The sequence below is a fragment of the Ictidomys tridecemlineatus genome, chromosome 1, assembly GCF_052094955.1.
Source record: "Ictidomys tridecemlineatus isolate mIctTri1 chromosome 1, mIctTri1.hap1, whole genome shotgun sequence".
Taxonomy (NCBI): domain Eukaryota; kingdom Metazoa; phylum Chordata; class Mammalia; order Rodentia; family Sciuridae; genus Ictidomys; species Ictidomys tridecemlineatus.
In genome coordinates, this window is record NC_135477.1 from 204,797,638 (window position 1) to 204,941,816 (window position 144,179).

The following is a 144,179-nucleotide window of genomic DNA, read 5'->3' on the forward strand; positions in this document are numbered from 1 at the left end:
TCTGAAGTCCATTTCAAATATTAAGGGTGGCTGCCTCAGCTTTCTTTCAAGTAGCATTTATGTTCCATTTTCTCATTTTAGTGTTTAGCATCAACCTTTCCAGAAAGTACACAATCCCAACGGAAACCCACTCACTTTTTCCTTCAGTCTGATGGTCTTTGTCTTTTAATCATTGTGTTTAGACCATTTATATTTAATGTGATTATCCATAGATTTACATTAAGAGCCAACATTTTGCTCATGGGTTTTTTCATGTCCCATCTGTTCTGTATTCTTTGCCCCTCCTTCTTCTGCCTGATTTTGTACTAGGTGTTTTTGTGATTCTATTTTATCTCCATGATTGGCTAATTACTTAAAGTTCTTTTTAAGTTTTAGTCATTGCTCTAAGGTTTACAAAGTGCATCTTTAATAAATCAAAGCTTATATTTGAGTTATGTTATATACAGGAACCTTGAAAGTGTATATTCCCTGGGCTTTTTCCTGTTCATGTGATTCTTTTTCAAGCACACACCCTCTTACACCATAGGTGTGGCTACAAGAATTGTCAATTAGAGATTATTGTGCATAATTATAAAAAATGAAAATCACAATTACTTGGCTTGCACTTGTTTCTGAGTGGGCACTTCTGATATCCTTGGAATCATTTTCCCTGTAGGATTTTATTCTCTCTCCTATCTGCATAGTGAGTTCTCTCATTTATGTACCCTAAGTATTGAGAAGTTGCTGCTTTCAAGGAGAGAAGACAGGTGATGTCCACCTCAGCTGTCAGGGGAGTTAGCAAAGTCTCCGAGACAATGAGTTCCAGCTACTCTCTGATGGGGTGATTTCTCCTCTTCTGCAGTATGCACACATTCTTTAATTAATGATCTTCGTATAGGTGTGTTCAGACCATCACACTTGCAGATGGCTGGCTCCCTAGAGCTGCCCCAAGGTTCTGTGTAGAAGATCCTCTCTTCTCTCTGTAAAACACTTCTTTCTTTCTCAGCAAACTTTGTGCACTCAGTAGAGGGGTGAGGGTTTGTTCATGAATGAATGGGGTGGGGGGACCACAGTCTGTGTCAGAGAAGCAGCGACTTCATTTTGAGACTCTGTTCTGCCAGTTCCTGGGTGAGTTGGTCAGAAGTCTTTGGTTGTTAGCAGCCAAAACATTGGAGGGCCACCTAGGAAGGAAGTCCTCAGGGATGGGGAGCTCACCATCACACTGCAGGCTGGAGGGCCAGGTTTCCTGAGAGGAGAGCCTGCCTGCTCCGGGTCGCTGATGCCTGCCTTCTGCAGGGCACCCTGACTGGATATGGGGCTTCAGTCATTTTATTCACTTTTATGCTCAGTTTGTAGATTCCAGAGAGAAGGAAGCTCACAACCTTGCTGAACCTTAGAAGCATCTGGAGAATTAAAAAAATGAAAATAAAAATGAAAAACACCAATCCTTAGACCTGCCCCAATGTGGTTGAGTGGGGGATCTTGGTAGCAGAGCAGGGAGTGGGCGAGGGGAGGGTGGATCACTTTTGATCCATTTAAAGATCTGCGAGTGCTCTTAAGGTACAGTTGGGTGTAACCAGGTCACATAGGTTCTTCTCTGTCTAGAAGAGACAGCTTGATGGACAGTCCCCCCCATTTCCTATCCAAGGAAAAAGGAGAAGTGCTCTTACCTAAGAGTCCGGGTTGCTGAAGGCAAAGCCCAGGGTGCCCTTCCTGCTGCCCCGGGCCTGCTGGACAATGGGGACCGTGGTGGGGGGCAGCTCTGCTGAGCCCCAGGTGCCCTTCAGTCAAGTGAGGAAGCTCCTTGAGAACAGCAAGCGGGTGGGCTCGCACTCCTGGTGCAGTGTATGTGTCTTCCAGGGCTGTGGCGCCTGGCAGGGACCACAACAGGGCAGCTTCATGCAACAGCGAGGCCCAGGCTCCAGACTTGGCAGGCCGTGTGTCTCCCAGAGGGATCCGCACTGCCTCCTCCAGCTCCAGGGCTCCAGGGGCCTTTGGCATCTGACTGTATCTCCCCAGCAGGTCTTCTCCACATGTCCCTCCCCTCTGTCTTATAAGGACACCTGTCATTGGATGTGAGGCCCCCTCTCCTCCAGATGGTTCTTCTGAGATCTCAAACTTAATAACACCCGCCAGGACCTGCTGTCTCAGTAAGATGCATCCACAGGTTCAGAGAGGATGTGCCAGGGCCCTTTCCAACCAGTGCACACAGTAGGATTCGGCAGGGGAAGAAGAGCACACCATCAGCACAGTGAGGCCACAGATGTTTACAGCTAACCAACATCACCAACTAACTGAACACCGCGCTGGGCGAGGCCAGGACAGCAGGACATTGGGTAGATGCAAAGCGGTCAGTGCAGGCTCACACAGGGCCCGGATCTCTCTTCTGCTGCAGCAGCAGGCACTGCTGGGCCTGGCTGGGGCAGTGCTCTGGACACTGTCCCCAATGCCCCTTCCCTGGGCTCCCAGAGCCACCCCAAAACCAGGGCAGGTTTGAGTCTCTCGGGGTAGCTCTCTTTGTCCAGTTCTGCATATTTCTTGCATCTTTCTTGCTCAGCTGGTCACTGTGGCTTCACTGTGGTTTGATTCCTGCTGCTCTCTCACCATCCCAGATGCTGTATAAATGTGGATGTTACCCCATCCACTTGGGCTCATGGAGAATCACTAGCAAATGTTTGAGATGCCAGGGATTCTTGCATTCACAAAACAAAGGGACTTTAAGGACACTTTACCTGCTTCAAGACATGTGCACTGGAACACATGCCCATACACAAAGCTAACAGTTTCTGGTTTTATCATGAAATTTCTGCTTAGTGATGATTTCATGAACAAACAAACAAAATAGCAAAAACAAAAAACCTCACAGTGTAACAAAGAAACAAAACCCAGAAGTCTCACACCCTGTAAACTGGGATCAGCACTGCCAATGAGGATTTGTTTCTATTGGAAACAGTGAGGTGGTGTTTGAGGCACTGGGAACAGCTTACCTCCTCCTTGCCTGATAGAAATGTTCTTGGAAGGTGCACCAAATTTAGTCTTTTTGTCCTGAGTCCTTTAGTTGGAAATGACAAAAGAACCTATCTTAAGCAAACCATATCAAAGCCAAAATGAAAACCAAAATGTTTTAGCATGGTGTAACTGAGACATTCATGTGGGCTTCAGGCATAGTTGGATCCAGGAATCATGCAATGTCACTGGATGATGTTCCTCTCCTCTCTCAGCTTTTCTGTCCTATGTGCTGGCTTCATTTTGAAGTGTTCATCAGTATCACCAGCAGCCGGCTCCACTCTTACATTCTTTCCATTCTCCCCTCCTGGAGTCCCTGCCCTGGGCGAGGGCAGTGCCCATAGAGTTATGGGAGCCTGTCAGGCAGCTTGCTGCCTGTGTCAGTGAGAACACACTCAAGAAAAGCTCCATGGTTTGCAGTGCAGACTCTCTGATGCCTCCTGCAGTGAACAGGGCTTGAAGAGGGCAGGGAGTCAGGAGGGCTAGCTTGCCCGCATCCCACCAGGAACACATCAGAGTGGCCCTCCTTGGGCGTGACCTGCTCAGCAGGGATTCTCTTCTTTGGCCTGGCTGTCCTTTGGGAAGCACCTGTCCTGAGACATCAACAGGAGGTGTCTGTGACATCCTGAGGAGCACCTGGAGCCAGATGCGTGGTGGTGACCAGGTTGCGGAATGTGCTGGAAGTCTAGATGGTGTGTCAGCTTTTGTTTTTGCTACTGTGAAGTGAAGCCCTCAACAGGTAAGTCGCCCATGATGACACCAGAAATCCACTATGTTTAAACGATGCTCAGGAGATGGCTCAGGTTATTTTCTGATCACTGAGAGGCCACGGCCTGCAGTTTCTGGGCTGCACTGTGGATTAGAAGTCTGGATACTCAGCTGCGTTTATTGCCATCAGAGGCCCCTGGAAAGTGGCCTCAGGACTAGGGAATGCTTGGTCCCAGGCAGGTTTCTGAGCATCAATCACTTGACCTCAGCTACAGTTTTGGGACGCATCATTTTGCAGAGCTGACTCTGTGGCTGTTGTGATGTGTCTTCTGTCACCGTGGAGATGGATCATGCTTGTGTGCTAACAGGCAGAGAGTGGGGACAGCCGCAGGTAGCCTTCAGCCCAGCTCTGCTATTGAGGAAGCTCAGGGTTCTCAGGGAGTGGCTGCCTGCTCTCCGTGGTCCTGGGATCCAGCCCTATCAGGTCCTACCTGTGATCCCGCTGCTCCCTGAGAAGCTGTTACTCAAGGTCCTCTTGACTAGGAGGCAGTTGTGCCCGCAGGATGAGAGCAGGTGAGAGCAGGACCACCTCCCCAGGAAAGCCTCTGCTGCTTCTGCTCTACAGGAACAGGCACAGCCTCCCTCGGCCCTCCAGGAATCTCCACCTCCATTGCCTTGGTCTGAAAGACCCACGGGAAATGCTGGTCTGATGGAGGCCAATTGGCTAGGGTGGGGGGATCTTATGTTTTGATAGTCGCTAGATGATCGTGTGGGGTTAAGCACATTTCATTTTGTCCTATGTCACATTTTCATTTTATCGTATAAGAATTCACATTCTACTAAAAGTAAACCTTGTGATCATTGAGCAAACCCTTTCCAATACGCTTGTTGCTCGTCACTCACAGAGTCAGGTCACCAGCAAGAGAGAAAACGAGCACCATGAAGCGCACCCTGAAGCTTCCTGGGCTGTGATGTGCAGGTCTGGGCACAGCTTCCTGGACTCCAGGTGCCCTGGGCAGGCACTCTGCAGGGATTTGGGGTCGTCTGGGATCCTCCAGCAGAGGCCGCTGGGGGACAGGGCATGGCCTGGAGGGCAGGTGACAGTGTCCATCCTTCATCCTCACCAGTTTTTGAAGCTTGATTGAGTGAGGAGCTGGACCTCAGACCTGCCACATATAGGGTTGGCTGGTCACTGCCACCAAAAGGTGTGTAGAAGGAGCTGACCTTAGTTCCTTATGATGTCACTGTCTGATGCTCTCAAACACTCACCCACACATCCTCCGCACACCTGGTGTCTGTGCAGAAGCAGGTGAGGGGGTGGAAGGAGCGATGGGCTGATCCCTGAGAGCACAGAGCGGGTCCGAGGGAACCATCATTTTGCAGTGCCCTCCCAGCGCTTCCCAAAGCATCCTGCTGAAGTTGAGCGTCTCCACCCTCAGAGACAATAGTCCACTGATTCCATTATCATTTCCCTGTCACCATCTGGATATTTTTATATGCCTGTTTTCTGGCTGTGAATGAGCTCTTACCCATAAAATATGCTTTATAGCACCATTTTGCGAGACATCTGGAATTTGTCACGATTGGTTGTGGTGACGAAGACAATAATGTCAGTTCTCTTCACTCCAGAAACAATGCAGGTCAGAACACCATAGGTGACTTATTCAAAGTACTGAGACCACAGACAATGACCACAAAAAATCCCTGCCAACCAAGAATCTGTGTCCAGTGAAAAGAATCTTCAAATCACTGAAAGCAAAGACCCAGGAGAGTTTCCTGGAATTTATAACAAGTGGAAGTGAAATACATGGCAAAAAAACCTAGGCCTTGGGAAGGGACCTGCAGCATGCATGGAGGAAACAGAGTCTCATGACCACAAGGGCAGTGGGAAGGTGGTGGGGACACGCCTACTCATCATAGGCCACGTGGCACTGGGCTACCTGAAGACAAGTTTGAGAGGGTCTTTGTAGAGGTTAAAATAGGCCCCAGAGGATCAGAGTGGAACAGAGGAAGGTGGCCAAGAAGCCACAGGAAAGAGGCATGGATACTAAATAGATCATGTAAAAGAGTGACAGAATGGGACATGGGTGGGAAATGGAAAGATAAGTGGAAAATGGCAGTTTTCATCCAGATGTATCAATAATTACATTAAATGTAAGAGTATCCAACCTGCAAAGTTCAATACACTTAAGCTCTGTTAATAGTTAAATACAATTAAGTGTTTGAATAAAATTAAAAATCAAGGATCTTCATGATGGAAAACAAGGGAACACCCAACTATGTATTAATAAGATACCATAAAATATGTTAAGCATAGTAAGACATAGATGGGTCAAAACTAAAGAATGGAAGAAGAACTACTTCTAACATGAATCATAAGTAATGAAGTGATAAGTTAGTGTCAGACCTTGGGATATTGCCAGAGATTATAAAGGAAAGTTCATCAAGACAAAGGGGTTGAGTTCATCAAGAAAGCATAATGATCCTTAATCTGTATGCACTCAATAACAATCTTCAAAACACACAAAGAAAAATAATTGAAATAGCAGTAAAGGCATCTATAATTGTAACTGGAGGGATAAGCACTCCTTCCTCCTCCACTGATAGAATAAACAGCCAGCCACTCAGTAAGGACCCACAGAACCAACTCACTCCAGGAAACTGAGATGAATCCATATCTACACACCAGTGTACAAAGTAATAGCAGGCTAGCTTCTCCTGTCAGGAATGCTTGGGATCTCACCAAAGACAGCACACTGGGCCACAAAATAGGCCTTAATAACTTTAAATAAGTTAAAAACTATTCAGAGTGTGTTTTTTGACCTACACAGAATTGAAATCCAGAAAGATAGCTGTAAAATCCCCCAACATTTGGTGATCAACCAGCATATTTCTAATTTACCCATGAATTAAGAAGAAATTAAAAACTCAAAATACTTTTTTCTGAAGGAAATCAAAACTGCAGCATGTCAAAATTATCAGCACTTATACTTTTAAAATATATAATAAAATTTCAAAATATAATTGAGATTTTAGAGACATCATAAAAAAGAAATATACCATGTTCATAGACACTTTTTTCCTCTTGAATTGACCTACTGGATCATTTCACCAGATAAAAATCTCAGTAGGGATTTTTGTAAAAACTGACAAGATATTTGGCAGTTTGTACAAGGCCTGCCAACCTGGAAGGTATGAAACAGTTTTAAAAAATGAGAACAAATATGGAGGATGTTTAGTTTGCTTCAGTGATCAAGATTACATGGTATTGGTGTATGGTAGGCAGAGCTCACTGGATCAAACCAGTGATGAGAAATAGAGCCCCTCTCCTCTATGGTCACTTGTTTGACTCTGAAAGCACCAAGATTAATTAATGAAGAAAGGATGTTGTCTGTAACAAATCATTCCAGATTGACATTTGTATGAACAAAATGAGCCCTGACTCTTATTTCTCACCGTAGACATTAAACTAATTCAAAATGGCTCAGAGGCCCAGGTATAAAACCTAATATCCTAAATAACATGAGAGAAAACAATAGAAAATATTTCTAACCTTGGAGTTGCCAAAGGTTTTTATTTGTTGTACAGAAACAAACAATTTTTGAAAATCGCAAAACAGAAAACCCGAAACCAAACACAAACCTTAAATAAAAATATGACTTTAAGTAGCATTGGAACATGGATCAGCACTAACAATGTTTACTCCCCCAAATCTACCTAAAGTTAAGGAAAAAACACGTAAGATGTGGACCAGAAGAAATGCTAACCAGATGTGTCTAACAAGGGAGCTGTCTGTTCCAAGATGCTATCAGGTTAATTGAAAGGGAGATAAACCATCAGTCGAAGGGGGTTAAAGAGTCAAATAAAAACTTCACAAAATTCAAGATGAGCTAGAGACTAACAGACATGAGGTTGGATCTCAGCCTGTGCCCATCATAAGAGTGATGCACCTTAAGAGAGCTGCAGTCCCACTTCCTGCCACTAGTGGAAGCAGGTGGACCACAGCCAGCTCTGGGGCAACTGCGCATGACCAGACCTGGGGTCCTTCCTGGTCACAGCATCACAGGAAAGGGACACAGTGTTGCAATTGCTTATGATGCTAAACACAGCCTGCCTATGTGACCTGGTGGCTCCACGCAAATGCTCCATGATCATCAGTGTCAGGAGTTTGAGAGAGTCCAGCTGTGGTCAGCTGATGGTGCATGAATGAGGTGAAGCAGGTCCCTGCAGTGGGCCACTCCCCAGCAATGATGAGACCAAGAGCCAATATGTGCCCCAACTCTAAGACACTTGGGAGGACATTCTAGAACCCACACATCTAATTCATGGACAGAAAGCAAACTGTTTTTGCCTGGAGCAAGGGTGAGGGCCATTTGGCTAGGCAGGGGCAGAAGGAGACTTCGCGGATGCAAGTCCTGCTTTCCCACAGTGTCCATGGGGCCCTGGTTCCTGGCCCCTGCAGATACCAAGACCCCCAGATTCTCAGTTCCTCATGTGAAGTGGCACCAAGTGTGCCCCCACCCTCTGTGACCCTCCTGCTTTCAATCATCCCTAGGTCACTTACAATGCCCATCACAACCTAAATGCTATTTGAACACCTGTTAGGCTGTGCTATTTATGGACTAATGATAAGAGGAAGGTCTGTCATGTTCAGTATAGACAGTGTTTGTGGGATTTTTTTTGACACGGGATTGATTGGCCCCAGGGCTTGGAACACTCAGGCACAAAGGGCCAACCATGTTCTCTACTGAATTGTCATGGTGGTTACATGTGTCTGTGTACTTGTCAAAAAGCATTAAGCGAATGTAATCTTAAAATAGGTACATTTCATTGTGCGCAAACTATACTCCCCAAAAGCTGGTAGAAAAATAAACAATGTGACATTTTGATTGAAGGCAAGTGGATGATAAAATGTGCCCCAGGCTACCTGCACTAGTAAGATTCTTGAGAATCCTGCTGAAACAGAGCGCTCTGACTCCACTGAAAGACATCCTTCAATGTTAGGGAGCAGAAGGCAAAATCAAAGCAGGGGCTGACGTGGCTTTGTTGGTGGGGAGGGTGGTAACTCTTCCTCTGTACCGCGGGGAGGCAGAAGGGGGCAGATTCTCCTCTGATGTGTCCTTAAAATAAGAAATGCTAGTGACAATGTGGGTGTGGGGCAGGGGGCCATAAATTGTTGAGGCCCCTAGAGAAGAGACAAGTCATCCGCAAACTGGGAAAGTCAGGATACCTGAAAACAGCCACTGCCCACCTGCCATCCTGGATGTCTGCTGACAAGTGTCCCCTGTATTTTGGAGGTGAGGTCTAACACATCTCTAGCTCACCCAAGAACCCATTTCAGCCAGGAACCAAGAGGCTGCCGACCCAGCAACCTGATCTAAGCTGCCCCGTGGGTTTTATTCCCACCAGTGTCACCGTTGTCTCGGGGTTTTCCTGTACCTCCACCTGGCTCTCGCCTCACAGAGTGACTCCTTTTTGACATTCTTGATCTTTTGTCCTGTTGGTATGTGACTATAGGAGCTTGAGCTGCATCTGAGGTTGGTTGGCTTTGTTCCAACAGCCGTTAGGCCTCAGGGAAGGTTTTCTTGGCCTTTTCCTCCTAAGTGTAGACCATGATCAAAAAACAGCTGCTGCACAGGTAGACAACACTGTATCTAGAGTCTCATGATGTCTCTGTTCCTGACCATAAGAAAGGTAAAGGAATAATGGTCTTTTCTTTATCAGGAGTCGACTCAAATGCATTACGTATGCCACATTCTCAGCCCAAAGTACTGTGTTGCCATAAACACACGTGCAGCCTCCCACAGACATTCATCTCCCCATGCATACATATGCAAAGACATATGTCATCTTTATTTTCAGTCCTGTATTTCCATCCGTGTACCTTAGAAGACCTTCTTAGTGGTCCTCTTTGCACACATACTTGGGTTTGAAGCCCTGCCTGCCCCTGGATTAGTGGTTTATCCAGGAGACTTAAGTCTTGAGACTGATTTAGACCAATCCAACTTATCTCCTGGGGTTGGCGGAGGGAAAAACCCTTCCAGAGATCAAGGTCTTTCTAACACCTGAACAAAATGGGACTTGGTAGCATGAAAAGGGGGAGATAGATATTGGGAGGCAACACGAGAATCCGTTGCATGTGCTCGGTCTACCTACCTACCTTAAATCAGAGACCAGGGCAGCCATGCTTTTTTTAGACAGGATGCATTTAGCTGAGAATGCAACATTTTGTTTGAGGTTCAGCTTGAATTCATTCATTCATTCTTTGAGTGTTAGCTGAGCACTTACTACATGACTGAAACTGAGGATGCTGCAGACAGTTTTGAATTGCTAAATAAGTCACCTCAGAACTTGCTAGGAGTGATGTGGACAGGAAGAAGCCAGGGCAGCGGTCGGGACAGTGATGGACTGTTTGGTTCACTAATTCAGGAGTTTTGGTCAGGGAACAGAACCTGGGGTGGTGTTTGAGCAGATCCTGAGAAGGACCTGGCTCTGGGAAGAGCTGGCAGGTAAGGAGATGAGGAGAGGGGCAGGCTCACCCTGAGAAGACCCTGTGGGAGTGTCTTCAGGTGGTGTCTTCTGTGGGCTCTGGTCTCTTGGATAAGCAGGCTGATCACAGGCAAGATCCTTTGGCCAGCCCCTCGCCTGTTCTAGAAGCTGTCCCTTCCCACTTGCCCCTGGAGGTGACACATGGAGACAGTGTGGAGGAATAAGTTCCTGCTGTGCAAACACCGAGAAGGTGTTTGCACAGCAGGAACTTATTCCTCTCCACAGGCCTCTGTCCTTTCCACAGGCCTCAGAGCGGGAGTCAGAGGCCGTCACAGGACGTGTGTGTACTAGGTGACTCGGGCTCTCCCACCCGAAACTCCGTGGCCGGTGCAGTTTTCTTCCCCCACGTAGGGATGGGCTAGAGAATTCTGCGCTGAGAACTCAGATTTCTCACTGGAAGTCTGTAAAGTCAAAGGACAAAACTAGAAAATCTTCCCCGAGGCATAACTGACATGATGAGGACCAAGTTAGTTTTCCAGAGTCAGAAACCAGTCAAGAGAGGCTGGCCTGGGAGCACGCGGGCAGGAGGATGGGGCATCAGAGTCTGGGGCTTCTCTCTCACTGCAGGGCTGACATGAACTCAGGGTACGGTGAACCTCCTAACATAGACTTTTGTCGCAGGGAAAATGGAGGCACACAGTCCAGGTGACAGAGAAAGCCTTTGTGCCATCTAATAATGCAGACTTTATTCATCCATCTGACAAGGGGCTCTGAAAATGCTGCACTTACAGGGACGGTATTAGATGAGCCTCTTCCTCTGTACTACAGGGTGTCAGCGTTCGAGGCAAAGGGTGTTCGTTCGGAGGCATTTTAGATCAAGAAGATGAGTCTCATTAATTGATCTATTAATCAAGCTGTCGGTGGATACACCCACACACCCACCCGGCTGCCCCCAGCACCCACGGACCCTGCCCTTGTTCCAAGGCCAGTGGACCACACTGATGGTCCCTGCCCCTCAGCCTGCTGAGGGAGGGGCTATTAGAACAAATACACCTGTATTAATCTCAGACGAGGACACATGTTTGGGGGAATAAAGGTGGTGGAGTGTCGGGTTCTAGGAGAGGGTGCTGTGGACTTTTATGTGATCAAATCGAGTGTTTGAGAAAACAGTCCCTTACCCAAGTGTACAGGTTAATGGAGGGCCCAGGATTCTAGGTTGGAAAGTGGAGGGTTCTCAGGAAAGAGGGGGGAGGATCAGTGGAGCAGAGGAAGGGGGCTGAGGAGGGGAAGGAGGGATGGGAAAGGGAGGACTGAGGAATGACACAGGCCAAATGATGCTAGGCACATATGAGGGTACCCCATGGATCTCACTTTATCTATACAGCAGAGATTAAGGAAAACACATGAAGGCCAGCGGAGGAAGGGGACAGGAGGGATGAGGGGCAGGGACGAGGAGGCACTGGGGACTGAAGCCGAGCAAGGACGTCAGGACCCACCACTGTGTGTGGCTGCCACGCACTAATGAAAACGTGAAGAGGGCCGCCCGGAGTCTCCCCGCCACACAGCATGGTGTGGGTGCTGTGATTGTGCACACAATCTTTCCAAGCTCTGCTTTAAATAAGTAATAAGAAAAATATCCTAGGAGAAATAAGCATGCAGAAGAGAGAAGAGGGGCTCTTGACTTGGCGGCTGCATCACCACTTTCTCCTCTCTGAATCTCGGCCTCTTCCTCTGTGTGTGGGGGGATGGCCGCACCTTCCTGCTGGCCCCCGGGGTGCCGTGACTCTGCCGTTGCAGCTGATGTGAGGAAGGGTGTGCGGGGGGTCATAAGTCACAGCTGCCCTCAGGATGGGGAGGCGTGCAGATGCTGGACAAGTTGGCCATGCAAATGGGTGTGGTGGCCTGCAGGTGTCTTTACCCACAGGAGGGCTGGCCGGTCTCTGATTGAGACTGACATCCTGTGTTGGTCATCTGGAGCTACCTCAGCAAAGTATCACCGAGAAGGTGTTTGCACAGCAGGAACTTATTCCTCTCTATTACCAAGGCTGCAGTCTAAGGTCAAGGTGCTGGTGAGGGAGGTTTGGTCATGAACCCTTCTCAAGGCTCCAGGACAGCTGCCATCTGGCTGTGTTCTCTTGTGGCTTCTCCGTGGTCTCTTCTTATAAGGACACTAATATTGGCCTCACCTTTGTGACCTTAATCAACCTATTTTTTTCCTCAAAGGCCTCATCTCCAAAGTGTCCACAGTTTAGGGTTAGAATTTCAACATTGGAATGGGGGGTGCAAATATCCACACGGATGGGGAATTCCACCTGAATTAGGCAGTGACTGAGTGTGGCCCAGACCTTATGCAGAGGGCTTCAAAGTCTACCTGGACATTTGAGAAGAGACAGGAGCAGATGGTCATTTCCTTCTCGGGGGAGCCATTGGGTCACCGTCCTAACTTTAGATGGCAGCCCCGCCAGGTTTCTAGGTTTCACCCTAAGTTAGACCAGCTGAGAGGGTCATGCTGGCACCCCTCAGGGCTTTGGGTTAGGAACCAGGTTGTCCGTAGGAGTTGCAGAAAGCCCCATCTTATTGGACCAGGTGGGGTCATGTGCTAGATCTTGAACCAATCACTGAGGCCAGAGGAATGCTGGATAATGGTTGGTTGTCAGCTGGTGCTCTGGAAGCACTTCTGCCGGAGGGGTGGGCTAAGGCCCAATCAGGAGAACATGGCCTGAGAGGGGTCAGGGGTCAAGTTCCCCAATGCCCCAAGCAGATGAGGGGCCAGACTTTTCTTGTCCTTAGATATGGCCAGTGCCCATCTTGTTGAAATAATAGGCCACTCTGTCTTCTCTCTCATTTTTTTTTTTATCATTTAGAAATGATTTCCAAAGTCTGGGATGACAAATCAATGTACAAATTGGATAAACACTGGGCACCCGTGAACAGCGCACTAAATTACGGGGTTCAGGGATGTCTCTTTGCTGCTGTTCTGCTTCACCTGTGTTCCCAACAGCAAACACAGCTCCTTAATTTGCAGTATTCAGGGCATACATTTTTTTTCTTTGCCTAGTAACATGATTAGCTCAAATCAAATATCCAAAATAGCTCATCTGTCCCCTCGCCTTTGAAAGGAGCTTATTTGGGGAGCAGCAACCCAGAAAGAAATCATTGAACCACACTTGGCTTCCTGCTCTCACGGAGCCACAAACCCTCTCACCCTCATCTTCAGGGGGAGGTAGGCAGAACCACCAGCCACCCAGCATCCATACTGCTACCTGGCCCATGGGTGGTCTGAGCAGGGTGTCATCAAACAGCTGTCTCAGACCCCAGGGTCTAACAGGGGCATGTTTTAGAGACACGTGTGCCATTGATGAGGTTGGACAGAGTAACTTCTTGGGGACAGCTATGTTAACACTCCTGTTTCCCAGAAACAGCCAACCACTATTTCCTGGGTTGATTCTTTGAAAACAAAAAGTGAGACCAGTGCAAGCTTTCAGGGTATACAGATTACTGAAGCTTGTGATTTCATCCTCACATTAGGAGGTCCAGTCAATAAGCAGTTGCTTGTTTTGCAAACCAAATTTTGAATTTGATAGAAAAATATGCAAATGCCAAACTAATTTCCCCAAAGTGTGGAGCAACTTTTTTTTTTTTTTTAAAGAAAGAGAAAGATTGGACTTTCAATTCAGGAAGAGCCACGTGATTGTGATTGTCACTATTTTTGTCTTCCTAACAAGGTGAAGGTCAAGGTTTGTCATTTTGTGCCTTGCTTTAAATACTCCAGAAAACCAAGCCCCCACAATGGATCCCCCAAAAAGGTATGTCCTAAAGTATGTCCCCCTGGTACTTTCGAATGGGAACATACTTGGAAACAGAGGCTCTCAGGGAATCTGAGAAGATTCCATCCTGGACTTCTCCAGCAGCCACTGTCGTTAAGAGCAAAGGGACAGCTAGGATAGCCAGAGGAGAAGCCCAGGCAAAAGGCCACATGGGCATGAGGTGGGGATTGGCCATGTGCCCCCCCCCCAGGCCAAGGCACTCTGGGAGCCACCAACACAGAGAGACTGAGCCTTCTTTCTGGGTGATTGTGGCCCAGCTGGTACCCCAGCCTTTCAAGATAGCTCCTGTCATTTTAAGTCACCAAGATTGTGGCCACTTGCCATGCCTCCCAGGGACACTGATAATATAAGCCCACTCATGTGCTTCAAGACTCGGATGAAGAATGGATACAGTTGGATTTGATATAATTCAGCTGTGGAGACAAAAGTAGGTCTGCTGCCTCTGTTTCAGGAACTTGAGTCCTGAAACCCTTTTTTCAATGCCGGGGCACAAGGTAGACAACTTAGTTTGAATTATAATAATGTGGCAAACTGCTTATTTTAGATATTAATACTTAGGTCTAGTAAAAAAAAGGTGCTGCATGATTTATCAAATGGATTGGAAGGATGGCTTCAATACTGACACTGCACATTTAGTCTTGCCAGGTTCAATGTGGAAAAAAAAAAAACATGATGGAGACGAGCATGTAATTTTCATCGAGTTCTGCTTCTTGCTACTCCCAAGATAGAAATTCTAAAATGCTGTTAGTGGAAAAAGTGGGACAGTCTTCTGTCAGGTTCGCCCATTAGGATCTGCAGGCTTCTCTGTTGACAGATAGATTGTTCATGACAGTTCTTAATTAGCCGGGCTCTTCTGAGGTGCCGCTTGGTTTTGAAGAGAGTTGGCGAGGCCCAGGAGGGAGGGCTGGGGGGTTTTCTGTGGCCTGCCTTCTCCTCCCTCTCCAACTCAGACTCCGCGCTCACACATTGTGGTGTTCATTAATTTGTTCAAACACGCTAAGATTTTCAGGATTGTGCTAGCTCCAGGAAACCAAAAGTATACACAAAACCACACCCAAGACAGCCATGTGATGGGTGTCCCAGGGGGAGGCATTTATAAGGCACTCTGGGGACACAGTCAGTGGAGGAAGCAGCTTGTCTGCCTGGGAGAAATTGTCAGTCAGGAAGGCCACACGTGGAGGCTGGGCCTTCAAGAGTCTGGAAGGATGTGTGGAGAAAAGTCATGATGGGAGTTGTGAAACCAGCGACCCTTCGGAGCAGCTGCCCAGGGCCTGGCAGGTCCTGGGTCCTACCTGCATTACCCACATTAACACTCAGTCCACTTTAAAGGCCCAGTGACCGACCACCTCTTATGGATAAGGAAACTGAGTCAGAGTAAGTCTGGGTGACGGTCCTAAGTAGCAGAGCAGAACATGGACCAGGGCCACCCTGAGCCACTGTGCCACCTGCTGGCTCCTGCAGGAGGAGGAGCACTCTGGGGAAGGAGAGCCCAGGTGTGCTGAGGAGAGGCCAGCCAGGGTTGATCCTCCCAGGTTCAGTATGGGACGCTGGTGCTCTGCCACGAGAGAAGAGCTGGCCTTCAGGACTGCAGTGGCCCCTCCAAGTTGGGTGAGAGGTGGACCTGCCGCTGGCCAGTGAACCCGGTGGGTCCTCTTCCCTCCCCTCCCTCTTGTGTTTCCCTTGCTTCTGGTTCTTTCCTGCTTTCAGAATAAGTGTTCGCTGGGAGCAGATGCTGGGGTCCAGTGAGGAACCAGCAGGAAGCGAGGTGGAGTTTTTCATCACACAGTAAGATCCGTCACTTCTCTGGTTCCATGTGCCTTATGGCCGTTGGACCAATTCTGGTATCGGTACATTGATGGAAGTGGAAGTTGTGAATCACTTTCAGTGAGATGGGCAGATTAAAGAGACAGGCAAACAGGTCAGATACCTTCCAGATTGTGGCAAGTGTGATGACTAAAGCAGCTGACATGGAGAATTAACGGAGAGCTGGGTGGGTTGAGAAAGACCCTCTCTGAAGACTAATGAGATGCAGTGACTGGCCTCACACCTGGCCCCTCATCTCTGGTTGCTCCAGGTGCTGCTGTGGGTTTTCTTAAGGAGCAGAACTGCCCAGTGGTGAGGCAGCCCTGGGATCTGGGTGCTGGTAGCAGGTGAAGCGCTCAGTCTTCCTACTTTGGCTGAGATCCTTGAGCCTCTGCGTTCTTATCTGTAAAATAAGAGCTCTGGCTCCTCCCCACATACTTGTTTGTGGATTATGTGCATAAAGCCTGGGAGACATAAGCAGCGCCCACGGTCCTGGATTTGTCCCCTCCAGTTTGTCCAGGTCCCTTTGTCCTTTCCCATTTTGTCTCACTCCATCTCTCTCTCTGTCTTTTCCTCTCTCTCTTTAGGACCATATTGCTTGCCCATCATCTCCCTCTCCCTTCATCTTCCCTCCTCCTTCCTCTTTCCTTCTTGATCTACTCTTCCACCTCTCTCACCTCCCCTCTCTTCCTTTCCAAACCATGGATCTATCCACCCACCCACCCACCCATCCAGTGGCCTGACTGAAGGATGGACAATCAGTGAAGCCTCCTTCCAGGGCTCTCCTTGCTCCCTGCAGTCACCAAGCCCCGGCCAGTTCACAGCACTATCAGGGAGTTCATTCATATTCAAGTAAGGCTATCCCTGCAAGCCCAGGACTCAGCAGCACTAAGTGTCTCCTCACTGGTGCCCTCAGTCCACGTTTTAGGTTTCAATGGAGCAGATGCCATTTGCTTGTTAGCCTGGTGGCAACTGGGAGTTGTTTTAAATTTGAATTCAGCTCAAACTGGATGAGAGTTTTTTTCAGACAAGAGAGAAATAGTCGACAGGTTACGCTGTTGTTAGCGGCCTGCCCATCTAGGGGAAGGAGAGAAGGCACAGGTGACTGCTGTCAGTGTTGGAGCTGGTGTGGGCTGCACAGGACCCACAGAGGTGGAGTGGAGGAGGAAGGAGGCTGGGAGAAGGGCAGAGCCAGCCTCCATGGTCCTGCGCCTCTCTGGCTCCTGTGCCCCATCTCTGTGGCGGTCTTGGTCTCTGGGATTCACGGTTCCCTCTCACCCTCCCTGTCTCTGTCAAGCTTGGCTAACGATGCCTGTAGGATCCTCTGCTCTTCTGCTTTGGCCCAGGTTGGATGTTACTGCCCACTTTACAGAAGAGAGGATTGCTGGCCCGGGGCCACTAGGAAGTCTGTGGCGCAGACAGATCTCCTGGCTGTAAATAGAGGGCTGTCCCTGTCGACCCGGCCTGCTCTCCTGCCCACGGGTGTGGGGCCTCCAGGGAAGGGCGCAGGATCCCGTGTCCATCTCCAGCTGGTCAAGTGAAGCATTTAAGAAACTGAGGACATCGCGACTTTGGTGTCATTTTGGAAAGTTGGAGCCTTGGGGTGCAGCTCCTCTGTCTCAGTCAGAGACTCCTTATTGCCTTTTTTCTTCTTAATAAAGTAAATATAGAACTAACCTCATTAATTTACTACAGGAATTGTATCAGGTACCACAAGAAGCCCTTCTCCCAATGCCAGGAACATAGCCGAACTTTCCAGTGTAGCGGCTACTGTTAGTGTTATTATTGTCGTTAGTGGAGCTGGGATGCAGTGGAGCTGTTACTGGTCCGTGGCACCAGGGCTGCAGTGTAGGCTCTGGCTCTCTGTGTCCCTTTGTGCACTCTGTGAGCCCTTCTCCTGATGAAATGGGGCTTTGGGTTCCCAGCATGGGAGCCGTGGCTGCCACCTTCCCTTCTGAAAGGAGGTGCCTGGGGCCAGTGCATCCTCGCCCCCTCCCTACCTCTGAGTCCTCTCCAGCTTTCACTGGGCCCTTGAGACTGGAGCTAACAGAGTTGCCATTGAGAGACCCTGGCCATCTGAGTGACAAGAAGTGGGAATAAGGACCATCTGGAGCACTCAGGGCCGCTGGGGCCTAGGCCTGAGGATTCCTCTGTGGCCACGTCATGTGGAACCACCTCATCCTGAGAGAGCCCGCGCTGCTCACAAGGCATTGAGGCCTACTGGGCTCGCTCTACTGACCATGTTCCCTATCCTGCCAGGTCCTTTCCCACTGGCACGACTGTCACAGTGGCCATGTCCACTTGGTACATAGCCCTGCACTCATCCTAACCCTGGGCAAAGCACGAGCCTGTTCCCAGAACAGTATTGCCTCAGTGTTCAGAACATGCAGTGGGTTCCAGTGTGTGTACAAGGTTCTGCAACCATCAGTGCTAATTCTCGAACTTTCAGGTCACTCCCACCACACAGACCATACCGCCCAGCGACCCCCATGCCCTTTATCCTCTGCTCCCTTCACAGCCACTGATCCACATCCTGTCTGTTCCGGACATTTCACACACATGGAATCAGCAGATGTGTGTCCGGGCTTATTTCTCTAAATGTAATGTTTTAAGGCCTGTCCCTATTGTGGTCTGTCAGTTCATCCTTCTCATGTCTCAGTGGCATTCCATTGGACAGGCCAGATTGCGGGGCAGCCCGTGATGGGATCTCCTTAGGCACCTGGCACTTACCTTCACTTTGGGCATGTGCACAGCTCTTGGACGTGCATGGCCATACTTACGCAATCCCAGGAACATGCTGCAGTCTTCCAAAGCCCTGGAAGTTAGCCTTGAGGTGGCTTTTTAGCTCATTTGTTGAGTGAACATTCTGAGCTCTACTGTAGCAGCTGCATGGAGGGCTGTGCTCACGGCACTTTCCGCCCCAAGGTGGGCACAGATGGCCTGTTCATGTCCATAAGCTCCCTGTGGAGTAGGGGCTTGTTTGTCCCTGTTTTCAGACCAGGGAACCTCTGCATGGGAGCTAACGTGGGGCAGAAGCTGCCCAGACTGTGAGTAGGCTGGATTGTGCAGGGGACAGAGAGAAGAGGACAGGAGAAGGACAGGGAGGTGGGCAAGGCCCAGGTGGCCCTCCTCAGTGAGTGGGACCTACCTTAAGAACATTGGGGCACTTTCCAGGAGTTTTGATCTGGCAGAGAGATAGTCTGGGTTGGAGATCTTGAGCCCTGTGAAGAGAGACCCAGGGAGAACCCCGGGGCCAGCGTAGCTGTCCAGGCCAGAGGCACTGGGAGGGCAGGGGAGCTGGGAGAGGCAACAGCAGGAAGTTGACAGATGGAGATGAATTAGGAAGACAGAACCCACGAGCCCCCAGGGGTCATCAGGGTTTGCAGGGGAATCTCTGGGGTCCCAAGAGCTGAGGGGGGGGCCACGGTGCCCAGCCCAGGTGTGCAGAGGTTTATGATGTGACGAGTTCTCCTTTGCTCTTTGTGCTGTTGTCTTTCTTCATTTGAAACAAAAATGAAGCATGTACTTCCTGTGTACTAAGTGTGTACTAAGCCCAGAACAGGCAGTCACTGCCCAAAAAACCCTCAGACCGAGCCCTGGAGAATGCTGGGGAGAAATCCTGTGCCAGGTGTGAGCCCAACAGATGCGGGAGGTGCGGGGTGGGGGAGGAGGTGGAGGAGGGAGCAGCTCGGTGCTCCCGAGAGGCTGGGTGCCAGGAGAGGGTCTGGCTGCCGGGTGTGGCCATCAGTCTGGCTGGACCCCACCCTCACATGGCTGCATCCCTGCAGGCTCTTAGGGCAGAGGCGGTGCTGGCCGGCCTCACCCAGCTCCCTGGGATCCAAGCTCGCTCACCGGTACCTCTTCTCTCCTTCAGGACACGGAGGTTTTCAACACTGCCATTCTCATGGGAAAGCCCGTCTCGGTCCCTGTCACAGTCGTGGGGGTTCAAGAGGACGGTTCAATGGTGGATGTGTCAGAGACTGTGGAGTGCAGGTCGGCCAATGAGGACATCGTGAAGGTACGTGATGGCTTCATCTGCCTGTCTCCCAAGTGCACGTAGCTTTCATGGCTCACTATGTACTAGTCTGGATATCTGGTAAGCACCCTGTGCTCCTAGGGTTGTGGACCAGAGTGACCTCACTAAGCAGCAACTGGCTGAATCAGAGAAAACCTGGGTCAGATAGCATCTGCGGGTGGCCAAGCTGCTCCCTTCTGCCAAGCCTGAATCTCAAGGGCAAATCTGTGCCAACGCTCAGTTCTATCTCTCTCCCCATCCTCCCTCTCTTTCTTCATAGGGTGCTGTTCTCTTAGCATCAACAGTCCCCATACCATCTCAATTGGTACCAACTTTCTGTGCCCAATCTTTTTACTTACTAAATGTATATTCTTTAACTGCCTCGCTGTTTTGGAGTGGCTGGTTGGCCCTGCTGGTTGGCGTGTGGTGTTAATAAATACCTCCCTGTTTCAAACTTAAAAACAGATTTGGTCTCATTACAGGATAATAAAACTCATGAGCCTGATGTACTAAATTTTTGTTAGTAACATTAAAATTAGTGACTATTAAATTTTTTAATAGCTCATCCTGTGCTACCTGCCTTAATTTGAATATAACCTGAGGCATATAGCTCAGTTGGGGAGTCTGTCCAAGGGAAATTTTTACTGTGTGCTTCATTCTAATTAGCTACACTTCTGACTTTAAATTCTGCCGGGAAGCAGCCCATGTTTTCAGTTTTCCACGGTCTTCACAGGGTTCTCCTCAAACTGCTAAATTAGGTGTTTCTGCCCATTTTTTTCTGAGTACGTTGGTTGCTGCTTCTTTTTGCAGCAAATACCTGGGGAGAAGAAACTTCAGTCTTGAGGACGATCCTTCCTCCTTCAAGTGCTGAGAGAGGCCTGGAGTCAACTCTGTCCCCATGTTTTAGGAGAAGACATCAATGCCCAACCCTCCCTTCCTCACCTTCTCCCAGCTCTGGTTCAGACGTTCAGCAAAACTGTTCATGGCCAACAGGAAGGCCTTCTGGGGTTCCCCAGGGAGAAAGGGTCGTGGAGGGGTTTATTTCTCCTCAGTGCAACCTGCAGGAGGCTGTGTCTTGGTCTAGTGACAGTTTAGTAAAAAAGAAATGGTGTACTAGTGAGATCTAGTGAAAAACAAAGAGTTTGTAGGAAACTCAAGCTTGGTGCCGGTGGTTTCCTGGGCTTGGAACATTAATTCTCCATGAGAAGAAGGCTGGACCAGCTTAAGACCTGGACATACGGCCCTGCCTCGTGCCTGGAGATGGAACAAGCCCAGGCCTTACCTTCTCAGCTCAGGGGACCAAGTGCTCACAGGAGATCATGCGCATGGATGAAAAAATGGTTAATATGCCTTTGGCCACACACACTCCTCACCCTCCCCCTCCTTCCAGAAAGCAGAAGCAGACACTGGCAAATGGACATGGCTCTGTGTGCTTATGCCATCATGGACCCAGACAAGTGACTCCCCTCAGTGGGTTCCTTAAGCCCTCAGTCCCCTCCTGAGAGCCTCCTGTGGTGCCCCACACAGGATCCTTGTTCTGCTGGCTGGAAAGCTCCACTCAAGGGAGGCCAGTTCAAGTTCAAGTTTATGGATCCCACCCAAAATATCCTCTGTCCCTCCTTATAGATACAGTTTTGGAAGAGGACAGATTTTGCCTATTGCAGCCTCATGAAAAAGCAAGTTCTTTAGCAAATGATTGTGTACTCTTCTAGCTGTGAAATGGAGCCCACAGATCACCAAGCTCAGCCCTGCAGTAGGACAGGTCTTCTGGTCATCCTTGCTGCCCGTGTCAGTGGGCCAGACTTAATTAGATAGCTGGGATGCACAGGTTGTGGCTTCACTCTTAATGTTCGTAGTCAATTTTTCCATGACTCTAAGATGGATGGAAGTGACCACAGAGCCCTGTGCTGGCCTCAGCCTGAAACCAGGGACAGCCCTGGACATTGGCACATTTGTTAGTACCCTCAGGAGAGCCCCTCCATCTGTGTGGCTGCTGCTCAGCCACTCCTTCACAGCACAGGGAACACAATGGGGCCCTAAGGATGAGTTTACTGGGTCCCTAAAGATCTGCATGCACTGGGGGTTCAGTGGCCTGAGTCTGGGATTGAGATGGCAAGGAAGTGGGAATCCAGGAAGATGCAAATTATGGCAATGCACAAATTAGCTTCTTCAACCTGGGATGGAATGACTTTCGAAGGACAGAATCTAAAGGCATAAATATTTTAAAAATCTGGAACCTGACCCTAATTGGGCAAGATTGGAGGGGATAAATGTCAAGTTTTAAGTCACAAATTGCTCTGAAGTTAAAAATAAAAAAAAAAGTAGGGGATGCGGCTTGAGAGTGTGTGTGTGCGTGCACACCTGTGTGTACGTGCATTGTATACGTACACGTGGCTGGCTGGCTTTTATTCTTTAATCGTTGTGGTCATGTAAAAGTGGACAAATTGGCACAGAAATTTGGATTTCCAGTTTCTGATGAAAAATCATGAGATAATGTGGTCCTGGGCCTTGGGCTCACGTGGGCTGCACCTGGAGTTGAGTAGAGGAGACATTTTGTGTAAGGCTTGGACCCCGCAGCTCACCACAGTCCCCACTACTCCCTCTTGTCTCCCCCAAGGAGGTGGAAGGACATTTGCCACCTCAAGTCATACTTACAAGGCTGGCTTTCCGATCTTAGATTTTAGATGAAAGTGAGTTTTTTTCTCATACTGTGGTCTCAAAAAAGAGAAAGGAGCAACAAATGATCTACTTCATTCTGTCATCCTTCAGGCCCTAAGAGGGCACTGGAAAATTGGATTGTGTTCTGCCAAAGAATGTCTGGGTGGCCAAGGGTTCTTGAAATCAAATCACAGGAGGAAAGACTATAGCAAGGGCGAATGTTTAGCCTGGTGATGAGAAGAAGAGGCCCCAGGGTGAGGTGGTGACAGCGCTTTTATGTCTTTCAAGGACCATCATGTGGAAGAGGGAGATTTGTGCTTTTTGTATTCCTAAAGTGGCAGTTAAAAAGGACCATTTTAAGTTCAAAGTAAAGGAAGGACTGCAGAGGTGGTGAGTTCTTTGGTTAAGCATTCAGACAGACAAGGTTCAGATCTTAACTCCACCTTCCTTACCACCAGACCTTGGGCAAATCGCTAAACTTCTGTGAACTCAGATCCTTATCTACAAATGGGGATGATAACGATATGGTGGAAAGTTACCTTCTATAGAGATTTGTTTCAATGTCATTGTGTAAGGTAGAAAGAACCATAATCAAAATAGTCCTGGAAAGCCCATTAGTGGAGACCTGGGCTTTTGGAGTTCAAAAGACAGTTGATTAAAAAAAATGTTTTCCTTGCTTTAAGCCACAGGCATAGGACAAGGGTTACTTTAAAGGAAATGGTGTGGGTGGTGTGTGCCCAGGTAAGCTGGCCTTGGGCAGAGCCTTTTACTCTCTGTGTCTCCTGGTGGAGGTTTTTTCTGGTAGCAGCCCAGCTATTCTGAGTATGTGTAATTGGATTTCTGTTTGTTAGATCTGTGTGATGAAGTGAATTTGGGGAATAATTAAATGAGAATGTACATCTAAAGGAAGTCACAAAGTGTTTGAGCCATCATATGTCAATGTTGCACTGATAGATGTACAAATTTAGATCCCCGCGCATACGCATATCCATGATCACATCTACAAATCTTAACCTCTTCTTGGTTGTAGGGCCACAATATCTATGGCTGTGTCTATGCTGTTTCCAGCCCTGAGCACAGTGTCTGGAACAAGTAAATGTTGGTTAAATATTCAAACAAATGAATGCTAGGGATTCCTGGAGGTGGGAGGAGATACCATGCATGAGTGGCTTTTTTGTCTTTGTGGACATCTCTACTGAATTTCCTGTTACTGGAAATCTTCAAAGAGAGGTGGAGAGAGCTCTAAAGCCATAGGACTTGGTGATAGTGGACATGTGGGCCTGGCCTGCAGTCCACCTTATTCTTCCCCCTTGAGGATATTCCATTCTGTAACACATATCTTGATCATCTGCTTGTGGAGGGCAGTGCGTATAGAGTCCCAGGAGCTACCAAGGTGGAGTGCATGTGACGTGTTCCCTTAGCAGTTTTCAACAGCACATGAGTATTAAAGGGGCACCACTGGTTAAGCATTTATTAAGTGCCAGGTACTACCACAATAAGGACATTAGTACTGTTGTTTCACTTCATTGTCACACGGACCTTTAAGCTAGGAACTATCAGGGCCTGGAGTTTGCACAAGAGGAATCCGCAAGTAGAAGGGCAATGCCACTCCTTGCACTCTAGTGGATATGAAGGTAGATCCCTTCCAGGACCCTCAGACCCACGCATCCTGAGTGACACTCTAATGTCATAAACCACACTGTGTGGGTGAGGTGGCAGGGACAGTCAGGGAGTCACTTGATAATGGCTTACTCTGGATCTACAAACGACCTGTTTCTGCCCACAGCACCTGGAAGGTTTGTGTGTTAGTCCCTGTGGTTGCTGTAGCAGGTCACCATGAACTTGGTGGCTGCCCATGCTTCTGGAGGTGGGAAGCCTGTGAGAGGCTGGTAGAGCCACCTCCTCCTCCAGCTTCAGAGGCAGGCTGCCTTCCTAGCTCGTGTCCTCCTCCATCTCAAAGTCAGCAGTGTGACACCTTCACCTCTCCCCTGGCCCCTGATCCCATCACCACGTCCTCTTCTCTAACTGCAGCCCTCCTCTACCCCTCACGAAGACCTGCCCAACAACCACCCCAGTCTAGGTCCTTAAAGGCATCTGTGACATTCCTTTGCTACACATGTTGCATTCCTAGGGCTGGTGTCACAGGTTATACAAATGCGGTGACTTAACACATGGAAATTGTTCTCTTGGAGGCTGGAAGTCTAAAATTAGGGCATTGGCAGCCCCACACCCTCCAGCGACTCTAGAGAGGGTCCATCCTTGCCTTGCACAGCTTCTGGGGGCTCTGGGCATTCCTGGGATTATGGCCTCCTCACTTTAATCTCTGCTTCCCTTCTCACCTCTTACCTGTGTCTCTGAATGACCTTCCTTTATCATACTGGTGCTTATCATTGCATTTGGGGTTACCTTAATTCAGGATGATTTCTTCTTGAGATTATTAAAGTTTACCTCTGTCAACCCCTTGTTCCAAACAAGGTTGTGTTTTTCTGCACTTGCAGTTGTCTTGGGTCAGTGGATTGTGGCTTCCAGAGCCACTGAGGCCAGTCAAGTTTCTCAGCAGGAGATGAACTTATGCATGCTTCCAGAGAAATAAATATAAGTTCATGTGGATCTCGAAATTGTACCTCCAGCCTGTGGCTGCTATGAGTAAGTGTCTGGCCTTTAGGTATCAGCTGGACTCATAATAAGGAGATGTTAAAGGGCCAATAATAGAGCACTAACATGTGAGAGCCTTACCTGCCCAGGAAGAGTCTCATCTCCACAGGTGACCTGGGAGGGGTCAGGTCAGACAATGGGTGTCAGAAGAAACAAAGTCTGCTGCTGAGCAGCCTGTGGGCTGCTGGTCACCAGACAGCCTGGAGGACCCGGTCAGCACCTCGGAGAGCAGCCTCACTCTTGGGATCACTGTATCCCTATGAGGGCTGTGAGGAGTTTCTCCAAGAGGCTGGACTTTCAGACAGGACGGGCTGGATGATGGTGTGTTCTCATGGGGGCCCTTACAGAGATGACATCACTGACAGGCCCCTCACCCTTCGGGTTCAGATGTGAGGGGTGCTGGTCAGGGCGGCAGGTCTTGGGCTCAGGCAGAGCTAAGTTGTATGCCTGGGTTGGTGTGGATTGTTTCTGTTGTTGTTGCAGATAAAAGAAAGCCTGATCCAATGACCCCTGGCTAATGCTAATTCTACTTGGAAGAACACAGAGAAAAATTCCAAAAGAGGTTGCAGGCCATCCTTTCTCCTTTAGCAATGATTCACAAAAATTCCTGCCAGATCCGCGGTTACTCTACTTCTGGCATGAATTTCCCTCTTTCACACGCTGCCAGGAGCCATGCAGCTCAGAAGAAGTCCTCATGCGGTTTGGATGTTATTGCCTAATTTTGTCCTTCTTTATGCTGGTAATTTGGACTTTCATTGTTCCATTCTAATTGGAGATGTGTCATATATTTCCTGTTGGCCAGGGATGGGCACTGCTGCCTTCTCAACCTTTTGTTCCTGTCAGCTTCATTATGATTTCAATATTAATTAGATCATTTATTCTTCTCTCTCTTTGGCATCTCTAATTAAGAACTAACATCCTGGAATTGTTTCTGCATAATTCAAGGAGATCTTGGACAATCCCGCATGAACCTGCACACCTCTGCCTTCACTTGCCAAGACGCATGCCCGCGCCCCCTCCTCCTCCTGGGGACCCTCATCTGCTCTTCCCTGGCAAGGCCCTGCTTGCTACAGTGTTGGGGTTTGCTGGAGATGTGGGGCTGTGACTGTGCTACAGATTTCAGGCCTGGGCAGGTACAATCCCTAGTGTCTGGTGTCTCCTGGGGACATATTTATTCTGTGTTAAGTAGAAGGGAAGGGAGCCCTCCATTGTGCTTTGGTTCTTGATTCACAATCTAAACCCCCATCATGTAGCTTTGGTGGTAGGGAGGGTGTGCCGGCTTCACTTAGCTTCCAGAAAAAACTCAGAGGAGCTAAACAAAGTTCGTAAATTAACTGGATCACAGAGCAGTGAGACCCAGACACAGGTAGGCATGGGTCCAGGCACAGAGGCCATGTGTTGAGGCTGCAGCCTCCCTCTGCCATTTTCCTATCTAACAGCTTCATGACCACACAGCTGACACTCAATGAGCTGCCCATGTTTAAATGGAGAGTTTGGTACATTTTGATGGTTTTGTGGGTGCAAAAACACCACCCAAATTGGGGCAGTGATATCTTTAGCCTTTGATCTTTCTTCTTGCTTCTTTATAATCCCTTCTCTCTTGCCCCTCTCCATTTGTCCCGTGTAATCACTCCCTACAATTAATTTTTATTTTCTGGAGTTTCATATAAATGAAACAGTAAAGTATGTTTGTTATCTCCGTCTTCATTGCCCCGCTTATCTCTCTCTCTTCTTTCCCTCAGTGTAATTAACTTGAGATGTATCCTTGCTGGTATGTGTCTCCATAATTCTTCTTTAACTGCTGAGCTGTATGCCACTTTGTGAATATATCACAGTTTGTCCCCGTGGATGGACATTTGGGTTTCTCCTGGTTGGGCTAATGCTGCTGGGAGCATTCATGCAAGCTTTTGTTTGTCATTTCTGTCACTTCAAGCAGTCATTTCTCTAGAAATAGAAGAGTCTCACAATACACAGAAGCACATGTTGAACTACTTAGGAAGCTGCCAAATTGTTTCCTGAAGTGGGTGTGGCATTTGCTTTCCTGCCATAGGTGTCTGAGAGTCCTGTTACCTCCACAGTTGTGCCAGCACTTGGTGTCATCATCCTGTTACCTCCACAGTTGTGCCAGCACTTGGTGTCATCATCCTGTTAATTTTGGCTATTCTGATGGGTTCAGAGAGGTGAGCCATATTGGTTTTAGTTTGTATTTCCGGAATGATTAGTGCTGTGGAATGTCTTCCCACATGCTATTTAACATCTACAGATATTTGGTAGAGTGCTGCTCAAATTTTTTGCCCATTACAAATTTTTAAAAATGCTTGTGATTGACGTTATCAGGTATGATTTGAGAGACTTCATCCCAGACTTTGACCAGTCTTTCATGATCTTTCATCTTTTGAAGAGCATAAAATTTTCACTTGGTGAGATCCAATGTATAATTTTTTCTTTTATGAATTAAGCTTTTGCTGTAAAACCTAAGAAATAATTGCCTCATCCACGTTCACAAGATTTTTCTCACATATTTTTCTAAATTTTCTAAATAGTTCAGCTGGTACATTTAGGTCTGTGATCCATTTTTGGAGTCATTTTTCGTGAATGTGAGATAAGGGTCTAAATTTTTCTGTTTAGCATGGAATTTCCAGTCATCTCAGCACCATTTGTTCTGTGTCATTGAAGACATTCCTTCAGTGTTGAATTATCCTGGAGTCCTTGTTCTCTGTAAAGAGAGCTTTGTTTCTGCCTTTCTTGTCTGGGTGGCTTATTGTCTTGCTTAATCACCCTGCTAGGCTTGCCTTTAAAGAATCTCTCACAAAGCCTTGACCAAGTGCATGAGTGGGTGTCCTCCCTCAGCCCTGATCCTGGGGAGAGGACGTTCTCCTGGCTCCAGTAAGTTTAACTCTAGCAGTTTCTGTTGCTCTGCACATGACTTTCATTGAGTGTGAGGAATTTTTCTTCCAATCCTGTTTGTTTGTTTCTGTGTCTGTTGAGATGACTGCATGGGTTTTGTCCTTTGTTCTATGTGGGGGTATAAGGCTATTTATTAGAGAAAAAGAGCTTTGAAGTATTTCAAAATTCTTTTTTCTTGATAAAGTGGGAGATGATAGCACCGTGGGCCAGCTCTTTTTGGGTTGTTTTAATTTTTATATTTAAGTTAAATTCTTGCTTGTTTGTTCCCTAATTCCATAGAAGGATGGGAAAGTTGCACCAGTACTGTCTTTGGTTATTTAACAATGCCGAGAAGGAAACGCTCTGGGAGCTGGTTCCTTGGTTAGCTGACGAGCTCCAAGTTCCCAGGGAAGCACACTTGTCCAGTGGTCACCCCCAGGTCCAGCTCCTCCCTGTCACCTGGGGAGCAAGCGCAGCTGGGGGAGTGCGCGGATGGCACCATGAATTTGCCAGAGCGAAGGTGCAGCAGGAGCTTGGTGTGGCCCTCTCCTGAGATGCAAGGCTCCCTGCTTGGCTCTCTCCTGCGGTCGGCATCTAGTAGCCCTGCTGCTGGTGGACTGGCTGTGCCCTCCTCCCCTCAGCCCTCCAATGGGGCAGGACACTATCTGTCTGGCTCCTCAGTGCATCCTAGTCACCTGCCACTGAGCCTGGCACCAGGCAGCTGCTCCAAAAACAGATGCTGAGTACAGCCTCAGGCCACTCCCTGGGGCCTGAAGAGGACAGCACTGCTGTGGAAGATGGGGGCTGTACAGTCGGGGATGCAGGTCTAGACCTACTCAGCCTTCACTCTCAGGGGATCGTGGAAAGGCTGCTCTTTAAAAAAAATGGTTCTTTTTAGTTAAACACAACAGCAGAATCAATTCTGCATAATTATACAAGCACGGAATGTATCTTATTCTAGTTAGGACCTCTTCTTGTGGATGTGTGTGACAGTGGAGTCCACAGTGGTGATTTCATACACGAACACAGGAGAATCATGTCACACCCATCCCACTGCCTTTCCTTTTCCGGCACCCTTCCCTTACCTCCACTCCCCTTTGTCTAATCTACAGACTTCTATTTTCCCTGCCCTTTATTGTGGTTTACCTTCCACATATCAGAAAAAAACTTTCAACCTGTTTTTTTGGGGATTGGCTTATTTCACTTAGCATGATATTCTCCAGCTCCATCTATTTACCAGCAAATGCCATCATTTCATTCTTCTTTATGGCTAAGTAATACTCCATTGTGTATATGTACCACACTTTGTTTATCCATTCATCCATTGATGGACACCTAGGTTGGTTCCATAGCTTAGCTATTGTGAATTGAGCCGCTCTAAACATTGATGTGACTGCATCACTGTAGTATGCTGATTTTAGGTCCTTTGGGTATAGACCAAGGAGTGGGTCAAATGGTGGTTCCTTTCCAAGTTTTCTAAGGAATCTCCATACTGCTTTCCAGAGTTGTTGCAGAAGGTTGCAGTCCCACCAGCTGTGTATAAGAGTACCTTTTCCCCCACATCCTTGCCAAAATTTATTGCTTGTGTTCTTGATAATCTCCATTCTGACTGGAGTGAGATGAAATCTCACTGTGGCTTTAATTTGTGTTTCTCTACTTGCTAGAGATGTTGAACATTTTAAGTGAGCTTTGGAGCCTGACTCTGTAAAGCCTCGTAGGTACTGGGCACCCACACATTTCTTGTGCATGAGTTCATGCTATACTGTGCTCACAGTACCTGAACCCCACAGTCAGTCATCCCACCTGAAGCGAGCACAGGGCGCCATCTTGCCTCTGAGCAGGGCTCTCCGGCTGCTTTCTTTGGTGCTCCTCGACTTCACCCTGAGTGCGCCCTGCTGATCTCTGGGGTGGGCTCTTCTCTCCCCACTCTTAGACTGCACATTGGCCATTTTAAACATACCAATGAGATTGTATGATTATTACCTTCTGCAGATAAAGATGTGTTCTATTTTTCTCTTAAATATCTCAAAGGTCTACAGAGAAATTCACTCATTTGAAGAACTAACAAACCTAAAAAGAATGAAAGACTGGAACTCCTTTTGCAGTCAAGGTCCTGGCACCAAGGAGATGCGAGGAACATAGATGAGAGATTCTGAGACTCTCACACGCTTTCCCCAAATACTCATGAAGTTTAGCTCGAGCAATTTATTAGTGCTTTATTGATGTTTATCACTAGACTGTTACAGACTCTTGAAAGTGACTGCTGCCCATTCAGCTGGTGAAATATGACTTCTATCTCAGTGGGAATCAAGGGTATGTACTTTCTCCAGGAGCAGGTTGAGAGGATTATGTGATCTCCTGTTCATAGACTCAGGCTTCTTGCTTACATCCAATTGTTGAGAGGAATGGGCTGTCAGTAGTAAGAGACCACTCTCTCACACACAATCTTCTCACCCTTCTCTGATTATATTGTTTTTCCCCTGATCTTGGTTTGTCTTCTAGTTACAATAATGAAAGACCTGAGGCCAGGTAACTTTATAAAGAGAAAAGGTTTAATTTTGCCTCATGGTTCTGGAGGTCCAAGGTCAAGGGGCTGTATCTGGTGATGATCTTCTTTTCAGCAAAGTTCTGAGGTCATGTGGCCAGAGACAAAAAGCAACATAGAAAACTTGCTATTTCAAGTAGAGGTCACAGTAACCCCTTTGGATAACAGGAATTGTGCCTCTATGAGAAACATGCTCTCTTGTCCAAACCCAAACAACGGACCAAGAGACACAAAGTATCACAAACAGTGAGGCTTTACTGACAGTCCTGCAAGCCTGGGTGTCTGGAGGCGCAGGCACACCCCTGACTGTTCCAACCAGCATTTTGTCTCCTCGAGGTGCAAGAGCCCTCCCCGGCTCCTCAGTCTGAGAACTATGGGGTGCACAGTCTTCCTGAATGTCACCTAGGTTTTACTGTTCCCTATTGGTTATTTTAAGGGATGTACCTGGAGTTTCCACATCTCCCTTTGTTTTCCTGGGCAGGAAGGCCTTTCTGAGATTGATCTGTTCCATGTGGGGTTTATCCCTGTTGGTCAGCCAGGCCTCCCCCCACCTCCTGTGAGTCGATTTGTTTTGTCTCCTCACTCAGGCGTCAACTGCTGGTTTAATCATTTTCTCTGTTTCCTCTTTGGCTAGTTTTCTTATATCCTGAGTAATTTTGCGTTGAAGGTAAATCCTGCGTTCTGATAATGAACCGCGGGACTCTCTGTTTCTACCTCCACTGCAGAGATGAGGAGACCAGTGCTCACAGAGGTCAAGTGTCCAGGCCCTGAAGGTTGAAGGAAGGCATGGGAAGCTGGAGCCCAGGTTCATGTTACTCCAGAATCTGCACTTCACCTGTGTGCTGCCCACACAGACGTGATCTGTAGGATTTAGGGAAGATTTAGTGAATCCGGAGGATGCTGAATTGGGAGGGGGGTGTCTGGGGTGCAGAGTGTGGGAGGGCACAGGTGAGGCTGGAGGATGTCGTGGTGAAGGGTGGTGAAGGGTACTGAGTGAGTCAGAGCCCTAGAGAGAGATGTCAGCAGCACAGAGTGAGCAGAATGCAGTCCTGCATGGAGCCTGGGCCACTGGTCTGCTGGGTGGAGAGAGGTTGCGGCTGCACAGCTTCGTGGCATAGGGAGGGCCACTGCTATTGAGGTGGAATTCCCTGAGGCTGGACTCGGAGGTGACACCTGGTCATTGAAATCCAGAACATGGATCATTAATAAATCGATGACCGTCCCCAACCCATGACAGTTCAGGGCCCAGGCCCATCGACAGCAGAGCACGGTTGTGGTGTCCTGGCAGGAGAATGCCCTTCTGAGGCTGCCAACAGGCAGCCAACCACAGCCTGCCTGAGCGGGATTCTGTACAGAATCTTCTCAGTGAGTCAGGGCAGATGGGCACGGAGCTCACCAAGAGTCACATCTATAAGAATAGAAACAAAACAGTGCAGGAGAAGCATCCGTGAAAAGCTTCCTTTGAGATGCACGCTCTGCCTTGGTAGGCATGCTGTGGGGCGGCCTGGTCCACTGTCTCCTGAGAAGGAGCTCAGCTCTGTTTCTTGGGAGGCGGAGGCAAAGGTGTGTTAATCAGGACTGTGACTCCGAGTGGCTAGGTCCAACTTAGTTCCCCCAGTAGAGGGGTGTGTTGGTGTCCCAGCAGACAGTGGGAGGCCTGGGTCTTGGTGATGACAGCAGCCAGAGAACAGAGCTGCTCACTACGCTTTCTGTTCTTGTTACCATGCATGGACTTTCTCCTCCCAGAGCAGCTTGTCCACAGCCGTTGTAGGCTCAGGTCACATCTGTATAGCCTTGGAAGGAGGGAGGAGAAGAATCTTTCACCCAACTTGTTCAAAACTTTTGAGGCAGTGTCCTGGCCAGTTGAGAATGATCCAGCTCCTCAGCTTTGTGCTGGGGCCAGTGGTGGGAATCAGGCTGGGGTGGGATTGGGGGCCAAGTGGTGCGGGCATCCTCAGGGAGCCGGATGGGCATGCCTGGTCACCTGCTCATGTTGCAGGCAGGATCTTAGGAAAAGGAAGGGGCTAGGGTTGCTGGGTACATCAACAAGACAAGAGCCCCTCTGCAAACATTTTTATTTTAGAAATTAGAAATTCAAATGTGTTTCCAGACCTAACTGATGAGTCTGGGAAATCTGGAAATACAGGCAATATTCTAAGTTACCAATGGCTCCCCTCAGCACTCATGTGTGGGGGACAAGCAAGCTCAGACAGAGGCTTGAGCCTCCTTGTGAGCAGGGGGAAGCTTACCTTTGTTCTCGATGGTGACAGAGGGCTTTACCAGGTAGACTGAGAACAGCCAGGTCCTCTTGGCAGAAGAAGGCACCAAATGCAGAGATGCAGGGGAGTAGGAGAACAGATGGCCATGAGCATGGGAGGCAGGTGGGGGCTAGGTCAGGGTGGCCACTCCAGCCATGGCAAAGAGCAGGGGGCTCTATCCTGTCATCGATGAAGGACATTATTTTATTAAGTGAGAATTTTAGAAATTAACTGAAAATGAGGTGATTTTGGCAACAGAGAGAGGGATGAGTGAAAGGGAGAAAGGGTCCTTGAAGAATCCCCTTCATTTCTCCAATAAGAACCCTGGAATGGTTCAGACCAGCAAGAGATGGGGCAATGAGGCTGAGCGGATTCAGGGTGAAGAGGACCTTGCCATCCTCGTGGTCCACACTTTCCTTCACCCTGCCCAGTCCTGCCCAGTCCCTCTCTGCCATCTCCTTATTGTCACCCATACCTTTAGTTCTGGTTGACATTGTGATGTTTATGTGCTGACTTATTTATTGTTTGTGTTTGCGAATTTGCTGTCCCATGTCCCACATCATTCTGTGAAAGGACAAAGTATCAAACATCTGATCAGGTGCTTATGGGGCAGGGTTTTCATCTTTCCAGGAACTGGTGATGTGAGGGGACATCTCCCAGGAGCACCCTCCCCCAGAGGAGGGAAGGTCCTCTCTCTGAAGTGGGTGCCATGAACAGGGAAGAGCACTGTGGAATGTCATGCCTGGCCCTTGGGGGGCAAGCTTACTCCCTGAATCACGACTGTGGTCTCATGAGCTCATAACCAGGTCACAGGAGAGAGGCTCTGTGACAGATGCTCCTGAGCCTGTCATGTCTTCTTACACCCTTGGACCATAAGGACAAAGGCATGTGTGCAGATCTGTTTGAGGGGCGGGGAGAGGTGGTCAGCCACTCAAGGGAGAGCACAGTTTGGCCTACAGATGACACAGTGGGAAACGCTGCTTGGATGGTCCTTGGCTCCCGTGAACATGGTGTCAATCACCGTTGATGAGGAAGCGGCCAGTGTGCCAACCACGTTCACTTAATTAGACCAACACAGGAGACACCTGTGGGCATCTGCCCAGGGTGATATTATCTTTCCCCCTTTCTTTCTGGTACTTGTTTCCCTCACTTCTCCTTGCACTTGTGGGCCTGCTGCTCGCCATGTCTACCCTGCATGGCCCATCCCTGAGGAGCAAGCCTAAGGGCCGCTCGCCCCCTGAGCAGGACCCAGTGCACTCGCCCTCCCAGGACTTGAAGTAGTTAGCCTGGGCTTCGCTCTATCAGGTAAGGTCCCCAAAAAGTGTCTGCCAGTGCCTGGAAGGACAGGGCCAGTCCCGTCACAGAGTGAGAAGGGGCAGCTAAAAAGCCAAGAGGCAGAGAGACTGGCCTGGACATTTTCTGGTTGCAGCTGAGGCTCTGCCACTTTCCCACCTTAGTATGATCCACCCCCGCCCTTCTCTTTTCAGTGGAGCCTGTGCCTTGTAACTTGTGTGTTCTCACTCACGTGGTCAGAATGCCGAGTTGTCACTGAACCCTCCACTGCCCAAGCACTTTCCAGACAAGACAAGCTTTGAGGTCAGTGCTGATTCCCTTCAAGGTGTGCAAACTGGGGACAAAGGCAGAGGACTTGCTGGCCTCACACCCTTCCACCTCCGCCCTCAGGAAGAGGCTTCTCCGTGGCTCTCTCCCCTGCCCAGGCGGCTTCTCACCACTTGGTCAAAAGCCTGCTGCTGCTGGTCCTGCCCCAGGTCCCAGGACCACAGAGGGAGCAGCAGGAACTCTTGGAGGTCACAGGAAGGCAGGAGAAGCTCATTTTTCAGAAGCCCTCAGCAAACACCTTCACATGGCATTGGCTAGCACTGAACCAATCACGAGGCAGGAGGGTGCCCCCAAAAAACCAGCATCCTGTGTTGTGTGTTACTGTGGCCAAGGTCACCGCAAAGTGTAATGTTAGCTGTGGGTTTTGGCAGGTGCTCCTCATCTGGGCCAGGAAGCCCCTTCTGTCCCTAGCTTGTCATCCCTGTCATAGTTGCTTTTAGGTTTTGTCAAGTGCCTTTTTTTTTTTTTTGACTGAGATGCTGGTGAGCTTCTGTTCCTTATTGGTATGGGGCACTCCCTCAGTTTTCTCATGTCACTCCAGTCCTGCGTTTCTGAGAAATCTGACCTTGCCATGGTGCACAGTCTTCATATAGGTTGCTATATATTCCTGGATCCGGTTGACTATTTTCTTGAATACTTTTACTTTTCTTTGGTTTTGGTATCCAGCTAAAAGTGGCCCCATGAAATGAATCAGGAGAAATTTTCTCTTGTATTATTTGAAAGAGTTTGCCAAAGGTTGGTGTCGGTTCTTTAAACATTTGGTGAATTCGCTGAGATGCCACCTGGGCCTGGGCTTTTCTTCCTGTGATCACCAGTACCACCTGTACTTGTCACAGGACTGTTCAGGTTTTAGATTCCTCCCCGAGTCAGCTGGAGGAACTTGTCCATTTTCTCTAGGTTTTCTTATTTGTTAGCACACAACCATTCATAGTGTCTATCTATAGCCCTTTATCTTTCTTTAAATGTCGTAATAATGTTCTCTCTTTCACTCCTGGTTTTAGTTATTTAGGTCTTCTTTCCCTTTTCTTTTGTCAGTCTAACTAAATGTCTATTTTTAATTTTTAGTTGTCAATGGACCTTTATTTTTATTTATTTATGTGTGGTGCTGAGAATTGAACCCAGGGCCTCACACATACTAGGCAAGCATTCTACCACTGAACCACCACCCCAGCCCACCTAATGTCTATTTTGTTTTTTTTAATGTACCAATTCTTTTCTGTGTGTATTTTCTCTATGGTTTTCTATGATCAATTTCACTAATTCAGATCTAATGTTTATAATTGCTATTTCTTCCTAATATCATGACAGTTTTACTAATAACAATGTCCTTTCTTGTCAGAATCGACTTGTCTTCCATTGATAGCTGCTGTAGGCTTTGTAGAGTGGTGTATACAGAGCTCCTTCCTTTGCCCTTTTCCCCTCCACCTGGTTCATCTCTGTACATAGGTGCCTCTGCTGCAGGCATCACATAGTGGGACCTCTTGTTTCTGTCATGTCTGATGATCTCTCTCTGTTGGGCTTTCAAACCAACTCACAGGAACATTCTATTGATATATTTGATCACCTCTTCTGTACACTTTTTGCGTATTATTTTCCTATTGTTTTTCTCTCTTCCACTTTTACCAATTTCTTTTGCACCAGATGAACACTTTCTAGTGTGATATTTTAATTCTTTTAATGATTTTTTAAACTACTTTAGGGTTAATTTCTTAGTAGTTGCTACAGGAATTCCGTACACATCTTACCAGATCAACTTGAGAATTTTGTAGTAATAATTCCTTTGAGAAACAGAAGGATTACTTCGGTATAACACTTATCCCTCTTTGTGATATTATTATTGTGCATATTAAATATGTCATAAGCATACCAGTGCATTGTTACTACCATGTAATTTATGACTCATGTAGAAGCTTAGAGCAGGAGAGCAGTCCATAATTAGATAATTTTAAAATTAACCTCCTTATTTACCATCTTGGCTTGCTCCTTTGGTTTGTTTCTGTGGCTCCAGCCTTAGGTGTCAGACTCCCACTCCATGCAGCTTTGCTCCTGCCTACCTTCTTTTCCCTGTTATTGTTCACCATATTACATTTCTACATGGTTTGGGCCCAGCAGTACAATTATATACATACTGCTTGAGATAACTGCTTTTAAAATCAGTTTAAAGTAGGAAAACAAATACACATTTATACTGTCTTTTATAATTTAGGCTATTACTTTCAATAGTATTTTTAACGTGGATTCAAAGTACCATATAGCTAACTTGCTCTCAGCTTGAAGAACTTTCAGGAATGTATTTATTTTGCATTCATTTTGAAATAATCTTGCTGCCTATAGGATTCTTGATTGACAGTCTCTTTTGAACCTTTTGGATGGTGTTCCTCAGCCTCTGGTTCCATTATGTCTGATAAGTCAGATGTTAATTTGAGTTTCCTTTGTGCATAATGAATAACTGTTCTTTTGATGTTTGTATTATTTTCTCTTTGTCTTTCAAAATTTTTACTGAGATGTGTCTGAATGTGACTGTCTCAGTGTTTACCCTGCTTGTTGTAGAGTTCTTGGATGTGTGGTGTTTTCATCAGGTTTGGATAGTTTTAATCATTATTTCCTCAACACTTCCTGCTCCTCCCCTTCCCCTCGTCTAGCATCCGGGTCCATGTCTGTGGGTGAGCTCAGTGTTTCTCTTATGCTGTGTTCACTTTTCTCATCGTCTTTTCCTTTGTTCTTTGGGGTATAATCTCTTTCAATCTCTCAGCTTGGCGGCTTCTTTCTGTCCACCTCATCCTAATTTTGATCTTGTCTAAAAGAATTTTTGTTTTAATTTTTGTGCTTTTTTTAATCTCTGGAATTTTTTTTCCAAAAAATAATTTTGCTTTCTGATATTTTCTACTTGTTATGACATTGTCATATTACTTTCCTTTTATTATTTAAAAATATATGATATTTTATATGTATTATTTATAATATGCAATATATATGTTTATCTATTTTATGATATATATTTTACGTATTTTTAAATCTTAGCTAAGATCGCCATATGAGCTCTCATAGAAAGTTTCTGGCACCTGCCTTTCCCCCTGTGGGTAGGTGACAGTTTTCTGTTTACTGTGGACTGTATGTTTGAATCCTTCCATCGAATCCACGTGGTGACGCCCTAACCTCCAATGTGATGATATTTGGAGGTGCGCTCTGGGGCATAATTAGGTTTAGATGAAGTCATACAGGTGGGACCTTCATGATGGGGCTCATTCCCTCCAGCAAAGGAAGAGGACAGACCCTCCTCTCCTCTTTGCATGCCCCAAGGCCCAGCCTTGGGGGGAAGGTGTGCGCACCGTGGGAGGAGGGGCTGGGCAGGCTGGGAACACTCTTTCCACCCCTGCAGTCCCCACGTGTGCCAGCACTGTGGTCTCAAGCTTCTCACCCTCCAGAATGGTTAGAAAACAATGAGTTTGAAGTTCCCCAGTGGGTCATATTTCTTTGTGGCAGTCTCAGCTAAGACAGGCTTCTTTTCATTTCTTGTGGTTTTTCTTGTTGTTACTGAAAACTTGCTGTTTGGGGTGATATATTTGACAGAGCCCTAATTCAGGCTTTGTTGTTGTTTGCTTGTTTGTTTATTTAGGACCTGTAATTAGAGCCTCTCTTCCCTCCTGTGTGGGGCTCTTGCTGCTCTTCAGAGGGCACAGCCCTGGTCATGCTCAGAGCCTTCTGGTAGCACAGTGGGGTCAGTGTGCTCTTTGTTGTCTAGTACTTGAAGTCTCTGCTAAGCTGTCTGAAATTCAAATTGTGTCCTTGCAAATCCATCTATAGATGTTAGATGTTGCTTCAATGTTTCTTCAAGCTTGGCACATGTGCCACTTCTGGTACGAAACATGAGACTTGGTAGGACATAAAACAAATAGCTATCAGATTTTTTCTAAAGTACCTCAGGAAATGATGCATTTAGTGCAAGGAGCCCACTCCCCACAGACACCTGCCTGCTGGGGACCAAACTGGGTGGGCAGAACTGAACTATTACTGGTCATTCCCAAACTGAGTGAGCTTGGGAGACAGGAGCAAGCTGTGTCTCTGAAAGTTATGAACCTACAGCAAGTGACTTTCTTCTGGGATCCTTGGAGGGATGGGGAGATTGAGGGTATGTCACCAGCAGACTTCCCCCTGCTCTTACTTCAAAGCCTTGCTGGCTGTCTTTCCAGTGGGAAATCAAGTTGTTTATGATGTGGAGACATGGCTGAGTGGGTAACCATACCACACAGACAACCTAACTTTGGGAGATGTGGCTGAGTGGGTAACGACACCACACAGACAACCTAACTTTGGGAGACTTGGCCTGAGAAGCCATTGGCTCAAACCTCACAGGAACTGAAGTCTGTGTTAATCTTGTTACTTTACAAACACACACTGTGCTTCCTGGTGCTACAGCTGTATAGATGGTTTGGGCCTGACCCTTAGCCTCAATGGTCACGATTTAGAAATGTTCCTTTAAACGTGTGTGCAAAGTAAAATGGGGACAGGAGAGTGAGGGCTGACAGGCCATAGTGACTTCGTGGAGCAGGTGGTGTTGGAGTTGTGTCTCGGGAGATGTGTAGGAGGCATGCAAGTCATTACAGTAAGAATCTCTGTAGTTTCACCCCAGGGGCTCCTTCTTAGACCAGCCAGAACCAGGATTATAGCCAGGATTCAACCAGCACTTCCCATGCCAAAATCACTCAGAATCAATTAAGGGGTGGATTCTGATGACTGACTGGGCCATTACGGCCTGCCTGAGCACCAGGCTTTCCTCTCTCACCCTGGTTGGGGTCTGTTTTCCTGGACCTCCCAGGAAATCTTCACTGTGAGCGTGAACGTGGGTGTCCAGACTTCTCTTGGCCCTTCCAGTTGTCTAGCGTGGGCCTTCCTATGACCTGGAGTAGATGGTATGAGGCTACTTTTCCCCTTTTCCTAAAATCTCAGAGATGAAAATTCTTAGCTTCTGATTTTTACAAGTTCACAGTTCACAGTATTCTTTTGGCAAAAGTTTCTTGTCTTAAAAACAACAACAACAACAACAACAACAACAACAACAACAACAAAAAACTTTCAGTTAGTTGTCGTGGCACACACCTGTAATCCCAGTGGCATGGGAGGCAGAAGCAGGAGGACCACAAGTTCAAGGGTAGCCTTGGCAACTTGGCAAGACCCATCTCAAAAAATAAAAAAAAATGATCTGGGGAGGTGGCTCAGTGTTTGAGCACTCCTGGGTTAAATCTTCAATACCTCCTCCACAAAAGTAGTTTCAAAACAAGTTTGAAAAACACAAATAATTCTATTTTTCAATATTCCTCTCTTTCTGAGACTATGATTTAGAATCCTGCAAAATATTTGTCTTTTAGGTGGGTGATCTATATACTCACCCTGAAGTCTTAAGCTCGTGGCTCCTGCACCTGTGCATGTGGCAGATGGCATTTATGCTGCAGAGATGCTCCCCAGAAGCCCAGGGCCCTGGTCACAACTGTGCAGGATGCTAGCAGCACCATGTGCTGCTGGGCTTAGCAGGTGGACACTGTCTTTCCAGGCATGGTGGGATGCATGTGAAGTACGAGGCTCTCATGTAAACCTATATTGGCAGTGCATTTTAAATATTCCCTGTGAAAGGATAAAGTGCTTAAATGAAGACATCCCATAGACAAGTACATGCTAAGCTTTGCACCAAATCCTAACCTTGGGCCTTGGTTGTTGGCATAGTCTTGATAAGGGGCACCATTTTGGTAGTGCTTGTTTAAAAAGGTAGAATTAAGCTTTGCTGAATGCAATTTGGGTAGCTTTTTTGTTTCTTCCTTTTTTTTACCTCTATAGAGGTGGTCCAGTGGTGTGGGATGAGGGACAGAGAGTCTCTTTGGGCAGGAGATGTCATGGGCACTTCAAATTAAGGTGGGAAGCAGCCCCTTCTTGTTGTTTGGATGGACCGAATGCAGCCAGCAAGACCTGGGCATCTCGTGAGCACAGAGTGCACATGTGATTCTACAGTGCAGAAAGCTCATCAGCAGTTACACAGAGCCAGGAACTCAGGGAGTGATGGATGGAAAAGAGGCATTCAGGGTGACAGGAATATTCTGAGTGGAGGGTGGGTTCATAGGTATATACAGCATCAAATTCATAGGACTGTACCCTTTAAACATATGCACCATATTAATTATAAATTATATCTCAGCAAGGTTGGTTAAAGGTCCCCATGTGTGCATTTAGGTCTTGCCTTTTCCCATCAGCCTATGGTCAGTCCTCTGGAGGCAAGGCCACATTTTCCTTGTGTGGGGTGCAGCAAGGCAGCAACACACTGTACCTAGGAGGCCTCTGACACAGACCCCAGTGTGTACCCACACTCTGCATCTGCCCTTTGTGATCATTGGAGAAGCAGCCTAACCTAGGCCTCAGTTTTCCCATCTGTAACATAGGGACAAATCACCTCATATACAGAATATTTAGAGAGTCAAATTGGTATAATTCTAAGTAAATCTTTGAAAATAATTTTTATCTAATAAAAAATACATGATAGCTAGTATTATTCCTTTTTATTTTTTGGCAAAAATTCAAGGTAAATTAAATAGATTGGGATCTATTGTACCTTAGAGTATACTTTGCTAAACAGTAGTATATACAAAGTGTTTGGTTCAGATTTCAATTGACTAGGTTCTTCTTTTTGTCTGTTTTGGTATAAAATTTCAATATATTCTGTGAATTTTGTGAGCAACATACTACCTGATTCTGTAGTGTTCTTTCCTTCTAACTTAGTGGCACAGTTCTTGGGTTGGGGGAGGTGTTGTAAGAAAGAGGTTTAATGCACAGTCTCCCATCTCTAACCAATGGGTCGACAATTTGGCAAACACAGAGGACTGGTAATGCAGATGAAATTCCTGCTGCTTTCCTAAACAGAAAATGAAGGAAATTATGTCTTACAAGATCCCCAAGGAGATATCTTTACATCTGGGGAGTCCCCTTTGGTCTCTTTTATTCATGACTAATGTAGTTGCAAAAGTGTAATTTGACAGTAAAAATATTAACCTCTAAAGGCAAGTTTCCTAAGATGACATTTACAAGCCATTTTACACATGCTTACAGATTAATGTGACACAAGTTGTCTGTTTCCAACCCTGTCCTCAGTTCTTCTTATATTGGGATTGATAGCATTTGGTTTTTAATGTTCCTCTTGGGGCTCAGACAGCCTTGAAGGTATCATTTAGAAAAATGATGGAAATCGGATTCTAATTTTTATCTCATCATAAATATCTCATCATTTATCTCCTAAAATTTGTCTAGCCCAATACACATGTACTCTGTGTAATTTCATATATAGGGATCTCAATTCCTAGTAAAAAGGCCAAATTGACCCCTGGGACTCCAAAGTCATACAAGTAACAGCTTTGTGTTTTCTTACCTACTTTGTGTTTTCCCACTGTGTTTTCTCTAATGACCTTTGAAATTACTTTCATTTTTCTTTATGCCATCAGCATGAGACCTTGTTTAAGTGCCCCTGTTTCCATTTCACCAAGACACACACTGCTTTTGGTGATGCCTGGGAGGAACAGGTCCCAGAAGAACTGGTTGTGACCTGGTCACAAATTCAGCATCTACTTATTGAATGCTTTCTAAGCGCCCTGCACCGTGCCAGAGGAGTGAAGAGGAGACAGGTCCATGACCACAGGCAGATTACCTTCAGGTGGAGTCCAGGGATAAGAATCAACCAGGAGCATTCCAAGAATAGCTACTGAGAAGGAAATTATGAAGCATAACAGAGCAATCTGGTGCAATCTACATTATGTAAATCATGCAACAATACCAAGCATAAGGAAATCCTGTAGTGTGTACTCAGGGGAACGCACAGCAAATTAGAGGAATGTGGAGAAACATAGATGGAGAGGGACACCAGAAGGGTACATGAAGTTTGAAGTGGACAAGCCTAAAGAGAGGCCCTCTGAGCACTGGCCCTTGAGCTGGGGTCTTTGGCATGATCTTGGTGGTAACCAAGAATATGGTCTTCACAACGTTGATGGTCTCCAAGTCTGGCCTTCTGGCAGAGCCGGTCCAGCAGCCCCTCCGGGTCAGGGCCCAGGCAGCACCTGGGTTCCTTCCATCCTTCCCAGCTCACAGCGCCAGGCCCTGGCCAGCTCCCAGGAGGTTCTTGGAGCCTGGGGCAATCCTCCTGCATTTCCATGAGACAACATCCGGTGGAAGGATGAGTCACTTCCAGAGTGTCTGGTGAAGAAGCCATTTCCCAGAATCCCTAGAGGGCTTCTCACTCGGCATTGGCCAGTGTTGTACCACGTGCCTCTTCCTAGCCAATAAGTGGAGGGGCAGTGAGGCTGAGGTGGGCGGAGCACCGTGGTCTTCTGAAGAGAAAGGAAGCCATAGTGGTGTTAGAACCCAGGAGGTGCAGGCCGAGGGCTGCTGTGTGGTGAGTGGCCCGTGGGGTCCTGCCTGTGTGACCCCCGGGGTTCTGCCTCAGGGGATCAGCTGCCTCTGTGCGGCCTCAGCCCTGGGCAGCGCTGGGCGTGGTCCGCCCCACCCCCTCACGAAACTGAGCATATGGCAGCCTTTTCGTGCCTGGATTCTGGACAGGTGAAGTGAGCATCCAGACCCCTCAGGGAGTAACGGTGGTGCTTGTTGTGTGGTGCGGCAGGAAGGGCCTGCAGCGAGGCTCTGGGCAAAGGCAAACTGCCCCGCAGGCAGTGGTCCTGTTGGAAGTGGTGGTAAAGTGACAGGGAGCACTCAGCTGGGGGTGTGTGCTCGGGACAGGTGACTCAAGAGTTTTCAGTGCAGTCTATGTTTCCACCAGTCACCACAAAAGTCCTCTGAATGTTGCTTTTGGGGTTACAAATAATTTTTAGAAAGCGTGAATTTAAAGATACAGAACCCATAAGTAACAGGGCCAGCTGTAAATTGGTGAATTTGTGGAGTGGGAAACTCTTGTTTTTTGTATATCTGATATGGCCCCTGTATGTTTTCACGTATTCAGATGTTAGCACTCAATATGATAAGCCATATTAAATGAGCTGTTTTAGTTGAATCACACAAGGATGGAGAACATACATTTTTAAAGGTTATTTATATCCTTGGAGAAATAAATGATAATAACATACAGAACTGCTAAATTATTTCACTCTTTTACATTTTTAAATAATTAATTATTATGTCCATTTTAGTTGTACATCAATTCCTGAAATAAAAGGCAGGGTTAAATCTGCACATGCTCTGAAAGTGTGCAGAATCACTGCATTATGATTTCAATTCTAATGACAGAAAAAAACTCTCATGTTTTCCAAAGATGAAGTGTTCCTGGCAGTGAGATGTGGTTCAGAGTGATCCAAAGTGGAATTAGTTGTGGGTGGGAAGTAGTTGTCAAAGAAGAACCAGAGTTTTTCATAAATGTAGGAGAGTTGAGGTCTGTATTTTAAAAGGTAGGATTGGGAAAGTCCCAGCAATCAGTGACAACTACTTGCATCAGGGAGAAGGTGAGGGCAGAAGAGAACCTCCTAATATGTGCACTGCAGCCTTCTGATTGGCAGGGAACCAATGGATTGGTCTGCAAGGCATGGGCAGATTAAATCCTTTTTCTCCAGAGGAACGGTTCCTCTTGAACCTCCACTTGCCCCAGTGTAGTGCTCCCATGGGGAAGAGGGTTTGCTTTGTAATAGGACTTCTGTTACCATTCCTAAGTATCTAAATGGATGGCAGCCAGGTTTAACTTTGAGTCAGCATAATGGGATTTTAAAGTTAGAGCATGACCCTCCATTCCATTTTTCTGCTCTAAATAGAAATCATATTCTGATTGTTCCCTTTCCTGGGCACAATAATGCAGATTTAAGTTCTTCATTCATGCCCCCCAAAATAGCTGATTTTTTTTTTGTTCTTCATTTTCTCCCCTTTAAAAAAGTAAAGCAGAGAAAATGGGAAAGTGTTCTTTTTTTCCTAAAATTTGAAGAATCAAAGAAATGCCCTTTTCAGCTCAAACTGTAATTATGGGGCCAAGAGACTTGTTAGCTCCACTGTCTACTATCATCTTTTAAAGAAGTTTTAAAAATTTGTTCTAATTAGTTATACATGATAGTAGAACACATCATACATAAATGGTTTATATCTTCTCATTTTTCTTGTTTACATGATGTAGAGTTATATAGTCATGTGATCATATATGCACATAGGGTTATAATGTTTGATTCATTCTACTATCCTTCTTGCCCATACACTCTCTCCCCTCTTCACTCCCCTCTGTACTAATCCAAGTACCTCCATTCTTCCCTAGTCCCCCCACCCCCTTATTGTGAATTAGCATCTGAATATCAGAGAAAACATTCAACCTTTGGGTTTTGGGGATGGCTTGTTTTTCTTAACATGATATTCTCCAGTTCTATCCATTTACCAGCAAAGACCATAATTTTATTATTCTTTAAGCTGAGTAATATTCCGTTATGTTTCCATGCCCTACTTTCTTTATCTGTTAATCTGTTGAAGGGTACCTAGGTTGGTTCCATAGTTTAGCTATTATGAATTGTGCTGTTAGAAACATTGATGTGACTGCATCACTGAAGTTGCTGATTTTAAGTCCTTTGGGTATAAACCAAAGAGTGGGATAGCTGGGTCAAATGGTGGTTCCATTCTAAGTTTTCTTGAGGAATCTCCATACTGCTTTCTGTAGTGGTTGCACCAATTTGCAGCCCCATCAAGAATGTATGAGTGTGCCCTTTTCCCCACATTCTTGCCAACATTTATTGTTGCTTGTATTTTTGGTTATCGCCTGTATCATCTTTTAAAAACAGTATTATTTTAATTCTATAAATTCATGGGTACTGTGTGACAATTTATGCTTACACAGAGAACATAATGTTCAAATCAGGGTAGTTAACATTTTAATCTCAAACATTTCAAACTTTAAATGAACACAATAATTGTACATGTTTATGTGCCACAGTGTGATATTTCAATACATGTATACAGTGGGTACTGATCAAATCAGGACAATTAATATTTCCATTTTCTTCTCACTACCTTATAATTGGGGCCTTTGCACTTTTCTCTCTGGTTAGACATAAAACATAATAGGTCACTGCAAAGACTTGTCCCCCAACTCTTTTGTAGAGCACCAGAACGTATTACCACTATCTAACTCTTTTGGTACACATTATCCAATCTCCCACTACCTACCCCTCAACACTTCTCAGCCTCTAGTAATCACTGTTAAACATTTAGATTAACTTTTAAAAACATACATGCATAAAAACATGGAGTTTGACTTTTTTCTCTTAATGTAATACCCTCTAATTCTACCCTATTTGCTGTAAATGATGAAATATCATTCTTTTGTGGCTGAATAATATTCCATTATATACAACTGTGTGTATATAGCATAGCTTCTTTATCCTTTCATCCACTGATGGCATCTGGGTTGATTTCATATCAGCTACTGTGAACAGTGCATCCATGAATGTGGGTGGCAAGTATCTCTTTTATATGCTGATATCATTTCCTTTGGAGATATACCCAGAAGTGGATTATATAGTAGATCTACTTTTAGTGCCTCCATCTGTTCTCCATATGACTGTATTAGTTTGCATTCCCATCAATAATGTATGAGAGTTTCCTCTCACTCAAATCCTTGCCATCATTTGTTTTTTGTTTTTTGTTTTTTGTTTTTTTTTTTTGGTGATGACCACTCTAACTTTGGTGAGATAGTATTTTTTGAGTCTTATGGCACTGATGGCTAATTAAGTTGAGGGATTTTTTTTCCCATGAATTTGTTGGCCTTTTGAATTTATCCCTTTAAAAATAGACATGCAGACTAGTGGAACAGAATACATTCAGAAATAACCCTATGTACTTACAGGCAAATGATTCTCAACAAAGGTGCCAAAAACATATGTTGGAGAAAGGAGAATGTCTTCAATAAATAGTGCTGGAAAAACTGGATATTCACTAGGAGGGGATTTAAATTTGACCTCTATTTCTTGGTATGAAAATAAACTTGAGGATTGGGGTTGTAGCTCAGTGGTAGAGCACTTGCCTGGCATGTGGGAGGCCCTGGTTTTATCCCCCATAACACAAACAACAACAAAAAATGACAATGAGAACCGAATGGGTAAGAAACTCAAATGTAAGATCTGAAACTATGAAACCACTAGAAGGAACCAGAGAAAACATCTTGTGACATTAGTATAGGCAATGACATTTTTCATAAGACCCCCAAAATACAGGGAATAAAAGTAAAAATAGACAAATAGGATTAGTCAAACTGAGAAGCTTCTATGCAGCAAACTTGCCATAGAGGGAAGAGACAGCCTGCAGAATGGGGGAAAATTTTTGCAAACGATGAATGTGACAGAAAGTTACTATATGAAATATACAAGAACTTAAAATACTCAATAAGAATAGCCACATAAACAACAACATCATCAATACAAAGTACTCCACAAATAACCCACTGTGATGCCAGGGCAGATTTGTTGCTCAGAAGAGCAGATTCTGAAGAGAAGGGGACTTTGGACTACTCCATTCTGACAGGGCAGAAGGGGACTCCAAAATGACCCAGTTGCTCTCTGGCTACCTCTGCATTGCGTTGTGGACCAGGGTTACTCAGTCAGGGTCACTGTGATTTCAGCTGATCTTCTAATTAGTGGCCTAAGTGAAATATATTTCACTTATATATTCCCTAAGATGATGCTGATGTTGTGAAGTGAAAATGACAAGGTTCTTTCTCTGTGACTGGGATGAAGTGTGAGAATTTGGTTTGAATCTACGGTGAACTACCACATCCAGAAACGTGATTGGTGGGTGGTTGGAGGCCTCCACTTCCTCCTCAGGGAGCACATTTATATTAGTACCATTTTGCATGGGAGGGTGGTAATTTGTCTCAAATAACTTGGAGGTTTTCCCTGGGTGTGGAAGTTGGTATTTCTGATGTCACTCTTAAGCTAATCACCTGATGATGCTTAGCAGGCAGTTGGGCTCCTGGTTCTGAAGCCTGGAGCAGAGGTCTGAGCTGTAGCTCCAGATTGAGGTGAAGAGAGGAGGAAGGGAAGTGTCAGGTTCTAGTTGGTGGCTTGTCAGTCTGGCTGTGTGGTGCCATCACTGGCTGAGTTGTGAGCCTTGCCAGCGCCCAGTCTGATACAGACATTTAAGAAAACAGCTCTGCTAATTTTTTTTTTAAGGTGGACACAATATCTTTATTTATTTATTTATTTTTTATGTGGTACTGAGAATCAAAACCAGTGGCTCATGCATGCTAGGCAAGTGCGCTACCACTTGAGCCACATCCCCAGCCCCAGCTCTGCTAATTTTAACCAAGATTCATTTTTGGACTTTTGACTTCTGGAACTTCAAGAAAATAAGCTTATTTTGTTAAGTTAAAAAAAGTTGTCAGACCTCTGGCCAGTTATGTTTTAGCCTCAGTTTCTTCATCTGTAAAATGAGATTCTGGCCCCTTTGCAATTTTGTGATCTGTTGTGAATTGATGGTTTATTTTTTGTCTCCTCTTCATGACGTGATGCCCACTCTTTCCCCTTCCCTCATCTATATGTTTTCCTGATGGGCCAGGAGAGCAAGGCAGCAACATTTTATTTGCTTATCCTGAAGATGTGAATTGAAATGGAGCCTTAAATTGTCTAATTCTGAATCTGTGAGTGGATCAACTAAAGGGGGAGCCTCCAAACACTGAGTCAAAAGACCATGCTAAAATGCTACATCCTTACCACTATTCTGCAAACTTATAGTTTAATGGGGCAAAAATAATTGCATCTATGTTTCTAGCACATTTCATGAGTGCTTTGCCTCATGGATTTACCAAGATTTTAATCTAGAACAAATCTCTCTTGGTTTTTCAGAAGATCCTCTTTATAGCTTGAGTTAAGTATGTTTTTATGTAACAAAAACCTTGTGTGCATCTTCTAATATGTTGCCAGAGTGAAACAAATTGCACTTGGTGTTTGATTGGTGGTGGTTTGAGTTCATGAAAAAAGGTAAGATAAAGAAAAAGCACATAGCAAAAGCAACAGAGGTTGTGTAACTCATTAAACTATGTTTATGGGTTTACTTGTCAGAATTTTGTAACAAAATGGTTTTTCTGGAGTCTGTTTATCAGTATTTGTCACTAATTAGTGCCTACAAATTACCCTTTTATGGGAGTCATGTCATCCTGGTGTCTTAATAATCAGAGCTGTAACTGCTCACGTGCTTTGCTGTTGTTAGGTTTTGCTTGTGCTTTTCTTTCTGGTGCATCTCATGGTTCCCTCTCTTCCCCAAAGATTTCCAACAACTGTGACTCCATTTTCATGAATGGGAAGGAAATGAAGAGTAAAGTGGACACGATAGTAAACTTCACCCAGCAGCACTTCACTTCCCAGGTGGAAGTCACTGTCTGGGCGCCCCGACTCCCCTTGCAGATTGAGATCTCAGACACAGAGCTGAGCCAGATAAAGGGTTGGAGGATCCCGGTGGCCTCCAACAGAAGGTGAGGACCATACCACAGTGGGTTACAGTGGTCTGTGCTTGGGGTTCAGATAAGTCTGACTTGGGACTCACTCACATTTTAGTATTAACACCTTCTAGAGTAGTTGTGAGGATTCAGTGAGATGATAGGTGTGCCTAGCATGGGGCCTGGCATTGGCTCAGCTGTTTTCCATCCCTATCTCACTCCCATTCATTCTTGTGTTTCTCTTCCTTAGTCTCCCTGCTCATGGATCTTGGTTATTTCTCATGGACACAATGCAGGGATTAAGACTGTGAGCTCTGGAGTGAGGCTGACTGAGTTTTAAACCCTGGTTTTCCCACTTAAACTCTGTGAACTTGTGGCTTCACCTGTCCATTCCTCAGTTTCTTTATCTGAATTGAGAATAATATTACTGAAAAGTTGTCCCAAGAATTCAGTGATGTGATGCGTACTCCAATAGAGTTAATTCTAAAGATGAACTGCTTGCTCTCCAAGATTCCCATCACCAAACACTAATCTGATAGGGTGGTGAGGGGACTTCAGAGTAATAGCTACAAACAACTGATCAATGGAGAGTACCCTGGTGGGACAGACCCATCAGATAAGCCATTTGAGAACAGAACATTCTCCATAGCCAATAGCATAGTGGAAGTGGGAGGGATTTGAAGGTGTGAACATTTGCAAGGGGTGTTGCTGGCTTTGAAGATGGACTGAGCCATATTTCAAGAAGAGAGGGTGACAGTATTTAGGAGCTGGGAGTAGCCTGAGGATGTGCTCCAGTCAGAAAATGGGGGCCCCAGTCCTTCAACAAAAGGATCCAAATAACCTGCAACAACCAGACAGATCCTAGAGGTAGGCTCTTCCCTCACATCTGCTCATCAGGGTCAAGGCCAGAAACAGGAGAAAAAAGGTCAAGGTTGGCCTGAGTGGCAACAGGGAGGTGGTGATGGTGCTTAGAATGTGAGAGGAGCATCCTGGGGAAATCACTCACTGCACAGACAACTGCAGGGCTGGTAGAAATCTAGACTTCAGAATGCTGCCACTTAGGGCCTCGAGGGAATTGAGGAAGGCCGATCCTTTCTAGGAGGCTGCAGAGTGCTCAGCAGAGCTAGGTACTGCCTAGGTATGTGGAAAGCAAGTGAAGGTGGCTGTGGCTGAGGAGGTGATGGGTGTGCACCTTGGAGTCTTCTTGCTACGTATGGTAAAATGCAAGAGGAGGGGTAAATGGAGGCAGGATTGATTAAAAAGAACAGAATCTGAGGATGTTGAAGTTTCTAGCATCACTAGATGGCCAGCAATGGGAAAAGCAAGAGACTCCCTGTTGGAAAAGTGGGCCCTTCAGCAGAGGCGAGGATGGGACTCAAGACTCTTCCCTGAAACCCAAAGGACAGGCCAAGAGCTGACTGCCTGTGTGGCTTCTTGATTTTGGCTCACCCTCCACCTCTTCCAGGGCTGTGCATTCTGCCTTTTGGGCAAAACTAGCAGGCAAGGAGTGGATACCCCATTGTATCCAAAACAGATCACCTGGGCTCAAAGCCCAAGTAGCCATTAGAGCCAAAGCTGAGAAAAGCCCATCAGCACTTGTGCACTAAAACAGAACAAAGTTATTAAAACAGGTTTTAGTAGGATCCAGGGTTTTCTATCATAATATTCAGAATGTGCAGTAGAAAATTGAGAATCACTTGTTATACCAAGCAGGGAGAAAAAAACAAAGCTGTCAGTGAGGAATTACAAATAGCCCCCCCAAAAAAAAAATTAAAAAATCTCAGCAAGCACATGTACTCATCATAAAGAAGAAGATGTAAATCATAGGACTGAAAAAGAGAGTAACTGTCACTGGGGCTGTCAGAGGATCAAGTCACTGGAGGGCAGACAAAAGAATTTACTCAATATGAGTAAGAGAGAAGTAGGTTGGGAACAAGTGAATAGAGCTTCAGGGACTTGTGAACAATGACAAGAGATCTTAAGTTCTGTAATTAGAATCTGAGGAGACAGGAAAGGGTATAGGGATGAAACAATATTTGAGAAATAGTGGATGAAAATTTCCCAAATTTGACATAAGACACAGCTTATGGATTTGAAAAGTTGGGAAATCACAAAAGTGACAAATCCAAAGAAATCCATGCCAAGGCAAATAATAATTAAGCTTTTGAAACTTAGAAGACAAAGGAAGAATCTTAAAAACATCCTGATATCACACTAATTTGAATGAGGATAAATTTCTCACCTGAGACCAAGGAGGCCAGAAAGACATGGCACATTTTTCTAGTGGTGAAAGCAAAGAACTGTCAGTCCTGAATCTATATCTGGAAAAAGTATTCTTCAAGAATGAAGGGGAAATAAAGACTTTCTTACATGAAGAGAGACAAAATTTATTTCCAGGAGACCTACCCTCAAAGAATGGCTGGTGGAGCTTCTCCAAAGAAAAAGAAAATGATAACTGAAAAAGATTTGGAACTTTGAAAAGGAAAAAAGAATGTCAGAATCAGTGAAATTTAAATAGGATAGAAGTCTTCCTGAATTCATGAATTTCTTAAATTATATTTGACAATCATATTTGGTTGAAACAAAAACTTAGGACCTCATCAATGTGGTGCTTAAAGCACATAGAGGAAGTCTTTAAAACAATTGTTTGTGAAAGCAGGGAGGCCAAGGAACCTAAATGGAATTAAGGTGCCTACCTTCCAAGTGGTCAAAATTTGTTACCAGGCCAAAATAAGTTATGCATGGAGGTTAAATTGCACACCCATGCATGTATACAGGCACAAGTGACTCTAAAGTTGGTGAGATCTGAATGAGCTCTGTGTGTGAAAAGCCAATTGCTTGGTTTTGGTATTGTCCTCTCATTACAAACATAGTCACTTTGCAGTACTGGGTAATGAGTGTATGGGATCTCTCCATACTTTTTTTTTTCTTTTGGTGAATTTGTAATTATTTCAAAATTAAAAGTTAAAAGAATTAAGAGAGTACAGTTTATCTTAATCTAACAGAACTTTTTTATTTCAATAATTCAGAACTTCTAAAAGTTCATGTATTTACTGACAACTTTTATCATACTGCCGCCTTTTAATGAAGTGTAAAATATACTTTATAATGCACTTCTTTCAGTTTTATCCACTTAATTAAGGAAAACTTCTCATCACTAGCACAAAAAAGACAGCTGGTATCATTTATTATAAAATAAATTGTATCAAAAATTAATATAAATAAAACAATGTTTTAAATTTCTGAGTAGATGCTGTCTCTCTATGTGTCTTTGTTAAGTATCAGGACAGCATTTAAAGACTTTGTAGCATTGAACAGAAACAGTTCTGGTGATTTATTCTAATGGACTCAAAAATAGAATGGGAATGACTTTTCAGTATGTCACAATATTTTTAATGCTATGTCCCTTTCCCTCTGAAGGCATCTCTCTTACCCATAAAGATCTTTACTTCTCGCTTCAGGAAACTGGAATTGCTGGTCACAGTGCTGGCTCAAGGAGGCAGATTGACCTATTGTGAATAGCACATATTTCAGAAATCAAATGGAACTGGATGCAAGCCTGCTAGTTAGCAGTTGTCACGTGTTTTAGTCAGTTTGCGTCACTGAGATTAGAAGACCTGACAAGAACAACATAGAGAATGACAAGTGTATTTCAGCTCATGGTATCAGAGGTTCAGTCCATGGACAGCATACTCCATAGCTCTGGGCCAGAGGTGAGGCAGACCATCATGTCAGAAGGGCAGGGAGAAAGAAAGCAGCTCAGGACGTGGTAACCAGAAAACAGAGAGAGCACCACACTCAGCAGGGACAAAATATAAACCCCTAAAGCCTACTCCCAGTGACCTGCCTCCTACAACTACACCCCACTGCCTACAGTTACCACCAGTTAATACACATCAGTGGATTAATAGGTCACAGGTCTCATAATCTGATTTTTTCACTTCTGAACATTCTTTCATTGTTCCGTACATGAGCTTTTGGGAATGCCTCAGATCTAAACTGTAACAAACATGTTAACCACTGTAAGCCTTTTGTCATAGCCACAGTGAAGATGAGGTTAGTTGTAGAACCAGTGAGGATGCACACAGGACAACCAGATTTGGCTTGGCCCTGCCTCTGCACATGATCAGTTACATGGCCCCTTTCTTATCCACATGATCAGGATAGCAGTTCAACTTCAGTCTTCAGGTTTTGTGAGGAATGAATGAGTTAAACGTGTGGCTGTTGTAAAGTCAGGTGTCATTGTGGGGAGACTAGGCCCATAAGTGTAACAACAGTACATAGGAATTGCTGTCATTTCATCCCCTGATGTATTCCTTCTCACTGGTGGTCACAGACTAGGCAACAGCCATGAATCAAAGTCCTCTCCTATGAGGCCACAGGAGAGGTTCTTCTTTAGGGGAAGGTTCTGGAATTGCAGAACCAGAGGATTTCTCTGGGTGGGCTGTGGATAGATGGAGAGCATGTGCCAGGATTGAAAGAAGGGCTAGAGCCTTGGTGAAGGAAAGCAAAAGCCAGAATGGGCGAAAGGAGAGATCCACTCACAAGTTTTACCAGTAACAAGAGCAGCTTTGCTCCCAGAGCAGTACTTGTGGGGAGGGCAGGATGTGCCAGGGGAGAGTACTCTTTCACCTCAAGGGCCTAAGCAGGAGGAAGCTGCTTCTGTGGAGTCCACTGGCCCAGGCCAGTGAGGAGTGGGAAATGAGAGCAAGCCAAGCCTACTGGCTCCTGGTTTATCTTTGCAGTTCCTAAGGGGCTTTTCCAGTGTCTTCACACCTTGATGTCCTTAGTCCTTGATCTTTATACTCCCAAAGGGGAGGGACAGGCAGCCATTCTTATTTTCATTTTCAGCATGAGGTACCTGAGCCCATAGGAGAGCAGAGCACCTGGCTCAAGGCCCAACAGGGAGTGCAAGCAGGAATCCAGACAGCTCCTGTGTCTCAGGACCTCGCATTTCTGCTTCAGAAGCCACAGTCTTGCTTCATTCCCACATGGGGAATCATATTTTGATGCCCAGTTTCCAGAAGGCAAAGAGCAGAGGCTCCATTTCTGCCTGTCTGGTCTGGAGTCTCCTGTGGCAGTGGACCAGGGAAGCCAGGGTGCACTTGTTGTCCACCTTCTAAGTGTGAAGCAGCCTGTGTGGCTCACGGTGACTGCTGAAAAGGTATTGAATGAATTAACTGCTGAAAGTTGAGTGAATCAATGGATGAACTGATTTGGCCTGAGAAAAGCCACTTTATTTCACTCTGCGCCGTCACCTGGACTCTAAACCAGGGGCACATAACACTCATTCCCAACAAGGATGCTTACTCTGTTGTGGTCTGTTTGTGTTCAGGCCCACCCGTGAGAGTGAAGACTAGGAGGACGAGGAGAAGAAGGGATGAGGCTGCTCCCTGCAGTACCAGCATGCCCTGGTGCGCGTCCTCACCCAGTTTGTGACTGAGTCATCTGACTTGGGTCAGCTGACCTACATGTTGGGCCCAGACTGGCAGTTTGACATCATTGACCTTGTGACAGAGTTCATGAAGGTGGAGGAGCCCAGAGTCGCCCAGTTACAGGATGGCAGGACCCTGGTTGGTTGGGAGCTGGGAATCACCACTGTTCAGGTACACGAGGTTCATGTTTTGCCACCTCTCCAACACCAGTACCTGCTGATGGTGCAGGAAAATGCTGCCATGCAGGGGTGTGCACATATGTGAGGGTGATTGTGCAAATGTGCAGATACCGAGTCTGCCTGTAACAGAATCATGAGAAGCAATAGAGTATTCACCAATTTTAATAACCTAAACATATTTTGTATTTTAGAGAGAGTTGAGAAAAATGCCTGATCTGTTTTTACCAGAGAAAGCTAAATGAAACACATAGTGTAAGTCACCCTTTTCCCGATATGACACACATTTTTTTTTTAATCTGTACTAGGAGGTGGTAGAACCTCTGAAAGCAAATTTCTCCTCAACTTTGACTTTTAGCCATTTAGCTACATTATACCTTTAACAGTAGGCAAAGATTTTTTAAAGCATGTATTTGGCTATAAATCACAAAGAAACTATAGTTAAAAGCTCTCTATTTTCATCATACTAATAGTAAAATAGTTTCTAACTGATTTTGGCAAGATTAAAAAAGAAAAAGTCACAGATTGTTTTATTTTTTGCAAATTTAAAATGTTACTACTTCTAGTTAATTATGTCTTATTTTAGGTGTTGCCAAAGTTAATTTTCGACAAAGTTTAATTAAATATGTAACATTCTATATTCTTGTCTATTTCTGTGTAATATATTACCACCAATTTAACATTTCAAGACAACAGTAGTGTATTAAGTTATATTCTGTGGGTACACAGTCCTGGTAGGTGGGCTGGTTCTATGCTCAGGGTTCCTAAGGCTGAGATGCAGGTTCTGGCTGGGCTTGGCCCTTAATCTTGTAGTTTTGGGAACTCATTGGCTTTTAATCTCATTCAGTTTCTTGGAAGAATTTAGCTCTCTTATAGTTATAGCACTGAGGTCACAGTTTTCTTACTGTCAGCCAGGTGTTGCCCTATCCTCTAAGAGGACCCCTCGATTCCTTCTCACATGATCCCTCTCTCATCAGTAATGGCTGGATTCAGTCCTTCTCACACTTAGAGTCTGAATTCTCCTGCTACCAGCTGGGAAAACGCACTCTGCTGTTAAGGGTTCCTGTATAATTCTGGAGACCCTTGTTTTAGAGCCAGCTATGCCATATAACAGTGTGATTGTAGAGTGCTTTCTCATTGTATTTTAAGGTTAAGGTCAACATTTAGGGGGACTGTTCTAGAAATTGTGCCTTTGACATATTCCTGTCCTGGTTTAAGTCTCCCATGGTTGCACATTAGATGGTAAAGTGGTAGGAATGGCTCCTTAGGACATGACTATTTCCTGCCCCACTTTAACTGTTCATCCAGTTATCCCACAGTGGTCCACACAGTGATCATATTGTCCCATGATAGGCATCTAACCTGCCTATTGGAAGGGATGTGAGCAGGAGAAAAGGGCTGAGCACCATTTTCTTCAAAAGAGTTGACCACAGGCCACTGCTTTCAAAGCCTGAATGTTGGTTGTTGGGAAAGCGCTACTCTTTGAGTGCTGAGTACCAAGGCAAGCAATTTGAGTTATTGCCTATAACTTAAAACAAGCTTATCTCAGAAAATACACTGTTGTTATCATGGCATGAATTCCAAGAAAGAAAGTGGATTAAGGTGACCTTTATAAAACTCCTTCAAGTGCTAAGTTTAGTTGGACAATGGCAGGATACCTATGTAAGCAGTCTTCCTGTGTGCACTCTGTAGAGCACTGCAGAGTCTCCCGAGGCCCCGCCAGCTCCAGGACTTGAAATTGTCATGTGGGCAGAGACCGCGCTTTCTCACTTACTCCCCAGGTCCTCTCACCTCTCTCTGACTCCATCCTGGCTGAGAAGACAGTGATTGTCCTGGATGACCGCATCACCATCGTGGAGCTGAGCGTTCAGTTGGTGGCTGGCTTGTGTCTCTTCCTGCAGCCTCACAGGGTGGACCGAAGGGTCATCGTCTCCACGGTGGCTGCCCAGGATGTCCTCCAGGCCCCACAGCAGGTGAGAGCCTGGAGGCCTGTGCCCTAGTCCATGGTCAGCTCCTCTCCAGGTCGTTTTGTCATACACAGAGGGTCAGCAGGGTCTTGCAGCCCCTCGAAGCCCCTTGCTGTTCTTGGAGCTGCTCCCGCATCTCCCCCACCACATTGGGTCTAGGAAAGCGTGTAGAGATGGAGGCTCATTTCCTCCACCATTTGTTCTCCAGAAGGATAACCTGTGATAGCACAGTCTGCTGTTGGACTGTGAGCTGAGGGCCATGTTTTTTTACCTTGGCCAAACCAAATGGGTAATTTTTGATACTGCATCTTGCTAAGATGCTGAGACTGGCCCTGAACTCATGATCCTCCTGCCTCAACCTCCTGGTTGGCTAGTATTACAGGTGTGCATCACTGTGCCTGGCTGTTGGAAATCATTTATAAAGATAACCGAGGCACTAGGCCGTTCAAGCAGTACAACTTCATAATCCATCGTTTACCAAGAAATTTACCAGAGTGCGTTTTGCTTCATCAGCATTGGCTTCCTAATAAAGAAGGTTCAAAGCGATATTATCTTTAGCAGTAGCCTGATTAGTTGCACCTAAAATTGATTCAGATAAATTGCCTGATCTTTCAAAGTGTTTTTAGAAAGGTCAAAGTCAAATTCTTTGATATGGCATGCAGTAAATTAATTTACGCTTTAGTGCATTCATGAAAGCTTATTATTTATTTCTTATACCAGTGGAGCTCCTGCAGATTATTGATGCCAGTTCAAGGCATGACAAGAACTGGTAAAGATTATAAAACAGAAGATTTTTTTCTACATATACTTAAAAGCGTTTATATAAAAAATCTTGCTTATGTTGTAAACTTGAAGGCAGCTGATCATGCTTTGATTTCGTTTCCTTCAGGAAGCCATAGTCAGTTCTTGGATTTTGTTCAGTGATGGCTCCATGACACCTTTAGACATTTATAATCCCAAGGATTTTTCAATAACTGTCTCATCATTGGATGAAATGGTGGTGTCTGTCCAGTCAAACTTGCAGTCCCAGTGGCCGGTTGTGGTTGCAGAGGGCGAAGGACCAGGACCCCTGATAAAGTTGGAGATGATGATCAGAGAACCTTGCCAGAAGACCAAGAGGAAGAGTGTTCTTGCTGTGGGTAAAGGAAGCCTCAAGGTCAGGTTTGCACCAGGCATGGAGGAGGAGCACCGAGGAGGCAGCAATGACATTGAGGGCATGAACTGGGAATACAAAGATCACCTGAGCAACTCCATAGAGCGGGAAGGGAGCCAGGAGTGAGCAGTCCAGGAGTGGCTCCAGCGTGGGGGCCCTGCTAGCCCAGAGGACAGGACCAACAGGAGCACAACCCTGCCGCTGCCTGGGGAGGGGAAGGACAAAAAGCTACTTAAGAGTGGTGGTGCAGATGCCTTCACCAGCTTCCCCACCCAGGGGAAGTTTCCAGAATCCAGTAACCCTAGTGACCTTACAGTGGCCTCCAGGGGCTTGACAGACTTGGAGATCAGCATGTACACCCTGCTCTGCATCTTCTGCCTGGCCATCCTGGTCTTCCTGATCAACTGCGAGGCGTTTGCCTGGAAGTACAGACACAAAAGGCTTGCGGTGAGCGAGCAGGGCAACATACCCCACTCCCATGACTGGGTCTGGCTTGGGAATGAGGTGGAGCTTTTGGAGAACCCAGTGGACATCACACTCCCCTCAGAGGAGTGCACGACCATGATAGACAGGGGGCTGCAGTTTGAGGAGAGAAACTTCCTGCTGAACGGAGGTTCCCAGAAGCCCTTCCACAGTCAGCTGCTCAGACCTTCTGACTTTGTCTATGAGAAAGAGATAAAAAATGAACCTGTAAACTCTTCTGGCCCGAAGAGGAAGAGGGTCAAGTTTACTTCCTACACCACCATCCTCCCTGAGGATGGGGGCTCGTACACCAACTCCATCCTGTTTGACAGTGATGACAACATCAAGTGGGTCTTCCAGGACATGGGGCTGGGGGACCCACAGGACTTTAGAGACTATATGGAAAGACTGCAGGACCAGATGTAAACTCCTTTCTTATGTTGTATTCACCTTTATGCCTTCTGTTTTCTGAACGGTGGAGCAGTGAGTCTGATCAGCAATAGGGTGACTTCACAAAGCTGAGTTCGTGGAGGTCTGGAGGGAGCCCTTTCTAAGCATGTTTCACAGGCCTGGAGAGTTACATCAGCTGGGTTTTAAGCTGGGAAATGCTTCTAAAACAGCTACATGTAGGGACTGGAGGAATTCTAAGACAACAGTTTTTCCTACAGCCTGGTACCAGCTCAATGCAGGTAGAGTAAACCCGACCCCACAGACATTGTTAGTCATCTCATGGGCGAATGGCTGTGTATAGAGAGGAGAGATTTGGATGTTGATTTTCCTGTTCCTAGACCTTTTAAAGCACAGTAGGCAGGTACAGCCCGTGGCCTGGGTTTGGACACACATGAGAGGTGACTGAATGTAGCTTTCCTTATTTGTTAGGAGCACTGCTCAGTATTTTTATATACATTTCCACGTGCACCTGTTCCTTTGACCTCTGGAATTTTTTTTTTGAAACACGAAGAGAAGAAATTTCAGTCTTTGAGATCTGTGTGATTTACAAATGAGTTTTATTCCCTGGGATTTGCCCGCGTCACGTCATTTCCTGGATCTCCATACAGGATGTCAGGTTTTTCAAGTTTTGAGCACTTCTTTCTTTAGTGATAGCATCTAAGAAGCTTATTCTCACTTTCTTTTTCCTACCTTTAGCTGTTGAACTTTCTCGTGTATGACTGGGACAGGGGTTTTGCTTAAAATGTTGATATCCAGTGAGGGAGGGTCATCTCTTTACATTTTTCTATGTGAAGTTTAAAACAACTTGGAGGAAAGTTGTGAACACACAAATTTATTTTTGTCCTCTGTTTGCTAAGAATCCTGGGGAGCTCCTGGAGTACACTGGTGAGGGCAGAACTCCCCCAGGTAGCAGTGATTATGCAGGTTCTTTGTAGTCAACACAATGTACCATCCAAACTGAATCCAAAGGTAGAATCCATCTACATTTGCGCTGAAGGGAAATTGCCCAGGAAATAGCTTCTAATTAAACTTTCCATTTTACCAAAAAAAAAAAAAGAAAATTCAATGATGTTTCAATTTAGCAATACATATAAATTATCCATACATAACCAACTTCACAGGTGTGCATTTGTGGGAAAAACAATGGGTTCGCCCCAGAATTCACAAAAATAAATGACTGTTCCAGAGCCCAAGAAGCAGCTACTATGAACAAACTATAGCTATTGAAAAATCAAAGTGCTAAGAGGAAAAAAGTGATTCTTGTATAATTTTTAAATAAAAATATTTAGACTCATCATGAATCATCATCTCAAAGCAAGAATTTCAGATTAGCAAAATGCGACATTTTTATTTAATAAGATGCTATAGGTGGAAAAGCAGACACTGGACTAATCTGTCTCATTATGAGTTAACTGAGCCATTTGCATCCCTAAGAAATGGAATTTGAAAGGCCCAAAGTAGGAAGCATGTGCAGCAAGTCACCCTTACTCCCAGTGGCTGACAACTGAGCTATTCAAAAGAGAATTGTTTTCATTCAATTGCTCTCTTATTTTAGATTCTCATGCATGGGAACTTGACAACTCAGCCTCTTCTAGCCATGAAGCAGCAGCCAGAAATTTCTCCTATATCTCTTGCATGCCACAGACAGGGCTGAAATTGCAGGTGGTATAGTGGTGACCTCAGAGGCTGGTATTGGATTGGTTTTATAAGTATTTAAAATGACACTTAAGAGCTGAAGCCAGGGACTGCAGAGAGCTTCAACTTAACTGGAGAATGAAGCAGAATACCTAGGCCTTAACTGCAAAAGGAGTTTGCAGGACAGCTGGTGCCTTTTAGGAAGAGCTCCCTGGTTAGCCAGTGGCCTTTCAGAGGGCTTAGTGGGAAGGTAGCACAGAACAACTCTGAGGACAGAAGAGAGTTCATGGTTGATGGACGCACAGCCAAGCTATCCAGGAAGTCTGGCTCCTTTTAGGACATGTTTTCAGTTCCATCTTGTTTTGGAGCTTCAATATCAAAGAAATAATGGAGGTACTTTCTGAAAGTGAGGAGTGTGAACTGAAGGGGAGGAGTTTACTCAGCAGGCTGCCTCCCAACCACTGGCAAATCGAGACTTTGGTGGGGGCATAGTTTGGGAGAAATTGCCATTGTTGTGGGGAGCATCACTAAGGAACATACAAATCAGAACCTTTCCTGAGGTGGGAACATGGGGCAGGGACCGAGAGCAAACAGGGAGTATTGGGTTGTGCCAGATCAGCCTAAATGGAGCTAGAAGCTGACCATGATCCTGAAGAAGCTTCTGGTGGACAACACAGACTCACCCAGCATGAATCAGCACCCATATAGTCACCTGTGCTCCTTCACGTTAGAGCTCAGTTAGTTCAACATGGAGGAAGTCAAATGGAAGGTCATGGGAAAGGGTCCCTTTTACCATATAATATCCACTCACAAACACACACACATATGTACACGTGTGTGTGCTTGAAGCTGAAGAGTCAAATGTAGACCATTTAGTGGGACTCAAGAGTGACAGTTGTTTTCAACTGTGGCATGGACACCTTTCATTGAAGTATTTTATGCTCCTATTTACTGCATAGTATAAACCATGGGTTAGATCACCTTGTTTTCCAGCTAGTCAGCCACAGCTATTAAGCACTACACCTCAAGATACCTGAACCCAAACGGGAACAACATAAACTATTAAGCCTTGAACTCCAGTTTCCAGTCACCATGCTTTCACCTGTCTTCATTCTCTGAATTTTCATGGTTGAGATATTCAGATCCTGGGGCTTGATGAATAACCTAGCCTCAGGTTGTCAAGGGCTGCCAAGTCCCCTTTTTCCCCATAGAGTGGCATGCTCAGAATCCTCCTAAAGGAGGAACCTGCAGGCTGTGGACATTGGTCGCAGGCAGGAAGCTTGAGATGTGAGCTGAGGATTACTTGGCTTGGAGCAGTTGAAGATGTGCAGCCACTGTCTCCAGGTCCCGGTGTTCCTCTTTCAAGTCCAGAGTACAGGGACCAAGAAGCAGCTGCCAGACCAAAAAGCCTGCTTTTAAACATAGGTGTGCTGCATTTGAGAGAGCAAGAAGAGGAAGAAAAAGATCCCACAAACCCCAGAATACTCTGTGTACCAAGAGAAGAAACATCACCTTCCTAGCTGTTGCACACACTGGCCAGGGTAAATTCCCAGCCTACAATAATCCTCCATATCTACACAGAAAGTTTCGATTTATGCACATGAATGCAGTGAAAACATGGATTGGTGTTTCTGTTCCATCGCCATATCTGGAGATATGTACTTGCTGATTTTTAAATTTTAAGAAGTCCACCTTTGTGTAAATTGATCAGCTTTTTAGAAAGGGATCTTTCTAATATTGGCAAATTGAGACCATAGTAAAAGTTTTGTCAGCGAAGATCCATTCAGTCCACTGAGGGTGGCTTCATCTGAATCCTTCATGCCACTGGCATCATTGGGCTTTCTACTCTAATCATCTTAAAAATTATCTTAATTCTCCATTCTGGTCTCTGTAAATGACACCTCAGATGGTTTACAAACTTAGTAACCTTCCTCTCAATTAAAATTACATATGTGTTCTGTGACATACATCACCTGTATGTAAAGGGACAGGTTGGAAGGTGGAAAAGCTATGCTGAAATGTGGATATCAGGTATTTTTGTATGTAATATAGACATTACACTGAAACTCTGAGAGGTGTATCAGAATAAACACATTTACTCTTCATTACTTTTGGATCTTTCCTTTTTCCTGGAAATATTTCAGAAATAAAGTGACTTCACTTTTCCAGCATAATGGTATATTCTAACCACAGGGTAATTCATCGTTTTTAACATGAAAGTAAACATTTAAACATTCTTCAATTGTTTCATTATTTTACCTACATGATCCTTTTCTAGTTTCAACTTGTATATGATTGGCTATATTTATAGATACATATATTTTTCTTTTCAGCCAGAGATTGTAACATCCTTGATGACGTAATAAATGGACACCACAACGAAATATTCCCTAAAAGTCAAAGATGACATTGAGATTTAAAAATTTTTTCCATTTGTTTTCCTAACAGGCTTTGGAAACTTTCCAGATATCTTATAAAGAGGACTCATTTCTCATGTCTCTGTTGAGGGTCAGACAACCTTGAAATCAGGGCTAAAGTGCAAGGTGCAGTGGGTGTTTCGTAGTGTGATAACTGGCCACCCTCTGGCTTTCCCTGGTCAGTGACTTGGTTTTGTGGATGCATTTGGGCAGTAGCTTTGCATGGGCTTGAGCCTGGGTTCTGAGGATTCAGACAGAAGCTCTAGAGATGCAAATGAGACACAGAACAGCAGGGGCTTCTGCTTACAAGATGAGGTAGCTGGTTCATTTGAGGGACTGGTGGGTGTGTTGGCCAAGTACCTAAGGCTGCAAGTGCATTTCTTGAAACTGCCAGTGTTATCTTTGGCACTTTGGCAAATACTACCCATTGTTCTCATGGTGCATGTGAGTGTCTCAGGCAGTAATTTGGCATGTCGTAAATGTTTCGTGCCACACCTGGTTTCTCATCAGACACTTCAGACCCCTGTAAATGCTGGCTTGTGAAATGTAGGCTGTGAGGTAGTTGGCTTGTGAAATCTAGGCTGTGAGGTAGCAGGCTTTCTTGCTTATTTATAAAATGTTTGGCTCATTTAGCAGCAAATGAGACAAAAAACTTTGCTAGGTGTACAAACCCACCCCCCATCAGGATTACTTTTCAGTACTTGGGTAATTATTACCCAATAACAGCTTTCAAAGCTTCTTTCTCCTTGAAACATGGGAAGACTGAGCCACAGAACCTAGATATTTTATCCTAGAGCTCAGTGTGTCTGTTCACAGTTTATATCTCAAAAAGAGAAGGAACAAAAAAGAAAGTTTGAAATGAGATATGTAATACAGGGATCACTTTGTATTTAATTTTTTGTGCATATGAGCACAAAATGCAAAAACTGTATTTGAGTTTTTTAAAATATTAAAGTCCTTAATACTTGTTAGTTTCATTATAACTTTATACAATTTGGATAGGTAATGGAGTTTTTTGTTGTTTGCTTTTAGAAATTTCTAAAAGTATAAAAGTAGAGACATCTAACCTGGGTTACAATGTTTACAGACTGTTCCATGGTTCAAACAAGTAGGACACCAATGCTTTCCAGGTGGAAATTCAAGTTCATTCAGGAACATTATCTTCCAAGTTTAAGGAAGCAATAATGTTGTCAACTCAATGCTGAGCAACCTTCGTGTTCTATGAAACGTCTTCAAAATTTCTTTGGCTTTAATTGCTCCTCTTGGTCAGTTGTTCAGATGAAACATTGTCATTGTATGTTAAAGATTGAATCTCATTAAGATGCTTAAGAAACTGAGAAGACAATGGCTTTTTCATACATCTCCATCGCCCTCTGCAGTGATACTCTTTAGAGTTGAATGCTGCTTTGGAATTTGGGGTCTGTGTGATGCTGAATTTTTTTACCTGTTTGAAAATATTATGGTCCCTTCTTCATATCTGTAGTACTTGATTCCAGGTCCCCCCGAAGTTACAAAAATCTGAGATGTTCAAGTTCTTTATGTAAAAAAGGTATAGTAAGATTTGCCAGAACCTATACAACCCTCCTGTAGAGTTGAAATGATTTCTAGATTACTTATGATTCCTAACACAATGTCAATGCTTTGTAGATAGTTGTTATACTGTACTGTTTAGGGAATAATTACCAGGAATAAGTATTCATGTTTAGTACAGATGTATTTTTTTTTCTGAATGGGTTGATCTGGGTTGAATCAGTGGATGTAGAAGCTGTGGATATGAAGAGCCATCGCACTTCTTCAAGATGGCGGAACTCACTTTTGACTTGGCACTTTTTTTTCACCTCTTTCTACCAAAAGAGCACATGGGGTTTTCTACTTTCCATTCTAAGGTTGGAGCTGAAAGACCTTCTACTTTACTGTTACCTCTCCTGTAGGAATCTGACTCACTGAATGAAATAGCTTATGTTGTATTCACTTCACTCCAAGATGCTTTCTTAGAGAATGTGTCTTTTCTCCTGATCACAATCACTTAGGGTCTCCATTTTTCCTGTGTGTATTCCTAAATGGTACAAGCATTTCCATTCCATGAACATCGTGGGCTGACAGGAAGCACACCACTCCTGCACTCAGCATCCATATTGCCAATCTCCATGGGACACATCTGGAAACATGCAGTAGACCTTCCACCATCCCAGTTCTCCTGTGCAGTGAAGTGTTCCACAGCCACCAGTTCAGACACCAGAAGATGCCAGGACTGGCATATGTCCCTCCTCTTAGCACAGATCCAGTGGCTTCCTTCCTTAGTTGTCCTCCTCTGGAGCCTTGCTTTGGACTTACAGCAAGGGCAACAATTCAGAATTCAGAGTGGATTCTGAGAACAAACCCATTGTCCAGGGCTCCATTACAAGATATTCTAGGCCTTCTCCACACATCATTGTTGGTTTAAGCAAACATCAAAACTGAAAGGTAGGATCCGAGAGTGGAGAACTAAGGAAAGAAATGCTTGAGCTCAGAGGAAAAGACGTGAGACCCAGTGAGAAGCAGCACACCCACACGCTGAGCACCACACTGCAGGGCCACGCTCACAGGGGGCAGCTGCATCTCTTCTGTGGCCAATCATTTTTACAGTGCTGCTTCTCTGTGATAGATGTCTAGAGAGCATGATGTTACCTAGAGATTTAAACCTGTGTCCCCCTTGTCAGGCCCAGCCTCTGATGCCTCTTGTACAGTTGGACCCTTGGCTGTAGACCATAATGAGTGGCCAGACACACTAGGCCCAGTCAATTGTACATTCTGGGTGGTTTCCAGGCAGCAAATAGAAGAAATAATTTTTATCTGGCATTTGGAAAAAAAGGGTATTATCCCTTACTTTTCACTTTACTGAAATTGGATTCTTCATGCCAGATATTATGAACAGAGCATGCTGTTATCACCCTGTGCTTCTCTGACTCTTGGTTGTGTAATGTATTTATCCATTTCAATGGCCATGGCTTTTAGTACAACCTGTTGTGTATGTTCCACAGTGTACCTCACCATACCTGTAAAGGCACTTCCAAACATTTAAAAAATAAAAAAATAAAACATGTTGCATGATTTCTTGTTATAGTAAGACAATTAATTGGTAGGTTCCAGGAAAGGATCTCTTCAAAAAGACATTCCAAGGAAGATACTGAGAAATCCTCAAGTTGTACGTAGAGGTGGCTATAACTGCATTGTCATAGCTGTCATTGTCATGGACATCTATTGTCTGAGACCCTAAGAGTTAGAGAAAATAATGACTTATTTAAGTCTGAGAGAAAGATTCCAGGAGAAACAGGCTGCCCTTGAGCTCCAGGGAAAGTCTCGGGAACTTGATGAGTCCAAGTCTTGCTCATCACTGACATTCCCGAGTGGCCCTGAGTGTCTATAGCTAAGACAGGCAAATTCAGTTCTTGGAGTCCCTATTTCCATAAAGCTTACAAAGTTTAATTTTAATGAGAGAAAAAACTTTATTCAAATGTGTCCCTGCCAGACAGGGGCTGTTAGTTCTATGTATAAAACTGGAGACGCAGGAAAACTCACGCAGGCGCCAATTGCATTTAACTCGGGAACAACTAAAATACTTCTGTACATCGTGCCTCCAGGGCTCCACACATGTAGCCAGGGAAGGCACCCTGTTGTGCCACACTCCTGCCCTGTATTAACAGTTGGTTCCAATGTGTGTTGTCTGAGCTGGAGTCTGTAGAGAGGACCAACTGTGTGAGAATTCATTCAGCTTTAGAATACCCTCCACAGCAGGGTAAGGTTGATGTCAGGCAGCTGTGGCATGAGCATGAGCTCTGCCCATGTTCCCCGGCTCACTGTGATGCTCGCAGGTTCTACAGCACTTGTCAACAGCAGTGTGATGAGCAGTACTCTACTGTTAGAGAGGAATTTACCGAACACCTGTGTCATTGTGCCAAAGACAGTAACTTCCAGCACTGAGAAGGGCTGGCCAGCATATGCATGCTCTGGGCCCAGCTCTCTTTCGTAGAGGTGAAAAAACTTAAGAAGGCAACATTTTCAAGAAGTTTGGTGCCACTTTGGAGCAAGGATAATGTGCAGGTGAGTGTCCCTGGAGTCCTGAACTGCCCGTGAGCACTCTGCTTGGCATTGGAGGTCACTCAGGTCCCTGCTGCTGAAAATGTGGCATCTTTGTCAGGTCTTCTGCGTTTAAATATGTAACTGGCCCAGGTGCAGAACACTCATGTGGCTTTATACAGTTGATTTTTAAAGCAGTTAAAAATGGAGAAGAGATATGCATTTATACTATGTTTATAAGCACCTGATCACCTTTTCCAATGCCACCTTTCACCTGTCACCATCTACTTTCATCCTGAAGGACTTTCCTTACTATTTCTAATAAGGAAAATCTCCAGCAACAAATGCTTTCAGCGTTAGTTTCCTGGGCTGCCTTTATTTAGTTTTCCTTCTTGATATTTTTTCTAGATGTGGCATTTTGGGGTGATAGTTTTTCTCATTAGTTTACACTCCATTCCACTCCCTCTTAACCTCCACAGTTTCTGATGCAATAGAGCGTGACCTTGGTGTTGCTCCCTGGTATATGAGGAGTCATTCTTCTCTTAATAACATTTTTATTATTATGTCAGAGTGTGTATCTCTTTGCATTTACCTTATCTGAAGTGTTTTGAGCTTATCAGGGGTATAGATGAATGTTTTCTATTAAATTTGGGAAGTTTTCAACTGTTGTTCTCTTAAAAGTTTTCCCTTTCCTGCCTATACTTTCTTTGTTTATTGGTGTATTTAATGGTTTCATACAAGCCTCAGAGGCTTTCTTTTTCTCTATTCTTTTTTCCTCTGTGTTCCTTGTGTTTTTTTGATTACATAATCTCTATCAATATATCTTTTTCACTGAGTCTGTCTTATGCCAATTTCAACCTGTGGTTGGGCCTGTTTCATATATATATATATATATATATATATATATATATATATATATATATGTAGAATGAGTGATATGAATAGCAGCACAAGGAGGGTTAAATGAAGGGACACTGCTAACAGTTCTGCATTATACATGAAGTGCTCTATATCTATGTTATTAGGTGATAAATAGTGATCTAGGATTAGACTGAAAATGCAGCAAGGTATATTGAATAAGGTCATAGAAGAGAAAAATTGGAACACCAAATAATACTTGATTAATATGAAGAGTTGTTTGACAGAAGGTGAAAAAAAGAAGAGGTGACAACTAGAAATCAAATGACTGAGACCCACTCTATCAGCAAGTCAGGATTAATAGGAAGAGAGCCATCTGAAGTTCATAAGAGGCATACTTTATTTTTAACATTTGTTCTTTTTAGATATACATGACAATCAAGTGTATTTTGACATACTATACATTTATGAATATAACTTATCCTAATTAGGATCTCATTCTTGTGTGTTGTACATGATGTGGAATTTCACTGATCATGTATTCATATATGAACATAGGAAAGTCATGTCTGATTCATTCTACTGTCTTTCCTAATCCCATTCCCCCTCCCTTCCCTTCATTCCCCTTTGTCTAATCCAATGAATTTCTATTTCCTCTGCCCTTATTGTGTTAGCATTTACATTTACATAGCAGAGAGAACATTTGGCCTTTGGCTTTTTTGGATTGGTTTATTTCACTTAGCATGATAATCTCTAGTTCCATTTATTTACCAGCAAATGTCATAATTTCTTCTTAATGCCTGAGTAATATTCCATTGTGTGTATATACCAATTTTATTTATCCATTCATCTGTTGAAGGATACCTAGGATAGTTCCATAGCTCAGCTATTGTGAATTGAACTGCTAAAGCATCCATGTGGCTGCATCACTGTAGTACGCTGATTTTAAATCCTTTGGGTATATACTGAGAAGTAAGATGACTGGGCACAATTGTGGTTCTATTCCAAGTTTTCTGAGAAATCTTCATACTGCTTTCCAAACTGGTTACACCAATTTGCAGCCCCCCCAGCTATGGATGAGAGTACCTTTTCCCCCACTTTCTCACCAACATTTATTGTTGCCCGTATTCTTGATAATTGCCATTCTCTGGAGTAAGATAGAATCTCAGTGTAGTTTTAATTTGAATTTCTCTACTTGCTAGTGATGTTGAACATTCTTTCATATATTTGTTGACCTTTCATATTTCTTCTTTTGTAAAATGCCTGTTCAGTTCCTTTGCCCATTTATTGATTTGGTTATTTGGTTTTTGGTGTTAAGTTTTTTAGTTCTTTGTATGTTTGGAGATTAATGTTCTAGTTGAGAATTAGGTGGCAAAGATTTTTTTCCCATTCTTTAGACTCTCTTTTCACATTCTTGATTATTTCTTTTGCTGTGAAGAAACTTTTTAGTTTGATACCATCCCATTTATTGATTTTTGATTTTACTTCTTGTGCTTTAGGAGTCTTGTTGAGGAAGTCAGTTCCCATGCTGACATGATGGAGAGTTGGGCCTGCGTTCTCTTCTAGTAGGTGCAGGGTCTCTGGTCCAATGCCTAGGTCCTTTATTCACTTTGAGTTGAGTTTTGTGCAGGGTGAGAGGGAGGGGTTTAATTTCATTTTGCTACATATGGATTTCCAGTTTTCCCAGAACCATTTGTTGAAGAGTCTATTTTTTCTCCAATGTATGTTTCTGGCACCTTTGTCTTGCATGAGATAGCTGTGTATATGTGGGTTTGAAGAGACATCCTTTAAATGTGAAGAAACAAAAAATAAAAATTTGAACTAAGATAATATTCAACACAAATAAGTTTTCCAGTGTGACTAATACCAGATAGAATAGACTTTAAAAAAGAAGGGTCATTACTTCAAATGGATACCATCATCATCATTATCTTTTCCTTCCTCCCCTTCTCCTCATCCTCCTCCTCCTCCTCCTTCTTCACTATCACTACCACAACAACATGGTCAGCTTATTGATATGAAAATCCTAAGTGGACATGCATTAAAAATAGAACTTCAAATTAAATGAAGCAAAAACAGCAGAACTGAAGGGAAATTTGAGAAATCTATCTATTTATCTGTTTGGAGATTTCAACACTCTTATCTCAGAACTGATAAGAATATGAAAAAATAAAAATATAGTTAAGTGGAACTATGCCAATCATTTAAATTTAAATATATAAGACTGTTTTCAATAACTGAACACAGAAGCACCCATAGAACAAAATTCTCCAAGATAGAAAATACATTGGGGCATGAAACCAGTCTCAGTATAACATCAGTGGGTTAAATTCCCCTGGCATCTGTTCTCTGATCCCAATAAAAGTAGATTAGAAATCAACTGAATAAGATGGGTGCAGTGGCACATCACTGATCCAGTGGCTTGGGAGGCTGAGGTAGGAGGATCACCAGTTCAAAGCCAGCCTCAGAAATTTAGTGAGGCCCTAAGCAACTTAATGAGACCCAGTCTCAAAAAGTAAAAAGGTCTGGGGATGTGTTTCAATTGTTTAGTGACTCTGGGTTCAATCCCTGATTCAACAACAATAAAAACTGAATAAGAAAGCTATTTAGCAAATTTCCAAATATTAGAAATTAATCTGCACAATTCTATGGAACCCATGGGTCAAAAAGGAGAATCAAAAGAATCTTTAGAAAACTTTTTGTACTGAATCAAAGTGAAAAATCAGAGTATATCAAACTTTGTAAGATGGCTAAATATTCATGACATATTTTTATTCATTATAAATGAAGAGCTTATTAAAGCTGATAATCTATATAGGAAATAGTAAACTATAGCTCACAAGACAAGCCTGCCAGATTCCTGTTTTTGCCAATAAAGATTTATTGGCACAGAACCATTGTCACACATTATATAATGTTCATGTCTGTTCTTGTACACAATGGCAGAGGTGAGTCATTGCCTTAGAGATTGTGTTGTCCACAAAATCTAAAATATTTATTATTGCACCTTTTTTAGAAATAGGGTTTGATCTTGATCTAAGTCATTACCTAAAGAGTGTGTAGAAGAAGAGCAAATTAATACTGAATTGGGTGAAAATAAGGCATAGATAATGAGTGGGCACACATGGCCAAAGTTTATTTCCCCAAAAGAAGTCATAAAATCAACAAATACCTAGTAAGACCAATGAAATAAAATGCACATTATGAATTGCATTACAAGAAGAAATTACTACAGCTCTATAAGAATTAATAAGAAAATTTTATGAGTAGCTTTATGCAATAAAATGTATAATTCAGATAAAATGGACAGATTCTTTGAAAGATGCAACTTAGCGTCAAACTTGTCAAAACTGAGACAAGAAAAATTAAGGTCTGCATGGACCCAATCAATTAAATAAAATATTGCTCATAAAGAAACTTAAGGGCTTGACGGCTTTACTCATGAATTCTGTCAAATATGTAAGGAAGAAATACTCTTCTTATGGTTGGGAGTGTTGTTGCTAACTAATAAAACACTTGCCTAGTATGCAGGAGGACCTGGAATTCATTCACAGCACTTAAAAAAACAAAACAAAATGGAAAACTTTTATTCTTAAAGACATCTGTGAAGATGCAGAGGAAAAGAAAACAGCCCACTACAGTTAGGAAGCCAGTCTTAATGCTAATATGTGAACCAGACCATAAAATAAAAGCAATGAGATACAAGACTAATGCATAATGAAGCAATTTTCATATTCTAAAAATAAAAAATTGGAAAGGAAATTTAATCAATATCATTTACTCTATCATTCAATACCAAAAAAATACTCTAGAATAAATATAAGAAAGTAAATATCTGCCAGTCATTAGAACAGGACAGTGTCTTGAAATAGATCCACTCTTTTATGATTGTTTGATTTTTTAATACAGGAGTCCTGGGAATTCCATGGGTGTTAAGGAAGCTTTTTTATGAAATGATACTGAAAAAGTTGATATGCATGTGGAGAAAAATGAAATTTCACCCTTAAGTCCCACCATATATCATGTCATAATGAATCACAGACTTCAATGTAAAATGAAATTTATAACCTTTTGAAGACAATATAGGAGAATGCATATTTTTTAATCATGGGACAAGAAAAAGTTTCTTAAGACAAAGTCAATTAGCATAAAGAAAAATTAATAAATTAGACTTCACAAATTAAAAATCTGTGATTTAAAACATACTTAAGAAAACACACAGGCAATCCACAGAAGGGGAGAAACTATTCTTAATTCAATACTGTTCTCTAGAATGAAAGAACTACTACATTTCAGTGAAAAGGCAAGCAGCACTTTGAAAAGTGACAGAAGAGTTGAATAGAAAGTTTCCAAATGAATAAAGAAAGAAAAAGTGTTCCACTGTCTTTGTCATCGGGGAATGGAAATTAAAGCCCTGGCAAAGTCCCACCACATACCTCTATTTTGCATAACACCCAACACTGGCGAGGGCCCACAGGACTATCACTGAGGCACTGTGTGAGGCTGCACAGAACTGTTGCCATCTGGGAAAGGTGCTGTCACTTCCTGGCTCAGTTAAACAGGTACCACGTTACCTAGGACAACACTCTTTGGCTTTCAGCCAGGGCAGTAAAACCAAGATGGAGACGTGAGCAACGTGTTCCCAGAAGCTTTATTCATACTGAACAGAAAAGGAAGCAGCCACCCAGATGGCATTAGGAGAATGACAGACAGGAGCCATCCTCAAGTGGTGAGAGGTGGGTGCTCTTCAGAAGGAAGCTGGCCCATGAAGCTTCGCGAACTGCAGGAGGACGGGTGGCCCTGGTAGTTTTCATGGCTTGACAGGCAGCTGTGGGCAAACCAGTCTCCAAGAATGGACAGCGAGCACGACTGCCTCCACCATGGCCTGTGCTGACCAGGAAAGGTGCCTTCATCTAGACCCGGGACTCACTGTGTAGGTGAAGGCTTTTTAAAAGCCCCCAGAGCTGTGCCCTGAAGATGTGTCCATCCACTGAAAATTGCACTCAGCATAAGTCACGTCACAAGGAAAACAATCCTGGAAGTTACCTGGAAGATACCCTGGAAGGCCCACCCTGTTTCTCTCCCTGCACTTGGGGCAGAGTCCTGTACCTGGAGGATCAGCTCCCCCTGCCTGCCTCAAGAACACTAAGCAATCAACAGGAAGACTCTGAGGGGAGCTTTCTGTGACCTTGGGCCAGAGGTCTGCTGCTGGGTTACTACAGGAAGAGACTACGTGGAGAATCAGAAGAGCCACAGGCAGTGACAAGACACACACACCCCCCTGCAGACACCCCGACCTTCCTGCCCTGGACCATGGGTGCAGAATGTGGGTGACTGGCTTAGCTTCCATTCTCTAAGGTCCAAATTGCCAGTTCCAGCTTGTGACCTCTGCCCTTAAGCATCCTTTCCCATTTGTACCTCATGCTCTTCACATAGAAGAGGTTGGACAATAGGTGACACCTTCTTATTGAACCTGGCTCCCTCTCTCAGTATGCTGACAATGCTCCCCTGGTCCCCTTGGTCAGATTCCAAGCAGTACAATCCACAGGGTTCAATGTGGCCCCAGCAGGGGACTGGCAAGCAGAGGCACATCCACAGGGCCCCTCAGTGCTGGCCACCACCCCATCACTTCCAGCTCTTGGAGATTTGGGCAGGTGCTCCTGGTGGTGCCTGAATCTCCTGACCAGGCCAGTGTTGCTCTGCAGAGTGTGGCAGGGCATGCTGTCATGGTGTCTACAGTAAACATTCATTTTAAGGTGGCAAAAATGGTAGCCCAGTGATTTGTGCATGAGGTAAAAGATTTCATGAAATTCAAGATCAGCCTCACCTGCTTGCAGAGCTTGTAGAGACCAAGTCTCCTTCCACCTAAGTCACCACTCTCAGCCAGCCAGAGACTCTGTGTTTGGTGGAAAGTAATGCAAATCTGAAAAAGTCCATCTCTGAGAATAAAGCAGACTTTCTCCAAATAAAAGAATGCTGCACCTTTCATTTTTACTGTTGATGGCTCATTTGAGGATGGCTGGCATCCCAAGAAACAAAAGCCCCCAACCCTAAGGGGTCAAAGCCCAAAGGGACCTCAGAGCCCCAGAGAGTGTTAGGGGATGCTGGCCTACTTTCACAGGAGCCAAGGGGGAGAAGGAGAGGTTCTGGGTGAATAGAAGATGGGTCTGCCCAGCTTCTACTAGGAACTCTGCTGAAGATGTCACCTGCCCTCCTTGGTGAAGGTCCCCAGAGGGTGACAACTGGGAGTTGGACATAAAGTGAGTCCAGAAATGGAGACCACCTGGGCCATATGGAAAAGCTTCTTCATAGGAATGGATGTGACAGCCAGGCTGAGGGGTATCCTGTAGAAAATCCCATGAAGGAAGCACTCAGCAACCCAAACTCTCCCAGCTGGGCTTGCCTCTCTCTAGTCAGAAGATGCAGGGCAAGATGAGCACTGAAACCAGCTGAGGAAAAGGAGCAGGAAGTGCAGGGACAGCACTTGGTGAATCTCCCCGGGAGAGTGCACGGGGAGATGCACCATTTGGGGATAGAGATGAACCTTGCATGTACATGAAAACATCAGTTCCTGAGAAACTGATGTGACTCCATTTTTGAGAAACCAGTCTCTACCTCAGAGCAAAGCCTGTCCAAGGAAGGGGATGTGACCCTTGTCCTTGGAAAAACCCACAGAGCACTCCTAGGCACATACCCACCATGCTGAGTTGTTTGTCTGCAAATAACAGGAGAGATCTACCACGCCAGGTGTCCCTGACTCAGTCAAGCTAGGAGAGGACCCATAGCAACCCCCTAGCAACCACCAATTAGCATGAGACAGGGAAAATACCTGGGATGCCAGATGACAGCCCAGTAGTTTATGGTAGTTGATAACGTGTTGGGAAACCATGTAGTTCAGCACATACACTCCTCATGGCTAAACCAATCAGTTCAAAGGAATCCCCCTCTTGTACTAACCAATCACCCCTACCCAACTAGTTCCTGCCAGTGAATGTGCTAATTAATGTTCAGAGTTGTTGTTTGACTTTCTCATGGTCTGTGATGATTTGCTGTGTGGTGTTGTGACTCATAGAGTATCCCCCCAAACCTATAAAATCTCACTGAACAAAGGACTGGGGCTCACTCCCTGGGACCACTGTGTCAGGAACAGTTGTGAGTCCAGGCTCAAGCTTGCAACAAAGACTCTTGTGTGATTGTATCGGATTCAGCTCCTGGAGGTCTATTGGGGTCCCACGAACCTGGCATTACATCCCCACCTCCAGCAGGTGCAGAGGGCTTAGGAAGAGAGGAGTCCCTCTTCCCAAAGCCAGATCCTCTAAGAGGAAAGAGGCGGTTGGGGCGGGCCCGCGGCTTCATGCCTTCAGGAGCTGCATGACATGGGTGAGCAAACGCACACACTGGAGGTGAGTGAGTGGCTTAAATCTGAGCTTTCATCAAAGCCACTTATGCCCCTGCTGTTGCCAGTACAGGGCTCAGCAGAGGCCAGGCAGGGGACCAGGGCATCCCTCGGATATTCTCACACAATGAAGGAGGGAGAGACAATGAGGAAAACTCAGCATGGTGACTGCTGGGTCTTTTCTTCCATTGCCCACATTCAGTAGAAAGATGTTATCTTTCAGGAAAATAATCTGTAGACATTTTATCTTCTTTCTTTTGTATAAATTCAAGGTTGGGTTTGGCATTAGGGAAACTAACACTTTAAGAACATGGCAACCATCTGTGTTGAAGTATATTGCTGCCCTCTCTCTAAAACCAGGTTTCCAGAAATTGACACTCACAGGAGGGTGGCGTGGCTACTGTCCAAGGAGTTCACATCGTGTCCAGACTCTCAGGTGCATGAGGTTAGTACTTCCAGATGGTTGCTTAGTGTCCTCTCTCTCTGGGTTGGGAGCTTCAAGAAACCAAGGCAGTGAGTGTCTGGTGCTGAAGAGCTCTTTTTATTGTCCTTTATTTTGATTGACAATAACTGAAATCCATCAACCAGCAAAAAAACAGCGTTTATGGATACTTGATGATGATTAGTGTGATGAGCAATACTCTACTGTTAGAGAGGAATTTACTGAACACCTGTGTCGTCCTGCCAAGGACAGTAACTTCCAGTAGCTTGCTCTGGGCCCAGCTCTCTTTCGTAGAGGTGAAAAAACTTAAGAAGTCAACATCTTCAAGAAGTTTGGTGCCACTTTGCAGCAAGGATAATGTGCAGGTGAGTGTCCCTGGGGTTCTGAACATCCCATGAGCACTCTGCTTGGCATCGGAGGTCACACGGGTCCCTGCTGCTGACAATGTGGCATCTTTGTCAGGTCTGCTGCGTTTAAATATGTAACTGGCCCAGGTGCAGAACACTCATGTGGCTTTATACAGTTGATTTTTAAAGCAGTTAAAAATGGAGAAGAGATATGCATTTATACTATGTTTATAAGCACCTGATCACCTTTTCCAATGCCACCTTTCACCTGTCACCATCTACTTTCATCCTGAAGGACTTTCCTTACTATTTCTAATAAGGAAAATCTCCAGCAACAAATGCTTTCAGCGTTAGTTTCCTGGGCTGCCTTTATTTAGTTTTCCTTCTTGATATTTTTTCTAGATGTGGTATTTTGGGGTGATTGTTTTTCTCATTAGTTTACACGCCATTCCACTCCCTCATGGCCTCCACAGTTTCTGATGCAATAGAGTGTGACCTTGTTGTTGTTCCCTGGTATATGAGGAGTCATTCTTCTCTTGATACTTTTAACATTTTTATTATTATGTCAGAGTGTGTATCTCTTTGCATTTACCCTATCTGAAGTGTTTTGAGCTTATCAGGGGTATAGATGAATGTTTTCTATTAAATTTGGGAAGTTTTCAACTGTTGTTATCTTAAAACTTTTGCCTTTCCTGCCTATACTTTCTTTGTTTATTGGTGTATTTAATGGTTTCATACAAGCCTCAGAGGCTTTCTTTTTCTCTATTCTTTTTTCCTCTGTGTTCCTTGTGTTTTTTTGATTACATAATCTCTATCAATATATCTTTTTCACTGAGTCTGTCTTATGCCAATTTCAACCTGTGGTTGGGCCTGTTTCATATACATATATCTCCATGTAGAATAAGTGATATGAATAGCAGCACAAGGAGGGTTAAATGAAGGGACACTGCTAACAGTTCTGCATTATACACGAAGTGCTCTATATCTGTGCTATTAGGTGATAAATAGTGATCTCGGATAAGACTGAAAATGCAGCAAGGTATATTGAATAAGGTCATAGAAGAGAAAAATTGGAATACCAAATAATACTTGATTAATATGAGGAGTTGTTTGACAGAAGGGGAAAAAAAAAGAGGTGACAACTAGAAATCAAATGACTGAGGCCCACTCTGTCAGCATTTCAGGATTAATAGGAAGAGAGCCATCTGAATTTCATAAGAGACATACTTTATTTTTAACATTTTTTTAGATATACATGACAATCCAGTGTATTTTGATATATTATACATTTATGAATATAACTTATCCTAATTAGGATCTCATTCTTGTGTGTTGTACATGATGTGGAGTTTCACTGGTCGTGTATTCATACATGAACATAGGAAAGTTATGTCTGATTCATTCTACTGTCTTTCCTAATCCCATTCCCCCTCCCTTCCCTTCATTCCCCTTTGTCTAATCCAATGAACTTCTACTTCCCCTGCCCTTATTGTGTTAGCATTTACATTTACATAGCAGAGAGAACATTTGGCCTTTGGCTTTTTTGAATTAGCTTATTTCACTTAGCATGATAATCTCTAGTTTTATTTATGTACCAGCAAATGTCATAATTTCATTCTTCTTAATGGCTGAGTAATATTCCATTTTGTGTATATACCAATTTTATTTATCCATTCATCTGTTGAAGGGTACCTAGGATGGTTCCATAGCTCAGCTATTGTGAATTGAACTGCTAAAGCATCCATGTGGCTGCATCACTGTAGTATGCTGATTTTAAATCCTTTGGGTATATACTGAGGAGTGAGATAACTGGGCACAATGGTGGTTTCATTCCAAGATTTCTGAGAAATCTCCCTACTGCTTTCCAAAGTAGTTGCACAAATTTGCAGCCCCACCAGCTATGGATGAGAGTACCTTTTCCCCCACATGCTCACCAACATTTATTGTTGCCCATATTCTTGATAATTGCTATTCTGCCTGGAGTAAGATAGAATCTCAGTGTAGTTTTAATTTGAATTTCTCTACTTGCTAGTGATGTTGAACATTCTCTCAGATATTTGTTGACCTTTCATATTTCTTCTTTGTAAAATGCCTGTTCAGTTCCTTTGCCCATTTATTGATTTGGTTATTTTGGTGTTAAGTTTTTTAGTTCTTTGTATTTTTGGAGATTAATGTTCTAACTGAGGATTAAAAGATTTTTTTCCCATTCTTTAGACTCTCTTTTCTCATTCTTGATTGTTTCCTTTGCTGTGAAGAAACTTTTTAGTTTGATACCATCCCATTTATTGATTTTTGATTTTACTTCTTGTGCTTTAGGAGTCTTGTTGAGGAAGTCAGTTCCCATGCTGACATGATGGAGAGTTGGGCCTGTGTTCTCTTCTAGTAGGTGCAGGGTCTCTGGTCCAATGCCTAGGTCCTTTATTCACTTTGAGTTGAGTTTTGTGCAGGGTGAGAGAGAGGGGTTTAATTTCATTTTGCTACATATGGATTTACAGTTTTCCCAGCACCATTTGTTGAAGAGTCTATCTTTTCTCCAATGTATGTTTCTGGCACCTTTGTCTAGCATGAGATAGCTGTGTATATGTGGTTTTGAAGATACATACTTTAAATGTGAAGAAACAAAAAATAAAAGTTTGAAACAAGATATAATATTCAACAAAAATAAGTTTTCCAGTGTTAGTAGGCAAATATCAGATAAAGTAGACTTTAAAAAAGAAGGGTAATTACCTCAATCGGATACCATCATCATCATTATCTTTTCCCTCCTCCCCTCCTGCTTGTCGTCATTGTCCTCCTCCTTCTTCACTATCACCACCACAACAACATGATATGAAAATTCTAAATGGACATGCACTAAAAATTGAACTTCAAAATAAATGAAGCAAAAATAGCAGAACTGAAGGGAAATTTGAGAAATCCATCTATTTATCTGCTTGGAGATTTCAACACTCTTATCTCAGAACTGATAAGAATACAAAAAAATAAAAATATAGTTAAGTGGAACTATGCCAATCATTTAAATTTAAATATATAAGACTGTATTCAATAATTGAACAGAGAAGCACCCATAGAACATTCTCCAAGATAGAAAATACATTGGGGCATGAAACCAGTCTCAGTATAACATCAGAGGGTTAAATTCCTCTGGCATCTGTTCTCTGATCCCAATAAAATAATAGTTTTCTGTTTTTTTTTTTTTTTTTTTTTTAGTTCTGGGAATGATTAGATTAGATTAGAAATCAACTGAATAAGATGGGTGCAGTGGCACATGACTGATCCAGTGGCTTGGGAGGCTGAGGTAGGAGGATCACCAGTTCAAACCAGCCTCAGCAATTTAGTGAGGCCCTAAGCAATTTAATGATACCCAGTCTCAAAAAGTAAAAAGATCTGGGGATGTGGCTCAGTTGTTAAGTGACTCTGGGTTCAATCCCTGATTCAACAACAAAAAAAACTGAATAAGAAAGCTATTTAGCAAATTTCCAAATATTAGAAATTAATCGGCACAATTCTATGGAACCCATGGGTCAAAGAGGAGAATCAAAAGAATCTTTAGAAAACTTTTTGAACTGAATCAAAGTGAAAAATCAGAGTATATCAAACTTTGTAAGATGGCTAAATATTCATGACATATTTTCATTAATTATAAATGAAGAGCTTATTAAAGCTGACAATCTATATAGGAATCAGTAAACTATAGCTCATAAGACAAACCTCCCTCCTGTCTGTTTTTTGCCAATAAAGTTTTATTGACATAGAACCATTGTCACACATTATATAATGTCTATGTCTGTTCTTGCTCACAATGGCAGAGGTGAGTTATTGCGTTAGAGATTGTGTTGTCCACAAAATCTAAAATATTTATTATTGGGTCTTTTGTAGAAACAGGGTTTGCAAGTTTTTGATCTAAGCCATCACCTAAGGAGTGTGTAGAAGAAGAGCAAATTAATACTGAAGTGGGTGAAAATAAGACATAGATAATGAGTGGGCACACATGGCCAAAATTTATTTCCCCAGAATAAGTCATAAAATCAACAAATCCTTAGTAAGACCAATGAAATAAAATGCACATTTTGAATTATATCACAAGAAGAAATTACTACAGCTCTAGAAGCATTAATAAGAAAATGTTATGAGTAGCTTTATGCAATAAAATGTGCAATTCAGATAAAATGGACAGATTCTTTGAAAGATGCAACTTAGTGTTAAACTTGTCAAAACTGAGACAAGAAGTAATCAATGTCTGCATGGACCAAATCAATTAAATAAAATATTGCTCACAAAGAAATTTAAGGGCTTGATGGCTTCAATCATAAATTCTGTCAAATATGTAAGGAAGAAATAGACTTCTTAGGGTTGGGAATGTTGCTAAATAGTAAAACGCTTGCCTAGCATGAAGGAGGACCTGGCATTCATTCCCAGCACTTAAAAAAACAAAACAAAATGGAAAACTATTATCCTTAAAGACATGCTGTGAAAATGCAGAGGAGGAGAAAACAATCCGCTACAGTTAGGAAGCCAGTCTTAATGCTAATATCTGAACCAGACCATATAAAATAAGCAATGAGATACAAGACTCATGCATAATGAAACAATTTCCATATTCTAGAACTAAAAAATTGGAAAAGAAATTTAATGAATATCATTTACTGTGTCATTCAAAAACAAAAAAATACTCTTGAATAAATATAAAAAAGTAAATATCTGCCAGTCATTAGAACGGGACAGTGTCTTAAAATAGATTCACTCTTTTATGATTGTTTGATTTTGGAATACAGGAGTACTGGGAATTCCATGGGTGTGAAGGAAGCTTTTTTATGAAATGATGCTGAAAAAAGTTGATATGCATGTGGAGAAAAATGAAATTTCACCCTTAAGTCCCACCATACATCATGTCATAATGAATCACAGACTTAAATGTCAAATGAGATTTATAACCTTTTGAAGACAACATAGGAGAATGCATATTTTTTAATCATGGGGCAAGACAAAGTTTCTTAAGACAAAGTCAATTAGCATAAAGAAAAATTAACAAATTAGACTTCACAAAATTAAAAATCTGTAATTTCAAACATCCTTAAGAAAATACATGGGCAATCCACAGAAGGGGAGAAACTATTCTTAATTCAATACTGTTATCTAGAATGAAAGAACTACTGCATTTCAATAAAAAGGAAAGCAGCACTTTGAAAAATGACAGAAGAGTTGAATAGAAAGTTCCCAAACGAATAAAGAAAGAAAAAGTGTCCCACTGTCCTTGTTATCTGGGAATGGAAATTAAAGCCCTGGCAAAGTCCCGCCACACACCTCTATTGTTCATAACACCCAATGCTGGTGAGGGCCCGGGGGACCAGCACTAAGGCACTGTGGGAGGCTGCACAGTACTGTCGCCATCTGGGAAAGGTGCTGTCACTTTCTGGCTCAGTTAAACAGATACCGTGTTACCTAGGACAACACTCTTTGGCTTTCAGCCAGGGGAGTAAAAATCACGATGGAGACGTGAGCAACGTGTTCCCAGAAGCTTTATTCATAGTGGGCAGCAGAGAAAGGAGCCACCCAGATGGCATTAGGAGAATGACAGACAGGAGCCGTCCTCAAGTGGTGAGAGGTGGGTGCTCTTCAGAAGGAAGCTGGCCCATGAAGCTTCGCAAACTGCAGGAGGGTGAATGTGGAAGAGTGGCCCTGGTAGTTTTCATGGCTTGACAGGCAGCTGTGGGCAAACCAGTCTCCAAGAATGGACAGTAAGCATGCCTGCCTCCACCAGGGCCTGTGCTGACCAGAAAAGGTGCTTTCATCTATACCTGGGACTCACTGTGTAGGTGAAGGCTTTTTAAAAGCCCCCAGAGCTGTGCCCTTAAGATGTGTCCATCCACTGAAAATTGCACTCAGCATAAGTCACGTCAAAAGGAAAACAATCCTCTTCAAAACCCAGATACCCTGGAAGGCCCACCCTGTTTTTCTCCCTGCACTTGGGGTGGAGTCCTGTACCTGGAGGATTGGCTCCCAAGGATGGGCTCCCACTGCCTGCCCCCAAGGAAACTAAGCAATCAGAAGGCAGACTCTGAGGGGAGGTTCCTATGACCTTGGGCCAGAGGTCTGCTGCTGGGCTACTGTAGGAAGAGTCTACGTGGAGAAGCAGAGGAGCCACAGGCAGTGACAAGACACACACGCCCTCCTACAGATGCCCCGACCTTCCTGCCCTGGACCATGGGTGCAGAATGTGGGTGACTGGCTTAGCTTCAATCCTCTGGGGTCCAAATTGCCAGTTCCAGCTTGTCACCTCTGCCCTTAAGCATCCTTTCCCATTTGTACCTCATGCTCTTCACATGGAAGAGGTTGGACAATAGGTGACACCTCCTTATTGAACCTGGCTCCCTCTCTCAGTCTGCTGACAATGCTCCCCTGGTCCCATTGGTCAGATTCCAAGCAGCACAATCCACAGGGTTCCATGTGGCCCTAGCAGGGGACTGGCAAGCAGAGGCAGATCCACAGGGCCCCTCAGTGCTGGCTGCCACCCCATCACTTCCAGCTCCTGGAGAGTTGGGCAGGTGCTCCTGGTGGTGCCTGAAGCTCGTGACCAGGCCAGTGCTGTTCTGCAGAGGGTGGCAGGGCCTGCTGTCATGGTCTCTACAGTAAACATTCATTTTAAGGTGGCAAATATAAAATTTTTAAAATAAAAATTTTAAGGTGGTAGCCCAGTGATTTGTGTATGAGTTAAAAGATTTCATGAAATTCAAGACCAGAGTCACCTGCTTCTAGAGCTTGTAGAGACCAAGTCTCCCTCCACCGAAGTCACCACTCTCAGCCAGCCAGAGACTCTGTGTTTGATGGAAAGTAATACAAATCTGAAAAAGTCCATCTCTGAGAATAAAGCAGACCTTCTCCAAATAAGAGAATGCCGCACCTTTCATTTTAACTTTTGATGGCTCATTTGAGGATGGCTGGCATCCCAAGAAACAAAAGCCCCCAACCCTAAGGGGTCCAAGCCCAAAGGGACCTCAGAGCCCTGGAGGGTGTTAGGGGACACTGGCCTGCTTTCACAGGAGCCAAGGGTTAGCAGGAGAGAATCTGGGTGAATAGAAGATGTCACCTGCCCTCCTCAGGGAAGGTCCCCAGAGAGTGACAACTGGGAGTTGGACAGAAAGTGAGTCCAGAAATGGAGACGACCTGGCCCACATGGAAAAGCTTCTTCATAGGAATGGATGTGACAGCCAGGCTGAATGCAAGCAGAGCATTAAGAAATACAGGGGTTCCCTGTAGAAAATCCGATGAAGGAAGCACTCAGTGATCCAAGCGCTCCCAACTGGGCTTGCCTCTCTGTAGTCAGAAGATGCAGGGCAAGATGAGCATTGATACCAGCTGAGGAAAAGGAGCAGGAAGTTCAGGGACAGTGCTTGGTGAAGCTCCCCAGGAGAGTGCATGGGGAGATGCACCATTTGGGGATAGAGATGAACCTCGCATGTACATGAAAACATCAGTTCCTGAGAAACTGATGTGACTCCATTTTTGAGAAACCAGCCTCTACCTCAGAGCAGAGCCTGTCCAAGGAAGGGGGTGTGGCCCTCGTCCTTGGAAAAACCCACAGAGCACTCCTAGGTACATACTCACCCTGCTGCATTGTTTGTCTGCAAATAGCAGGAGAGATCTGCTGCACCAGATGTCCCTGACTCAGGCCAGGTGAGGACCCATAGCAACCCCCAATTAGCATGAGACAGGGAAAATACCTGAGATGCCAGATGACCCCCCAGTAGTTTTTGGTGGTTGATAATCTGTTGGAAAACCATGTAGTTCAGCAAGTACACCCCCTGTGGCCTAAACCAATCAGTTCAAATGAATCCCCCTCTTGTACTAACCAATCACACCTACCCAACTAGTTCCCACCAGTGAATGTGATAATCAATGTTAAGAGTTGTTGTTTGACTTTCCCGCAGTGTGTGATGATTTGCTGTGTGATGTTGTGACTCATAGAGTATCCCCCAAAACCTATAAAATCTCACTGAACAAAAAACCGGGGCTCACTCCCTGGGACCACTGCATCAGGAACGGTTGTGAGTCCAGGCTTGCAATAAAGTCTCTTGTGTGATTGTATCGGATTCGGCTCCTGGAGGTCTATTGGGGTCCCACAAACCTGGCATTACATCCCCACCTCCAGCAGGTGCAGAGGGCTTAGGAAGGGAGAAGTCCCTCTTCCCAAAGCCAGATCCTCTAAGAGGAAAGAGGCAGCTGTGGTGGGCCTGCGGCTCCATGCAGTCAGGAGCTGCGTGACATGTGTGAGCAAAGGCACACACTGGAGGTGAGTGAGTTGCTTAAATCTGAGCTTTCACCAAAGCCACTTATGCCCCTGCTGTTCCCAGTACAGGGCTCAGCAGAGGCCAGGCAGGGGACCAGGGCATCCCTCTGATATTCACACACAATGAAGGAGGAGGGACAGACAACAAAGAAAACTCAGCATGGTGACTGCTGGGTCTGTTCTTCCACTGCCCACATTCAGTAGAAAGATGTTATTTTTCAGGAAAATAATCTGTAGACATATGATCTTCTTTCTTTTGTAAAAATTCAAGGTTGGGTTTGGCAGTAGGGAAACTAACACTTTGAGAACATGGCGACCATCTGTGTTGAAGTATACTGCCGCCGTCTCTCTAAACCAGGTTTACAGAAATTGACACTCACAGGAGGGTGGCGTGGCTACTGTCCAAGAAGTTCACATCATGTCCAGATTCTCAGGAGCATGAGGTTAGTACCTCCAGATGGTTGCTTAGTGTCCTCTCTCTCTGGGTTGGGAGCTTCAAGAAACCAAGGCACTGAGTATCTGGTGCTGAAGAGCTCTTTTTATTGTCCTTTATTTTGATTGACAATAACTGAAATCCATCAACAAGCAAAAAACCAGCATTTATGGATAACTTGTAATAGAAAAGTCAGGATTGTGCTGGGGACGGTGGTGCATACCTATACTTCAAGCGGCTCAAGAGGCTGAGGCAGGAGGATCCCAAGTTTAAACCAGCCTCAGCAACTTAGTGAGGTAAAAAGCACCTCAGTGATTCCCTTTCTCTAAATAAAATACAAAATATAGCTGAGGAGATTGCTCGGTGGTCAAGTGCCCTTGAGTTCAATCCTTGGTACCCCACCCGCCAAAAAAATGTCAGGGTTGTGATTTCAGTTATAGTTTGATCCAGCTGTTTAGACAATACTTTTAGCCATTCTCTTGCACTTTCTCTGTGCCTGAGATATGTTATCCTTTGCCTTGACTTCATTTTTCAGATAACCTTTGTACACATGGTAGCACATAAAAGATACAAGTTAATTTAGACTTACAGTCTGTTAGCTCATAACCCCACATACCTGGAAAAAGAAAGGAATGAGGAAGCTAGTGTGCCTAGGAGTTTCTGGCAGCCATCTTGTGATCATGAGGCATGCTTGGGATATAGTCACTGAGAAGAAGAAGAAGACAAGAAACAAACACACCAGGTCTGTGGAAGTTCTGTCAAACTGTGACAAAATGTTGATTCTTTAAGTGAAGCAATAAATTGCCTTTAGTTTTTAAAAGACATTTTGATTCCAGTTTTCTATTATTAGACATTGAAAAATTTCAAACTGAGACTAATGAGCCTGTTTTTATGTACAGCTGAAAGGATTTTAAAGAGTACATTTATTTGTAAGGAAGAAACATATAAGAAGTGCAAACAAGTTTTTATTGTTATTTTCATCAGCAGCTTGATTAACTTCCTTCTTAATGTCTTTCATTGCACTGGTGAGAACTCCTACTCCTCCCGCCTCAGGCTAGTCTCATTTAAAACGCTCACTGGCACACCCCTTGGGGGCTTGATCCTCGTGGTGACAAGGGGGTGCAGCAATCTGTAAGGTACCAGCTTTACATCCAAGGAGGATGTCATTAAAACAGGGTGGAAATCATGAGCATGGTTCAGACCCCCCAGAGCCTGGGGGCAGAGGCAGGTGCACCCTTGCAGGGCACAGTAAAGCCGGTGCAGCCCCTGTTCAAAGGGATGAGAAGACCTTTGGTGTGGAAGGAGAAGCGGTGCCTTTCTCCTATGGCCTCTCAATTTTTCATGGTGGTTTTTTTAGCTTGCTGTTTAGTGTTTTTCTGAGTCAAGAAAACCCCAAATCTCCAGGTTATTGGCATGAACTTTGCAGTCTTCTTGAAGCAGTTGATGCCAGTTTTAAACGTAGTGCCCACACACGAGCCCGGGTGCAGAACCCCCACGTCTGAAAGTCCCCGATTCCTAGTTGGGAAGGCAGTGTCCTCTTTTCTCACTGGAATGGTGTCAGCACTGCACAAATGGACTCCCCCGTTTCTTTCACTTCCTTGTGTGACACCACCTGCCGGCCAGCTAGGCCCCAGCCTGCCAGTGAGCAAGGGGGGCTGTCCAGAGAAGCAGCTGGCATTGTCCTCCCCGTCTCCTCCCTGGCCTCACGGCAGCCTGAATGGTGGCCAATGCTCCAGGAGAGCCCCAGGCAGGAATGGGCCAGGCAGCTCTTTGGCTGTCATGGCTCCTAGGATGCTGTTGCCTTCTTTTTGCATTCAAAGCAGCTGCAATTAGGTGTCAGCGCCTATTGGGGCAGCTGAAGCATCCCCTCCTGGGATGCACCTGCAGTACTCACTGCCCATCCTCCTGGCCCCCGAGGCATCCTGCCAGCCTACCCAGTGTGCTGCAGGCTCTGCAGGTGACAGGAAGCCAGGAGGGCGGCCACACCTGCTGTGGCGCTGTGTGCTGCTGCACTGCCCTCTGCCCCCAGACTGCGCTTCAAGAGCACAGGTCCAAGGATTTCAAGATAGTGAGCGCAGCGCAGCAGAACAACTGGGGGACCCTCTGGGCATAGGATCTCGGGTACCTGTGAGGCTGGCAGTGTCTGCCCAGAGTTAGAGGAAGGAAGGCTGCTGGGATTTCATGGACATATGGACACAGTTCACAAGACTGGAGGGAGGCTGTGTGGGGACTCAGGGGGCAGAGACCTGTTGGGAGGGTCACCAACCCAGTGCTCGTCTGCACCCTCCTGGAAAAGGCGAGGGAGGCATCTTTGACATTCTGTGGACCATGGGTAGAAGCAGAATCCTCAATCCAGACTTGATCCTTACTCAGTGCTGCATGTGGGGGGAGGGGACTGACCTCTTGGACTCCTGTATCCATCTGTATCTGGTGAGAGCAGGTCAGACTGCTCAGCTGCAGCTGAGAGCAGAATGAGGCTGGACCAGGCGGTGGCGAGATGAGTTGGTCCTTCTTGGTCCTGTGCTCAGTGTCAGCCAAGGCAGGGACTCGAAGCAGGGTCCTTAGGCAGGTCAAGTTATGTCTACCTGCCACCGGTGGCATCCTGGCTGACCACATGCTTGAGACCCAGGGCCTCAATGCTGCAGAGCCATGGACCAACTTTGTGCCTTCAACTTCACCCGAGGACCTGCATCTCGCACTGCCACACCTGGGCGGGCATTTTCAGCTTTGAACATCTGAACACGCAAGATAAATTGTCCTGAAAAAGCTGCACTGCCAGCGTCGACGGCACCATCCTGGCTGTCGGGTCCTCTTCTCCTCATTTTGAGTTTGAGGAGAGTGAGGCCTAGACACTAGAACAAAACATAAAGGCGCAGGTGGCAAGATAGTTGGGATTTGAGCCCATAAACGATATGCAGCCACTCTCCTTGCTCTGTGTCACTATGTCACCATGTCCCCCTTGGTTTTCGGAAAGTCTACTTATTGCAGAGTGTATCAGAGGGTGGAGTGACATGTGGAAGTCTCACAAAGCATTTCACTGATGTCCCTTTCTGCAGATTCAGGGGTGCAAAGCCAACTTCCTGACAACAGGGAGAGGATGCATTTCATGCTGACTTGGTAGGGGCCTCTGCCCACTGGAGGCCAAGGAGAGATGAAGGGCAGCAACTTGAAAGTCATGAGTGATCTCTCCTCAGACTATGGCCCATTTGGGGGATTCTCTGGGCTGCACCTTTGAGGAGCACCTCTGTTTTGTACAGTGAGTCCAATTCTGCTTTGGGTCCACAGACATCTGATGTCCCATTATCCCTTCTCCTGACCACCCCCTTGACTCAATACTGGACATCTCCTCCAAGCCAGCTTCTTGAGGGCAATAACTCATTCCCATGAGAAAATGTCAGACACCAAAAAGACCAAAGCAATAAATTAGTGAAGAAACTAAAAGTATAAATAAAACAGATGGCCCTTATTGACTTTAACAAACTGATGAATTTCTTTCCCCTTGAAACAAGGGCAGTCCATATGGATTACCTGGCAGGTTTTGAAATAGAAAACACGGTCATTATTCCAGAATATCAGGTTAAAAATATTCTTAGGAAACATGCAACCTTGTTAATTATATGTTATGTTTTTCTTCAAACTGGAGTGAATAACAGAGTGACGTTCACTGCCTCACACTAGATTTGTTACTGCGCTGCTCTTAACAATCACACTTTTGTGTTTTGATCTGCCTCAGGCTGGTTGGTTTCTGTGTGAGGAAGATACCTGCCACAGCAGGCACAGCAGGTTCACGCTCAGGCTTTATCATGAGGAGCTCACCAGGCCCTCACGTGCTCACACCCAGGAGCTTCTCTCAGTCTTTCCTGGAGGTACACACCACACCATCACTGCATTCTTACCACGGAAATTTCTTGTACCACCTTTGCTTTTGAGCTTGATGGAAGGCACTGACCCTATGCATTGAAGTCTCTGCCTCAGAGGTCCTGGTGATGCCCTCCATCTGGAGATGGTGATGATGATGACAGCAACGGTGATTATGACAATGATGGCGATGGTGATGGTGGTGATGGTGGATATGGTGGACATGGTGGAGGTGGTGATGGTGATGATGATAATGATGGTGGTGATGGTGATGATGATGGTGATGGTGGTGATGGTGGACATGGTGGTGATGGTGATGGTGATGATGATAATGATGGTGGTGATGGTGATGATGATGATGATGATGATGGTGGTGATGGTGGTGATGATGGTCGTGATGGCAGAAATGGTGGGTGGTGGTGCTGATGATGATGGTGGTGATGATGACAATGATGATGATGGTGGTGGTGATGGTAATGATGATGACAGTGACTATGATGGTGATGACAATGATGGTGACATGATGGCGATTAGGATGATGGCATGATGATAATGATGACCGTGTGGTGATGATGAGTTTCAGCAGCTGAGACGAAGGAGGTCATTTGCTGTCTCTCATTGGGTAGAGTCCAGCCTCGATTCTGTTGCCCTCAGCCTTGGTCATGTGACCTGTTTTACCAGTGGGAGGAGAGTGGACAGACAGAGGATTCTTTGGGAGGCATGAGGGGACTCCACTTTTACCCATGGTTTCTGTTGGAAACATACCCTTGCACCTCAGCTCTCCAGAAACAGGTTTGAGTTGAGGGAGGATCTTTGCCACTGGATGGCATGTGCTGAGTTCCTGTGCTAGATGTTGATTCAGGATTTGTCCCAACAAACATTTATTGAGCATCTCTGTTCTAGGCATTGGGCATAGAATGTAAATGGAGCTTGTAATTTTGAGGGGGGAGAGAGTAAATATAGGGTAGGCCAGGAGGGGTAGAGGGCAATGTGTGGTCACAGGAGTGACCGGTGGAGACAGGGCTGGGAGGGGAAAACCACCAGACTATTGAGCAACTGGTCCAAGCAGGACCCAGGAGGAGTAAGTGGACAGTCCATGGGGTAAGTGGGAAAGGGAAGGTTCTAGAGAGGGAGAAGAGGAATGGCAAGGGCCCTGAGGGACATAGCAAGCTGACCAAGGGGGACAGTCATGAGTGAGGAGGCCAGGAATTCCAGGCAGGGGCTCTTGGTCAGCCATGGCAGTCATGGTGGCTTGGGAGGGCTGCAGATGACACTGGCCATTCTGAGTATATCTGCCCACCATGGGTGTCCCTTCCTTATAGCACCTGCCACTTCTGCTCAGGGTCAATCATTTGATTTATTAAGCTGAGTGGCTCTACAGTTACAATCCTGTGGTATTTCTGGTGATATGTAAACTGGAGTGTTCGGCAGGTAAGACCGACAGCTACTGGAGTAATTACTTTATGGATGTGTGTGTGAGTACTTATTGATAAAAGTGTACATCAAGACTCCCTGGAGAACATTATCCTAGAGAACTAATGTAGACATTAAAGTCTGAGCACTTTGCAGCTGGATAGTGACCTCCAAACCTCCCCCCACCCAATGATGGGGGACTTTGAGGAGTGTTGAAGTGACTTTCAGTCTGCTGGCTGGCTTGGCAGCAGAAAAGGTGAGCATCACTGAACCCCTCTGAGGTGGAGCCTGCCTCCCAGGTGAGGGACATGGTGCTCCTCTTGCATGGCTACCCTTCCATTCTTTCCTCTGCATTGGGAGGCTTCAGTGCAGTAGAGTGGGATTGGCTGGATTGGAAGGGCACCCTGTGGATTGGTGGTTTGAACATCTTCTTGGGCTCTTGAGCATGGATGAGGGTTGTCCAGGGTGGCAGAGTCTGTCCCTGGAAGTCCCGTGAGAGACCATAAAAGAAGTGCCTGGGGGTGTGGACATAACTGGTGACTGAAGAAGAGAAACTACCCCTCCTCTAGCCAGGAGTTTAAAAAATGGATCAGGAAAGACTGAAACTAATAAATCTACTACACAGTCCCTACCTTGGGGGATTGTGGACTGTCTACATAAGAAATGCCTTCCCAATCCCAGGCCAGTGTCCTTGGGGCCTCATGTCTGGCAGGACCCTGGGTGAGTTGAAGACCTTCTTCTCTCACAGCAGAGGAAGCTGAGACTGGGCTGCTGGAGGGACAGAGGATTTGCCCACCAGTGTAGCTGCTCTAGACACGAGCCTCGGCCCAGCCCATCACTGGCAGTGTTCCAGGGAAGCCACTGGTCTCGTTAGCTCTGGTGATCCAGGACTGGTGGCCCAGGGCTTTCCTAGTTGTTCTAAGTAACCACTGTGGGACACAGCAGATGTTGAAGGCAGCTCTGTGTGAGCAGTCCAGCCTGATGGGTTCCTACTAATTCAAAAATCGCAGATTGCTGTGGAGGCCGACCTGGAGAGCCATGGGCAGGAGTGCCCTTTCCCTTATACGGAAGTTTCTGGAACCCCATCTGTGACTGTAGGCTGCTTCCTCTGGTCCACACACCCTCCCTTTATGTTCACATCCCCACTATGGGATGGCAGAGATGAGAGTGAGACGCTCCTGAGGGGTGCTTTCCCAGCCATCACTGCGGGCCACCCAGAGCTGTCCAAATGCTGTGTCCTGACGCGCTGTCCTCTGCCCCGAGTCTGGACGTGAGCATCATGCTCAGCACTTTTGTGAACCCTCACACCCCCGCCAAGAGGAACTGCCACAGCTAGAGCCATGCTGCTCCAGCAGGGAGTCAGATGTCTCTGAAGGAATGCTTCAGGCAGGTCGATGAGCCCTGCACTGGTGGAAGGTGTGACACAGTGACCAGTGACCATGCCTTTGGCGCTATCCCTCACCAGTGGGGTTCTCTTGCATGCCCCAAGTCATAGATGAGGTGGCCTGACAGCATTCTTTGAAAGATAGGAGCAGTGTCCCCAGGATGGAGCCTGAGCTGCAGAGGCACTCAGACCCTAGGTTGCTGAGAGCCACGGCCGAGTCTGTATGGCCCCTGAGAATTGGGCCCCCCTGTCCGTTTTTTGGCAATGGAGCCCGATGCCTTTCTCCATGATATCGTGGGTAAACACCTTGTCAATGTTCATTTTTTGATAACGGAGTACCCTCTATGGTGGTTTGAGAATGACATTCATTAGCCCAATGTCTCCCTCTACGGCATCGTGGGCAAATACCTGGTATTCTACTCTTTTGATACCTAGCTTTTTTAAACCCTCCTCCTATGGGACAATTCCTTTTAAAATGTCCTGTTTGTTCACAGTTGTAGCATGTTTTTGGCCTGGCATCTAAAGCCTCTTGTACTGCAGCTGCGAAGACTTGCCCTTGTTCATTAATGTCTCTACATAATTTAATATATTTGTTTAAATCTCCAAGTTTCCATGGTCTAATGACCTCTCTGCACCAACGATTTGCTTGCTCATAAGCCAATTGTTTTATTAATGGCATTGCTTGTTCTGTATCCCCAAAAACTCTGGTAGCTGTTTGAATAAGCCTATCTATAAATTCAGCATAAGGTTCATTAGCTCCCTGTATTACCTTAGATAATTGTCTTTGCAAATCTCCATGTCCTTGTAAAGTCTTCCATGCCCTAACTGCATCTGCAGCAATTTTTGTATATATAGCAGGATCATATTCAATTTGTTGCCGTTGACCCTCATAAGGTCCTTTTCCTAACAACATATCTAGATTTCTTTGAGGGTAACCAGCTGCTGCATTTTGCCTAGCCGTCTCCATGCAAAATTCCTCATTGGCAACCTTCCATAACAAATATTGCCCTCCATTTAGCACAGATTTACACATACTAGCCCAATCTGCTGGCGTCATGTCCAAGTTGGTAATGGATTTGACCATGCTTACAGTGAAGGGTGCTTGAGGACCATAGGTTGTTACAGCCTCCTTTAACTGCTTCACTGTTTTGAAATCTAAAGCACGGTGAATTCACTGCCCTCCTGCCTGCTCAAGTACAGGGCATGCTAATCTTTGAGGTCCTGTCTCAGGATCCCATCTATCAACTACGGGGGTTGAGGGCCACTCAGCTGTTGGTTGAATTACGCCCTCTGGTGATAGAATGGTGTTAGTAGAAGCCTCCTGTTGTAGCTTTTTTCCTAATAGCTGTTTCTCCTCTCAGCTTTTTTCCTTTATATTTTCTTCCTCTGTCTGACTAGCTCAAGAGATCTTCTCTTTTTCTTGATCTAAAATGTCTTTCTCCATGGTCTGAACCTCTAACAATTTACTTAACACTCTTTCAGTTCGTTTTTTACTAATTTCTAAACTGTTACAAAGATAACACAACCCAATAAGATAACACAAAACAAAACCGAAACAGAATGAAACAAAAACGGAACAAAAAATTGTTGTATCAGTTTTCCTATTTTCTTGACATGTGCATTTGTGGTCTATTTCTATATCTTCCTCAGGGGCGAACAACTTCAAACCTTGAGCCAACCATTTTTCCCAGTCTGTCTGAGAAAGTTCTAGGGATAGGGAGCTTGAAACAAAAACAAAACAAATCAAAACAAGAACGCATTGTTTTATAAAATGGTCACACATTCTCTCACCTTCCCTTAGGGGCGAGCAATTTTACTTACCCTCAAGCTTCAGACATTCCCCGCATGGGCCGCCAGTTGCCGCAGTCTGGCTGGGCACAAACCACGAGCCATTGAAGCAGGAATAATCTTTATTTTTGAACTGCAAGAAGACACTTCACACACGCTTCCAGGGAATTCTCCCGAACTCCACACCAATCGTCCAGGAACCAGCCACTGGAAATATCTTCTTCAGAAATCACTCCTCCTGCACTAACCCAACCAAGGGGAACTCTTGGGAATCCCCGAGAATCCCCAGGAGAACTCCAAGGTAGCATGAGAACTCAAAAGTAGCGGCCGAGGCAGATAGTAATGCCTCATCTGTCAACCAATACTGTTGGCAAAATGCCAAGGGCCATACAGACTTGGCCTTGGCTCTCAGCACTAGGTGGCACCCACCCCTGCCTCAGTGCACACCGGCAGCCACTTGGGGGCCCCTGAGAGGCAAGAAAAAGGGCAACCTTCCAGCTTCGTCTAAGGATAGACACTGGCACTCACGGCAGCGCCAAAGCCATGCAGAGACCTCTGTGCTGTGCAGAGCCCGCCCTGGAGCCACAGGACGCTGAGCTGAAGACACTCCTGGGGACCCTAGGCAGGGCCAGCTTGCCTCTGGATTCACCCATCTGAGGGTGTGGGAGCCATGAGCAAGCAGGACGGGGTACCGGGGAGAAGCAGCCCCTTTAGTAAATTCTCCCCAACGTCTCCATCCAGGATCTGTTTGTTTTGGTGCTTGTGGTTGGACAGAGAGAGACTGATGGAGGGAAGGAAGGAAAGAAGGAGAGCGACCCAGAGAGAGGCCACCACCACAGAGACCTTTTTGCCATTGGCCACACCATCGCCTTTTGCTGATGGTGCTGCCATTGCCCTCCTCTTGTCCTGAGAGACTGAAGAGCGTGGGGCCCTGCAGGCGGCTCCATCTATCTGCTCAGGGAAGCCCCGACTGGGCCAGGGAGCTCTGTAGCACTGTCGGGAGACATCAGCCCCTGCCCCCATTTCCCCAAGCCCCTGAGTGAGCCGAGAGGCTGAGTCTGCCAACCAGGGGCAGCTGGCATTGCAGATGGGCAAGCAGGGGCAGCGCTCTAATCAGGGGACCGTAACCCAGGGCTCCTGGGGACCCATAGCAGGGAGTGAGCCCAGGAAGCCCATGGCGATGGCAGGGACAGTTGATTAAGTGACAGCTCCTTCGCCACATTGAGCTGCTGAGCTGGGTCCCGCAGCAGATTGCGTGGCCAGCATGTCTGGGAGCCCAAGGTCGTCTTCAGTGTTTGCATCTGGGGACATTTTGTTCTCCTCCAGTTGCTCTTGAAAACTATGGGCTTGGTGTGAGGAGCACGTACTCCAGTCTGCCTGTCCCAATTTCAACTGATGTGGCCCGACACTATGTGGACTGGCATTCACCTCTCTGCACTATTCGGGAATGCTCTCCCGTAATGAGGCATTTAATGATGAGCACAGTAGCAATCCCAGTGTTTGGTTCCGACTGCGGTGTCTGCCAGTAAATAGCCAGAATAATAATAAGGAGCATTTTATTCAGGGGTCCCAGGGCCAGCCATGACCCTGAAGATGTGCCGAGTGTTTCTTCAGGTTTCCTAATGACCATCTTTCATCTCCACAGGGTACAGGAAGCAGAATGACACCACCACCCCCCCCTTGAGCGCTACTGCTGCTTACTCTGTGACATTGGGCAGGTCAAGGACCTCTTTGTGCTTTGGTTTCATAACCTCTGAAATGAGCAGTCAGTCCAAACCAGAGGTGAATTGTGATCATGAGCTGAATATCTTTTGCAATTCTCCATTTCCACTTTCTTCTTTAGGGCAGAGAGACTGGCCCAGTGAAGTCCATGTCACACAGCCTGGGTTCTTCAACCATGACCCCGCAGCCAGTTTTCTTTCTATTCTTTCTGCCCTCTCCCCACCTCTTGCTCCATTGTGTGAAGCAAAGTACAGACATTGTATGGCTTTGTTTGTACATACTTACATAGGCCTTGGAAATATTTTACATATTGTCAAAGATCATTTAACTACTCAGATGTACCTGTACTCTCAACAAGCAGTCAGCGCTGCAGTTTTCCCAAAGGCATCTCAAGAATCCCCTTTCTCAGATCTTCCTCCCATCAGGGACACCAGGGAGCCCCTGTTTCCCCACAGCCTGGCCCTGGAGCACCCTACTAGGGAAGCCCCTGAGTGTAGTGTCAGCTGCCAGGAGGGAGCATCTTGAATGTGTCGCATCTGTTTATTTTTTGGTCAGTTCTTGTGCATAACTCTTGCCCATTTTTCCACATGGGCCTTGGTGTCTTTCTCCTCTTCTTTTAGAAATTCTTTATGCTGAGATGAACCCTCTTCTTTGATAAAAGTTGTGTCTTCTCTCAGTTTGCATTTCTGATTATCTTAGTTTCAGAGGAAATTTTAATTATCCTTAAATTTTGTGTAGTTGTCAGTCTTTTCGCCTTACTGCCTGCGGAGTCAAATACAGAATATTTTACCTTTTCCTAAATGGTAAAAAATTCACCCTGGTCTGGGAATTAGTTCCCTTGGAAGGGTGCCTGCCTTGCATGACATGGCCCTGGGTTCAATCCCCAGCACCCACCTCCTCAAAAAAAGAAACTTCACCGTATTTTGTTAAAATACCTGCATCACCTTTCTAATTCTTATTTCCACTTTATGTTGTCTTTTTAAATTCTCTGAGCCTGGACACCACCCCAGACCCAACAGCAGAGCAGAGCAGAGTGGACAGGCCTCTGGGCTTTCCCCTTTAGGAAGCTCCCACTCCTGTCTTTGGCACAGTGTCTATGCGGAAGGGGCTCCTTCCCTGTGCACGAAGCCCAGCAGATGATTTCAAATGCTCAGGCTGCCAGGATGCCCCAATACAGTTCAAAGAAGGGCCACATTTGTGTGGACTTTGATCTCGGGTGGCTGGGATGCCTGGCGGTGGAATGTCACTGATGAGGAGGTAGGCAGGTGACCTTGGGGAAGTGCATTACTTAACAGTGCATGGGAAGGCCAGAAGATCCACTGGAGGTTTCGGGCAAACAGGAGGGAGATGCTCAATTATTGAAGGCCAGAGGGACAGGGGAGTCATATGTGTTGCATGTCACACACCTGTGGAAATGGAGAAGACGAGGTGCTCTGCTGTGACTGAGGCACAGTCACAGAGTTGAGGCCAGGGTTTTGTCCTCGGTTACATCTGCCTCAGTGCCCAGCACCCATGAGGCTGTGGCCATGCTGAGCTGGGCTGTCTTCTCTGTGGCCTGGCCGTCCACTGTGGTGGCCATGGGGGTGAATAGAAGGGTCGGGTGCCTCAGGCACGGGTGTCTCTGAGAGCACTTCCTCCCTCCCTGCTGTCACTCTTTGCAGGGCCCTGGGCAGCAGCTGGGCAGCAGCCGGGGAGATACCCTTGCCTTTGTTTCTCAGGTTGTGGGCCCAGCAGGTGACGGCTGTGCAGCAGCATGACCTTGCACCCCAGGGACATGCTGCTCCTCTAGGGCTCAGGAGGACAGGGACCCCTCTGCCCTGGGTGCAGGAGTGCCAGGCTGGAGGCTGTGGGGCAAGGAGGGGGGATTCAGCTGCTCCTCTGTGTCATTCTGAGGTGCTTTAGGTGGCTTGGGGCTGGGGGAGGGTTCGGGTATGTAAATTAAAGAAGCCCAGAGCCTCCCCTGTGTGACACCAGGGCCTCATACTGAAAGCTCTTGTAAAAGCCACCAGCACCCTCAGCTTCACCCTTCACCTTCATGGCATTCCTCATGCCATCACACTGTCCCCACCTATGAAAGGGTATGGGGGACAGAAGACTGTCCTGTGTCTCTGCCATGATGTCAGGTTCTTCTCCTGTGGGGAACCCACAGTTACCCCCATAAATTATAGGCTCCAATGTGATAGAGAAGAGGTCCCTGGCTTGGCTGGTCGTGTGCACACCAGACGCAGCAGGTGGCTTCTGGGGTGGGGAGCAAAGTGCTGATTGTCCCAGACCTGGGCACACACTTGCACCATGTTTGCGACTTTCATTAGACCTCCGATTCAGAGTTTGATACCTACCAGTGAGACGGAAAGGGAACGGAGGCTGAGCACAGGAGAGAGGGATAAACGCAGCCTGGGAGGCTGAGAAGGGACGGTGGGAGGGAGGCGAGTGTGGCTGAGGTATGTTGTAACCATGCTGAGGGGTCCATCTGCAGAGAGGGCTGGGTATTTCTGGCAGGTTCCCAGCACAGGTTCAGATCCTGGGAAAGTGCAAAGCAGCACCTGCGTGGGGGCAGTGTTTCTTGTTTACCTCGAGGCTGACACCTGTGCTTCCCACGGGACCAGGGAAACCCTCTCACCTCCTCTGCCTTGGCTGCCTTCTGTCCAGTCCCCTGGCTGTGCTCCTTGGAGACTTGCTGAATGTCACAGAGATAAACGTGCTCCTGCGTAAGCTGGTGGGCCACAGTATGTGCCTGTGGGTCCTGGAACACAGGTGGACTCGGGGACTTCTGCTGGTCACTGAACAACACTGTACTGTCGTCTATTTTGGGCGTGATCTATCACTTGCATCCAACTTTAGAAAGCCAAGGCCATTATCTTTATGTAATAGTCTTCAGATAATTGCTGTACAATGATTTCTGTTCCTGCATTGCTCTGGGAGAGGGAAACTTCTCAGCAGACATTATTAAAAGGCTTTTAATCCATGAAAGCTTAACCAGCCAAACTGGTTAAGAGCACCAGGGCCACCGCTCAGCCGCTGTGCCCGGCGTCTTTATCCAATAGCCGCCATCCGCTGCAATGAAGGTTGCAGATCAAAGCTGATGAATCAAAATTTTTTCAAATCTGTTTCTGCCAATAGCTCTGGACGTTCATAACCTCTTTTGCTTTCTCCTCCTTTGAGAGCTGAACAAGGGGATGGATGTTCTTTTCCCTCCAGAGTCCCTGAGTCCTTGGAGTCAAATGGTTTGTGTGCTCCCTCCACACACAAGGGACCAGACCCCACAGGGCTGGTCAGGAGCTGTAGGAAACAGGAAGCTCCTTTGTGTGTTCAGAGCTTTTCACATAATAGAGTTTCTTATCCGAGTCTCCAAATAATAATACTAAGCAGTTTTGTACCTGGTTTCTTATCGGGAAGAGGAATTTCACCCCACTTTTGGCTCTGAATTACAGACAGGGGCTCACACACAGGTTCCCAAGATAATGACAGAATGACAATAATGGTGGGCACCTGAGAGTGTTTTCCCATCTAATTCGCACACCCATCATGCCACAGGCCGGATGCAGAGCCAAGTGCTTTCCTTCACTGTTCTCCTCCAGGCTCAAGGGTGCTCAGGGGAGGTCACATCACTGTGAAGAAGACTGGCCTTTTGGCGGTCAGAGGCAGCAGGCCCAGCTCTGGGGGTCAGTCTGTATTTCACAGGCTGAAGCGCTTCCTCTGAGAACTGGTCAGCCCCAGAGGAGCAGCCTCTCTTCAGCCGGAAGGTGGGATTTCAGGATGGCGGACAGCACAGTATGCAGTCCACTTATGCTGCACCTCAACAGCTGGGCACAGAAACCCTTGATAAAGAGGGTCAGTGAGCAGAGAGTTCAAGAAAGTCAGATGTAGTGGCTTCCAGGTTAGCTGGGACTCATTCTTATAAGTGACAATATTAACTCCATCAGCAGTGTGACCAATTATTCTTTACATTTTTTTTGTGGCCAATATTTCAATCTTTCAATATATTTCTTTCAGTTAATGCCATTGGAGGAAGTAGTAGGAGATTAAACTCTGGATTAAAATGAGAATTAAATTAGGAATTTTATCCATAGAAAGGATCCATTATAAAGCCGTTTTAATAACCTTTCCTGCAGCCGTGGGAGAAAAGCACTCTGCTGTAGGGGTAGAGGAACTCTCTAGACTCACACACATGCACATTCAATCACATATTAGAATCAGTGTCAGATCGATTTTCCTCTTGTTTGCTTAATACAAAATAATGTAAATGGCCCATAAAGAAGAAGGAAAGGTTTTTTTCAACAAGAAAATATTTAAATATGCAAACATTTTGATAGTTAATAGGGAAGGTGATAGAATTGATTTGATGCATATCTTGACTGAGGATTCACAAGACTTTTGTAAGAATTTGGGTTAGTGCTGGTGTTTAGTAGTTTCTTCTCTTGCCTCTGGGGCCTGTTTCCCTGGGGATTCTCATGAATTAGCACCAACGTTCTTATAGATATTAGAGGATGTTTTGGCTGAGATGAGACACCAGAACTGTAGATACCTAATGACCTGAGGTGGGGATGGCGAGCCTTTTCATGATTCCAGAGTTTTTTTCTTAAATATTTTTCCTTTTGTTTTTGTAGCCCAAAGCAGCATTTTGTATAGAGCACGTTGCTTCTGGAGGCCAGGTGCCTGGGCGTCTCAGGTAAAACCCCCTGGCTGGAGCCAAGGATGATGTCCAGGTCTCGGTGGCCGTGGCCAATGGAAGTGAGTCATAGTGCAGTTTCTCACTTAAACCAGGGGCAGCCAGTCAGATGGCACAGGCTGGGCAGGAGGCAGCTGCTTGGGGACTGGGGCAGTCAGCTGTCTGCAAAAGGCTGGGCAGCAGGGAGCTTCTCAGGGACCAAGTTCCTTCCATTTTAAGGCCCTGCCCTTTCCCAGGGACCCAGAGCCCTTGGCTGGGCTTGCAGGGCCGGAGGTAAGTGCTAATGGGTTACCTTTGACCCTGCAGTGGAGTCTGCTAATGCTCAGCTATTAACCGTTCCCTCCTCTTCCTGGGGAACCTGCTTGGCCCCTTCGCAGCTGCCCACAAGGACCAGGGACTGCTTCTTGCACCTGAGGTGAGGGCAGAAGTGATGCGTGTCCCCTTCTGATGAGGTGGCCCCTCCCTTGCTCCTTTAGAGGGGGACCACAGGGGAGTGTGAGGACTCTGAGGTGGCAGAGCTGGAAGGCATCCAGAGCTCAGGCTGCTGTGACAGGGCCTGAAGGTCGCCAGGTGGCATGCTGGCCAGGTGCACAGGTCACAGAAGGGAGGAGATTCACCCGAGTCCCACCAAGTGCTGGCTCAGATGAAGCTCCCAGAGCTGGAGCGAATGGAAACTCTGAGGGGGTTGGGCCCGGGTGTGGGGCTGGAAGGGACGTGTGTTCTGGGGGTCTGGGTGGAGCTCTGCGATGGCCCTGTCTTTGCCCAAAGGTAAGTTGACATCCTGCCCCTGAGGACAGGACATGAGCTGATTGGAATCGGGTTTTTGCAGAGTTCGTTAGTCAAGGTGAGGTCACAGTACAGCAGGGAGTGCCCTGATGCAGGGTGACCATGTCCTTACGAGGGGCTGGTGGGTGAGGAAAGACACACGGGGCCCTCTGAGGATAGAGGAGAAGGCTGGAGCCAGGCGGCTGGGAGGGAAAGGCTTCTGGGTCTGTGGGAGCCATTAGAGCTGGGAGGACACAGGAAGGTGCCTGAAGGTGTCCCAGAGCATGGCCTGGGCACTTGGCTTAGTCTTTCAGCCTCCAGGACACAAAGGATGGGTCTTTAAGTCACCCAGGGTGTCCAGCTTTGCTCCAGCAGCCACAGGAAGCAGAGGCTGCCAGTGTGGTCATTTGCAGTACCCAGGCTGGCCAAAGGTGGAGGTATGGCCACCCGGGGGTGGATCCCAAAGATTCCCTGCAAGAAAATCACCTATGGGAACCTGGGAGCTGCTAGGATTCTGAACCGATTACCTGAGGCTTTCATGAAAACCGCCCCCAGCCAGCCCCACTGAGTGGCGCCCAGTGGTGGCTGAGAAGAGCCTGGATATGGAGGCAGGAATGGAGGATCATACTGAGGTCCGCGGGCACTACGCATTGTGGCCTTGTCCTTTGTCTTCCCTGGTCCCTTTGGCAGGCAGGACCTCTGCCTGGCTGAGTGTTTGGCTCAGCAGTTTCCAGGGCAATCCGCAGCCATGTTCTCGGGGTTCCTTTGCCTACACACCTCGGCCACACGAGTTGGCTCTTGAGGAATCCCCTGGCACATGCCACAGTGGCTGTGGCACTTCCAGGTCTGCAGATTTCCGAGAGCGATGCAGGTGGAAATCAAGGAAGAGATGCTCTGCTTTGGGTTTTGCTTTGAAGTTTGAATTTTGCTTTTTAAATTTTTTTCTTTATTAGTGAATCAGAGTAAAACACAATAGTGTGCTTCATTTTGAAATAATCCCACAAGCAAGGAAGATAATCTGCTCCACCTCAGGCCCCCAGCCTCCCCTCTCCTCCCTCCTCCCACCCCGCCCTCCCTGCTTCTCTTCCGTCTGTTTATTTATAGTTTATTTATAGTTTGTTTCAACCTTTAATAGGAAGCGGCACATGCTCATATTTAGAAATCACTTTTTTCATCTCCTTCCCACATCTGTATTTCTGAATATTGGCCTTTTCAAAAGCAAAGGATGCTCAAACATTTCAGATTTTTTTTTAAAGAGTTTCACCCTTCTGCTCTGTGCACTCTCTGCTCTCTCCTCTGTGTCCATGGTCCTCCAGGCCCACCAGGGTGTTCTCTGTGGACCCGAGGGGCTGGAGCTTTGGGTTTGTCTCTGCACCTGCAGCTGCTGTACATTTCCTGGGAGAAGCAGGATCTGGCAGGGGCCCTACGGTGAGTGGCTTTTCTGTGTGTCCAAACCCTCGAAAAGCACAGTTCTCAGGGGTAAGTCGTGGCCACGGTCCTTGCCTTCAGACTTGGTCTCCTCATGGCTGGAGAGTCCCTGTGCTGGGCGGCAGCCCTCTGTCCTGAACCACAGGTGGCGTGTTAGGTGTTTTAGAAAGGGGTTTTCAGCGAACCAGTTTAGAACAGCATGGTTTATCAAAGACCACTGGTCTGTGTAATTTCCCCTCTAACTAAAATGACTTAAATTACTGTCTTTCAAAATAGTAAGATTTTTAAAGGTGTTTTTTAAATTAGAGGGCTGTGGAGAGACAGATGAGCCTAATAGCCTACTGTATTTCATGAGTAATCCCACCTGGAGAGAAGGCGGCCATTCTTTGTGGCACGGTGAGATCATTGATGTCTGTCCTTCCCTTCTCAGGCTGAGTGCTCAGCTAGAACCTTTCATCCAATACTCACTCTTCCTTCTTCTTCCTCCCTTCCTTCCTTCTTTTCTTCAGGGAGAGGGATGCTATTCTACATAGTAGAAAAACCAAATATTGCAATAAAAATGGTAATAAGTTTATGAAATGTATCAGTTTGTTATCTTCCTTTTGCAAATCACAGAGAATCCAATTAAAACAGGTTTAAACAAACAAGCTGAAGTATTCAGGAGAAGAGTGGACTGCAGGTGCAGTAGCGTCCAGGGGTTCATCAGGTACAGTCCATCTTATATCATTTTTGCCTTCTGCCGTGTGTGTCCCATGGTCAGACAGGCTCTTCCCTCACGGAACCAGCTCCAGCCTCACGTCCCTCTGGGTTTAGAGCCAGAAGAACAAAACTGTCCTCAGGGAGTCCTCAAGCCCTGGATGTGTTCTAATTGCATCCTGGGTGGAAGTGGAGGGGCCTGGGTTTTCTGGACTCAGTCCCTCTTATGCCTTGATCTGCAGAAACGGCAGTGCACATAGCTGCAGGCGGCCAGCAGGTCCAGTGCAGCACTCGTGGACATGGGGGAGGCTGTCCCTGCCAGCCTGGGAAGCAGCGGGTCTGGGGAGGAGGTGCTGTGTCCAGCTGAAGGCAGGTTTTTCAGATGTCACAGGAAACCATTTCAGGGCTTTAGACTGACAGCACTGGGGAGAACAGGAACGGGGTAAAGCCTCACTCACAGACCCTCGGGCAACGGGCAGAGCCAGCACCAGACCCCCGGCCTCATGTCTCCCGAAGCACATGTACTGTGTGCTCCTGCAGTGAGCCTCACCCTCCATAGGATTTGGGCATCTTAGTGCCACTCTCCGAGGCCACTGAGATTATTTTCTGTGGGCTCCAAGATCGCATGCCCATTCCCCTAACAACTCCTCTGGTTGGAAGGGTGTGGCTGACTCAAAGCCTTCCCCCTCCTTCCATTGAAGCTATACTCACTGAGGATTTGCAAATGTGCAAATGTGTGCAGACACCATGGAGAGCAGTGTGGAGGTTCCTTGGAAGAATAAAAATAGAGCGAACATATGGCACAGCAAGCCCTTTTTTGTGTATATTCAAAAGAATGAAATCAGCATGTGGAAGAGACATCTGGACTCATGGGTTTGCTGCAACACCCTTCACGACAGCCAAGGGACGGACGGAATCCGTTTTAATGTCCTGTGGATGGATGGATAAATGGATGGATGGATGGATGGATGGATGGATGGATGGATGGATGGATGGATTCCTAAGCAAATTGGCAGGTGTACTGTGGAATATTATTAAACCCTGAAAAGGAAGGATATGCCGGCACTTGCAACAACTTGGATGAACCTAGAGGACATTGTGCTGAATTTTATAAGCCAGGCACAGAAAAATCCGGCACAACCTCACTTACATGGGCAATCTAAAAATATGAACTTACAGAGGCTGAGAAGAAACAGTGGTCACCAGGGGTGAGGAGCGAGGAATAGGTGCTGGTCAAAGCTACATGGGCACGTGTATGCCAGGTGAGTGAGACCTGGAGATCTGCACCCTAACTTCCTGTAGTGAGGAATGTGGTATTTTGCCCTTTAAATCCTGTTAAGAGGAAAGCTTTCTCTGGTTAAGTATTTTTGTAAAACAAAGCAAAGCACACAGGGGAGCACAAGGGACTGGCAGGAGGTGGTGAGGGGGGCCAGGGTGTTCCAGGTGTGTGCAGTGGCCAGCCCACATAAGATAAGAGCAATTATTTGCTTCAATTGTGCCTCAAAGCTAGGGAGAAAGTGTGTTCCAGAGACTCTACTACACCTTGGAGGGAGTCCAGCCATGAAGGCAGGGGTCATGAAGTGGCAGTGCAGGTGGCTTTTCCCATAGGCCAGGAGGCATCACTTGGGCCTGAGCTCTTAAGTGGACTCAGCTGCTCAGGCCCAAGCCTTTCCACCTGCCCCAGGCCCTACAGGGCCTGCAGCTGTGGGAGATGTGCTGCACATATGCACAGAGACCTCTGGCCCAGGGTGAGAGCTGGGAATTGCCCAATATAAGGTGCAAGGAGGGCTGGTGGCTCTCCTCGTTGCTCTGCTCAACTTGTTTTTATGGTAAGTAGATTAGTAACAAATCCCCTGTTTTTTTTTGTGTGTGTGTGTGGGGGGACAGTACTGGGGATTGAGCCCAGGAGTGTTTAACCCCTGAGCCACATCCCTGGACCTTATTACTTTTTTAAGACAGGGTCTTGCTAAGTTGCTTAGGGCCTCCCTAAATTGCTGAGTCTCACTTTGAAATTGTGATCCTGCCTCAGCCTCCTGAGTCTCTGTGACTATAGCATAACTCTCTTTCTCATGAAGAGGGCTAGAAAGTTGATTGTGGTGGGTTTCCTTTTTATTTGTATCTTCGCTATCGAGATCTCTCTTTTTACCACAAACTGTTTTCTCCAAGAAACCCCCACTGGGCATAGGCATGGATCAGAGCCTTAGGTACTTTGGGGATGGTGGGGACAGCCCAGGGGGTGTTTCTGCAGAGCTGTGCTGTGAGCTCCATCCCCCTCCACACAAGGGGCAAGTGTAGGAAGGAGGATGTGACCTGCCAGAGCCACCCGCAGAGCTCCAGGTGAATCTGCCCATTAGGTGGGCATGGCCACAGGGCTGCTGGCCTGGATTCACCCTGCAGATAGCGAGGCCTTGGTGGCCGCACATTGGGCGGCTGTGCTGGAGGGGCAGTGGTATAAGGCATCCCACGGCTGCACCCACAGGGGATGTCTTGGCCTGGATGGGGAGCTGACCGGGCAAGAAAACCTGAGTAGTGTGAGGTCCTGCTCTTCTGCAAGGACAGATGCCAAGGGAATTGGAGCAGGAAGCAGGAGAGGTGGCCTTCTCTGAGCAAGGCTGTACTGTTTGGATGATCACTGAAATGTCCACTAGGGAGCCACCTTCGCACACCCATCAGACCCTCCGAGAGCGAGCCATGAGCCATCGAACATCAGTGCAGATCAGGTGAGACCCACTGCTTCCCTGACTGCCCTAGGGTCAGGAAACTAGGGACGGGGAAAACTGCTCAAGGTGGGGGACAGAGGATTTAGAGTCTGACCCCTTGCAGAGCCCATGAGGACAGACAGCCCCACCAGGTCCTCAGCGCGCAAGGCAGACTGCGAGTCAAATTAATGTGAATATTTAGGATGTTGGCAGTTGTTTAAATTTATTTTTAAAAGCAGCTTTACTGAGGTGAAATTGATACACAAGGATCTGCACATGTTGAATACACACAGTTTGGGGAGTTCGGGTGTGCCAAGCACCGGTTGATGCCATCCCCACCTTGAAGCAACAGATGCATCTCCAGTACCTGTGCGGGCGGCGCACCTGCGCAGGTGTGGGTTTTGAAGGGTACTTGACAGGAGAGCAACGCTCCTGATGGTTTCTAAGTGAATGATCCCCTGTTGTTAACTGCAGGCATGATCCTGTGGGGTGGATCTCTAGAACTTGGCCATTTAAGTTAGCTGAAACTTTGTACATTAGTAGGCTTTATTTTTACAGAAGTTTTGGATTTATGGAAAAAGGGAGCAAACTCCACCATTCTGATAGAGTCACTTCCCCTGCAATTTCCCCATTATTAACATTTTGCTTGGCTGTGGTGCATTTGATACAAGTAATGAACAAATATTGACACATTATTGTTAGCTAAAGTACATAATCTATTCAGGTCTCCTTAGGTTTTACCTAATGCCCTTTTTCTGTTCTGGGATCCCATTCAGGAGACTGCCTTACATTGATTTGTCTTGTCTAGTCAATGTAATTTGAATTCCAAATTGAGACTGATTATCTTGAAGATATAAGATTATACATTATCTCGCTGTTAAGGTAACGGTAACGGTAGCTATTGTCATGAAGAAATCCCAGATCTCAAGAGTAGCACAGATAATTAGGGTCAGCAGACTTATTTCTTGTTGTGCCAGGGTCTGGCTCTCTTTCCTGGTCCCTGGAAGCCCTTGGCATCCAGCCAAAATAGCAAGAAGCACAGGAAGGTGCCTCAATCCCCAGTCACCCAGGCCAGGGCACGATAGCTGTCCACTCCTTCACTCACTCACACGCATGAGAGAACCATGGTGGAGCCTGGCGGTGGGGAGCCATGTTCCCCAGGGTGGGGAATGGGCCTGTGGGAAGTCCTCTCTGGCCACATAGTGTGGGTTAAAAGTCCAAGGGGCTGGCTGAGCTTTTACTCAGAGGAGAGCACAGGGAAGGGGTTAGACAAATCTAGGCAGGCTCCTGGAAATCTTGAAAGGGGGAGATCATGGTGCATTGTGACACAGTGAAGGGATGGGCCATGGCTTTGGGCAGGGTTGAGGTTGTGCCTGGTAGGACTGGAGAATTGGCCAGATTGCAGATCATGGTGTCTTGTTTCCATGGAGTTTCCAATTTAACCTCAGGGTGATAAGGTGACATTGGAGTGTTTTAACCTGTGAGTGACGTCATTAGCTTCATAATTAAGAAATATACTGACCAGGTATAAGATAAACACATACTGGGGACCTCATGTCCAGCAATGTGGCTATAGCATTGATATTGTCCCTGTTTGTCTGAAATAAACTGAGTAGTTCCCAAGTACTCTCACCAACCTGCAGAAAAGAGGAAGTGATGGGTGTGCTAATAAGTTTGATCACAGAAATCATTCCACAGTGGAAACTTCTAGGATGTAATTTCTATTTGTCCTTCATAGTCAATAAATATGGACAAAAATGCAGAATATGAGGGTCACTGGGTGGAGAATAGACTGGGCAGAAAGGGCTCGATGAGCTCAGCCAGGCAGTGCAGGGCATCTGGGAAGGAAGAGATGGCAGAGAACAAATTAGATGCCATGGCTGTGGAGGGAAGGGGGGCATGAATGTGCTCCTCTGTCCCAGCACCAGGGAGGCACTGGTCCAAGTCCCACCCCTCAAGGAGCCTCTCCCTTTGTGCTCCCAGGGATTGGGATGGACTAATTCAGCCTTCCATCCTCCTCTCCATGGAAGCTAAAAGCCCCTCAATGAACAATGCACCAGTGTTACCTTGCACCACTGAGAAAGAATGATGCTAATTGCAATTTTGAGACCCCATCGAATGCACAACACATTCCATTATCAGTAACATTGTAAAGTGAAGGAATTCTCGCTAGGTAACTTACTAGAATGGAGAATGGAATTCCCTGGTCATTTTGTCCTTGGCTGTGTCTCTGTAGCTAGCCTGTGAGTTCTGCAAGGACGCAGACCACACCTTCATACTTCTGTAAACATCTCGGGCCAGCTTTAAACCAGGAGCATGGTAGTTGTTGCATAAAGATAAACTAAGCTACAAGGAGACAGTGTGGTGGGGAGGAGCTACTGTTTCAGTGTTAGGAGGGAATTTTATATTTTGGAAATGAGGAATCTGTATATTGTGGAGAAAAAGTGGCAAAAATATCAGTACCAACTTGCGTTTAAAAATAAAATTGAGATGACTTTAGAATTCTGGAAGAGTTGCCATGTTCCCATACATCTCACACACAGCTTGCTATGTTAGCATCTTATAAAACCAGAGAACAATAGTCAAAGAAATTCATCGAGGTGCGCTAATAGTGACTGAATGACGAGATTTATTTGGAATTGCTTTTCCCACTGTGTACCTTTATGTTCTAGTAGGAGCTGAGTCTCCTTAGGCTCCTGTGATATAATGTGCCATACTTCTGCCATTCTCATTCTGGGAGGGACTGAGTGCTTTCCTGGGCCTTTGAGGGTTCCTAAATTTGCAGCTGGGTGGCTGGTGGTCACACCTCTTGGTCTACTGCAACTCTGTGTCCAGAAGTTCCTGTCCTCGGTGGGTCTCCTGAGTGCTGGATGGATTTGTGCTTTATTAGCTCTGTCTTAGGAAGGAGTCAAAGTCCCTGCTTCTGAGCAACCTGTGAAATTAACAGATAAAGATTCACTGAATTTTCAAATAATCCTTTGAAAACTTCCATTTTATATAGATAATATCAGAATCTTGGATGAAATCTAAACTTGGGCGCTAATGGATTAAATTTAGAGTTGTGCTTAACTCCTTCAGTTATTCTCTGGCTTTTGATGCCTCTAGTCACTTCAGGCAAAGAAACGTGAATTGTAAAGACAAACTTCTCCCTCCCCCCATTTTATTCTAGTTTGAGGGAAAGCTAAGTACCTTGTGGAATCAGAGGGTGGAGAAAGCAAGCAAGACAGCAAGGAACTATCTGGTGCTTCTTCATTTGCTGCTTTTGACCATTCAATATTTCAAATTAACAGAGCAAAACAAATAGAAGCTCAAGGCTGGTGCACACCCTGGTACCCTGGGGAGCAGGCAAATGTGCCAACATATTTGTAAGTTTGTTTCCCTTTTAAAGTCATGTGTATTAAACCAGTGGATTTCTGAGCCACAAATAATGATTACCATTCCAGGTTTTAGATTCATGACACCATAGTTAATGACCCCGATGATCAATAGGCATTACTTGCATTTTAATTTTCCTATAAAGTCAACCCAGGAGGGAAATAATAGAAGAAGCCTCCTGTTTAGCCTGACCAGTGAATACAATACATTGACAACTCAAATGATTATTCTGTGCCTAAATTCTCTTTGCATTTGATCTTTATTACAATGATGATCAGATTAGCTGACAGTCACTGCATAGAAAATGATAGATTCTCTGCAATGAGGCGGGATTTGGGGTGCAGTTTGCAACTCAAAGACTAAATCAATTCATCCTAAAGGATTATATCCTTTCTATTTAAAAAATTGAGATGAAACTATTTTCATAAAGTAGTTCTCACTTGACTGGTTTAGCATATACTTCCAAATTTGTGCTGTTTGGTAATGAGAGAGGGGAGGAAGGAGGAGGAAGAGAACAGAGTGAAACTGAAGCACTGAGTGTGGGTCCCTCACCCTTGAGTTGCATGTGCCCCTGGGCTTACCCCCATCTCCTGTATTTTAACCCTTTTGGGTTGTGCAGAGCGTTGCAGTCTCCACTTGAACCTCTTCCTGCTGTTAATAACCTAAACCCCATTTTTTAAAAATTCACATTTTGTGTTTTACTGGAAAGTCGAACTTTTTCCTCCTTTTACAGTGATTGTCCATAAAGACAAAGGTATGAAGGATATGACCAGATGTCTAAGAGAAGATGAAGGATTTGGGTAATGAGATTGAGAACAGAGAGTGACTGCCAGGCTGCAGAGCTTGGGTGGCCTGTGAGACCCTTTCAGCCTCCAGAATGCAGGGGCCAGAAACAGCCCCGCTGGCCCCTGTCTCCAGGGTGTTGGTTAGCACCCTCGCTGATGCGGGTGGTGAGGTGCAGACCCACCCTGTGGGCCTCTGGCTGAAATGTGCACTTTTTAGGTGGATGTTGAAGTGTGCTTGGAGGAGACCTCATTCTCTCACTTCATGATTTTTAGGATCAGGAGATGTTGAAGAAGCTCCGTGGTGATGGTGTGGTGTAAATCATGGTGATGGGTCTTGTCCTGTTCCATCACTGTCCATGGGTCTTAGGCCCAAAACTCATTCATGGACTTTAAATGTTGATATTTAACTCTAGGCTGATAGTTTTTCTTTTTTAAATAAAGATTTCATGCTGTAAAGTAATGATTCATTCTTAGAAATATAGTGATCTCAGTTTCCAACCAGATCCCTTGGCTGCAAAGGTCATGAGAGCTTCGGTACAATTTTAGGGAGAGGATGCTTCCAAATGCATCTTCCTCTGAGCTCAGAGGAAGGGTGATGAGTGGGTGGGAATGGTGGATTCCGTTTGTCAGGGCAAACTGCGTTGTAAGCCTCCCTGTGCTGCCTCTGAGGGCAGGCACAGCTCAGGGACTGAGAAGAAAGGTGGGTGGTAGCAGAGGGTTCATGCAGGTTTATTGAAACCTAGTTCCTCTGGCCCACATAGAGCTCTCAAAATTAAGCATCAAAACTTAAGTCATGTTTAACAGGACCTTCTATAAACCTGTCTCATCTGAGCAGAACACCGTGCGTACTTGTGTATGTGTGTGTGTGGGGCGTTCAGTGGTCACTGGTGATTTTACTGTGAAAGTACTGGCCGCCTTTCTAAGTGTCTGGCCTTCTGTGAGCAAGTCTTTTGAAAGCTCCTTTTCCATTGTTACAGATCTCCCCTTCACGGTTTCTATTTTCCATGCTCATGAAGGGGCTTCTGTTGGGACAGTGCCTCAGGTAGATTCCTGGGGAAGGTAGAAGCAAACCTCTGCCTGAGAAACTGTGTAACCCGTGTGCCCGAGTAGTTGCAGCCACCTGTGGCCTTTAAATCCAAATTAATGAAAATTAAAAATCTGTCCCTCATTTGCACCAGTGCCTCCCCCCTGGTGCTGAGTGACACAGGTGAGGAGTAGTGATTCCTGGAGAGGCCAGAAGCTGGGCCAGGGGAGAAGGCTCTGCTCACCTGGCTCTGTGACTGGCACCCGCTGCCAAGCTGGCAAATAATCAAGCAATTTGCACTTGTTGGTGTGTCCACAGAAGTAAAAATTGGTTCTGAGGCTTAAAGGACTGCTTTTTGTGTTTTATCCAAAGTGTGTGAGAGTGAATCCTCAGGCCCGGTAAGTCTGTTCTGGCTTCTAGGTTTTGAAAAAATGGCTTTTAGTCATTCTATTGCATAGAGTGGTCCATCTCTTCTCACTGGATGTCCTCCTCCTCCTCCTCCTCCTTTTTCCTCCTCCTCATTCCCCTGCCTCTTCTTCCTCTTTTTCTTCCTCCTCCACCCTCCCCCTCCTCCATCTTCCTCTTCTCTTCTTCATCCTCTTCCTCGTCCTCCATTCTTTAGTCATACATGACAGTAGAATCCATTTTGGTAGAATTCACAAGCATGGAATGTGTCGTCTTCTAATCAGGAGCCTGTTCTTGGGGATGTGCAGAATGGTGGGGTTCCCGTGCTGTGTTCATGGCTGGATCTTCTGAGGAACACTGCTTCCTCCCCTGACAGCCCTGTGTTCTGGGGGTTGTAGGAGGCCTCCTCCCAAAACATCCCAAGTCGGGTCCTTCCCTGAGTTCTGCTGTGTGCCAGGCCAGGGGCCACAGGCTCTGGAGCAAGCCATAGCCTCTTCTCTGTGCGCTTCTGTTTCCTTGACCTTCTTTCTTCTCCTGTCTTGGAATTCTGTGAGCACCATCCTGACACGTGGCAGCACCACACAAATCTCTCCAAATCTACAGCCCACTTGCGTCTCCCGGGCAGTTGGCAGATGAGAATGTTTTCACATGGGGGATTCGCTTGAAGAACCCATATAATGAAATGCTGCTTTCTGTTTCATATTTTGAGGAGGAATTTTTGGGGCAAAATTTTTAATTCTGCTCATTTTGTTTAAAAAAAAAAACAACAAACCTACGTTTTATATTTTTAATGTTATGATGCGAATGTTCCTGTAATCCACACCTTGACTTTAATGATACAAACTACTTTATTTCCATTGCTAATGAGAAGGCCATTTAAAAAATATTTTTGCTTAATACGTCTAATTATTTCTCTGGTTGAATGGGAATTTTGCGTTCTAGAAACCTTTTAAGACTAACAAGAGCCTGACTATTCCTGACTTGCCTTCCACAACCTTTGTTTTTTCCAACAACCTAGAGAGTATGGCATGTGCCTCCTCCTCAAATGCTTCCAAGTCTACGTCTCCACAAAAGGAGTCTCCCTTTTGTCTTTCTCTATCAGCTTTTCATTTCTTGAGACTGGAAATATCAAACCCTGCATATGATTATTAGAGTCTTTGAAAATGTCTTACTACCTCATAAATTCTAATTTTTAAACCTGGCCTTTATTAAGGGCCAGGCGTGTGGTTTGGCCATGGCATTTGGACTGTGCACTGACTTTATTGTTTGAGGGTTTTTCTTTGTGACGTGAGGAGCTGTGATAAACAGAAAAGTGAATTATTTAACATATTGCTCTGCAACATGCTCATTGTCAATTGAGACTCCCTGAGGTGACAAAGTGGGAACAAAGTGAGATGGGGACGGCTCTGCACACACTGTACAAGCACTTCACAGAAGAAGGAGGAGAGAGGTGCAGTGGTAGGGCCGTCAGATTTGCAAAATAGAAATGCAGGACACCGGTTAAATCTGGAACTCGGGTAGATATTAAAAGTGCTAGTCCAGCGCTCTCCTCCGGGATACCTGGGGTGAACTTATAGAAACATTCCTGCTTTATCTGAAATTCAAATTGAGCCGAATGCTCGGGACGTCAGCTAGAAACCCTATTAGGGTGAAGAAAGTCTTTGGAAAAGAAAATTATAGCTTAATAAATATATTTCACATCTACAGGGTCTCGGCAGATAGTTTAGGAACATAAAATGATTCTGCAGAAGTGAGAACGAGAAGCAGCTGTGAAACCAGACTAGATGAGATACTGAGCTAAGGTCCGGGGAGACGGCGACCTGTCCTTCCCAACTCCCTCCCTGAGGGTGGGAGGTTCTGGACTCTTGGATGCACAGTGCCTCCTGTGCCATGAGCCCTTTGGGTGGGCAGTGAGGGCAGTGGCAGCCTCAGCCCCACCACAATGTCCTCTTAGTGCTTTGCGGACCATGGGCATTAACCTGCTGGCCCTTGGCCTTGTGCCTGGAAATGGATGAAGGGGCCCACAACGGATTCCAGGAACATTCTGGGGGTCCAACGACTTGGTGCACATTCCCCAGAGCTACAAGGGAGCCTATCGATGTGTCTTTCACACTGCAAGTTCTGGTCAGAGCCTATTTCATGCTCTAGATCATCCACAGCTCTTAGCAAGTGCCTCACCCACACTCAGTTGGAAGAATAGAAGCATTTGTTGGGGGAGGAGGTGGATGGCAGCATGTGCACTGGTCGACTTAACTGTTGTGTAGAATACAGGGATGTGGTGTGTGTGTCTGCATGTGCATAGATGCACGCACATGTCACTTAGCACAATGGCGGCTGTTGCAACAAACTCCTGAGCACACGCAGGTGCCACCATGACTGAAGACGGGTCCTGGCTTCAACAGGTTTCATGTGCTGGTTCAGGGCGTGGGGTGGCTCTCTTCTGAGCAGTGAGTACAGGGGTTCAGGCCCTTCTGCCTGTGGCTTTCACAGGTTTACCACGTGGCCTCCAAGGTGGGCAGGATAATCAAGATGGAGAAAAGGAGTGAGCAAGTGTGGGAAGCTGAGTGGGCCCCATCATGGGTGCTCACCACACAATGGGAAAGATCTGCTGTGTGGCCCCCGGGGGGAGTCCAGAGAATAGGGCCTTGGGCGGGCATTGCCTTCCAGCCCCTAGGAATAGGAAGTGGCATCTTTGGGTGGATGGCCACCCCACCCTACTGTGCCTTTCCACTTACCAAGCCAGGGAGGTGGATGGCTCTTGACAGGAATGCCCATGACCCTGCCTCTTGACATTCATGCTGTTGGGGCTCAGAAGATGGTACCCCGAAGCATAGCACTTTGGAAACAGAGGCAGCTTCAGATGTCTTTCTCTGCCCTCCATTCTCATGCCCCACCCCAAGCCCCCAGGAAAGCCCTAGAAACTAGAATTCTTTTTCCTCAAGGCAGTTTATGGACCTGGAGCCCCCTCCCCCAGATAAGCCAGAAAGTCCCACCTCTGTGTCTTGGAGCTGGTTAAGAAGAAACACTCTGACTTCCCTTGTCTGGTGGTAGATCCTAAGATCCCCATATTGGAAGAGGTCCTGCCTGCCCCTGGAAGGTGAGAAGGCTGCACAGAAAGGCCAAGAAGAGCCAAGGGTTGTGCTGCCCAATCACCCTCTGACTGCCCTGCTCCATGGGACCCTCTGTCCTCACGCTGATCTTGTTGAGGGCCACAGCCAAGTCAGGATGACACATGACATTGTTGCCAGAAAGGAGTGGTTGAGAGGTGATGCCAGCAAGCCCTTTAAATGATAATGGTTATGTTAAGCTGTGTATATTAGACCCCTGCTGTCCACCTCAGCCTGCTACTTTGGAGTTCTCATGCTACTTTGGAGTTCTCGCAGGGATTCATGGAGAGTTGCCATTGGTTGGGGAAGTGCCAGAGGAGGGATTTCCGGTTGGTGTGTGGTTCCTGGAGGATCTGTGTGGTATTCAGTGGAGTTCCCAGGGAGTGTGCTGGTGGAGTTCAGAAACAAAGTTTGTTCCTGCTTCAGTGGCTGGTGATTTGTGCCCAGCCAGACTGCAGTATGATCTCATGGGGATCACAACCCCACCAGGTCTGAGGAAACTGACCAAGCACAGCAAAGACCCTGGGCCTCGGACCAACACTGTGTGAAGTGCTGAGTGTTTCCAGCCACTGAATGGGCCACTGGACCTCAGGAATGCTAGAGCCTGGCTCTTGAAATCACTGCAGTCTTGTGAGAAGTCCGGGGCTAGAACTGTCCCTGAAGCTTCGTGAGAGACCTTGGAGCAGAGGGCTCAGCCGTGCTTCGATTCCTGAGCCAGGAAACCCAAGATAAGTGTATGCTGTTTTACATCACAGGGTTTAGGGGAACTCTGCTGTGTAGAAGTAGGTGGTGACACACGTGGACTTCGAGCAGCCCCATATCCTGGGAAGGCAAGACCTGCGAATCTCTGCCACAGTCAGCACAAAGGACTTGCTGAATGACGTGGGACTTACTCTGTCTTGTAGAAATTAAAACTGGTTATCTCCTTGGTCTTCCTAGGGTCCTGTGACCACCTCAAACAATCAACAGAACATTCTTAAATCTCCCAGACTTGCTTTAATGTCCTCTCATTTACCTGTTTTGGGAGAGGTTACAAGGAGAACCAAGCACTCGGCATTGGGTACCACACAAAAGAGCCCACAGCAGCTTGTGGTCACCTGTCCTCAGGCCAGAAAGGTACACAGGATGCCAACAGACCACACAAGCTGTTCCCAGCTGCAGGTGACTCATTATGGGGGTGAGGATGGGCCGTGGGAGGCAACAGGGCCGTGGGAGGCAGCTTCCCTAGTGTGAAGAGGGCCAGGTGACCCTGTTCCCACCAGAAGATGCAGCAGGCTTGCTGGAATTCCTCTGCAGAGGCTGCCCAAGGATAACAGGAGCTGGTGTGTCGGGAGGCTCCTGGCCAGGAGATGACTTGCAGGGGCAGGTTGGAAGGGGGACTTAGGCTTAAGTAATTCGAGTCTTTTTCAATTTCCCCAGATGTCAAGGCCACATATAATATTGGGCCTTAATTTTAGGACCTATATTCTGTTTAATGAAAAAGTAATTTTTTGTGAGGGAAATAGGGTGATATTAGAGAATGAAACTGGAAAGGTACATAGAAAATAAGTCACATGGGAATGTCCGCCTCATTTGGTGGCTTTTGTGTTGTTCCTTTCCATCTTTCCCTGGTGAGCATTATTTGCATAACAAGGCTTCGATCAACCATCATTCTTGCACAAACCAAAGGAGTTTTAGCCCCTTTTTCAGAGTTGATTATTCACACTGGTGTTGCTTGTGTACACGTAAACATTCCTTCATCTCAATTTAGTTCAAAGCATGAAAAGTACCCATGTGTAATTAATTGCTATTCTTCACAGGATGGGATGGAAGCCAGCGTGACTGGGTCAGTTGTTACCAGGAGCTGAGGGTCTTTTCCATTTTATATGGAAGAGTAGACGGAAAGCCTGCAAACCCAGACTTCACTTTCCATTCTTCCAGCATGTTCTACTTGAGTGTTCTCTGCTGCCAACAAGGAGCTGGAGATGGGAGGGAGAAGATGGGAGGGAGTGGAGAACCAGCACCACTGTCTCCCCAGATGGGGCTCCTCTGAAACTCTATGCAGAAAGCAGTCAGCCATCCCTTGGTGTCTGTGGAGGATGGGTTCTGGGCAGGACCCTGGGGATAGTCAGCTGACCTTCAGCGTCTACAGAGGACAGGATCCAGGGAGGACCTCTGGGGATGTGCCCATCCATGGCTGTTCAAGCCCCCTGTGTAACTGCATTTGCACAACCTATGCATCGTCCTGTACTTAGCTGATAGCTATCTTGCTTCTCACCCCTAAGACGGGAATGCTGGGTAAATGGCTGCTGTGCTCTATTGCTTGGGGGAGAATGGTGAGGAAAAAAATGTCTGAACGCAATTATTTTTTCAGAATACTTTTGATCTGGGGTGGAGATCATACAGATGCATGTAGAACCTACAGAGATGGAGAGCCAACTGTTTGTGATTTTGTCTCATAGCTTTGTAATAAAGAAGAAAGACCAGAGTGCAGTGGTTTAAATGTGAGGTGTCCCCCCAAGTTTGAACAGCCATGGCTTTTACAGCCCTGCATGGGCACACGCCCGGGGGCCCTCCCTGGATTATGTCTTCCATAGACGCTGAAGGTCAGCTGACTATCCCCAGGGTCCTCCATTTATACCACAATACAGGAAAGCTTAGCAGTGACAGGATTGGGTTATGAACCTGATAGGGATTAACTGGGTGGTCACTGGAGGCAGATAGGGTGTGGCTGGAGGAGGCAGGCCCCTGGGGACATGCCTTTGGGGTTTATATCTCTGCTTTCTGGTGCCATGTCCCCAGTGCTTCCCTCTGCCACACTCTTCTCCCATGATTTCTGCCTGACCTCAGGCCCCGAGCAATGGAGTCGAAGGACTGAGACCTCTGAACCGTGAGCCCTTAGACACACCTTTCTCCTCTACTTGTTCCTGTCCGGTCCTGGGGTCGCAGTAGTGAAGAAGCTGACAAGAACAGTCTGCCGGCCATTTCCTCCCTGCACCAGGATGACCTTCTGTGAATTATGCTCCTGCCCAGGACAAACAAAACGGCAAAGATTCCAGTTCACTCACTTCTAAAAAGTGCTTGTAACCCTGCCACGGTGAGCCCGCTATGTCACTAAGCCATGCTTGATTGTTTTCTCCTGTCCTCCTGCGCTCATTTCATGCCAAGTCTGGTTGGTGTGAAGAGCCTGCTGTGCCTGGTTCTGGTCCACCATGGCTTCTTGGGCACCTGCAGGGCTCCTTGTTCCCTGCATGTCCTCCGCCTGTCCTCACCCAAAAGCTCAGGGTGTGGTCACTGTGGCGAGGCTCCTCAGACACACCTAGCGACTCTCCTGTCCTCTGCATTAGCTCCTCTGGCAATGGTTGCTTCTTTGATGTGACGACTGAAGATGGTTGTCTGCACCTTGGCTGTTGTGAGGGCCTCCTCGCTGGCCTTTTTCCTTCATGTAAAACAATGACAGGTGTTCAGCTAAGTTAACTGCACAGCTGGGTGGGCTTCACTGCCACCTCTCCATCCATGCATGTATCCTGCCTTGATGGCATCTGCCCTCCCAGCTGCTGGCTCTCACCCCCCGGCCTCCCCTCCCTCAGACCCCATCTCATTCCCTGATCAACTGTCACTGGCTCCACTCGCCCTGCCTGGGTGGCCCAGCTGAAGGCAGGAGGCACTCAAACATATAGCTATTTTGCCCTGGGCATTCAAGAGCAGTCAGACCTAGACAGATCCCATTTTCACATCTTCTTACTCATGCACGTCCTTTCTGAGAGGGTCCTTAGTTTGCATTCTATATCCCCAAACTTCATGTCAGCTAAAGGAGGTTACGACAGGGACCCAGTTCCATCACCTAAATCTTAGTGTGTTCATCACGGGGTGCAGCTCGTGTTTGTTTCTCTGTGACATTTAACTTGGACTCACAAGGAAAATCTGTCTGCATTTTGCGTGGCCGGAATAGTCCAGATGGAAGGTCTAGATTACCATATGTTGGATGAAGGGGATTTTGCTGTTTTGGTCAGTTTCATCTCTGAGTTGACCCCTTGGTACCGTCACCAAATAACAAACTGGTTTTAAAATCTTGCCAAAGTCGAGCACAGAGGGGTTCTGGATTGTCTCATGTTGGCCTTGCAGGGCTGGCTTTATGCCTGTCCCCTGATCCCCAGCAGGGGTTACCCCCAAATTGGCCATTGCGACTGCATTTATACCAAGCGCAATAGTAACGCCACAAGTTGGGGCTCTTCTCTGCAGTTCCTGAATCTGACTGGAACACCGCAAGGCAAGACACTCCAAGGGAAAGCTGTTGTTGATCCAGAGAAAACAAATGTAGGATTTTTAAAACAAATTTGAGAGACCTGTGAATCTGCAGAAAAGCATAGAGTGTGACAGGAGATACCTGTGTCCCCATCACTGGGCACTTTCAAATCGTTATTTTGCCACTTAGTTTAAGAGACAGGAGAAGGAGAGAAAGCAATTGAGAATATGAACATTATGTTTGATAATGAAAAAAATAGCAATTTTCCAATTCTTCAGTAATCCAAGTGTCACATTAGACTAGTTTGGGGTCAGACTATACTTAAAATTTTGCATATATTTTGATTAGATAATTACATGCACTCTCTGTGCCAGCTCACTATTTTTAGAGGCGTCATGTAAAGTATATGCTATTTTTTTTTGTTTTTTTTGCGCCAATGTTTCCAGTACTCTTTAAACCCCATTTCCATGAACAGTGCTGTGCTGAGACCTGTATTTAGAACAAAATCCATCCTCTTTCTTCAGAAATTCACAACATTGCAGAGTTAAACTTATTTTTTAAATAGTAACTGCTGTTTGAAATGATTTTAATGCTTCTTTTTTTATATAAAGAATAATATTAGCTGAAAAACACACTTCAGAGGTGGCCATGTGGTGTGTGCTGTCCATCTAGTGTCTCAGATATCCTTCCAACCACCCAACGGGACAGGCAGTATCACTTCCCAAATCTTTTGGATGCAGAAACTGAATTTTCCTAAAAGACGCCTTTTTATACCTACTGAGTGTCAGTGTCAGAATACAGTTGGTCCTTTCTGACTTGGGGGTGTGCTTGTCACCGCTGGGGCACGTCCACTCAAGTGGTCTCTGCACGGGGTGGGGGTGAGCCAGAGTGTGAGGGGCTGTCTTATATTGGCCCCTCTTTCCACCATGGCCTCCAGTGGAGACCTTTACACAGTGTAGAGGAAGTGGACACCACAGTGGAGGGCCACCAGGGGGCCGGGGACTCCTGGCCAGTGAGAACCTTTAGTCTTGTTTCTGATTGCCCCAGTGCGAATCTGCGATGGCTGTGAATTAACATTTTTATAAATGCCAAAGTAATGTGGCTAGTGCAATTTTGTAGATTGTTTGTGCATGGACCAGCAGCGTTTATTTAGAAAATGTCAATATTTAATGTACTTCACAGTGCCTGTCATTCGCATTGGCTTTTCTCTTGAAAAGCGGGTCTGCTGGGCTCCTCTTGTCCTTGGATGGGCCCTGATCTTGTACATTAAGGTCGCTGGTGTGGAAGGCACGTTGCACATAGGTAATGAGGGGAGTAATTTGAAGGAGGGGGCACGGTGGGCAGTGTTTGTGCCACCAAAGGTAACTTCATCTGACAAAAATGTACAATCCAAGAAAAATGAGCGCGTTCCCCAGTGCCCCTAACAGCCCTGTCTTCTCTTGGAGACAACCTTCTTTCTGTCTTGAGGCAGTGTTCACCTCTGTGGAGAGAGAGGAGCCTCACTCTCCCTGGTTGGAGAGGTCACAGCCAGGGCGGGCATCACACCTAGGTGAGGGGCCGCACAGGGAGAGCCTGGCAGGCAGGAGAGGACAGGGCCTCCCATCTGCTTCATGAGCCTGCAGCCACAGCCTGAGGAGGCTGAGCCTCTGTGGCCAGGTGAAGACTAGCTGCCCAGCCTCAGGCCTCTCACTTGGGTGCCGCGAACTCTGGCCATTGGCCTTCAGCAGGGGCTGCTGGACTTGCTGTCCCCCCTATTTGCTCCACGGAGCCTTTCAGCATCTCCTATCACAGAAGTCAGTACCCTCTGTGAGCCCCATTTTAGCAAGAGAGGCCCGTCTTTCAGAGCAGTGTTCACCATTCCGCGATCAATAACGTATTTCCCAGAACACATTTCAAGAGCACAGATTTAGTGTGGATAAAGCGAACTTGTTGACATTTTGATGTTTTGGTGCATTATGATGTTTATGTTGTGGGACTGTCATTTCCTAGCTGGGCCCGTCTGGGCTTTCCCTTAGTGCTGAGAGGTGCGAAGCCTCTGAAGGCTGAGTGTTGTGGAGTTGGGTATTTTTGAAGTCAAACATTTTCTCTCTGGGGCTATGGAGCTCACAACTCCGTAATAAATATTTTTCTAAGTAAAAGATCTTAGTAGCCCAGAGTTTTTCTTCTGGAGCTGAACATTGGTTTGGGTGCCAAATGCTTGTTATGTAACCTGTGACTTAAAGGTTCTGCAGTGGCTTTCAATATCTCAGTGGGCATTTCCTTAACCTTCAAGGAAGCCCAGCGCCCCCTGGAGGTCCACTGTGTAATCTCCACCAGCACTGATCTCCCCTGACATGACAGCGGCCTGTGGCTTCTTCCTAAGAAAGGGCGGGGCACCCTGATGCCCCTAGTTCCTCCATCTCCAACTCCGGCCCCAGAGCACCCAGCACTCAGATTATCAGAGTTTCTGATATGCCTGCCTGAAGACCTAAACTTAAGGAACTTAAATTGTCCACCAACAGGTTTGATCCCTTGAATTTCATGATGCCACAAAACACCCAACTTAGATCCTCTTGCTGAAATAGGCAGTTTGCAACTTTCTGTGTTCCCAACTTTAAGTCTGGTTATTTTTCTAACCCCCCTCTTTCCCTTAGTGTCTCTTTAAGTCTTTTTCCACAAAAAAAGTGTTGCTAGCCACACTGAGGCAAGACAGTAGTGTACTTGCATTAGTGTTACCAGAACCCACAATTAGAGGAGAATCATTTTTTTTTTATTTAAATGAAACTTCCATTTAACAGGACTGAATACCTTGTACTTAAGTCAAAGATAACCCTGAATTGTGGCTCCTTTGCAAGGAGCAATGCAAAATTAGCTGCTGGGCCTGTTTCTAAAGGCAGGGGAAATTTATGACACGTTTGATATCGACCAACAATATTTTAAATGCTTCTTAAATTTATCAGCACTGCTGGCTACATGGAATTTATTAGATCAAATGCAATAAAATATAATGAAATAGATTAGATCTCTTTTTGAAATGTTAGTAGAGAGTATGGTGGGTAACAAAAAATGTAAAACTTGTCTTCCCATATAAATGGTATTTTCAAATTTTTCATACCAAGAAGTTCTTCAGTACCCTAAGTTAAAAGAATAACCCCAAATAGTGTTTTTCATGGGGGTATTAAAACTAGGGATTTATAATTTAGAGATAAATCTATAGAATTTTATTTTATTCTGTGACATTTTAAAAATTTCTAAAATAAGTACTCTGTTTGCTATTTTGTGTTTTATACACATAGCAGAATAGTGGCTAGAGGTTGTTTCCGTCAAGATTCATGATGATTTTTGAGTTCACTTGTTTCACGGTGAGGTGCCAGACCACCATGGGGGAAAGAGGTGGTTGGAGAGAGGGATGGTCCATGTGAAGGCAAATTAACTCACCCCATAGAAGTCCTGGTTCTGTGGTTTAAAGTTTCCCCACAGTTCATGTTTTGAGAATCACTGATGTGATGGTACTGAGCCGTGGACCATAACCAAGGGACTCGGTCACAGGCTCTGCAGAGGTGGGTGCATGCTGTCAATGTTGCAGTGGGGTCATTATAAAGCGGCATTTGGCCCCTTTCCCGTCTTGCTCATGTGATGCCTTCCAGCTTGTGAGGACAAGGTGGAAAAGCCTTCACTCGCCATGGTCCCTTGATCTTGGACCTCCCAGTCTCCAGAACCATGAGCCAAATAAGCTTCTTTTCAGTATAAATCACCCAGACCGTGGTGTTTTTGTGTCAGTACAACTTACATGAAGACACCTTGGAACCAGTGAAGGCTCCCGGTGATATTGCAGGCAGAATAAAGGAAGCAGATGGCACTGGGTGGTTCAGTTGCTGACTTAACAGGGTGAGCTTGTCCTGGTTTGCCTGCATGAGCTTGATGTTGTCATCAGTGTTCTTATTAGTGAAAAGGGGGGAGTGTCCTGTCAGAGACACAGAGTGAGAGAGACTTGAGCAGCCAATGCTGGCCTAGGCAGGGAGTCGGGCAGCCTCTAGAACCTGGAAAAACAAAAAAATGAACTCTACTCTAGGAGTCTAAGAAGGGACAGAACTCTTGAGACCCCATTTTAGTCTTCTCACTTCCAGAAAAGTAAGAGGAAGTTGTATGATTTGAACGCACTGTGTGGGTCGTTTGTTGTAGCAGCAGTAGCCTACTTGCACAGTACAAAAGTGGGGGATGCAGAAGGCAGGCCAGTCTAGGAAGCCACTTGGTGTGTCTCAGCTGGAGAGTCCTCTTCTATCCAGTGACACTGGACCCCCTGAGGGACACTGGAAAGGGATCACAATATGCCCCTTCATTCTAAAAGACCATCTGCTAATATGGTGTGGAGAAATCCCCTTTACCTTTTTAGACAGAACCAGCAGGGACCAAAAGGGACCAGTGGGAGTCCCATGGAAGCTGAGAAGCAGATCAGAACAGAAAGGCAGCATCAAGGCTCTGAAAATTAAGCTGCCTTTGGGGCCAGAGTCCACAAAATAGGCCAAAACCACATGCTCTGCCACAACAGGCAACTTCCCACTAAGAGAAAAGATTTGAATAGGACCCAGGGTTACCTAACATAATAGGCAAATTACAGAGGACAAAATAGAATTCACTGTCATATCAGGACCCCAGATTAACAGCCCAAATGAGGAACAAATTGAGCAACTCATGTCAACGCCAAGATGAGTCAGATGTCAGCCTTATCTGAAAGAAATTAGGAGCAACACCATAAAATAAGCATCCAGTAATTAGGAACAGCTATGAAAGAAGAAAATATGAAATTTGTGAGGTACCAGAAGTAGCAGGAAAAAACCAGTGGAAATCCTGGAACTAATAAAGATGGTCATAAAGAAACCTGGATGAGCTCAGCAGTGGAGTGAAGACAAAAAGAGAGAATATGCAATTGGAAAACAGAGAAAAAATCTTACAAAAAAACCATTTTGAATTCCATAGCCTCAGTAGGTTGAAAGTAAACTTATGGAAAAAAATACCATCTATCATTATAAAAAGAAGAGGAGGAGGCTGGACAGAGGAAGAAGACGAGGAGGAAGAGGAGGAGAACAAGAAACAAGCAGCAGCTGGAGGACTACGTTAGTATAGGATAAACAACAAATCAAAGAAAATTGCCAGAGAGAACAATGTTACATGATGATAAAAGGCTCAATCTGCAGGAAGATGTAATGATACTTCTTATGTATGCACCAAGCACCAGCACCTTAGAACGCATGAAACAAGAACTGATAGTGCTGAAAAGGAGGCAGGAGATCCACAACTGAAGGGGGGCATCAATAACTCTCCCAGTTACTGACTGAGCAACTAGACAGAAAATCAAAAGGGACATGGAAGATGTAAACAACACAACTGGCCAACAGGATCCAGTTGATACTCACCCCAACAACAGCAGGATGCTCGCTTTTTTCAAGTACCCATGACATTCCCCAAGGGTGACCACATCCTAGACCATAAAAAAAGCTCAACACATTTAAAGAAAGGAACTCATACAGAATGTGTTTTCTCACTCTCAAGAAACCAAAGGAGAATTCATCAACAGAAGACAACAGGAAATCTCTAACTATATATACAAGTATATATATTATGTATACTTGTAAAAAAAATCCATGTGTAAAAGTGGTCTAGAAGAAGTAAATAAAAATCATAGCACTGAATAAGAAGAAAACACAGCTTATCAAATTTAGTGCTAAGAAGAAGCTTTATGGTACTAAATGCTTATACTAGATGCAAAGAATGCAATAAAATTGAAGGCAAGAAATAAATGACTCCCTCCCCCCAAAATTAGTGAATCAAAATTTTCAGTGTTTGTGTAGCCTTAGCTAGAACAAGAACCAGAAAAATCAGCTCCTTCTACTTTAGGATTGTTGGAAACTTTTCATGTTTTGAAGTTTTTGCATAGTGCCAAACCAATTATGGCAGATAAAAAGTCAACTTAAAATTATTCATAATTAAAACTCTCATTAGTGGCAGTTTCTACATTTGATATGCCACAGATTTTATAATCTGTTTAATATCAGAAGATTTTAGGCATCACCATTTGGGAATTATGCAAATGTTGAAATGGAAATAAAATACTGTATTCCAAACAACAAAAAACCCAAGTTGAGAATATTAATTATTTTTAATTAAAAGAAAACTAGCTGGGTCACACATGAGATTCAGCAAGTTTTTTAAGTTCTCTGGAGGAATTTTCTCATCTTTGAGTTCTGTAGAAAGTTACATCCACTGTGTTTGATTTTCTGTGGAAAATCAGAAGAGCCTGTTATACTTCAGGGCTGTCCAAGCCACAGGGAGGCCAGGGCTGAAAAACACCCTGAGACTTGACTGTATCTTTTTTCCCCCATATTTTTTTAAATTGGTGCATTATAGTTCTATGTAATGGTTGGATATATTACATAGTCACACACGCACACCATGTAGCAATATAATTTGACCAATATAACCCCCAGTATTCCCTGTTCTCTTCCATCTCCACTCCCTTTGGTCCCTTACTTCCATTGATCTCTCTTTTCATGAGATTCCCCTGCCCCAATACCTTTATTTTAATTTTTCCTCTTTAGCTTCCACATATGGGGGAAAAATATTTCACTCTTAACCTTCTGAGTTTGGCTTATTTTGCTTGATATAATCTTCTCAAGTTTCATCCATTTCCCTGCAAATGGCATAATTTCATTCTTCTTTATGGCTGAATAAAACTTTATCATTAAGCGCGCGCGCGCGCACACACACACACACACACACACACACACACACACACACACACCATATTTGACCATACCTGATGCTGATGTTATGACCTTGGAAATGTGAGTTACATAAAAAAATGGAAAGAAAGGTAGGTGTGATAAGATCATATTATGTACACGTACAAACATGTAACACCATCTCACTATCATGTGTAATTATGATGCACCAAAAATAAGAAAGTAGAACAGAAGAAGATCAAGACTTGGACTTGAGAGAGACCCTGAGGCACTGTTCTCAATGTAGTTTGTGTATGGTGTGAGGTAGGGATCTATGTGAATTTTATTTTCCCACAAAAAGGACATCTATTTCTTAAACAGATATTCTTTCTCTTATTTGTACTGTCAACCCTATCATCTACCAAGTACTTGTATGTGCTTAACTTATTTTCTTGGCACACCAGTTTACTTTGTTGATCTAGTTTACTAGGTTTGCTTTTGGCTTAGCCCGGTTGACTCCTCTTGGCTCCAAGCAAACTTTACTTTCAACTGACATTTACTGCACACTGGAACCTGTTGAGCATTTTGCAGTGTACCCAGCATAAGGCTGTCTCATGAAGTTGGTTTGAAGAGTGGGCTCTGTTACACTGCCACTTATTAGCCAAGGGTATTGGGAAGTGAGTCCTAATAGAACCAACTCCTCAATCCTCTGTTCAGATCAAGTTAGAGAAAGGATATAAAAAAATCTAAACCTAAAATATCCAAGCCTATTTGTTTGTCATATAAAAACTGTTTCATGAGTGATAGTTAATATTATTTATATTACCCATAATACTGAACATTATAGTACCTAGCATGTGATAGTTTTACTATGATTATAACAGTTAATATAAGTAAAACATCTATTACAAATCAATACCTATTACATGTTGAATTTCCAATAAATGTTTATTTTTAGCCTCCTATTTCCTTTCTAATGCTTGTCCTTCTTTGGACATGTCTGTGGTCTTATTAGGATGATTGGGGGGGGCTATAAAATAATATGCTACAAGATAGGAATTTATTTTTTAAATGATCTAATATGATCTTTTCAAAATGCCAATCAATTTTACATCTTAAGGTACCGTTCTTCAGATTTATTATATTTTTATTAGCTTTTTTCTTGTTTCACTGAACAAATTGTTGAATATGGAAATTTAGACCGAGTTGGTGTGTTGCAATGTTCTGCATGGGTGAGCACCAAAAATTAACAAAGAACTTCTTTTTAGGCCCAAGATGTCTAACTTTTCTCTAGTCATTTCCTCTTTATCTCACCCCCCTGCTTACTTTGTAAAAGCTCTATCTGAATTAAGCATCTGCTACTGCATCTGATGCCAGTTCAAGTCGGCAGGAGTGAAAAAAAATACTACAAAAATGGAGAGATGTATTTTTGAAAAAAGAAGAAAAGGTTCATCCTTCTGCATCTGGGACTCCATTTTATTGCTTCAGAAATTCCATGGACCTTGAATGAAGCTGAAAGAGCAAAGTGTAAGCTGGAACTGAGAGCTTGGCTCCACGGTAAGAAGGACCTGTCTGACGTTGGGTCTGTGACGCTGCGTGTGTGTAAGTTTGTCTCAGACCCACGGATGTCCTGCGGAGTGGAAATGCTCACAGGGGGATGGAGTGGAGCATTCGCAAGGTAAACATTATGGAAGGGCTGTGTGGATGCCTCGGTGTAGGAGAATGTCCACATCAAACGAACCGTCTGCATTCCCGGGCAACTACATGTGTTCTCTGTACACAGAAAATGATTTCATATTCTGTAAAAACAGAAGCTTCTGTATCGCACAAACTACATGCTTCATGTGTATATAACAATGTTTTAGATTTCAAATGCACAAAATACCAGTACCTGATTTATGCATATAAACAAGACTGCACATTTGTAAGATCTTGTGTTGAGAAGACAGCCCCAACAAAATAATTAAAGCAACTGATTTGAAACTGGTTTAGGAGAATTTATGCTCCCAGCTAAATTCAAATGCTGCTTCCCAGATTGCTGGGTTCCCTGTCGTGTCCTGCCCAGATCAAGTGTGCATTGTAGGGCCAGGTAAGCAAAGACTAAATGTGATAGTAACTGGACTCTTTTGTTGCAGTAATTCACTTGCAGGTCAGCATGGGAAAACAAAGAAGAAGAAGAAGCAGAGCAAGCAAAGCAGCAGCAGAAAAAAAGTCCTTTATTGTGTACAAGCAATCTTTTTATAGTATTGTGAACAAAAAAGGCAGCCTTCCAACTTCAATAAATCAGGTCTTTCAGCTAATTAAACATAGCACACAGAAGTTTTACTTTCTAATCAGAAGTGACCCGCTTCTCATGGCTAATCTACTCTTGGCCTGGAGTATGTTGAGCTCTGCTCTTTGTTTAGAACAGATAAAAAAATTTTTCTCAGTGCCCTCCTAGCCCACTTGGCAGAACATCCCGTTTGCAGGCAAGTTCTCCCAAGGTCAGCAGACACCTCGTTTTCAAGCATGTTTGTTGTTACCTATCTAAACCTTGAAGAAGCCTCTCGTTTGCGAGCAGGCCCTCCCAAGGACAGCAGACACCTCGTTTGCAAGCATGTCCGCTGTTACTTATCTATACCTTGATAGAATATCCCATTTGCAGGCAGACTCCATCAAGAACAGTAATAGTAACGCAGTTACATTTGATTCTTTACATTTCCCTCCTTTTGTTTTTGTAAATGAGCCTTAGCAGAAGCGACAAGAGAGGTTTCATGTTTCAGTTGCTTTTGCTTTTTCCAGCATTGGATGACTATATACAAAACAAAACATAAAACAAAAATTATTACAGTGTTACCTAAAGAAGTTGACAACAAGGTAGAGAAATGACTTAAAGGATTTAAATTAGCAATACTTGAAGACAATTTTTGTAAAATGTCAGATCCTGTTAGTTCAGGTAATGTCTTACTAAAGGTGACCATAATAGTCTTTTACAAATTCATAATTTCTAAAGTTAAATTTTGATGTCCATTTAACCATCCTTTAACAATTTCCCAGGAATCACTGGTATTATATGGCACAGGAGTCACACAAATATGAGAAGAATTCCAGTCACACTTCAGTACACTTCTGGTAGCCAAGATAGTCACTTGATCGCCAAGCCAGGAAACAGTATGTTGTAAATTGATCACATCTGTAGTTAATTGAGAGTTAAGTCCTTTTGTTGTTGCCATATTAAATGAGCATCTTGATGCCATGTTCTCATGAAATTCGCAGTTTGAATGTCTTGATGCAAAGCAACACTAGCTATCGCAGCAGTGGCAGTTACAGAAGCAACTGCAAGGAATAAAGCTATAACTATTCCTATTAATTGTAGTGAGCAATATAATAAAACTTGAACAGCATTGTACAAATGAGTAACAGACAATGAATCAGAGCAAGGATGAGTCAACTTAATAGGCACCCACAATTCTGTGCAAGCTTTAACAATAACTAAAGAATAATTATTAATTTCTATTAATTCCCAATTAGTTCTATTTCCACATTGAGTAAGATAACAGTTTATACATGATATTGTTCCCCAAGTTACATCCCCAGTTTTCAATCATAAGAGAATAAGGGAATTTAACACATGTAGAAAAATAAGTCAGATTATTATGTAGATGTACTTCAAAAGGAGAGGAATGGGATACATCTAACTTGAAATTTCCAGTCCATACAGTGAGTTTCCCAGATACTGCCCATAATTTTCATATATCCCCTTGAGTATTGGAAAACCTTACATCCTGTAACATTGGAGAGACCAAAGCATAATGTTGCATTTTGTCTCATTACCCCAAGCATTTATTGTCCCATTATGTCGATGCCATCTTAAAGTACGATTTGACCAACTTTTTATAAATTTAGAATGATTAAGATTCCACCCAACTATAGTGATATTTTGATATTTGACTACTGTTTTAGGGTGATGATCATGACTTTTTTTTTTCACTTTAAATGAGTTAAAAATGTTTCAAAATATTTAGCTGAACATAAAGGAAGATGAGTTCTGACAAAACATTCTTCAGATAATAGTCATGATTGATTAACATACATACTAGAGGTATTAAATCCTCGGGAAGATATGACAGTAAAAACAGCAGTAGGGTAACTATGATAATTAACTCCCCAACTAATATAAGAAAGAGTTGTTATGTGCTATAAGAGGCAAACAGAAAGAACGAGCCCCTATACACAATGGGACTCCTTCAACAGCTACAGTTATATTAGAAATATTATACAGATTTTTATAGAATGGAATATTTTTAATTCCCCCACATACATTAGGGGGGGAAATTAGTATTATTAATACACACACGAACTTCAGGTTTTCCCCAGGAAACACTGTGCACCAAAGGAGGGTTAGGAACATAGGCCCAATAAGCAAAAGAATGAGCAGAAACTATACTTACCTGGCAATTAATAATGGCAAGCATAGCTAATAAAAGATTAACAGGTTTTAAAGGCTGATTTGCCTTTTGAAGGGTTTTTTTTTTTTCAGCTTCTTGAATCAACTTTTTTATCTGTCCCCATGTTGGGGGGTCCGCTGTTCTCGTTGCCATTGTAGAAGCTGTCTGCATTGCTAGCTCCTGAAATTGTCTGACAAATGGGTCACTTATTCTGCAATTTGATAAGTCTTGAAGGTACCTAGAAAGGTGTTTTACCTGTAGAAATAAGAGTAAACCCCCTTCCCATGTGGTGCAACAACCTAGAAATCCATCCTTTATTTTCATCCCTGTTCCACATAGGTATTTCCAATTTGTAGAAATAATGGCTGAGATATAAATGTAGAGAAATGTTGCTGGGCTGCAGGAACCTTGGAAGTTGACCATACATTTAAAAAATTTAAAGTTAGTAAAGTTTTATGAAGTATATTTTGAGGTATATAAGCCATAGCCATATTCCCCCTTTTTATTTTTAGTATATATTTTCTTAACGTATGATTTATCCTTTCTATAATAGCTTGACCCTGACTATTACAAGGTATGTCAAATGTATGTGTAATGTCATGAATGTAATTTTTGTGAGGTATATGTAGGTGCATTGTCAGTTTAAGTTTTTAAGGAATTTCCATGATAGCAAAACAAGATAATAAATGAGAAATGATTGTATCAGCCTTTTTTTTTTAAGATAAACTGTGGCCCAAGAAAATGAGTATTAGTGTCAATAGTATGATGTACATATCTAGTTGTCCAAATGACTGAATTATAACAACATCCATTTGTTAAAGGGCATAAGGATGGAGTCCCCTTGGATTAACACCAGGAGGACAGTAAGGAATATTAAAAGAAGCACATGATGAACAGTTATTTTGTATTTATTATAAAGTCCTTTAGTGTTTGTATAAAGTAAAGTATGTTCTAGATGAGCCTTTTGTAAGGGGAATAATAGTTAATCAATATTTTGATTTTTTTTTAAATTAATGGTCCTGGCAGTGTAGAATGTGCTCTAATATGAGTAAAATATTCTGAAATTTGGCCTACTAATTTTGTTGTTATTTTTACATGTAGTCAGATAGGACATAGAGTCTTATGTTAGGTAAGTAGGGCTATCTTTATAAATTAAGTAAAGTGTTGTAGTTTTAAAGTTTATTTTATTTTTTATTTATTTTTTTAATATTATATTATAAATTTTATATATAAATAATTGTTTAAGTTTATTTGAGTAAAAACTAACACAATATGATAACACATCTAAAACATGAAATAAAGAAAGGCTGAAAGCTTTTAGCCTTATTTAGAAAAATAGAAAAATGTTCTTGTGTTTTATAATATTAACCTTTATGTAGATAAGGCTCTCATTAATTTAAAAAATACATTTAAATTGTACCTCAGTGTTGTAAAAAGTAACATAAAACTTTATATATCTTATTGATAATAGGCCCAGTTATAGAACATTAAATGATATAAATATTTTTTAGTATGTTATTTTTATAAGCCTAAATTACCATGCAACCTTTTGGAGAACACCAGCTTGATGTAATTTTTTTTTTTTTAAAGCTTTTATCTTAATGATTTGTATACCTGGAAAATATGAACACATTTAATATACAAAGAAGAGTAATAGTACCATAATTACTATTGATGTTTTTATATTAATTAAGTTTAGCTCTTAAAGAAATAACATATTAGAATATTGTAAAATAACAGTTGTTGTTTAACCATATCTGTATAATCCTTAATTTTTTCAAGATTATTTGTTCAAAAATTTACATATATAGCCAACATACACAGACCTTCTTTATCACTTACTTAAAACTATATAGCCAACATACATAGACCTTTTTTATCACTTGTTTAAATCCTTTTATTTACTCACTTCCGGAAACACATTTTTTTTTTTAAATCCATATCTAGAAACTTTTATTTATTTATTTTTTGTTGACCCCTTTTTTATTTATATTTTGAAATAATCTTTGTAAATTTTTGAATTTAGGCAAATTATTCTATTTTAATAAGAGATATTTTGTTATTTGTAGTATACAATTAATCACATTTGTTTACCATATTATGAAAATATAGTGTCTAAATATTAGGGATGATAAAGGACCATTTATTTATTTACTTATTTATATTATTTACCAACTTAAAAAATTATTAATAATGTTATCTAATGTAATTTAAGGAGTTAAAAGCATTTAATGGTATATTTAACATTTAGCATATTAACCTTGTAAATCAATCAGATATTTAACAAATATTTATAAACAAATAATCTTATGTCTAATTAATTTACTTATTTTATCAAAACATTAGACAAGTATAATGAACCGTGTTAGCCATTTTTTTTGTTGTTGTTGAAAAAAAAATCCTAGAACTAAAGCATATCAGTCATTAACATGTTAAAGACGTCTTATTTTTATCTGTTTACCCAATTTAAATTGAACCATTTAAATCAGTGAATTAAAAATATTTGGATCCATTTTTTTTTAATTTTTATGAGCGCTCTTTACATATATATCAATCTTTATATCATGTACATGACATATGGACATACACACACAAACAGACATACAACATATAATACAAATGTGCACACATAACACAATAAAGGCCTTATAGCTATTTTAGGTGAAATTTCCATTGTAATGTTTAAATATTTCACAGTTGATCAAAAATAGAACTGATCAGAAAAACATTAACTTAGGTCTGTAGGGTCAAAATTATGAGCTCAAAAAAATACAGAATCTAGGAAAAGGTAAGAGTCCTAGAAAAATGACCGGCCAGTAATTAGAAAGTATCATAAAATTTTATTTATATATTTTATTTTATTTTTTACAATTCCTTTTAAAATGACCTGCTTATCCACAATTGAAATAAGTTCCTGATTTATTGGGTTTAAGGGCTCCAGCCATGGCTGCAGCAAAAACAGAAACTTTGATGTTCAATTTCTCCCACTCCAGCATAAGCTCTCACATATTTACTCAATGAGGCGTTTTGCCCTTTTAATGGCCCCAAAATATGCTTACATTTAGGATTTGCATTTTCAAATGTTAATGTTTCTAATAATACCTTTGTTATTTGATCTTGACTCATTGCCTTCATAACAAAAGTACGCGGTCTTGCAAGAAAATCAGTGTAAGTTTCAGTAGCCCCTTGTATAGATTTAGTAAAGGAAGGTTGTGCCTGACCAGTGGGTATCACACATCTCTAAGCTCTTAAGAAAACCTGTCAAACTTGTTGAAGATCTGGATCTGTATATAGAGCCTGTCTCTAAAGGCAGGGTAATTACTTTCCCCCATTAACTTATCCTCCTTGGGTCCCGGGGGATTTTGAGCTTCACTCTCTCCAGCTTGTTTTTGTGCCTCATCTTCCCATCAACTTCTTAATTGTAACCAATTGAGATCCCTCCAAAACTTTTTTGGCTAATGCCTCCCAATCCAAAGGAATAAGTAATTTAGAATTTCCCAAATTTTCTAACATCCCTAGCACAAAGGGAGACTGAGGGCCATATTGAAAGGCTGTAGCTTATAAATCCTTTATAAACTTGTATTCCATAGCAGTATAGTGAACATCAATCATTGGGGGATTTTGAAGGTTTTGTTGTCTAGTTATAGGAAACAAATGTGGTGGATCAACAAATCCACCAGGGGAATCTGCAAGATCATTATCATCATGTATCATAGTAAGAGGAAATGAAAAACGTTGTTGTTCTCTACCCACATCAACTCTATACCTTGTTACTGGAAAGAGAGAAGCATTAGAATGAGTAGTAGGTTTAAGAGAGGACCTTTGCTTTTTTAATTTCATTTTTTCCATAAAGGCCTCCATAAATTCTTTCATACTGGAGTCACTATCTGAACTTTCTGAATCTTCCTCATCACCCAGATCTGATTTAGGAGAGTCATCTATAGTATCATAAATATCTTCCTTGGGCTCCGTTTTGTTAACCTTATTATCAGAATCTGATGTATTAACTTGACCTTCACAAAGAGAGCCCTTTTCATTATTGCTTTCTAATAATTGTAATGCCTGAGTAATAGCGCTACACAATGTCCAAATCTTTAAAGAAATAACATTTCTAGCCTGATGCTGTTTACGGAGCTCTTTCTGAACCAATTTCCATTCCCCTAAATTTAACTGGACCTTAGTTTGATACTGGAACCAGTGACAATGACACTCTATAATTTTAAATAACTCCTTGAGTCTCTTATGAGATGTTTTCATACCTATGGAATACAATAATCTTTGTAGTAACTCCACATATTGTTCCTTTAAGGATGGGGAGTTTCCCATGTTAGTTCTGAAAGTTCCCCCTAAAGTTTCTTTCAACCTGGGGCGATACCTTTCGATATTTGTTAGTTTTGAAAGTTCCCCCTAAAGTTTCTTTCAACTTGGGGCGATACCTTTCGATATTTGTTAGTTCTGAAAGTTCCCCCTAAAGTTTCTTTCAACCTGGGGCGATACCTTTCGATATTTGTTAGTTTTGAAAGTTCCCCCTAAAGTTTCTTTCAACCTGGGGCGATACCTTTCGATATTTGTTAGTTTTGAAAGTTCCCCCTAAAGTTTCTTTCAACCTGGGGCGATACCTTTCGATATTTTGTGAATCCCGAAAGTCCCCCTTTCGTTATCTTAACCTGGGGTGCTTACCCTTTCGGTGCTGGATCCTGCCGACTACGCCAATTGTTGCAGTAATTCACTTGCAGGTCAGCATGGGAAAACAAAGAAGAAGAAGAAGCAGAGCAAGCAAAGCAGCAGCAGAAAAAAAGTCCTTTATTGTGTACAAGCAATCTTTTTATAGTATTGTGAACAAAAAAGGCAGCCTTCCAACTTCAATAAATCAGGTCTTTCAGCTAATTAAACATAGCACACAGAAGTTTTACTTTCTAATCAGAAGTGACCCGCTTCTCATGGCTAATCTACTCTCGGCCTGGAGTATGTTGAGCTCTGCTCTTTGTTTAGAACAGATAAAAAAATTTTTCTCAGTGCCCTCCTAGCCCACTTGGCAGAACATCCCGTTTGCAGGCAAGTTCTCCCAAGGTCAGCAGACACCTCGTTTTCAAGCATGTTTGTTGTTACCTATCTAAACCTTGAAGAAGCCTCTCGTTTGCGAGCAGGCCCTCCCAAGGACAGCAGACACCTCGTTTGCAAGCATGTCCGCTGTTACTTATCTATACCTTGATAGAATATCCCGTTTGCAGGCAGACTCCATCAAGAACAGTAATAGTAACGCAGTTACATTTGATTCTTTACACTCTTTCACTGTATCTAGGGCCTGTGTGTTATAGAAGCATAACCCATGATCTTATGCTCTGAGGTTGCTTTGATCTGTGTACCAGGTTGTGGGAGGTGACTTTGGACCATATACTAGCACTAAGCTAGCACAGAGGAGCACTGGCAGTGGCCCATGGCACAGAATGGTCAGTGGGTCTGCTCACCAGGTTTTTTCATCCATTCTGCCCCTGATTTATAGATGCAATTTGGGAATTTCTGTCTGGTCATTTTAATTGTTGGGTCTTCGAAGGCCTTGGCAACATGGCTGCAATGCGAGCTTCTGTCTGTCATTTTGTATGTTTAAATGTGAGAACTTGTTCTTTCTCTTGCCTGTGTTTACTCTGCATTTTTGTTAAGTCTCTTAAAGGGGCAAGTACCACATGACCATATCAAAACAGTTCATGCATGCAAAAGGAGTTTGTTAGCCCTCTGGTTGAGAAGTTGGTGGGAGACCGCCAGGTCTTTATCTTTCTCTCATTTTCATAACTTACCTTGGTCTGTTCTGGCATCTATCTAGGGCAGCTTTTCTTCATGAGCTGAAAACACAGCCCTGGGTAATTCCAGGCTCACATTTTGCTTATAATGAGCAATCTCAGAGGAGAGAGTGATGCTCTGTAGGCCGGCAGCTGGGCAATCTTCTTAACAAAATTTATTTGGTTCTGCTAAGTTACATGCCTATTCCAGTTGTTCCTCCGGCTTTAGGGACAGGAGGAAACATGACGAACAGGCTGAGTCACAGCTCATAAGGTAGACGTAGGAAAACAGCCACAGAAGGTCTGGGGCTGGACTGCCTGAGCTCAAATTCCTGCTCAGATCCTTAATAGCTCTGCAAATTCCAGCAAGTTGTTTGACCTTCCCTAAATATAATAATACTATCTGGCATGCAGGATTGCTTTGAGGATTCAGTGACCTGTGTCTGCAGAGGACTTGGAACAGTACCTGGCACATAGTAGGCATAACATGGCCCTGGGGTCACTGTCAGCACAGACGGTTCTCCTTGTGGGGAGCAGAGCTTTGTGGCACTAACAGAATCAGGGGTACTCCTTAGTGACAGTTTGGCCATCTTTTTCCTACAGCACAGAGTTAGGATGTGGAGAGAAAGTTAAGTTTTAAGAAAACCTGAATCCCATGGAAAATCTACAACAAATCGTGGTGTCACCAAATTTTCACATTGGAATAAATGTCCTGAGCTCAGTTTCCAGCATTTCTTTCCAAGGTTAGCGCTTCAAGTGGGAGCCCTTTATGTGACTTGAGCTGAGAGCTTGAGGTGAAAATTGGCTCATATTGTGAAAAATACACCTTAGATATACACTTTTTATTGCATTCAAGAGCGAATGCAATAAAACAAAATCCTAAACCGTGTGCTTTACTTATTTGAGAATGAATCTACACATGAAATTAGGTAAAAGATGCCTAAACTCTTTTATCTACATGAGACATGGATCTATTTCTGTGCAAGTTGGCATAGTTTCTAGAAATTGCCGAGGATACTTTGCTGAGAAATCATTCTTTTCTTGAAGGCCAAAGGTCAAAGACAAATCAACCAATGGAGGGGTGGTCCTGGATATTCTCTATATTAGCCACTTTCTTGCCCTGCAGCTATATATTCATTATGGGGCTAAAAAGTTGATTTTGTGGAGATGGAGCTGAGGAAGACATTTGTTAACATCCCCCAGAGGCCCCAGGGGCATTGGCTGAGGGCCTCCTTTGCTTCCAACCAGCTCACAAAATATGGAGTTGTAGCAGAAACATCAGTCTGAATTAAAAAAAAAATCCTCACATGAATAGTTTATTATTGTTATTATCTGTTTTCCTTCTCTAACATCCACATTTTCACCACCAACAGCCAACAGGAAAAGGATGAAGATCTATATACATGAGTCTTGGCTTCATTATTCATATTTGTTCTACGCCTTGGCCTGCAGCTTGGGGAGCTGTATACCTTCATCCAGAAATTTACTTATTGCTCATGCCTTGATTTTTTTTTCTTTAGCACCACTCCCAGCAACCCCCAAACTCTTGCCATCAAAACTGTGGGAAGATGGTGCCTTCAGAGTGGCAGAAAGTGTGTGCGCATGCATAGGCCTTCACCTCCCAGAGAAGGGCTTGTATTTTCTTTTACTAAAACAAAGAAAATATGACAGGTGCCTAAGCTAAATGAGAAGCACGTCCCAGGACGTCACTTACTTGGGAATGAATTTGTCTTTCCATGTCAAGGCAGATTTTGCTAAAAATAAGGACACTGGGTCCTCCCACCTTGGTCACCTTGACCTTGGACAGGAGCTGCCAGTTCCCTGGGCCTTACTGTTTCCAATGCAAGAGGGTGCCATCCTCCTCATGCCTGTGTGGGAGGTGCTGTGGGGTGGGTCTGATGGCTCCTGACATTGCTTGAACTTGAGATCTATTCCAGGGCCCCTTCTCCAGGTCTGGGGCTTTCCTTCATCATCTTCAAATCAGATTTTTTTTTTTTTTTGCTAGGGAGAGGAAGAACGTGGCTCTCAGAGAATTTTGCCTGCCTTTTCAAATCTACTACCTCCCTCAAAGCATCGAAATCCTGGTTGGGAAATCCGGGTTTCCACACTAAAGTCACTGTCAGCTCGCTGTGTGATTCTGGCTTCCTAACTTGCTACCTTGGCATTTTTCACCAGGGATTATTAATATGAGTTATCTAGTGTGGAAACAGATAATCAATTTTTGCTTATTCAAGTCCCTGGAAGCATTAGGCATTCATTAAGAGATGAATGCATGAGGGAGTTATAAAAAATAGTTGACTTGAGTCCCAGGGATGGGCTTCTCTAATTTTCTGTTTTTTAACAAAGGAAAAAAGGGAAGTCGATATCACAACTACGGCCATGCCTGGCTTGGGTGCTGACCTTTCCTGCTCCTGAGGTCCCTCCCTGGTTCCTCAGACTGGGACCTGCACGGGAAGCGCTGTCTTTGCAGGTGTAGCTGATGAGTCATCCTGGAGCAGGTGGGGCCCCTAATCCACCATGACTGGGGACCTTATCAGAAGAGACATTTGGACACAGATTCAGACATACACACAGGGAGGGCACCATGTGGGCCCTGGACCCCACTGCTCCAGGTGCTAGGAGAGGAGCTGGGGTAGACCCTTCCCTGGAGCTCCCAGTGGGAGCAGAGCCCTGCTGAGGCCTTGTCTTACACCCCTGGACTCCAGACATTTGAGACGCTATCCGCTGCTCCAGCCACCCCATATTGGTGCTTCCTGGTGGCTCCCCAGAACCAAGGTCCCTCTCTGGGCCATCACCACATCTTCCTGCCCAGCCAATCTGTTTTGCTTAGTGACAGGAAATTTCTTCATCCACATGTCTTCAGGGACCAAGTGGAGCTGCCCTCGGCCAGCCTGCCACACTCCCTGCTGTAGGGAGGCACGTGTGTGGTCAGGGACTTTGATCCGAACTCTGGGCACTTATTATTAGTGTGATTTGGAGAGTGCAGTGTGTGCTAAGACCCAGTTTCCTCATCTGGGAAAGGGGATGGTGGCTTCTCACAGGGTCATCTTGAGCATTGAGCGACATAATGCTGAGAAGACCTTAAGCGGAGGGCCTGTACAGAGACACATTCAGTGAAAGGCAGCTGTTTGAGTACACTCCATGCTCCTTGAGGTCTGAAGAGCATCTTGTTCTTCCTCCACTTCTCCTTTATTGGATTAATTAGAACCCCGATTTATTTCCTCTTAGGTAAAACTCTGAGTTGATCTCTTGGCTGGTGTTAATTATCAATCAAGTGTTCTCCTTAATCCAAAGTTGAGGGGGATTCGGGCTGTTTCTCCTTTGTCATGTGGCCATTCCTGGGTGCAGCACTCCTTCATTCTCAGGTGGTGGCCATGTTGCTGGGGTGGAGAGTGGGGGAATAGGGTCAAGCCTTGGAAGAGGCCTGCCATAGTTCAGTGGCCAGAGTATAGTATGATGGCCAGAGCTGATGACCAGGGCTGCTGGGAAATGTAGCCCTTAACCTGAAAAGCCCACGAGAAGTGTGTGTCCTAGTAGCCAGGATGGGGGGGATGGAACTGGGGGCAGCCTGTCTGCACCTCAGCTACACATGAGCACGTCGATGACCATCCATAAAATGTGGTGGAAGCAATGAGTGTCACTGGCTCCTGGGGGTGTGGACTGAGCACTGGCTGGGTGAGGAGCTGTCCCTCCAAGTCATGGTCCACCAAACACAGGGGGTTTAGAAATGAGTGGGCACTGGGACCTCCCCACCCTCCATGGGTTCCCACTTAGTGGCTGCTGCCATGGCATGTTCTATAATGTGGGACAGATGGCACTCTGGGGAAGCAGGTGACATCACTCAGCCTAACTACTGGAAGTACAACCCCTCCCCACCCTGGCCCCCAGGCTACAAAATTACAGGAGGGGAGAAAGTTGAGGTGGGGTGACACAGAAGATAGAGGGCAGCGGCTAGCAGACTAGGCCTGGGCTTCCACGTGTCTCTCCTGTCAACCTGGGTTTCTTAAAGGTCAAGAAAAGCTATTCTGTGGTGGGGAAAAAAGTTTTTGGAAAAGGAGTCTCAGGGCTCCTACAGTACATACTACTTTTATTTCTATCCATCATAAATGTAAAACCTGATTTGGATGCTGAAATATTAACAGCTTCTCCTTTTTGTAGGAAATGTTCTAATTTTAAAAATGTTGAGGTACTCTTTAAGTGGGGGAAATACATTTCTGACTAAGTAACTGGGTAGCTTATCTGTCAAAGACCTATGTCAAAAAGAAGAAAACATGAGAAACCCACATTCACCTGTCAGCTTGAAATGTTTGATAGGCTGCAAGGTGCTGCAAGAAAAATGAAGTAGGAAGTATTTGGGTAATTTTCAGCTTTGGGAGCATTTTTGAATTTGGTTTAAAACTTTTAGTTAGAAATGTCCTTCTACTGCATGAGTAATTCTATAGTTGTAAGGTTAAATTGCTTCTAGAGTCACCAGTGTTTAGAGAACAACCACAGAAAGAGGTAAATCAGCAGAAATGGGGGAGAAGCAAAAATTCTCTGTTCCCCTCTGAGAGTGGGAGATGATGGTATGATTTGGGGGAGCTGTTACAACAGAGTCACCAGTAGGAGTATTGTCCTGGGACCTTGTGAAAGAGACCAGCTGGCCAGAGCAAGAAGCCATAACTGCAAGATACCATGTCATTCTGCAGGGAACAGAAGCCGAGGGGCAGAGGGAAGGACTTGTCTGGACAAAGGAGATTTTGCTGCAGATAAAGCAGCTTCTTCTCCTGAAGGCCCTCTAGAGAACCCATGGCAGAATCCAAAAGAAAAAGGCTCAGTTTTAATGTCTGTTGTGTATGTGGGATGCAAAGCCACCTTATTCCAGTGCTAAGGAAATACAGCATGCACCATCTATGTCCTTCCCTGGGATCCAGAACCCTTAGCTGGTGCTATCATCTAAATGTCCCTGCCTTTGGGAAACTGGTAAGTGCCCCGCCCACAACCACGCCCACCTGGGAGTTTCCTGTAACTTCAAGGCAGAGATTCCACAGGCCTTGCTGAGCTCTCAGACCAACTCTGAGCCCTGAATTCGTGCTCAATAGATACAGTATTGAGCCAGACATGTTTAAATAGGTGGAAATGTGGGTGGGAATCCTCTCTGCAAGCCAGAAGAAACTAACTAGGGTTAACCTGAGCAATAGGTGATCAGTAAGAGATCAAAGAAAGAGTGGGAAGCTCTCTTTTGGCCCAGAATTGTCAGCTGAGGCAGCCAGGAAGATGGAAAAGAGGCCTCCCTACTGAGCACACTCATGACCCAGAGGGACGAGGATAAGGCATCTTCAGCATGAAGCAGAACATAAGCTCTTTCCAGTAATTTGTCCCTCCATTGAGAAAGGCACGTTTAACTGGCCCAGTGTGGCTTTTGCCAGGAGCAGAATGGACCACATCTAACGTGGAAGAGTATTTCTAACTTAGGTGAAGAAGTAGGGTGCTGTTAGGAAAGAGGAACTGGGCTGGGAGCTGCAAAGAGACACAGGTAACCCCCAAAGCCCAAGATATTGGGTGCTAGTCCTTTTTAAAAAAAAAAAATTCTCAAGTGAAAGCCCTGTGGTCTGAGGGGCCAGTGGTATCTATGTGCTGCAATTTAGCCACTCGGCACCCCACAGAAGTCAAAGAATCGCCACCCCTCTTTGCTCTTTGTCCTCAACATTGGCAGTACTTGAGTTCGTGGGAACAGATCGCAGCATCTCGGTTACCTTGCAGTCACCATCCATCTGCCGGGGATTGCTCTTCCTCACAGGCTTCAGAAGAAAGTTCCCAGATGCATTTGGTTGCAACAGAGCATGCTATGGGTTGTCCTTTGCCTTCCCAGCCTGGGGGCTTGGGTGACAGATCAGTTTGATAAGGGCGCATTCAAACTGGGGTCATGAAATTCTGTCACACTCATTCTGAATGTTAATTGTGCTATATCTTCTTTCTTTAGAAAGCAAAGCCCTGCTGCCCTCCCAGACATATACACCCACACAGAGAAACACCCACACACAGGGCGTCATTAATTTGAACTTGAGGCATTTATGAAGTATATCATGTTCATGATTTTGACTGGTCATTAGGTTATAACTTTAAATCTGGAAGAAAGAAAAATAAAACAACTTTCAGATTTGCCTAAACAAGAAGAGTTGGGCCCCAGGATAAGCGTTGAGGGGACATAAATACTGACACCACAGCGAGCAGATTTCCCCACCCAAGGGCCCAGGTAGCCTGGCTGTGTGTAGGTGGTGATGGACAGGACCTGTAGGATTTCGTGGTTAACCATGTCCCAAGTGATTCACCCACTCAGAGTGGCCACCACCCAGTGTCCTATGCCCTGTGGGGTGAGCAGCGTCTGACCCCATGAGTCATGAGTCTGTAACCCCGACTGAGCCCATTTCCTGGTTTTCCTCTTTTCTGGGGCATGGTAGCTATTCATGGCTTAATCACAACATGACTCTTACCCATTCTCTATTTCAGAAATCTTTGCTGAACGCCAAATGTATTTAGGTCTCATTTCAGGGGCTAAGGAGCCACAGGGATCCCTGACCTCAGAGAGTCTTTAGTCCACTGGAATAGATCTGAGTTTGTGCTACATTGACCTAGAGGGATGTCCTGTGGTTGGGATTTAAGAACACAGACTCTGCTGCCAAGTACAGCCTGCCTTGCATTGGCTGTGTGATCTCTGCATGTTGCTTAACCTCTCAGGGTACCACTTTCCCTCTGTGTGAGATCGGTACACCTGCAAAACCTCCTATCTTAGGGCCATGATGGAGACCAGATGAGGGGATAAATGCGCAGCTCAGCCCACATGGAGTGCCTGATGAACTCTGGCTGTGACTCCATTCCTCAGAGAACACAGAGACTCCATCAGTGATTGCAGAGGGGTGGTGCTTACCTGGCTCTCTGAGAGGATGCACGTGTGTCTTAGCAATCCCTTCAGTAGTATGAAGCCATTAAATGACAGGACACACTTTTGCATTTTTAGCCGTTATTTCCCCAAATGACTTTTTCATTTACACTATCAATCTTCATGTATAATTAGGGTTGTTTAATGTACAGCTGCACTTAACAGGCTGCTAAGATAGCCCAGCTCATAGCAGCGCTGCTGTGCTCATGTCCATAATGAAAAAAAAAATGTGTATGGGTCCTGATTTTCCTTTATATTTTTTAATGCAATTACAGAAATTTGATAACAGAATTTACAAAGTAGTATTGGTAATCTTGGTCCTAAATAAGTAACAGATAGCTAATTAAATATGATGCAATTATTTAAGATAAGTCACTAATATGAACTTATTGACTATTTTCTGCCCGGCACAGTCTTCCCAGAATTTGCTTCATCTTGAATCACTGTGCTTTATAATTTCATAAATCAACAAGAAAAATCTAGGACATAGAACTTTACCTTTTGATATAAATTCAACAGGCCTGACTGGCAAAATAAGGGCTTTTTGGAAAGAAACGGAAAAGGTGCTGGTGTGCCGAGCAAATATCAGGAGCCAAATAATTTGTCCAGAGTTTATTTTCATTTTCTTTATTGTGTGCACTTAAGGGATGCAGTTTGATGCTTTGCTATCCCTGATGCAGGGGTTACCACAGTCAGGCAGACGAACACCCCCTCCTCTCACAGTTTCCTTTTGTGTGTGTACAAGAGCACCCAAAAATCTGTTTTCTTAGCATAAATTCCTACTGTGACCCAATGAAAACCTGGACTCCCTCACACAGGGAGAGAAGCAGCACTCGGGTGTGCAGACTGCACCGGGGGTTCCCAGTAGAACGGAACAGAGGAGATGCGGGGACAGAGAAGACCAAGGCCAGGCATTTTTTGGAGGGGAAGGAGTGAATTAAATAAGAGGTTTGGAGAGCAGCCGAAACCCACTTGGGTCAAAAGAGTCCCTGAGATAAAGCAGGTGGTGGGGTGTTCGGACATGGCCGCCAGATGGTGAAAACAGAATTTGCTGGGAGTTTTTTGGATGATTTGTGTGATGCAGTGGCTCTTTTGCCTGGGGTGAGGCTGCTTTAGAGAGGGGAGACATGGTTGTCAGAATCACTGAGTGACTGGAGCCCTGTCCCACTCTACACAACACTCCCAAAAGTGTGTGGCCATGTACAGGATCCAGGCTGTGCACATGACCTCCCCAGGGGCTGGGGCAGGTCCGTGGTACTTAGGCTGCACCTAGACGGCTCATTCTGGCTTAACCAAAATGAGATTTGCTACTTGCATTAGCTGGGCCTTGCCATCTGGAGACGGAGGTGGCATTGTGGACCGTGGCACTCTTCAGAGGCTGGAGAACACAGGTGGCGCCAGGGAGAGGAGTCTGAAGTCTCGAGTTGGGCAGTCTGTTCCCTGGTCTGTCTCAACTTTTGGAAGCAGTAAGGCCCAAGAGATCCCGCGAGTGGCCTTGTTTCTGTGCTTGTTTGTGTTTGTGGAGAAGGCGTCCCTGGGCGCGACTGCCCCCAGCAGCCTGGCCTCACCCTTGCTAGCTGGCCCCACTCCATGCCCAGTGATTTGTGTCCATTTTGGTCTTGGTCCAATAGTGTTTCTCAAACCCTGCCATGTGACCTGAGGCACAGTTAAAAATCATCCTGCCCAGGGTTTGTCCCACAGACTGATTCTGCAATGAGCCCCGTGGTTGGCTCTGTTGGCACAGTGCTGTGGGGGCCGTGTGCAACCAGGGCGGAGACCCCAGGGCTCAGTGCTGATGTCCTCGTGGGGAAGACCCACTGTGTGGACCAGAGGGCATGACAGGCCATGGAGGAGCCCAACCACGTGGACATGTGACAAGGATGAGGACTTGAGACACACTCCCATGTGACCATTCTCTCAGAGCATCCGCATGCACATGTCACCATGTGTGACTGGGGATGGGTGGTCCCTCCGAGCCAGGGCCTGGGGTGCGTTTCTAGTGATGAATAGATGTTCTGATGTCAGGGTTGTTCTGTGGCATGGGAGGCTGGATGGTGGCTCTGGTGAAGTTCAATAAGGGGACAACGAGGGTAGAACCTGGTGGCCTCCAATCTCCTGTTGCACCGCTCCAGTTTTGTGTGAGGACATGGAAAACGATGAGTTCTCCTAACATAGAAAGCTCCTGTCCTTGGCTTCCTCTTGCCTCTCGTGGCCAAGATGAACAGGCACTTGGGACACTTACGATGGATGGTTGTTGGTATTTTACAAGATGGCACAACCATCAGCGCTGACGGATTTGGGAATATCCCTGCTACCTTAGCTATCAATGCTGGGCCTCCCTGGCCCTCAGCCCTGTAGCCCCTGGTCTGTCTGCAAGGATTTTTTCACTGCGGGCACTTCTGTGGCGTGCATGTGGCCTTCTGTGCGTGGCTGCTTTCCTTCAGTGCAACATTTCCTAGGGTCACTGTGTTCTTCCACGTTATGATCTGGCCATTTTATGTCACCTGGATGACCCCGTGAGGCTAACACATGTGGGCGTGCTCAGGGTCCCACCTCTGGGTGTGATGGAGAATGCTGATGTGGACAGCTGTTTTTAGTTCTGTTGGGGAGCTGATGAGAAC

The 144,179-nt window shown here is 45.0% G+C and overlaps 1 protein-coding gene across 1 annotated transcript; it reads left to right on the forward strand.

Annotated features, from left to right (window-relative positions):
- The first annotated feature begins 19,758 nt into the window (after positions 1-19,758).
- LOC101976033 (transmembrane protein 132B-like) lies at positions 19,759-62,258 on the forward strand. Its single transcript, XM_013366286.4, is given in 5 exon segments — positions 19,759-19,830; positions 48,711-48,916; positions 54,216-54,486; positions 56,273-56,464; positions 57,348-62,258. Coding segments are annotated over 5 exon segments (1,116 nt in total). The 5' UTR covers positions 19,759-19,773; the 3' UTR covers positions 57,738-62,258.
- The last annotated feature ends 81,921 nt before the right edge of the window (positions 62,259-144,179 follow it).